The 144,179-nt window shown below is 42.0% G+C and overlaps 1 protein-coding gene across 1 annotated transcript; it reads left to right on the top strand.

The window, feature by feature from the left end:
* Positions 1-69,988: 69,988 nt before the first annotated feature.
* LOC126145508 (uncharacterized) lies at positions 69,989-135,474 on the top strand. The gene is made up of 3 exons (XM_049915566.1): positions 69,989-70,142; positions 94,167-94,540; positions 134,988-135,474. Exons 2-3 carry the CDS (start codon positions 94,230-94,232, stop codon positions 135,472-135,474), a joined length of 798 nt encoding a protein of 265 aa, XP_049771523.1. The 5' UTR covers positions 69,989-70,142; positions 94,167-94,229.
* Positions 135,475-144,179: the final 8,705 nt, after the last annotated feature.

Below are 144,179 nucleotides of genomic sequence, written 5' to 3'. Positions count from 1 at the left end.
ATTTGTGCTTGTGTAATCTGAATATTGTAGCGAGCTATGAATACCTTAACTGAACTTTGAAATTAAAGCAGTGAAATCGAATGATGCTGGCGTTTGAATTTCAACGACACTCGGGTTCATTCCGGAAAAGGAAGGGACCCTGCTTGGTAATGCAATTGGGACAATGAGCAACAAACGTTCATGCTAAGTTGCTGTAATTTTGTGATGCAACAATTTTAAAAGTTTGAAAAGCTGAGGTCTGCCATACAGTTCTAAAACTTTACGTGCTTCCAGTCTTCCTTGTTGGCTGATTGAAGGTTTGAAGCCGTCGATCGAGGAGGTGGCGACAATCACTCATTGTCGGCCGTCGCTGTTGCTGAAGCTGGATGTTGGCATGCCTTCTTCTCGACATGGTCACCAGACGAAACGGGCTCTTGATGTGCGCCAGCTAATGCTTCCCGTCCGCGACACCATGTCAGAAACTATTATCGCAAATCGAGTGCAATCACATTCTGTCAAACCCCGAAAGCGCGGCAACTCGCGGGAGCTTCACACAACACACCTGCTCCACTGCACCACCCCAGCCAGACCCTCTCTGCTCAGCCCGCGCTCCACGCGGCAGAGTTAACACTACCAAAGATCCTAAACACTTTCATTCTCCACACGACCTATCGATGTATTCGTTCGATAGTATAGTTTTACCTAGGCCAGACCCAGCGTATAAATACAAATAATATTCACAAAACAAACCAATTATACATCGACATAAATGCATATATATACAAATAGTAAAACAATTACAATATACAAAGACACAGAAATGTTATATCTTCAGGTAACAAAATAAGGAAAAAAGTTTGCAGTGCAATAGATGGAAATAGGAGGATATGCATTTCCGGCGTTACAAACATCCATACATTTTAAAATGTCCAGAGATGGCTAAATAAATAAATAAATAAAAACGTGCATCCTTTGTTGGGTACCTAAACTTATTATTTTCAGTTTGAGTATTTTCTTTGTCACCCCTATCAGAATGAATTAGTTTCCCTTACTTCTTAGGATTTTACACACTTCTATGAACATTTTACTAAGGTTTACAGAGCCTAATCTATTCAAGTGCAGACTCTTATCGTTTAAGGACTTGTTTGGGTCAATGAATACTGCACCAAGCTTGTTGCACTGTTCGCCAATGCCGGTATTTATCCTGTTGATGTAAGTATCACTTACCAATCTTCGGTGAATAATTCCACTAATTACCAGCCTGGATGTTGGGTGTACAATTTTCACCTATCTAATCAGATTCTGTTTTTCATTCACGATTACTTCCTCGCTGTTACTGCGGATGGAGTTTGTGCCCATGTGGATTAAGACACCTCTCTAATCGTCGGTACTTAAAGTTTTATTACCAGTTTCGCCTGTGTTTCTTTTCATGCACAATATACTCTTAAAAATGTTTGTTGAGTTGATGCGATAGAATTCCAGGTCGAACATCGATCTTACAGTCCGGCACAATAACATTTTTTAGTTATAATCACCTGTTAACAGAAAATTGTATACTTATCACTTATTTCACTAATGGAGTTCTCCGTAGTCTGGGGCATTATTTGCCGTATTACACATAAACGGATTTTTGCCACTTTGTTCAGTAATGGGTTGATTTCTACACACGCATGATTTTCTTTGAGTAACTAGTTCAGAATTTTTCTTGTTTCAATGCTAAAATTTCCGCCTTTAGCGCACAATGTCACTTTGAAGTAATAATTTCTTATTTTGAGTTCACAGAACTTACTGGTTAAGCTGTCTCAATAAGTAAACAATGTGAACACGACCACGGAAAATTGTCTTTTATGAGTTTTAAATTCACTTTCGCACATTTTTCGTGAAGCCAGTAGTTACCTTTCACTCACAAGATGCCTTTCATGACGCGTTTCGAACATTCCCTACACGATGAACTATTTAATTTAACCTTTTTTTGAGGACTAAGATGTGTTACAGCACTCTTATATCGGCGCCATCTTCAATGCATTGCCAAAATCAACCATTCTCGGTTCATTGCGTGCAGCGATTTGAGCCATGCCATTCTATAAAAGAATCTCCGTAGCTTGCTTGTAGAGCAGACAAAATCAGAAACTTTTATTCAATTGTTAGTGCATCAATCGCATCAGTTTCTTTCAGCACCGGTCAGATCCAATGCTTCAAAGAACTAGCATGCACAAGAATACCTGCAATATATACCTAACCCTGATGTTTTCCACATTTTAGAAAAAAAAACGTTACAATAGAAGTAATAATGAGAATCTCTTGGAGAGACAGGCAATGATGGTATCAGCATAAGCATGACAGGGAAAGTTGCAGATAGTAGTGTTGAAAGGCTTTTCTTTCATGATTGGGATAGATCCTACTCAATGGAAAAGAAACATAGTTCATATGTTCCTAAGAATGAAAACCCATAATTACCTTTTGATTGCTGGTCAATTAGTATCTTATCTGCTGTTTCTAGTGATTTGAAACATATACACTGGTGTCCAAAATTAAAGCAACAAACAGAAAAAATGATTTTCGTTTTTTCCAGCGTAACAGATTTGCACACATATTCCTATAACCGGTTAATGTGGTCACTGTGGGATGTGACCACCTCTGGCAACAATAGAGGCCTGACAACAATGGAACATGCTGTGAGCAACATTATCAATGGCATATTGAGTCCTTAATGTCTTTTCTTCCCGTGGAACTGCTTGCAAGTCTTAGAGAGTCATTGGTGGATGCTGTTGTGATGCAAGCCATCTCCCTAAAACATCCCAGAGAGACTCGGTATTCAAGTTGGGAGAGTGAACAGGCCACATCATATGAGCAGTATCTTCCATTTCCAAGAAAACATCAACCACTCGTGCTCTATGAGGTCGAGCAATTCGTCCATCAGTACCAAGTCTGGATGCACAGCACTTTGCAACAACTGTACATGAGGCCCCAAGACCTCATCATGATACCTGTTATTAGTTAAACCTTTCTAATTCACCAGTACAATTTCATGAAAAGACGTTTGAGTGATCAACATAATCCCTGCTCACTCAATTAACGATCCTCCTAGATTTTGGCCTTTTTCCGCAATGTTCAGGTCTCAGAATTGTGCTCCACATTCCCTTCAGATGCGAATCCATCGAGAACCACCCTCCACACCAAATCGTGACTCATCTGTGAAAACAACATTGGTTCATTGTTCAACTGTACAGGTGGCATGTTGAAGACTCCACTCTAGATGTTCCTTTTTGTTGAAAATGCATCAGAGGCACACATACAACACATGTCCAACAATAACTGCCACTCTGTCAAAGTCTTCTCTACACCATTTGCCTCCAAGTGGATGCTGCGAGGGCAGATTCCAGTCGCTGCACAGTACTAAGGCAGTACAGTAGTGCCCTTACAGCCACATAATGGTTGTCTCTTTCTGATGTCACAGGTGGTTGGCTCTGCCCTGGTATTTGTGATACAGTTTTGGTCTCTATAAACTGTCACCACATCCCAAAAACAACAGAAGGATTCAGGTTAAGCCATCGAGCCATATGAGTTTGCGACTGTCCCACTTCCATTATTCCTATGGCCCACCACCACAAAGGGTCTGGTAGGCTCTTCTCTGTGCCATACTGCACTGTCTGTGACTGTGTACGCAGCAGTTGTAGATGTGGTACTACCCAGCAAACACTACTCTGTTTGATAAGTGCCCTGACATTATCGTCAGTGTGGTTTTCCATTGACCAAAATGCCATCTTGTGTGCAGAACACGATTGCACAGACATCTGTTGACAGTTTGTATGATTATATCGTGAATTACAAATAAGAAGGGGAAATATCAGTATGTTGCTTTAATTTTGGACAGAAGGGTAGTTTATGACCAAATTACTGAACACTTACACAAACTAAACTTGTGCGACAAATATCTGTGTAGTTTTGTAAGTTCCATAACACAAACACTGCACTAATTAAGGTATATGGTGACTTGAAATGTCATCCACAACTGTAAGGCCACAATATTGATACTGTCAAACTTCAGTTTAGCTTTTGGTATTCTCTCTGGAGGGCCACAGTGCTCTGTCCTGTGCCCACTTTTCCTTATAAGTCAATCAGATGTCATCTACTTTGTCATCTTGTAATATCATTTCTTTGCTGATGATGATTTCCACTTTCATTTAAGTGCCAGACCTGAATATATCAAATCAGATCTTTACTATCATATAACATGACTCATACAATCAAAGTTTGTGACATAGGTGACTAGTCAATTGTAAAACTCTATACAGAGTATTAAAATTAATCTAAAGTTATAATACATATGACATTTGTTCGTCAAACATATTATATTAAGAATCAGCAGACAAAAACAGAATTTATTTTTGAGGTCAAGATAAATGATAATTAACACAAAATAGGTGAGTGCACAATTATATGTTTCGTACTCCCTGTAAATACATTCTGAAAGTTTTGGAGGGCTTAGGGGTAAGTAGAAATTTTTCTAACCGTAACAACTGTATTTTCTGGCCAGCTAAGCTTCTTATAAATTGTGACACTCATGTTCATCCCCATTTTCTGAACGGTGCTTGGTTTCCATCAAGAAGAATAGAATGCAGTTTTTCAGTGACTCAGAACTAATTAATTTTTGATGAGATCTAAAATTACTTTGCATTTAGTTTAAGTTCTAGGTTTTGTTCCCATTTGACTACTGAAGATAGATTGCTTAGTTTATTTAGTCCATAAACCATGTTTTACAATGATATTAGACATGTCATTTTGAACGTTAAATGCACAATAGACAAATGTCTTACAAATTCATTAAATAAAAAATATTTTTACGTAATAACAATCATAACAGATAATCAGTAGTAGTACTACTAGTAGTAGTAGTAGCATTGTAGATACAGCAAAAAAACAGAGAGAAAAAAATTTTTTTAGTGATATATAATAATGATGATAAACAGCCTGCTTTAATTTACACAATGGTCTCGCAGACATAAGAAAAGTAGAGAAAGTTTGTAAATGTATTCCATACTTCAGAAAATTGTACGACATTTATAAAAACTGAAAGCTAGTTTTTAAATCATGCTTGCACTACAACACAGAATGGAACAGGTATCCTCCCATACTCCTGTTGCACAGCGCGCTCTAAAAAATGACATTCAAGACCTTGGCGCCTGGTTCGCCACAGGCACCATCTGGGTTCTTACCCCAGACACCAGTTTCTCAGAACTCTGCAGGTGGGAACCAGCACTACAACATGTCATTGGTTCTTGCCACCCAGATATTCGTAACAGAAAGTGCCTTTAGTTCTTTTAATAATAACGATTTAATAACGATTTTTAATGTATGGCAGGCTCTTTTTATATTTTCTGAAATATGATTCTTTCAGCTATGTGCCGAAAAAATGCTCTGCATGTAGACTGTTCAGACATTTGCTCAGGTCACTTAAAAAACTGGTATGTAAAAATTTCACATGTGCGAATATTTCCCTTGCAATCCAAATAAATAATTTTGACTACACATGGTAAGCCATCACAGGGTGAACGTATTCTCTAGGTTTTTAAGGGAGACAGAAATACCCCTGTATGTGCCACGATTTTTCCCAGTACATATTGCAAAACATTTTATGTGTGTTATAAAAATCGTTTGAGTATCAGTAGGTATACATTTTTTCGCGAGGTTTCTTCTACTTTTCTAATTTTATTTTTTAAGGCAGCATAAGAAGATTGTATTTTCTGAGTCAGAGTAGGAAAGATAAATAAATGCGCAGCAGTTTTCCCAGTTACCCAAGATGGTATTCTTGTGTTGATCGACAGACACAATAAGCAATGCAAGTCTGTCTATTATTCTTGCCAATGTTCATAGCTTTTTTTTATACATTTTATACAACTCCATACTTTAAAGGCAGACGATTCGATGACAACACCTTTCTCACAAAGATGTATATGGTAGGTATTATTGCGCTCGTCTCATTTCCTGCACGCGCGCATACTGCAATGCGCGGTGGTCATTAGCCGACAGTTGAATGGAGTGGAAACACATAGTGTGGCTACACTACCCACTCCCCCACCACCCGCCAAGATATGTGACGCCCGCTCTAGGAGACTGCAACTTAACATTTGATCTGATTTGTATCTGTACAATACCAGAAATAAAGAAAAATTTTACAACAGCCACAGAGCAGCACTCTATGAAAAGGGTCCACAATATGCAGGTTTAAAGTTAGGCAATGCATTGCCAAGTAAAGTTATGACCCTACCCACAGTTAACTTTAAATTTCAACTAAAGAAATTCCTGTTACAAAATCCGTTTTGCACATTATAAGAATACCATACTTACATGTACATGCAGAATAAGAAGTGCTTCGAAAAAAATATGTAAATAGTGTTAAGCACCATCTTGTTTGTAATTTATTTATTCTGTTAATCAATGACATATTCGGAAGAATGTGTTATTGTGCTATGTATCAAGAATTGTAACGTGTTTTTATACATATGCAGTGAATCATTTGACATTGAATAAAATATTATTATTATTATTATTGTATGAAGGCTTTCACGACCAGATATCTTCTGGTAAACCTTCTGGGATGTAAGGTGGTGGTCCATGAAACTCTTCAGCTCCTAACATTTCGTGCAGAGCTGCACTGGACATCTTCAGAGGGGTGTTTCTCCTCCGGTGAGTCTTGCCGACTGACGGGTTGGCCTCTCTCTCCTTGCATATATGATTTCTCACCTATGTGAGAATGTGTGAGGTGAAGGGTGTTGTCTGTTGACATTTCCTTCTAGTTGAATGTGCTATTTTTGTGGCATGTGTTATATGCCCCTAACTTTGTGTTCTGGCCTAACTTTTTTATGCGGTGGTGCTTTGAGGTAATGTTGTGTTCAGTCCAGGATTGATTTGGGTCTCCTGAATTTTGTAGAGGTGTTGGGGTAGTTCCATAGTCTGTTTATAAGCGGGTTTTCGGAATTGCGCGCATTTCGATAGAATGCGGCCGCGAGTTCTCGAAATCTTTGAATCAGTGTTTTCATTCCCGCGGCTTCGTGTGTATCTGCCGTGGGGAATCGAGAGGGGACGTGTAGTGCCCGTCGCAGTGCCCTATTTTGGGTTCTCTGCAGCCTCGCTATGTGCGACTTGGCTGCATATCCCCACACTGGGCAGGCATACTCGAATATTGGTCTTACTAAACTGCAGTAGAGCCTGACTCCAGTTGTTGCTGCGAGGCTGCTACTGCAGTTCAGCAGTGGATATAATTCGTTCAGCCTGGCGCTTGCCTTATTCCTGAGATCGTTTACGTGCGATCTCCAGGTAAGGCGCTGGTCTATAGTGACCCCCAGGTACTTTGCAGTTTTTTTCCACGGGATTTCACGCCTGTGGAGCCTGAGTGTTGTGTTTTGTCTATGTCGGTGTGCGATGGATCGTTTGCCTTTCCGTTGTGTGAGCATGATTGCTTGCGTTTTATCGCCGTTTATTGTAATTCTCCATTTCTTGGCCCATGTTTCAGTGTTGTTGAGTAGGTTTTGTATTCTCCGCGTGACGAGTGTTCTGTTGGTGCTGGTGGCAAAGAATGCCGTGTCATCAGCGTACTGGGCTGTGTGAGTCTGTGGGGCGGTCGATGTATCGGCTGTGTACAGGTTGTACAGCACGGGGCATAACACCGAGCCCTGAGGGACTCCAGCTCGTATGCCTTGTGTGCTTGATTTAGCAGTGTCTACTTTGACACAGAATTTTCGATTTGCTAGGTAGCTGCGCAGTAGTTTAACTACTTGGCCGGGGAACCCTAACGTGTATAGTTTGTAGAGTAGTTCAGTGTGCCACACACTGTCAAATGCTTTGGCTACATCGAGTAGCACTAGGCCACAGTAGGCTTTCCGGTTGAAGGCGTCTGTGGCGGCTTCGACTACTCTCATGAGTTGTTGGGGTGCTGAGTGTTTATTGCGAAACCCGAATTGGAATTGGGGGAGCATTTCTTCTCTGCGTATGTATCGTTCTATGTGAACCAATAGGAGGCGCTCGTAGAGTTTACTGAGAGTGGGGAGTAAACTTATGGGGCGGTGGTGCTGGGGAAAAAGTGGGTCTTTTCCAGGCTTAGCGATCGCGACCACTTCTGCGTGTTTCCACTGCTTCGGGAATGTTTGTGTTCGCGTGATCTCGTTGAATATTTCTGTCAGTTTTTCTATCGCTAGCTGGGACAGGTGTTTAAGCAGTTCATTGGTGAGGTTGTCATGTCCTGGGGCTTTCTTTGTGGGTAGAGATCTGATGTCTTTTGCTACCTCCTCGGTTGAGAAGGCAGGTATGTTGGATTTTTTTTTTTTTTTTCCGGGGTGATATGTTACAATACAGCATCACCGGTCTATTGCGGTCTAACTGTGTTGGTGAGGCAGTAAATTTCCACAGGGCAGTGATTGCGTCACTGCAATTCACTTTGGAGGTGTGGCGGTGGGACTTATAGTCTCGTACCACCCTCTGACGGTGATAGTACTACATCAGTCAGGCAGAAAATTTTGCCTAACATGGGCAGGTGAAGGTGTGGCGGTGGGACTTGTAGTCCCGCACCGTGATGTGTATGTTGGACTTTTTTTTTTTTACTTTATTGTAATTTTGAAACCTGAACAAACAGGTAGGCTGGCAGCAGCACAATACGCCGCTCTTCAGCTGAAGAGAGTACATGGAGATAAACAAAGAAGAGACATTACATAGAAAAACGGCGGGAAAAACAGGAGACACAAGAATATAAAAGCACAAGAAGCCGTTCACACTTGATGACAATCCACACTAGGAACTGGAGACCCGACGCACAAACACTGAAGAAGACGATGTCACAGGTGAACAATGGAGCGTGACGGCGAAACAGAACACTAAACATGACGGCACACACGATACACTGATGGCGGTGATCTCCGGCGCGCGAATGTCCACTTAGCGTGTGCGAGTCCGGGGACCTGCCAAGAGGGCAACAGGGATGAGGAAGGGGAGAGGGGAGGAAAAGAGGATGCCACGGCTGAGGAGACGGGGACAGGAGGATAGGGACAGGGGAGGGGGGGCCCGGGGGACGAGGGACGAGAAAAGGAGGAGGGAGGGATGTATGTTGGACGTCTGAGAGCGACTTATATATCATAGAAAGTGGGCGTGGCCAGAGTTACACGTGATATGCAGAGATAATCTTTGTCAGAGATAAAATTTAACTATCGATCGTAATCTCATCACGGATAAAACTGTCTAGCAATTCTGTAGTGCTACTGTCCAAATATCACTAAGTTTCATGGTCGCTCTCACACGTCCGACCCGTAAGTCGGCAAGACTCACTGGAGGAGAAACACCCCTCTGAAGATCTCCAGAGCAGCTCTGGACGAAACGTCAGGAGCTGAAGAATTTCATGGACCACGACCTTACATCCCAGAAGGTTTACCAGAAGATATTATTATTATTCTCCTGCCACTGCTAGCTCTCATTTCTCGTATATATTTTATACAGAAAAGTGATTTAAACGTATATAGGCTGATCAAACAAGTATACAGGGTGATCAGAAAGAGACTGAAAAGCTTTTAAGTGTGTTCCAAGGAAGGTTGTGTTGAGAAATAATTGTTAAGAAAGAAATACGACAACTTGTGCCATTTACAACTTATTTGGCATTGAAATTAGCCAGCAGGTCATTAAATGTGCAAATTAAAGCATTTTCACGTGGTAAAAATGCAGTCATGCACAGATATCTGTGGGTCTGTGAGTTACTGCTTGTTGGCAGCCAGGCGACTAGCGCGAGTTTTGGTGTTTTCGTAAAGATAAGTTATTTTAGATCATAAAACATATGGATTAGTACTGATTACGTGGTAAATAGGTGTATTAGTGTGCCTTTTAAGTGTACCATTAAAGGTTTCATTTTTCTTCACGTAATATAGCAGAAAACGCGAAAAGACCATACAGTCGTATTTTCTGTTTACGTTCTGCTGCAGCAAATCTATAGAATTTCGTTTAGTTGTTCCTTGCTCTCTCCAGCAATTTAACTTAGCGTACCTCTTCATTATTGAACTAGCATTTCCGGAAAGTAGTGTAAAGTTTAAGTTGTTGTTTCAGAAACTTTGCACTTTTGTTTTTGTTTACACACAGTTGCGTATAGGCCAAATTTGTGTAAACATATTTTCGTGTTTATCTGTAATTTAACTGACTTATTATTAATAAACTATTAAGAAACTATTACGTTTATCATGAGTGAAAAGTGCTTGACGTGCCTTAGAATTGTTAGGTCGGGGCTTTGGTGTGATGGGTGCTGTAGTTTTTTCCATGTGGGTGACTGTAGTGGTGTGGGAATAGGGGAAGTAAATGAGACTCATCAGTGGTTTTGTAGGATTTGTAGTAGAGATAGGAAGATACTAGAACAGGAGGGGAAAATTGCCGCCCTTCAGGCTGAGTTAGACAAGGCCTTGACAGGTTAAGGAGGGAGAAGGGTAAAGAGAGGTGGGAAGTGGCAACAGGAGGAACAGGCCTAGAACTTTGTCTGACAGCTTCATGGTGAATGTGGAAAATAGATTTGACCTGTTGCTTCAGTTAGAAGCTGGTGAGCCTCAAGCAGTTGCAGGTGTAGACAGGGCACAACAAACTTTCAGCAGCAAATTGAAAAGTAAGAATGTAGGGAAATCAGTAAAGAGGAAGAAAGTGTTATTGTTAGGTAGTTCCCATGGAAGAGGTGTTGGCCGACTTTTGCAGGATGAACTAGGATCAGAATACCAGGTCACAATTTTTTTTAAACCTAGTGCTGGTCTGGAGCAGGTGACAGAGGATTTAGGATCACTTTGCAAAGATTTCACTAAGGAAGACATCATGGTTATAGTGGGTGGGGCAGGTAACAGTATTGACAGAGATCCTGGGTACAGTATAGAGTGTGACCTGGCGAAGATTGCATCAGCATCGAGGCATACTAGTGTTGAGTTTGTATCTGTTCTTGGGCGCCATTACTGACCTCATTTGAACTCTTCTGTCAAGAGAGTTAATTTGGAGCTGGAATGGCTGCTCATGTCGGGTGCGGGGTCACACATTGGTGTGGTTCCTGTTGATTCTCTCAGTAGGTGGGATTATACTAGGCATGGCCTTCACCTCAACAGGAAGGGGAAGGGTAAATTGGCTGGGGAAATAGCAGGAAAGTTAAAAGGGGGAGGCACTGTCATGAGTGGTAAAATACCAGTGGTTATAGGGTTCAGAAAAGACCCTTGTTTAGGGTAGGGAGGACAGAAAGAAAGCAAATTTTAAGAGAGGTTAGAACTGAGACAAACCTTCAGTTTGAGAAAGAAATCAAAAAACATAATTCCAGCTTATTACATCAGCATAAACAGCCATTGGTTAAGAATTTTCAACAGTCAGCAGATGTTTTAACTGTACCCAATTTTAACTCAGTCAATGTGAAATGTCAGCTATCATTATTGCATCAAAATATTCGCGGACTGAGAAATAAAATTAATGAATTAACTATCTGCATAGATGAATTAGAGTCTTCAAACCCAGCTGACATAATCTGCCTCTCTGAACATCATGTGACCACTGGTATAGAACTTTTAAGTGTTACAGGGTTTAGGTTAGCATCTCACTTTTGTAGATCAGAAATGGAGAAAGGAGGAGTTGCCACATTCATCAGGAACTGTCATAAATTTAAGAACATAGACATTCATAAATTTTGCCTAGAACAGCATATGGAAGCATGTGCAACAGAATTAGAATTTCACAAAAAATCCTTCATAATATTAAGTGTATATCGAGCACCTGCAGGTAACTTTAATCTGTTTGTAAACCACCTTGAAGCTGTACTTGGCCCATTTAACAACCAAAAACAAAGAAATAATAGTTGCTGGTGACTTCAATGTAGATTTCCTTATAGACTCTCCCAATAAGAACTTATTTGAGTTAGTAACACTATCATTCAACTTAATTCCCACTGTAAAGTTCCCCACTAGGATAGCCACTTGCTCACAAACAGCCATTGATAATATCTTTATAGAAAAGGCCAATGAACAAAATTATATTACAAAACCAATAGTCAATGGCCTCTCAGACCATGACATGCAGTTCCTTCTGTTAAATGTTAATACTGAACAGGATATTAAATCTGTTAAATCTGAGCTCAAGAGGGTAATCAGTAAGCCAAAAACTGATTATTTTAGGAAACTCCTCAGAGGCATTCACTGGACTGATGGTTACAGTGCTCATGGCATGAATGAAAAATATAACACTTTTGCTAATAAAGTGCTTACCTTATTCGAACACTGCTTTCCCCCAAAACGTACCAAGGTTAGAGTATTCATTAGACAAAAAATTGCAGGCAACTGGTATATTTTGTGATCTGTCAAAGGCATTTCACTGTGTAAATCACAATATCCTTTTAAGTAAAGTAGAATATTATAATGTAACAGGAAATGCTGCAAAATGTTCAAATCTTGTATCTCTGGCAGGAAACAAAGGGTGTTATTAGGAAAGAGACATGTATCAAGCTATCAGGCATCATCCAACTGGGAACTAATTACATGTGGGGTCCCACAAGGTTCCATTTTGGGGCCCTTACTTTTTCTTTTCTATATCAATGACCTTTCATCAGTAACATTACCAGATGCCAAGTTCGTTTTGTTTGCTGATGACACAAACATTGCAATAAATAGCAAATCAAGTGTAGTCTTAGAAAGATCAGCCAATAAAATATTTGTGGACATGAATCACTGGTTCCAAGCCAATTCTTTGTCACAAAACTTTGAAAAAACACACTACATGCAGTTCAGAACTTGTAAGGGGTGTTTCACGAGTATATGTCTAACATAAGATGACAAGAAGATAGAAGAAGTGGACAGTGTTAAATTCTTGGGATAACAGCTTGATAATAAATTCAACTGGGAGGAGCACACCACAGAACTGCTGAAGCGTCTTAACAAATCTCTGTTTGCAATGCGAATTTTGTCAGACATAGGGGATATAAAAATGAAAAAGGTACTATGCTTACTTTCATTCCATAATGTCACATGGGATTATTTTTTGGGGTAATTCATCAAGCCAAGCTAACGTTTTCCGGGCACAAAAACATGCAGTAAGAGTTATATGTGGCGTGAACTCAAGAACATCCTGCAGAAGCCTATTTAGGGAACTAGGGATACTAACTATTGCTCCCCAATATATTTATTCCTTAATGAAATTTGTCATTAAAAATATATCACTTTTTCAAACCAACAGCTCAATTCATGGAATCAATACTAGAAATAAGAATAATCTTCACAAGGATTTAAAGTCACTTAGTCTTGTACAAAAAGGTGTGCATTATTCAGGAACACACATTTTCAATAACTTGCCAGCAGCCATAAAAAGCTTAACAACCAATGAAATTCAGTTTAAGAGAAGCCTAAAGGATTTTTTGGTGGCCAACTCCTCCTACTCCATTGATGAATTTCTCAGTAAAATCGACTGATTTGTATATAAGTACAATATAACTCCTGCACAATTTCAGTGCAGTAATGTGTTCATTGAAAATGTGTGTGTGTGTGTGTGTGTGTGTGTGTGTGTGTGTGTGTGTGTGTGTGTGTGTGTGTGTGTGTGTGTAAGTACAATCCAACTTCTGCACCATTTCAGTGCAGTAATGTGTTCATTGTAAATAAGTATTACAGTAGTTGTATTACATGTTTATTACCTTATAAATAAATAAAAAACTTTTTTATTTTAAATTCAGTGCATTAGTATTTGTAAAATAACTCTTTCATATAGTGTTCATTAAAAAATGACGATCATTCCACTTGGGACCTGTGGAATGGTACATTAGCTCATTTGTTTTAGTTGTAAATATTTGCCATGTGTTGTTGTTTTTCTGACATGTTCCACATCCTGGAGGTCCTCCTCACTATGGATCAATTGGAATGAAAGTAAATCTAATCTAATCTAATCTAATCATTACCAGTTGAAAACGTGCTTTTTCAGAAGTGATAAATTTAAGCTAGCTGAGAAAGCTACGTTTGCTCTGTCTGAGGAAACCAAACGATGAACAAGTTTGGTGACAATATCTCAGGTGGGCTGCTTTATTCGCTAACTTCAGTGCTAAATAACTCAGAAATGGTGCAACATATAGAATTTTTTTCTTAACAATTACTTCTTTGCACAGTTTCCTCCCATATAAGCTTTTCAGGCTGACCACCCTGTACAGAAGAGTCTGTGATTAAAATGTATAAACTTTATATAGACTGAAAAAAAGCTATTGCAAAATTAAATGGGGAACACAGTGTTTAAATTCTTACTGTACCTGGTAGCATTAGTAATGTATGTAAGTCTTCAGAAAGAAACTGTAAGAAAATGCTTTGTAAGTAATCCAATGTATACATGTCACAAGAAAAATAAGTCCATTATAATTATCCGGGCTGTTATGCCGTGGTCGGTTGATGAATGCTGTGGTGATTCCCAACGTTTCGTCTCCGACTGCGGGAGACATCTTCAAGGGGGTCCGTAGCTTGATGGAAGATCCAACACACACACTGGCTCGCTACTGACTGCCGCTACATTCCGTGTCCGCGCGCCCCCGCGCCGCGGCGTGACGTCACGTGTTTTGAAAACGTCAGTGCAATTGGCCGCTGTCCGTCGCCGTCGATCGCCGTTGCCGTCACCCAGTAGTGGACGAGTGGTACACATCTTTTTTAACACCGGCATCCATATACCGTTTAATTTGACGCCCTCCTCCTTTCTGTTGAAATTATTTGGGTGTTTAGCGATTTCGATCGCCTCCCTGTAGAGCCTTTCGTAATATCCGCTCGTGGCCGCTAGTACTTGCGTCTCCTCGAAACGAATATTGTGGTTCCCCGGCTGGAAAGCATGCTCCGCAACAGCTGATCGTTCTGTTTCTCCTCTTCGTCTTATCAAGACGTTAGCGGACAGAGCTAGAAATATTTGTGAACCTGAGTTGCTCGACGCTGAGATGGAACATCTCCACAATGCACTAACGAAGAACGGGTATTCGTCCGCCGAAATAAAACGTGCGTTGAGGCAGCCACGCAGAAATCATACTGACGTACAGGCTACTGCAAAATCTAAGGTTTTCCTGCCGTTTGTTAAAAATGTAACGGAAAGAATAGGGAGGATCTTGACGAAGCGGAATATTACCGTAATTTACAAGCCCACCAGGAAGATACAGGAATACCTTAGGCCTGCCAAGGACGCTCGCAAACCATTGGAAAAATCTGGAGTGTATAGGATCCCATGCAGCTGTGGTGATGTTTATGTGGGTACCACTAAAAGAACTGTTTCTAAACGTTTGGAAGAGCACAAGGGAAATTGTAGAAGAGGAGAAACAGAACGATCAGCTGTTGCGGAGCATGCTTTCCAGCCGGGGAACCACAATATTCGTTTCGAGGAGACGCAAGTACTAGCGGCCACGAGCGGATATTACGAAAGGCTCTACAGGGAGGCGATCGAAATCGCTAAACACCCAAATAATTTCAACAGAAAGGAGGAGGGCGTCAAATTAAACGGTATATGGATGCCGGTGTTAAAAAAGATGTGTACCACTCGTCCACTACTGGGTGACGGCAACGGCGATCGACGGCGACGGACAGCGGCCAATTGCACTGACGTTTTCAAAACACGTGACGTCACGCCGCGGCGCGGGGGCGCGCGGACACGGAATGTAGCGGCAGTCAGTAGCGAGCCAGTGTGTGTGTTGGATCTTCCATCAAGCTACGGACCCCCTTGAAGATGTCTCCCGCAGTCGGAGACGAAACGTTGGGAATCACCACAGCATTCATCAACCGACCACGGCATAACAGCCCGGATAATTATAATGGACATGATATTTCCGGCCGTGAAAGTTTACATTTTAGTATAAGAAAAATTAGCTTTGCAAATTATTGTTCATCAGAGAAACAGGCTTCTAAATAAACCAACAAAAGGATTAAAAATAACTTTGCAAGTTATTGTTTATCAGAAACAAATAGGTTTTTAAAGAAACCATGAAAAGAATAAAAATTGTTTGTAAAAAATCAAACTGTACTGTTACAAATTGTATTGCCAAACTAATTGATGCAAATAAAACATAAGTTAATTTGGAAAATCATTATTACTGTTATTTCTTGACCCTTTCACCACAGGGTTATTGTTAATATTAATATGTTTATAACAAACCTGAATCTCTTCCTATGAAACACAGACCTTGAACGAAGTGTCCTATGCAATTGAACACATTATGAAGGACAAGTGGAAGGAGGGGGAGTAACTTGAGTCTTTTTGGTCCAGGGGGAGGAGGGGAGTGGGGAAAGGGTTGTGGGCACAGTGGGGGTTCTCCTGTGTGCTCTTGAACAATTTCAAGTGGTTCCCTGGGGTACAGCATTGAATCTAATGAGTCCTGACACAAAAGGTGTTTATCTCTGACCTTGAGATAAGATTATTATCAACCTTAGAACTATTATAGATATGCCACTACTTATCAGCTACAGTGTTATCATTTCAATGATCCTTTCTTGAGTTCTTTTATTGTGTTTTGTGATCCATACACACACTATATAACTACTTACTACTTAAACATCACAACTACTCTATTGATGTCAGTCAGATGCAGACAATTATAGTTGAACTGTGGGGCAAAGCTCATCACCATATAATGGACATGTTTGCTCTCCAATGTGTTGTAACCATTTTCCATCGCCATACAGAGGTACCAGCTGCACGCTTGGTTGCTGACTTCTGGAAAACTTATTGAGGCAACCATCTATGGAGGTGAAGCAAATCCTCCATAGATGACAGTCACCAAGATGTCAGGAAATCTCACTGACATCATCATCAACAGCCAACCTGTCCAGGTGCTAGTCAACTCCCTTTCCTTAATGTCAGATGCTTATGGTAGTGAAGGAGAACTTTAGATCACTAAGTATCAAGAGGAGCTACAACTTATCCCCAAAGGTAAGCGCATAGGGGCAGCTGGATAGTCCAGGAAGGGCAGCTAAGTGTCATCAGTGATGAATTTGCTCCACTAGCACTGCAGACAATGCAGGGCTGGAAGTTACTATTGCAGTGCCAATAATATTTGGCCTAACAGAGGAACAACATCAGCTAGTAAAAGCCATTCTATGTCAATTTTCAGATGCTTTCAAATCCCAAAGTGGAGAAAACACAGACCAAGTGGCCCACAGGAAAACACTGTATCATTACTGTGGATCATCCAACAACTACCCTGTGCTCATATAGAATGTCACAAGCTGAGTAATGGATAATGCAGGAAGAAGCGGAGAAGATACTTCAAGATCATTGAACCTTCAGAGAGACCTTGGTCCTCTCCTACAGTTCTTGTGAAGAAGGACAGCAAATGCATTTCTGTGGCAACTACTAATGACTGAACAAAATCACACAGAAAGATGTCTGTCCATTGCCACACACTGATGACATCCTAAATTGCTTGAAAGGAGCAAACTATTTTTCAAATGTGGATATGCAGGCAGGCGACTGGGAAAAGACTGGCTTCGTAACTCCAGATGGCCTCTATGAACTCACAATTATGGCTTGGAGAATGTAATGCTCCAGCCACCTTCAAATATATGATGGACAACCTGCTTTGACATCTTAAATGAATGATGTGTCTTTGCTGTCTGGCTGACACTGAGTTTTTTTTGAAGATATTTGATGAACATCTCAACCACCTGACAACTGTGTTGGAGTGCATTCAGACTGTAGGTCTCTGCCTGAATCCAAAAAGTAATTCATTGTCACCCAAGAAAAAACAGTTTTGTGGCATGAAGTGAATGGTGATGGAGTCCATCCAGATAAACAGTAAATTAGAGAAGACACAGACTTATCGAGTCCTTAGCATATTTGTGATGTGAAAAGTTTTCTCAGAATTTACTCATACTGTTGGCGATTCATTAGGGACTTCTGTACTAAGACACCTCCCTTGCAAGATCTACTTCAGGGAGATGAGAGTTTTTTCTGAATTGAGGCGCAAGAAAGCATTTTCCTTGTTCTAAAAGCTTCTCCAGTTGTAGCATTGGATGATGAAAATTATGAGACAGAACTTCACACTGACACGAGTGATTCTGGGATACTGGCAGTTCTAACAATAATACAGGAAGGTGCTGGAAAAGTGATAGCTTAGCCCTCCAGATTACATAACTCTCCAAGATGAACTACTCTACGAAAGAGAAAGAGTGACTTTTAGCTTTTTGGGCCATCAGTAAGTTTTGGCTATATTTATTTGACAAACCATTTGCAATTGAGCCAGATCACCATTCTCTATTTTGGCTGACCAATCTGAAGAATTTGTTGGGCCAACTGCAAATGAGCACTCACATTTCAGTTGAATGAAGTGGCAGTGATCTACAAAAGCAGATGCCAGGATTCCTTTGGCAGAACACGGTGGCGTGGATGAAATCTCGGTCATCACTGCATTAAATGATATTGCTGGTGAATAGAGAGAAGATCTAGCATTGATGAAAACCATAGAAGCCTTGAAGAAGGAGACACTGACCAAAGGAGAATTTTGATTAATAAACAGAACATTTTTCAAGAGAAGCTAAGATCCAGTGTGGCAGAAATGGTTGCTCGTCATCCCAAATCATCTATGGCTAGCTACCCTGACACTCTGGTCTCCTGGAATATGTGACAACTCTAGAGAAAATCAGACGCTGCATTCATCAGGTCTCTACTGATCTGTTAGACACTATGTGCACCTCTGTAAGAAATGCCAATGGCAGAAGCAAGTGCTACAATTACCTCTGGGGCATCTAGTACCTACCCTGCCAGCAGCAGCACAATCCCACCAATAATGGAACTGATCAGTATCACATTTCCTCCTTGTATTTAACTTGACAATACACACAAACATTCAGTTTACTCACCAGCAATCAGTTTACTTGATACACAGAAACAAAAGGATTAATTAGTACAAGGACATTCTCAGAAATTGCAAAACTTTTGATATTTGAGTAATCAAATGGTAAAATATTCTTTTATTCATGTTCAAATATAAGAATATATGTGCAAATCTTGAACCTGATACGAATGGTATTAATATAATTACTTTTAAGATAATATAACAATTTTTCATGTATTTAATTTATTTCCAAATTCTAATTGTTTTTGAAGTAACTGACATTAGAAGCGTTACTTATGATCTTTTAAAATAACTTCAAACAAAAGTGTATCAATACATAAGTCATTTGCTACTTAGAAAATTTCTTTGATATCTGTGGGAGTATCGATCTCAATGCAGTCTCTGCCCCAAGAAGAGAATAATTTTTTGGACTGTGCACAGAGAGAATAGTGTGATCTGAGTCTTCATCTGGAGCAGTTGCATGTATTTATGTTGGCTAATAAAATTTATGTGGGTGTATTCGCTACAGATGTTATTTGTGGTAGTCATAAATACTGGCCCTTACTACAATCTACCCACATTGGTGACCAACATTAATCGTGAAATGCATGGGTCTTTGCATTTTTGTCATTTCTCATCACACCAATGTGGCTGCCACACAACACTCTTTCTGAATAACAGCGACGAAAGGACTGCAGTGCAGGATGCGAAGTGTTCTCAGTGTGCACATCGTTGAACCTTCATTACATCAACAGTGCCTGCCACTTATGAATCTATGAGTGCAACTCTGCTGTTAATTGTGTTACTGGTGCACAATGATCCCGGAGTAAGCGTAGGAACATTGTCACGTGATTTGCGCCTTCTACATAGTGTGTGCAATATGAACATCCATTTACTGCCCCGCAACAACCATTCATGTGTTATAAACAATTGGCAGCCGTGTTGCCTCGCACTATGGATCTGCTTTCAGATTTGCTGGATAGTGTGTTCACCGGCAATACAGCCATTGGAAACTGAGTGGAACATATGTTTAACGCAAACTGCATGCCTCCAGGGTCTTCTGCATCACGAAATGCAAAAGTTCAGTTGTTTACTGTTTCGCTGCAACAAACTGGGTTTCATGCACAATCTCAGCCACCTTGCCTGCTGCAAGAGACAGTGCTGCAAATTCGACCTTCACTGCATGTCTGAAGCTTACAATACTTAGTACTCACCTCAGATTGCCACCTTGTGATGTCACCCCACTATGTAGGTTGCAACGACTGACAATATTGTTGTGGAAGAAGCTGAGTAGGACCGTGATATAGTGGTTATGATACTAAACTGTTTCATTGGAGGGTTGTGAGTTCCAAACTCACCTGGACTGTACAATTTTAATTTCTATATTCGATTCAAGTACATTCTAGAAGCATCCACAAATGTCAAGAATCATGGTACTGGACTGTTCTGTAGCTGTATATATACTGTATGTGTTCTGGCCGGAGGCAGTTCACTCCATGCTCTTATATGTGCAAGTGCTGAATAAACCTTCGTGAAGTGAAGTTAGTGTTTGTCATTCATCTAATTACTCCTTCTTCTACATGACATTATTTTGGTGGAGACGCTGGGTATTGGAACTTGTGGTGATAGCGCACATTATCGATGATGCAGTGGCTCCCATCAGGCCATGACAGAGCCGCCGTTTACGTGGCGAGAAACCCAACTTCGAGCCATATTCAACAGATCACAGTCTACCAGAGGCAGAAGGAAAAGAGGACGTTACGATGACAGCATCTGTGTGCCACCACATGAGACATCCTTCTGGGTTCTCTAGTGACAGTGGCCAAGATCCAAACAAGTGGCTGAAGGTATATGAGCGCACAGCCAAATTTAACAAATGGGATGACACCATGTGTTTGGATAACGTATTTTTCTACTTGGAGGGCACTGCCAAGCAATGTTATGAGAACAACGAGGAGAAGTTCACAAGCTGGGAAGTATTCCAGTTGGAACTGCAGAAGTTTTCCAGCGACGCACAATGACAGAGATGCAAGGCTGAAGATAAATTAAAGTGCGGGGCACAGCGTCCAGGAGAAACTACAGCACCCTACATTCAAGACGTCTTGGAGCTGTGTAAAATAGTGGATCCTAGAATGGAGGAGGAAGATTAGGTTGCACATCTCATGGAGGGTGTTGCTAAGGAGATGTATAAAGCCCTACTCCTGAAGGAAGTTTCGACAGCAGACGACTTCATAAAATGGTGCCAGTATATCGAGACAATGCATCATAAAAGAATTACACGCAAGAAGTTTGAACGGCTTCCAAACGTCGTATCGATGTCTGTGATGGAGGAAGCAACTGATTTCACAAGTGGTTTTCATCAGATAGTGAGAGAGGAAGTTCAGAAGGCACTTGGATTGCACGGCGAGCAAAAAACAGAGACGCTTCAAGAGGTCATAAGGGAGGAAGTGGAACAGACATGAACCCAATCTCTCGTCCTTCATTTCCCTTTAAAACGGTGAAAAAGTCGAGACCTAGGTGGAGTTATGTTCCTACAATGCCGCATGAGGAACCTGTTTGGGCACCAAGGAAGACTGACGTCTGGAGGACCCAGGATAACCAACCAGTATGTTTCCACTGTGGACGGCCGGGATATGTGGTGCGCTATTGTCGAGAAAGGCGGCAGATATTTGATGACGCCCGCGCCAGAAGACAGCAGACCAACCTTAGCCGACGCCAACTCCGGGACGACGACGATGAACAAGAAGTTGTGGGTGCAGGACGATGTAGGTCACCATCACCGCGAGCTAGCCACTGGAGAGGGAGCTCCACAATTCGCCGATCAAGGTCTCCATCGCCATTTAGAAGCTCCAGCCGATCGATCCCCTAGCTGCCACAGCAACCTGGAAAATTAAAAGGTACGACCTTCCTTGGAGGTGAGGCTGCTGAAGAGAAAAATCCTCCGCCGTCGATCACTACAAAAATGATAGGAAACTACGTCGGTATCCTCATATATGGTTGACCAGCCCAAGCTCTGTGGACTCTGGAGCATCATATTCAGTCATTTCGGAGAAGTACTGTCGCCAGTAGCAGAAAACCGTATTCATCGACAGCAAAATATTTCTGCTGAAGGTGGCTAATGGGAAATATGTAAAACCTCCAGGAAGATGTACCATTCGTGTGGATATAAGTGGACATACACAGCCCTTAGATTATGCTAGACGAGATGAGATACTGTGGACAGGAAGATGCGTATCCGAATGTGTGGAGACTATGTATGCTGGATGAAGTGATCATTCCTGCACTCAGCACTAGAGTGATAACTGTCATGTGTCATGCCATGCAGCAACCCATGGATCTTGTAGTGTAATGTAAGAGAAGCATACCACTGGAGAATAACTTGGTCATCCCAGCCTCTGTCATCTCGTTTAAGAACGGATTCGGTTAACTGTGGATAGTTAACTGTCGCCGAGAACCGCAGATCCTTCCAACAGGTATGTGCGTAGCAAACGCTGAGCTGTTAATTGCAGAACAGCTCAGTGTCATAGAAACCGCCCATGCCGTGTCTGTGGTCGAAATTAGTGCTATCACTACGAGACAATATCTTGTAGGTCGACTATCACCAAATCTCACTAAGGAACAACAGAAGAAGCTACTTGCCATTCTTCAAGAGTTCTCTGAATACTTCATTCCACAGGTGAAGAGCAAATTAGATAAATCGACAGTGAAGCACCGGATTAGCACTGGAGACCATCAACCAATAAGCCAGAGAGCATACCATGTGCCAGCAACGGAACGTCGAATAATTCGCGACGAGGTAGAGCAAATGATGAAGAATGACATAATTCAGCCTTAGCAGAGCCCATGGTCGTCACCAGTGGTCCTCATCAGCAAGAAAGATGGCAATTGGCGTTTTTTTGTTGATCACAGGAAGCTTAATAAGATAATTAAAAAGGACGTTTACCCTCTTCTACGAATTGACGATACACTAGATTGTCTGATGGGGGCTAAGTTTTTCTCAGCCATGGACATGTACTCGGGATGCTGGCAAGTAGAGGTAGATGAGGCTGATCGTGAGGAAACTGCATTCATCACCCCTGAGGGCCTGTATGAGTTTTAACCCTTTGTTTCCTGACATAAGAAAAAAATTACTTTTTAACATTTTCTTTGCAGAATTTATGCTATTGTGGCCTCAAATGACGCTAGGATTTTTTGTAAAATTTTATTTTATTTTTCACAACTTTTTTCTGTCCTGGTACTCAGAAGTACCGTCAGACTCCATGGACAGAATCACAACATGCGCAGAAAAATGCTCCAATTTTTATAACTTGTACCTTATTCCACATAAATATTAAATATTTTTACATCAGAAAATTAATTAACAGGAATTTGATATTTCTGATTTTTTTAAATTTCGCATAAATTTATTCTAGAGCAACTTCACAATACATAGTAACTTAGCTATACATTTTTGACAGTATATACATATCAGATATTTAGTGATACCTCATGAAATTGTAGGAAACAGTTCTTTTTCATATTGCAGCACAAATACACTTTACATGTACTACATTATGAATGTGGTCTCGACTGAATTTTATTTTTTGCACACATTTCGCAGCGTCCTCTTCTACAACTGAACACTACAAAATGGTTTCCTCTGTTGCCAAGACGTACATCCTTCGGAACAGAAAAGTTATCCTTTCTTCTCTTTGGGAGAGTTATTTCATCTTTACCAGAGTTTCTCTTTTTGAGATTTGGCACTTGCTGTTCATTCATTAACCCTAGTGCCACAGCACGCCTGAATTCCAGCAGTGGCAGTGCCCCATGTAGATCACTGAAAATGAAGTAAGCATTGACAAAAGAAATTTCTATTGCTCCCTAGAAGAGACGGTGCCACCATTTCCTTGATCGCTTGTCAAGACCATAAGTTGAACGTAATCTGTCTGCATGATCCACACCACCCATGTTTTTATTGTAATCACATACAATAACTGGACATGGTATAGTCATACTAGTTCCATCTTTCTGTTTTCTTGTCACTACGCTCTGTTCAGTGCCATGGAAGTTCGACGCAAAATACACGACTTTATTTTCCTTCCATTGAAATACTGTTAGGTCTAAAGATGACTCTCTGTGATTTGATTTAGACAGTTTCCTTTAGGTAAATACCCTGGCAAATCTTTCCTGTTTGTTCTAATTGCTCCACAGGAAAATGTACTTACGGATTTCTGTGTGAGAAAAAGTGGACAGTACAACTAGTGAGAGGTAACGCATTGTTGCTACAATAAAGTGTTCGCACAACCTGACGGTACTAATAAGTCCACCTTATATTTTCCACTTTATCTCATTCACTTCTAACGTAATGCTTCAAACTATTATAAAAAACCAAAGAAGGTAAGTACGTACAATGGAAAACTCAACGGAAGTTTCAATAAACTGCGCACAAATGCAGGCAACACCATGGAAACAAGCACATACAATCTTCTGTTTTCACAGCAGCGCGCGAAAAACAATTTCAAGCTCTGACCGCCAGAGAGGTCTATGTAGTGCACGATAACATCTATGAAACAGTAGAGCAGAGTTACTGTTACGTACCGACAGGCTCTCAGATCACGAAACTGCACCACGAGAAAATAATGAGAGTCAAAACTTACTGGTACTTTTAAGTACCGTCCGGCAACAAAGGGTTAAGGTAATGCCTTTTGGTTTGTGTAATGCACCAGTAACTTTTGAACAGATGATGGATAATCTTCTACGTCACCTGAGGTGGACTATGTGTCTTTGTTATTAAGATGACATTATAGTGTTCTCAGAGACATTTGATGAACATATAAAAAGACTCAGGGCCGTTCTTAAGTGTCTCCAACAAGGCGGACTGAAAATTAATCCAAGAAAGCATCTCTTTCGAGCAAAAGAAATGAAAATACTTGGACACCTTGTGTCAAACGACGTGTGCGTCCAGACCCAGGAAAGGTTGAGATCTGTAACGAAATTTTCTATTCCTAAAGGTATTAGAGATGTGAGAAGCTTCCTCGGATTATGTTCTTATTACCGTCGTTTTATCCAAGACCTTTGTATCCAAGCCAGACCACTCCAAGAATTGTTAAAAACCAATGCCAGATATTTTTCTAGCCAGGTTTATTTAGGAGTGTCTGTCACTATGTGTCGCGCTGTAGAGAGTGTCAGAGGAGAAAGGCAGTTCCTCATAAACCACCTGGCCGACTTATACCAATTCCACCAGCCGAAACTCCTTTCCAGCGTGTTGGGATTGACCTCCTCGGACGATTTCCAACGTCTGCTAGTGGCAGTAGATGGATTATTGTTTGCACTGATTATCTGACACGCTATTCCATTACAAAAGCCGTGAAAACAGCCGAAGCATCCGAGGTAGCCAAAGTCATCATGGAAGACATTGTATTAAAACACGGTGCCCCAAGGTCGTTAATTACGGATCGAGGGAAAGTTTTTCAATCGAATCTTGTGACAGAGATAACCGTCGGTGCAACATTACTCATCACATGACGTCTGCCTACCATCCGCAAACTACTGGGCATACTGAACGCCTTAATAAGACCTCGGCTGACATGCTATCAATGTTCGTCAATGTTGAGCAGAGCAACTGAGATGAGGTGCTGCCTTTTGTGACGTTTGCCTACAACACCGCCAAACAAGACACCACAGGATTTACGCCATCTTTCCTGGTGCATGGGCGTGAGGCGACTACGACGATGGACACTGTGTTTCTGTTATGTCCTGATGACGTGAGCGAAGACTACATCGGCCAGGCGTTAACCAGAGCTGAGGTAGCTCGGCAGTTAGCTCAACTCCGCACGCTGCAGGCTCAAGAAAGGTATGACGCGAGCCACTGCCCTGTTGTTTAGCAGCCTGGTGACCTCGTCTGGATCTTCGCTCCTTCCTAACTGGAAGAGTGCAGAAAGTTGAAATAAGTAGTTCTCATACTATGCAAAGATCAGCACATTCCTCAAACTGGGGAACTATCAAGAATGGGGTTCCACAAGGGTCAGTCTTGGGTCCTTTGTTGTTCTTAATATATATTAATGACTTGCCATTCTATATTCATGAAGAGGCAAAGTTAGCTCTCTTTGCTGATGATACAAGTATAGTAATCACACCTGACAAAGAAGAATTAACTGATGAAATTGTCAATACTGTCTTTCAGAAAATTACTAAGTGGTTCCTTGTAAACGGACTCTCACTGAATTTTGATAAGACACAGTACATACAGTTCCGTACAGTGAATGGTATGACGCCATTAATAAATATAGACCTTAATCAGAAGCATATAGCTAAGGTAGAATATTCAAAATTTTTAGGTGTGTCCATTGATGAGAGATTAAATTGGAAGAAACACATTGATGATCTGCTGAAACGTTTGAGTTCAGCTAATTATGCAATAAGGGTCATTGCAAATTTTGGTGATAAACATCTTAGTAAATTAGCTTACTACGCCTATTTTCACTCGTTGATTTCATATGGCATCATATTTTGGGGTAATTCATCACTGAGGAATAAAGTATTTATTGCACAAAAGCGTGTAATCAGAATAATAGCTGGAGTCCACCCAAGATCATCCTGCAGACATTTATTTAAGGATCTAGGGATATTCACAGTAGCTTCTCAGTATATATACTCTCTTATGAAATTTGTTATTAACAACCAAACCCAATTCAAAAGTAATAGCAGTGTGCATAACTACAATACTAGGAGAAAGGATGATCTTCACTATTCAAGATTAAATCTAACTTTGGCACAGAAAGGGGTGAATTATAGTGGCACTAAAGTCTTTGGTCACTTACCAAATAGTATCAAAAGTCCGACAGATAACCAACAAGTATTTAAGAAGAAATTAAAAGAATTTCTGAATGACAACTCCTTCTACTCCATAGAGGAATTTTTAGATATAAATTAAAAAAATATATATATTAAAAAAATAAAAAAAATAAAAATAAAAAAACACAAAAAATGAAAAAGTTGTTATATTTACTTAAGTATGTTGTTAAATTAACTTAATTATGTCATGTATTGGAAAATTTGACTCGTTCCACATCATTACGAAATATCGTATTCATGATCCATGGAACTAGTATTAATCTAATCTAATCTGATAAGCTCCTCAGGCGCTAATTTGGACCTTATAAGGTTGTAAGACAGTTGTCTGATGTTACTTATTAAGTTGAATATTTCGACCCCAACGCAAGGCGACAGTCCACGTCCTACAAATGAAGCCCTACAAGGATCCTGCCACTCAGAGTAAATTCGAAGCTGTAGCAACAGGCAACAAGTGGAAAGGTGATGAAGAGCGTAGTGGCAAAAGAAGTCCTAAGAAGATCACCGCCAGGGCGAGTGTCAGTCATCGGGAGTCGGAGTACTCAGGACCGATGACTCGTTCCAAGACTAGGACGACGTAACACCGACACACTGTTCTCTTAAGGAGGGAGCAATGTTGCGGAAGAAGCTGAGTACCACCGTGGTATAGTGGTTATAATACTAAACTGTTGCATGGAGTTCAAAACTCACCTGGACCGTACGATTTTAATTTCTATATTCGGTTCGAGTACATTCTAGAAGTATCCACAAGTGTCAAGAGTCACTGTACTGGAATGTTCTGTAGATGCATATATACTGTATGTGTTCTGCCCAGAGGCAGTGCACTTCGCACTTTTGTATGTGCAAGTGCTGAATAAACCTTCGTTAAGTGAAGTTAGTGTTTGTCATTCATCTAATTACACCTTCTTCTATTTGACAATATTTTTATAGCAACAGGAGTTCTCAATGATGACATCAGTTTACTCTGCCATCCAGGAGGTCAAGTGAAAGTCATCAGTTACATCATACAGCCACCATCGTAAGCAAAGTGTGATGAAATGAAGTCAACACTCCTACAATCCCTCTCACATACATCTGCACAACAAGTACAGGAGGCTATGTACGATCAACAGCTACAAGACAACACTCTGTCACACCTCTGGCGATGTCTCTATGCATCCGTTGACCATGCCCTCATGCCAGACATGGTTTATGGACACTATAAATGGTTAAACTAGTGATGAAAGTACAACTAGCGATGATTATGCGTGAGTCTGAACCTCTCAACAAACGACTCATGCTAGCTGACCATGTGTTCTCCCTTATCCATCATTTTTTATTAATAAATAATCATGAAGATGTCAGACAAGGCAGCACACATGCATTATTGTCTTCAATGCTGACCACTGCCAGCTGAGCCAGCTCGATACAAACTGAGGATGGCATTACACTTGACCGTCTGACTCCAACATGCCATAACAACAACACCCTGCTCCTACCATGGGACAAGGACACAACTGGTGATGTGGTCTCTTCACAACTGTGGTTCTTCTGGTTTCATACTATTTTCTGTCAGACAGTTTGAAAATGTTGAAAGCCATGTGAATTCCAAAATGCCTTCAGCCAGCTGAAATAGATCACCTGAAATAGATGCCTCAGCCCACTCGGCACAACACAGTCACCCATCATCCTTGCATGTTGCATGAGCTCACATCACTTCTACAGTGACCACGGATGGATGCATCTTCATTCAAGACCTAACTATAAAACAATTCTTCCTTTTGGATATAGGCTCTGATATCAATTCCCTGTGTTATGACAACAAGCCTGCTGCTGAGCCATTGTTGACTATTAATCTCCTCAGCAGTTTGATCTCATAGGAACTTACCACAAATTTCCATTATTAATCTAGACTCTGCAGCTGACTCATAAATCTCCATCCACAGCACCATCTTGCACACTGTCCAGCTTAAACCAGATTTACAATGCACCTGGACATTTTATGTATGGATGTGTGTGAGCTTATTATCATCATGGACTCTCTATGCCAACAAAAACATTCACCTGATGTAGTGCATTAACACATCAGATTTGAGGGTGATTCTCTAAGTTTACACCCACTACACCTCAATCTGCCAGGTGCGTTTCCACTCTTGAGTCTATGACAGAGGCAATCCATCAGTGTGTCTCTATGATTCAACTCAGCAGCAACAAACTGACTGCTTCATGGAAGCATGATTACTTTGCAACAAAAATTCCGACCTCTGTCACTGCATCAGAAGTTGAACTTGCAACAGTACGTGAGCTTGCTTCACAAATGCCAGTTGTGGCAAACAGGATGCCATCCCATGCCACACATCCCCCTTGCAACCACGGTCTGGACTTAATAGGCATTCCATTGTGCCACCCGCAATTACCAGATATCAACAATAGTTTCAAACTGGCTGCTGCAGATGAGGAGCTCCTCCATCCTTCTTGCCACCTCTTCATCACCAGTCTCCAAGCAGAGCTAACCACAGCCTCTGCCTGACACCAATGTACATCTCAAAGTCAGTGCGCTGCTACCTGCAGCATTAACAAACAGTGCACTGGCTCCGGGCACCACCTGAACTCGGGCTTATGCAAATACTGTATGCGATGGTACAGTGCATCGGATTGCGACAGTAGATGGTCCTCCCACAGATACAGACCTTTCTGCCTGTGTCCAGTAGGCTTCCAGTCAGCTAAATACACCACTCATAGATGTTTACAAACAGGCATTGTCAAACCACATGGCAGCTTGTGGGTGTCATGAATTAAACTTGTTCCCAAGGAAGGTGGTACAGCAAGACTTTGTGGCGACTGTAGAGTTCTTACCTTCAGAACAATCCCTGGCAGCTACACTGTCCCAGATCCCCGAGAAGGCAAACTGCTAGGTCATTGGTCTCTAGTTCCGAATAAAATAATTCCACAAGGGTGGGAATAAACAGTTGGGACATACAAAACACAGCTGAAAAAAAGGAAAAAACCACTAGAACAACAGAAGGGCAACAAACACTAAAATGGACAAGAAAACCACAGAGAGACGCAAGAAACGGGTAGAAGTAATAAAAACAAGAAAGCAGATTACCACGGCTGGCTGATCATGAGAATAAAAAGGAGAAGCCAGCCACTCTGCAACACATTAAAACCTCCAGCCTAAAAGCACTAGGGTGGAGGACACAGATGAGCAAAGGACATGTGCTGAAACTTAGGTCAGATGATAAAACCCACCCTCACAAATAAAACATAAAACTAAATCAGCTGATGAGGCGTTGTCAGATAAAATTAGTGGCAACGAGTCTGTCAACCGAAGATTTCATAGTAGGGCAGTCAGAGTGGGACAGTGCACCATAATATGGGTCACTGTCAACCGGGCGCCACACACACACTTAGGTGGGACTTCACTGTGCAGGACGTAGCCATGGGTCACCCAAGCAAGGCCAATGCAGGGCCAGCAGAGAACCACAGAGTCCCTGTGAGAGGCCTGCATGGAGGACTTCCACACATCCACAGTCTTCTTAATGACATGCAATTTGTTGTGTGTACAGAGGTTATGCTATTCCGTTGCCCAAAGCCAAAAAACCTGGTGGCTTAATTATGAATGCAGGTCAGACTCAGAGATGCCTGTATCCAGAAGCAGTTTCAGCGTAGCCTGTTTGGCCGGCCTGTCAGCAGGTTCGTTGCCTGGGATTCCGACGTGTCCCAGGGTCCAGACAAACACTACTGAATGACTGGACCGTTCCAATGCATAGATGGACTCCTGGATGGTCGCTGCCAAAGGATGACAAGGATAGCACTGGTCGATAATTTGCGGGCTGCTCAAGGATTCAGTAAACAGAAGAAACGACTCCCCAGGGCATGAACGGATATACTGAAGTGCATCAGATATGGCCTCCAGCTCTGCAGTGAATACACTGCAGCCATCGTGCAAGGAATGCTGTTCAATATGGCCTCTGTGGACGTATGCAAAGCCAGCATGACCAACAGCCATCGAGCCCCAGTGTAAACCACTTCAGAGCCCTGGAACATGTCAAGAATCGAGAGGAAGTGACAGCGGAGAGCTGCGGGAGTAACTGAGTCCTTAGGGTCATGCAAAAGGTCGAGAAGAATCTGCAGCCTAGGTGTACACCATGGAGGTGTATGCGGATGAACCTGGATGGGAGGTGGTAAGGGGAAGAACTCCAGTTTAGACAGAAGGGATCGGACATGAATCACAACCGTGAGCCCTGACCTGGGCTGCTGATGCGGGAGATGAACCGCCATGTGTGGGAAAAGGAGATGGTGATTCAGATGCACAGGAGAATTACGAACGTGTGCAATGTAACTGGCGAGCAGTTGTGCATGTCTAACCTTCAATGGAGGGTCTCCTGCTTCCACCAGGATGCTGGTCACTGAAATCGTCCTAAAAGCACCTGTCGATAAGCAAACGCCACAGTGGTGCACTGGGTCGAGTAAACGTAATGCTGAGGGCGCCATTGAACCATAAACCAGAGTCCCATATTCAAGGCGGGATTGAACAAGGGCTCTGTAGAGCTGCAGCAGAGTAAAGTGATCTGCACCCCAGTTGGTGTTGCTCAGGCAGCGGGGGGCACTGAGGTCCTGCCAGCACTTCCGCTTAAGCTGACAAAGGTGAGAAGCCAAGTCAATAGGGTATCAAAAACCAGTCCTACAAATTGATATGTCTCCACTACAGTGAGTGGATCATCATTAATGTAAAGTTCTGATTCCGGATGAACGGTACAATGCCAACAGAAATGCATGAAACACGGCTTTGCGGCTGAAAATTGGAATCCGTGGGCTAGAGCCCAAGACTGCGCCTTGTGTATGGCTCCCTGTAGCGCCACTCAGCAACACCAGTACTGGAGCAGCAGTACGAAATGCAGAAGTCGTCTGCATACAGAGAAGGTGAGACGGACGGCACTACAGCTGCCGCTTGGCCGTTAATGGCCTCTAAAAATTGAGATACACTCCATACAGAGCCCTGTGGGACTCCATTCTCCTGGATATGGGGGGAACTATGGGAGGCACCAACCTGGATACGGAAAATAGGAGCGACAGGAAATTTTGGATAAAAATCGGGAGGGGGCGCTAGAGACCCCACTCACACAATGTGGCAAGGATATGATGTCGCCAGGTCGTGCCATAAGCTTTTCATAAATCAAAACAGCTGGCAACAAGGTGTAGGCATCTGGAAAAAACTTTTCGGATGTCAAACTCAAGGGACACAAGATTATCAGTGGTAGAGTGACCCTGGCAGAAACCGCCCTGGCATGGAGCCAGTAGGCCACATGACTACAGGATCCAACCCAACTGCTGACACACCATACGTTCCAGCAGCTTACAAAGAACATTGATGAGGCTGATGGGCCAATAGCTATCCACATCAAGCGGGTTTTTGCCGGATTTGAAGATTGGTGTGATGGTGCACTCCCGCCATTGCGATGGAAAGACGCCATCGCACCAGATCCGGTTGAAGATGATGAGGAGATGTGGCTTGTAGTCAGACGAGAGATGTTTAATCGTCTGACTGTGTATCCAATCTGGCCCAGGAGCTGTGTCAGGGCAATGTGCAAGAGCACTGAGGAGCTCCCACTCTGTAAATGAGGCGTTATAGGGTTCACTGTGGCGTGTAGTGGACGAGAGGACTTTCCCTTCAAGCCGCTGTTTGAGAGTGCGAAAGGCTGGGGGGTAGTTCTCCGACACAGAGGCTCGAGCACAGTGCTTGGCAACCGCGTTTGCGTCGGTAAATAACATGACATCAATGGTAAAGCCAGGGACACCTGTTTGGGACTGGTACCCAAAAACACACCTGATCTTCATCCAGACTTGGGAAGGTGACATATGGCACCCAATGGTCGAGACATACCTCAACCAACACTACTATTTCCGTCTTTTTATAAGCTGGCGAACATGGGTACAGAGCCGTATAGTGGCTATTAGCCGCTCTTTAATTGCCTCAGCGACTCCCGGCGACCATCAAGGTACTGACTTTCGCTGGGGGCACACTAAAGAACGAGAGGTTGCGTTTTCCTCCGCAGAAACGATCTTTGTAGTGACCTGCTCAACCACAACATCAATTGCACCATGTGGGTGAGATTCAATGGTGACAGCAAAGTGAAGGCTTCCCTGTCTGTCTTGTTGAAGGCCCATCTGGGTAGGTGTCCGTGGGCATGACGCTGGAGGAGTGACAGGAAGATGAGGAAGTGGTCACTACCACACACGTCATCATGTGCTCTCCAGTGGATAGGTGGGAGAAGGCCAGGACAGAAAACTAAGATATCAATGGCCAAATATGTGCCATGCACCACACCGAAATGTGTCGGGGCACCGGTATTTAAGAGGCAGAGGTCAAGCTGCGACAGTAAATTTTCGACATCTCTACCTCAGTCAGTAAGCACAGTGACACCCCACAAGGGGTTATGGGCTTTAAAATCTCCCAAAAGTAGGAAAGGTTTAGAGAGTTGAGCAATCAGTGCAGCCAGTACGTTCAGGGTTACTGCACAATCTGGAGGGAGATGTATGTTACAGACAGTTATTTCCTGCATCTTCCGTATCCTGACAGCCACAGCTTCAGGAAGAGTTTGAAGGGGCACAGGTTCACTATATACTGAGTTCAGGACATAGACACAAACTCCACCTGACACTCTATTATATTCGCTACAGTTCTTGTAATATCGCCTGTAGCCACGAAGGGCAGGGGTCCGCATTTCCGTGAGCCCGGTTTCCTGAAGGGCAATGCAAAAAGCAGGTGGAAAGTTTAACAGTTGCTGTAGCTCAGCCAGATTGTGGAATAAACCGCCACAATTCCACTGGAGTATTTCTAGATCCTGAGACTGGGAAGGCATGAAACACTCAACGAGGCAGTCTACACTTCAGGGTCACCTGCTGCCATCGGATGAGTACCTGAGTGATCAATATCCATTGTGTCTGAGGGCTCAGGGAGATCTAGGTCCTCAGCAGACACCAGAATCTCCCCTTCCTCCTGAGACACAGAGTTTGTAGAAAGCGGTGGTGTGGGTGCCACTGCAGTGCCTTGGTTCTTCGAGGTATTTTTCTTTTTTGGTTTCTCTCACGGCTCCTTAGGTTTCTCCAGCTAGGAGGGCTTCACTGATTCAGTCTCAGGGACTGAGGAGGACCGTGAAGCCCTACGACCAGCTACCTGTAGGTGCTTCAGCCTCTGGCGGGTATCTGCTTTGCCAGTGGTAGGAACCTGGGAAGGGAGTGACACAAGGGACCCCTTCCTAGTGAGAGTAGCCGAAGAAGACTTACCCTTCTCCAGCTGAGAAGGGGGGCTCCGATGGTTGAGGTGGGGGGGGGGGGCAGGGCTAGAAGTGCCCCCCACCATCAAGGGGGAAGGTGGAATCTGATGACTTTGAGAGCCAACTGTACACAGCTAGAACCGTTGATGAGTAGCGGCAGCGTAAGTTAATTTCATTCACACAGGATGTAGCCTCTCATATTTTCTCTTAGCCTCAGTGTAGGTCAGTCGGTCCAGGGTCTTGTATTCCACTATTTTCCTTTTCTTCTGTAGAATCCTACAGTCTGGCGAGCAAGGGGAATGGTGCTCTCCACAGTTGACACAGATGGGAGGTGGGGAACATGAAGTATTGGATTGTGATAGACGTCCACAATCTCGACATTTGATGCTGGAAGTACAGCGGGAGGACATATGGCAGAACTTCCAGCTCTTAAAGCACTGCATTGGGGGGGGGATATATGGCTTCACATCACAGTGGTAGACAATCACCTTGACCTTCTCCGGTAATGTGTCACCCTCGAAGGTGAAGATGAAGGCACCAGTGGCAACCTGATTATCCCTCAGAACCTGACAGATGTGCCAGACAAAATGGACACCTTGTCGCTCTAAGTTGGCGTGCAGCTTGTCATCATACTTTAAAAGAAAGTCCCTTTGGAATATAATGCCCTGGGCCATATTTAAGCTCTTATGGGCTGCAATTGTAACAGAAATATCCCCCAGCTTGTCACAAGTGAGTAATGCCCGTGACTGGGCAGAGTATGCCGTTTTTATCAAGACTCACCCTAACCGCATTTTGGACAAGCCCTCCTCCTCCCCAAACTTGTCCTCTAAATGCTCAAAAAAAAAACTGTGGCTTCATTGACAGGGGAGACTGCCCATCAACTCTCGTACATATGAGGTACCAGGGCGAATAAGCTTCACCACCATCCTTAGCCTGGCTTTCCTCCCGTGGTGTGACCAGGGAGGTCATTTGGGATCATATTTCTTAGCATTGAAGTTAGACCATGACCGCTTAGAGACTGCTGGTGGTGAACCATCAGCAAGAGATGACTTATTACGCTTCATGGTGTGTCATCCGCCCTGATGCCACCCACTCCGACCAGGGGCCCTCCACACGGACGACATCCAGCCGCAGCAAAGGCCACCTGGCAGGATAGCCATTGCTGGGAGTCCCGATGCTCCAGGGTGACGGGCATCTACTTCTTGGCATGCATGTTAACAGAGCAGGTATCAGCAGAGTGATCCCTGTGTAGTCATGGGGCTACAACCAACAGGGTACATGGCAGCCTCACCACAAAGGACTGATTACCGTGCTGGATATCAGGTGCAAGGCCATTATCATCGTTAGTGCAGAAAATGATACTGCACAATGGATGGAGGAAAATGCACCCAGGAGGGTGAGCTCTCCCAACAGCTGGAGAATGAGCGGAAGTGCAGATCCATGTCGACAATGGATGCGAGAGGTCTCAACACATGATGGACACGGTGCACCATGTAAGGCGCCCTTTGCTCTTCAGGAAAATTTTGAAGAATGGAGGTCAAACCTGACAGGGGACCATCACATAAAGACTGAAACATGTGAGACTCCTTTTAGTCACCTCTTATGACAGGCAGGAATACCTCGGGCCTATTTTTACCCCCGGACCCGCAGGGGGTATATAGGTGTTAAAACTATTAAAATATAAAACTGAATGAAAAGTCCAGTAGTTTGCAGTAACTGTTTTTATTGACATTGATTCGAGACTCACACAACCGGTTTCAGCCTTGTTGGTAAAATCATCATCAATGATGAATGTCCAGTCTATAAAAGTGAAGGAATGGCATTAAGGATCAGAGACTGGCCCTTGGCTAAAATCATTGAATTAATAACTTAAAATGAAAGTGAGGTGGGGAAAGTTCCAATGTAATCTGGAACAGCAACCAAAAATGGGACGAACCTGTGTTAAAATCATGAACTGTCATCACTTTGTGATTAAATTATGTTCCTGTGGGCCTATGTCAAGCAATGGACAATGCCCCTCATAAATGTTATCTGGGAAAATATTAGTTCCTGGAATGACTGAAGAATAAAAAACTAATAAAATTAATATACAGAAATACACCAAAAAAATGGTTTTTACGGTGTTTTGCAAGGAAATGAAGAAACGGGTCTATGCTAAAGGTCAAACTTACTGGAAACTGATATGCTTATGTGTGTTTGTCATCAACATTATAGCAACTTACAACACAAGCTAGGAGGTATTCACATTGTGTTGCCAGCGTTAGTGTGATGGCTGCTAACCAGATACTGCAACAGTAAAGTAAATCAAACTAATGCGGGAAACACGAAAGATAAGAGAGCTGCACTGCTAGTGCTCTGCTGAAGAACTGTAATCACCACATGAACTATTAGACTCAACATCTGCATTTGTTATTGTTTTGTCTAATTGCTGATAAAGTGAGTGAAAAAGTGGGGTAGTTAGTGGAGGAAATTGTCTTCTTCAGTGCTAGAAGTTTCAAAATTCATTTCCTTCCCCACCAGCAGAGTCATCTCTGAATGACCGATCTCCTGCTGATTTACCATCGCCACCATCACCCACGGCTCTGTCGTCCCAGTCATGCTATGGCTGCCCATGACATTTGCTGTAGCTCCTGACACTGTAGCAAGTCTGCAATCTACACAGTGATTATGACAATTACTCAAGAAACTGTGTGACTTTTTCTGCTCAAACACCAGCCACGACACAGCTGGTCAAGCACACCTGTGCCAGCTGCTCACATCTATGCAACAACCAACAGTGTTCTGCACTCCAAGCAGGGGGCTATGTGAGAGTATTGATCTCAGTGCACTCTCCAGAGGCCAGAATGATCTTTGAATTGTGCAGAAAGAGACAGAGGGTAGTGCAATCTGAGTCTCAGTCTGAAGCAGTTGCATTTATTTGTGTTGTTTAATTAAATTTACACAAATGTATTTGCTACATTTACTATTTATGATGGTCATAAATACCAGCCTGTATTACAATTTATCCACCTCTGTATAATCTTTGTTCCTGTGAGTTAGCTGTGTGAGGTCTGCTGTATGTGATTGGCAGGTAAAAGTGTGGTTTGAACATTGGTTTTGTAATGTGCTCTCACTGTATTAAGGACAGTCACTTGAAAGTGTGGAATAAATGTGATATTTGTGAACATGAACACAAGCTACTTTTATTGCTTGTCTTAAGAAATTCTGCAGTTAAAGAACCTAATACTTTTCTGCATCCATTACGAATTTACAGTACCTCCAGACCACTGTGCCTACAATGACAAGTAAATGTATATATATTCAAGAAAACAAAATAGGTAAAATTAATTATTTTCAAATTCTCACACTGGAAGAAAATACAAGAAATTGTGGGTCACCTCTGTTCTCGAGTTGTTTAAGACACTGAGGAGTATTTCCACCTGGACCAAAATTGTTCTGTGAAACAAGGTTTGAAAACACATTTTTAATGTTTGAGGATTTTACTTATTTTGAGAGGTGGCACACAGTAGCCACCAAATTGGAATCAACCTACTGAGAATATTCCTGTGGTTGATAGACAAGAATCCATGAATAACAGTCTTGACTGAATATCTCGTCCATATGCTGTCACCAAAGCTGTGTTGACTGCCAAAGCTACAGAAATTGCAAGGCTTCTAGTAGCAGACATCATTCTGAAGCACGGCACACCCCAAATGATGACCTGTGATTATGGAAAAATTTTCCAGGTGAGACTAGTGCCAGAGATAATTTCACATTCTGACATTGTCCACAGGATGACAAATAGCACCACAGAATGCTTTAATAAGACATTGACCAATATGCCTTCAATGTACATTGATGTTGAACTTAGAGATGGAGATATAATTGTGGCCTGTCATGAAATTTGCATAAAACACAGCAAAGCAAGACACTACAGGTGTCACAACATTGTTTCTGCTCCATGACTGTGAGGCTGAGCTGCCAATGGATGCACTGCCATTGTTCCAACTCAATGGTGCTCAGGATGATTACTTCGTGGGAATTCATTTTCCCACAGTGAGTTGTTGGACAGAGGAGATTACCAACATACAATTGTATGCACAGTTGAAGGATTTCATTAATGAAAACACCATACAATAATAGATGCAAACTTGTACAATGGCTGTTGATACCAGACTTTGTTAAAGATCATTAAATGATGCACTACAATAGTTCTTGTCAAAGCTGATAACCTCATGTTCAGTGTTGGTGGTCGCCACAGAGGAACTCCCTCAGCAGTGTGTGGGAGGAAATGAGGTAGCAGAGCTGAGGTCAACAAGACAACATGGTGGTCGGTTGGTGTTGGGCATCGTGTGTGGTAATTTGCCTGATTGGCCTTTAGTGGTTGGCTTTGGAGTGGGGCATGGTTGGGTCATTTCTCTTAGAGTGGGCAGGCACACAGCTGTGTAGGACCAAAACAACGTTGTGTTGATGTCACGCCAGAAGGCAGAGAGGGCAGCCGGTGTGGGAGACATGAATCAATGTTGTGGTAGCATTGCATTCAGCATCAGCATGTTGATGGCAAGGCAGCTGTGGGCATTGATTGAAGCAGTGATATTGTTTTCTTCCACATTGGGAGAGTGGGTGAAGGTGCACAGGAGTTTGATACAATGCACAGAGGCATCAAACATGCAGGGAGATATGTGGAGTATTAAGGGAGTGCCGTCAGCACGGGTTCCATGGAGGTGGAAGGAGCAAACTTGTCAGCCGCAGGAGACACCATGGTATCCACGGAAGGGAGGTCGTCATCAGGTGTCCTAGCTGGCTTGAGTCTGTTGATGGAGACAGTTTGTGGCTTACTACATAAGAGGATGTCGAAGATGTGGGTGGAGTGACAGTGCACTTTGTGGAGCCCAGTTTAAAGATTTTGGAGAGCATACTACATGGTGTCATTGCAGAGCATTATATAGTCTCAGTGCTCTAAGTTTTATGAATAAAGACACAAGGGGCACTGAGGGCATGCAGAGGTGGAGTGTTGACATGAGCAATGTGGGTGGAGACATGCACAACCAAAGTTGAGAGTTCAGAACAGAGGAGACACTCGGAGTCTTAGATGAATTCAGCAGGCAAGATCAGGGGTTCATTGTAAAGTATGTCAGCCAGGGAAGCCTGTAAGATCTCCTTAAATGTCATACAAATTCCAAGCAGGACCCAGGGGTGGACCTCGGCCCAGGAAGTAGAATGACATGTGAGCACTGCTTTAAGGGTATGGTACCAGCGCTCGACTAACCCATTATTTTGGAAATGGTAAGTTTTAATGTGGAAGAGAAGAGGGGCAACTGAAGTGAGCAATCCAAGAGGCAACAAATGCATGAGCAACAGCAACTGTGGTGATGTCCGGAAGAGGAACAGCCTTGACCCACCTGGTGATGTTGTCAGTAATAGACAGTATGTATTTGCACCCCTCTGAGGGGGAAGAGGATCAAAGTGGTCAAAATGGGCATATTGAAACTGTCTTTTGGTTATGTGGGACTGACCCAGGGGAGGGTGGTCATTGCATCCAACTTTACTGCATTGGCATGGCAGGCATGCATGTGTCCAGGTGCAACAGTCCGAATTATTCCAGTCCAAATGAAATGTTCAGTAACAAGGTGAGCAACGGCCTTAGTGTCCAGATGAGCGAGGCCGAGGTTCATTGAGAAGACTTTGCAGTATAAGGGACAGGGATGAGGGGACAGACAGTACCTGAGGAACTGTCAGATAGCACTAGGTGCGAAGAACCAGGTGGGTGTTGGGGCTTCTATAATCAATGAGGAAGTATCATCTCATTATAAATGGCCTACATTTGGATAATGTTGTTGCAGCTGCATCAGTTCATCCAAGTCCAACAGTGAAGAGATGGTGCATATATGAAACATGTAGTTGGTGAAGACGTTCTTTGACTCCTTTGATATAACAAACGTCAATGGTGTAATGGCAAATGAGATCCATGTGTCGAAAACCCCAAGGTGGCACATCATTAGTAGTATTACAGATGGCATCCATGAGTGGTTTCTAATCTGTGTAGGTGGTTACAGACTGGCCTTCTATGCTTTTGTGAAAGTGGCGACCTCCTCGTATATCACCGACAGTTCCCTATTGAAGGCAGACCAATCGTTGAAAATTATGTGGAACCAACATAATGGGTGTGTGGCACGCAGTGTCTGCTGTGCTTCACCCAAGCTGATGGGTGCACTGGGTGCTCACTCAGCTAGGAGAGAAGAGTGGGAGGCAGGTGTTGGTAGTGCAGGCAGTGCTGGAAGTTGACCACCAGGTGGCATTGGGGGTAGCTGATGGGAATGTACGCTGCATGTGTAACCTCTGCCTGCCAAGTGAGGAGTCATCTGCACAGAGGCAGGAAGAGAGGTGCCAACCTTTGCATCCATGAGGGAGCTTCCACAGGGATGGAGCTGACAATGCCAAATAATACTGTAGGCCTGCTCAGTGAGATGGAGTTTCTCCTCTAAAACATCAGACTCATGAGACAGGAGATGTAGCTGAAGATCAAACGGCAATTTAACCAGCCAAAGGGTTCACAGCATGGCATCAGGTAGCTCCTTAAGGTGGACTTGAGAGTGGAGATAGTGCCACATAGAGATGGGGTCATGCACAATATAGTGAATTGCTTCATCAGGAGGGCGTGACAGAAATTCAGTAATGCAGGACCAAGCTGTAGCATATTTATGTTGAAGGGGCAGATTTGGCAGCAGGTCACTGATGAGGTCTGGTTCGTCGTGTAAGAGGATAACCAGGCATACGAAGTTAGCCTCATCACTCAGAATTCCATGAATATCCAACAACGGATTGATCAAGGTGAACTGCATTTTGGAATTCTGCTTTTGTAGGCAAGATAGTTTAGGAAAACATCCAACAGGCACACAGGAAAACATTAGTGCAGTGTTGCGACAGCAGCAGTGGCATGGACCCATCAAGTGGTCTGTTGCCTGAGGTTTGCATGGAGGTGGTAGCAATATGCTGTCCACATATGATATATGGCATGGTTGGCACAGATTAGCATATTGTTGCGGTGGATGATGCGACCACGGTTGCGAATGGATGAACCAGAATGTTGTTGATACATGGATCATGCAAAAGAACATGTTCACTTGTGGTGAAACGAAGGGGTATGTCCACATTATGTACATACATCTAATGCAATTGCACTGGGAAAGGTGAAGATGTCTTTCATTTCATCTGGCTTGGGATGAAATGCGGTATTGTGGCACATTGTGGAAGCGGACATGTTTTCCTGTATGCAGTTCCTGCCAAAGTGGCTGCGGCCCAGTGAGATTATAGTTTACACTTATGGATGGATGTTAGCTTGTAGACACATACAAAAGTCACATTTTTTGATGGATGCAATGTGGCAAGCACACATGAGTGCAGAATAAGTATAAGCTGAATGGTAGGACTGTCGCTATCAAAAACACTGTCTGTGCACCCATGGCAGAGTCGAAGCCACAAAACTGTAGCTAGTCCATTGTGTAAATGGTCTAAATGAAGATGTCAGAGGTCACAAATGTGGCAATTACTTTTCCTACAGTGAATTGTTGGGCAGAATAGATGACTAAAACACACTTATATGCACAAATTAAGCACTTTATGAACATAAACACCATACAATAACAAAGCAAACTCCTACAATGACCATCGATACCAGACTGAGTCAAAGATCATAAAACTGTACACCACAGTAGTTCTTGTCAAAACTGATAATCATATGTTCAATGTTGGTAGTCGCCACAACATGAAAAACCTCATCATTGAGACTGAAAAAGCAAGTCAATTGACATATATATGGATTCTTGACACCCAGGAGAAAGACTAGTTTTATAATGCCAAGTACTGACCAGAGAGGTACAGCCTAGGAGACTTGCTATGGATTTTTGCACCTGTGCAGAAAGTGGGACCACTAAAGTGATACTCTGGGCAATATCATATCCTTCACTGCTTGTCGGACATCACATATGAAGTCAAAGATGTTGATACTTCATCAAGAAGACGAAATCAAGGAGACATGATACATGTCCTCCATATGAAGCCTTGCTACATTCCAAAGGTGCAGATGGGAGGTTCAAGGAAAGCAAGGCTCACTTGATGATCATGAAGCATTGATGGGAAGGGCTATCTTTGGCACTCTTCATTGTGAAGAGGATGTAAGAACATGACTAGAATGCAAGGACCATACAGATGACTGTTGACAAGATTTTGATCCAAGGTACTTCAATAAGAATTTCCGGAACAGTGGGTCACTGTTTCTCAAGGAGAGGGGACAATGCAGTGGGCTTTGGTGCATGCAGTGTGGTGTAGCAGCAGCATTGCTAGCATGGTATGGCATGCTGTGGGTTTGTGAGATCAGACCTAACCATCAGCATTTATTTGTTATTTACTATGTATCATTAATGGAACATTCTTGGAATATCTTATGTTTGTTCTGAATGTTCTGGAATATTTGATGTTTGTACAAATACCACCATTCTGGAATATTCAGTGTTTGTATAAATACCAGCATTCTGGAATATTTGGTATTTGCATAAATGGCTGCAGTTTCCATCCAGGAGATCAGTTCTGTGCTGATTGTAAGTTGGTGTCAGTGATAAGCACACTTTCAGTAGGGAAGAGTGCTGCACCTGATGAATAGTATACACTATGTGATCAAAAGTATCCAGACTCCCCAAAAACATATGTTTTTCATATTAGGTGCATTGTGCTGCCACCTATTGCCAGGTACTCCACGTCAGCGACCTCAGTAGTCATTAGACATTGTGAGGGTGCAGAATGGTGCGCTCTGTGGAACTCACGGACTTCGAAAGTGGTCAGGTGGTTGGGTGTCACTTGTGTCATATGTCTGTACATGAGATTTTGAGATTTCCACACTCCTAAACATCCCGGGGTACACTGTTTCCAATGTGATAGTGAGGTGGAAACATGAAGGGACACGTACAGCACAAAAGTATACAGGCTGACCTAATCTGTTGATTGACAGAGACTGCCAACAGTTGAAGAGGATCATAATGTGTAATAGACGGACGTCTATCCAGACCATCAGACAGTAATTCCAAACTGCATCAGGATCCACTGCAAGTACTCTGACAGTTTGGCGGGAGGTGTGAAGACTTGGATTTCACAGTCGAGCAGCTGATTATAAGCCACGCATCATACTGGTAAATGACATACGACGCCTTGCTTGGTGTAAGGAGCATAAAAATTGGAAGATTGAACAGTGGAAATATGTTGTGTGGGGTGATGAATCACGGTACACAATTTGACGATCCGATGGCAGTCTGTGGGTATGGCGAATGCCTGATGAACGTCATCTGCCAGCATGTGTAGTGCCAATAGTAAAACTCGGAGGCAGTGGTGTTATGGTGTGGTTGTGATTTTCATGGAGGGGGCTTGCACCCCTCATTGTTTCACATGGCAATATCACAGCACAGGCCTACATTGTTTTAAGCACCTTCTTGCTTCCCACCATTCAAGAGTAATTCGGGGATGGCGATTGCATCTTTCAACACAATAGAGCAACTGTTCATAATGCACGGTCTGTGGTGGAGTGGTTACACGACAATAACATCCCTGTAATGGACTGTCCTGCACAGAGGCCTGACCTGAATCCCATAGAACACATTCGGGATGTTTTGGAATGCCGACTTCATGCCAGGCCTCACCAACTGACATTGATACCTCTCCTGAGTGCAGCACTCTGTGAAGAATGGGCTGCCATTCCCCAAGAAACCTTCCACCACTTGACTAAATATATGCCTGTGAGAGTGGATGCTGTCATCAAGGCTAGGGGTGGAGCAACACCATATTGAATTCCAGCATTATCGATGAAGGGTGCCATGATCTTGTAAGTCATTTTCAGCCAGGTGTCCAGATACTTTTGATCACGTAGTGTATCTTGGAATACATGATGTTTCCTGGTCAATGTTTCAATCTAGTGACTAATTTTAGAATCACTTGAAGTAATGCACACTACAAACCACTGTCAGCATTTTTTATTGTATTTGTTGTTGTGAGACCTGAGGTTGCATTTGTGCAGCATTCATAAATATTATGAGTTCTACATAATTTATTAAAGCTACTTGGAGGATAAAATTTCAAAGTGCTCCAAAGATTGGTAACTTGCTTTAAATGTTCAGAAATGTAAAACTGTGCACTTCACAAAACTAAAAAATGAAGTATCCCATGACTACAGTCTCAGTGATTCACAACTGTAATCAATCAACTTGTGCAAATACCTTGGTGTAACAATTTGTAGGGCTATGGAATCAAGTAATTAAATAGGCTCAGTCATGGGTAAAATATTGCTCAAATGTCTGGGAGCCATACCAAATAAGATTAACAGGGGATAACAGGGGATATTGAAATTATACTAAGAAAGGCAGGTTCGTTTGACCTATGGTAGAGTGTTACAGAGATTATGAAGAAATTGCACTGGCAGATTCTTGAAAATAGATGCAAACTATTCTGAGAAGGCCTATCTACAAAGTTCCAAGAACCAGCCTTAAGTGATGAATCTAAGAACATACAACAACTCACTACCTATTGCTTGCATAGAGATTGTGAGAAAAAAGTAAGACGAATTACAACATGCAAAAAGGCAGTTAAGGAATCATTTTTCCTGAACTTCATGTGTGAATGAAATAGGAAGAAGCCCTCGTAACTGATACAATGGGAAGTAACCTCTATCATTCGCTTCACAGTGTTTTGCAGAGTATGGATGTGGATGTGGATGTAGATGTAGTATCACAAATTGATACTGCCCCACTGGTGTTCTGCAGTTAGCAACGGAATAGAAAGTTTCTGTCTGTTGCTGGAAGTGATTGTGCCAGATTTGGCAGACCCAATGGTGTACACCCACGGAGCCAAATCTCCAGCAGTTCTGGAACACAAGCAGCTCTGCTGCCAAGATATGGGATGGCTGGCGGCAGCCGCTCTGCCCACTTGCACTTGGAGCCTCACTGCTATGACACTGTCGTTCATGCTTAGGACAGTGAGTCTCATCCTAGTTGCTATTGTATGAGCTGGACTGTTTCTTGCTGCATATTTTTTAATGAGCCTTTGTTTACTTGGAGAAATACAACTTAAGTAAATCTTATGTTTGCTGTGTTAACTTGTTCACTAATCGTTTCTACTCCTGCCCAGCTTTCCTACGATGACAGTTGCTGATCCAACCTGTAGCCCACCTCTCCTTATCATTTTCTACAAAGTAATACACAGCAGTAGGTATTGTTAATTCTTCAGCTGCATAGTTTTATGGTGAGTAAAATTCAGTACATTTTTAAAACTAATTACGTAAGGGTGGATGATTAAGCCATATTTTGTCAGTTGTACACCAATCTTGCAACTTAAAATTGCAGGTCTTCTGCCATGGAACACGTGGTATTTGGAACAGAATTTTGCTAATTATTTTCCCTGTCTTGAAAATGGAAATTTGTGTTAGTTGCCAATAGCTTCTATTCCAAAAATTTTTTTTATCCTGTAACTGGCTCTTGATAATACATCTTCTCAACTTGATTTCACTCCTGATTATTGGTGTCTAGTTGGTTAATAATGTAACACATAAACTATTAAATATGTTATTAACAAGGGTTCTTTGATTACAACACATTTACATTTGAGTAGAGTATATCTTCCTAGATATATGAAATCTTTACTTTTCCCACGTAATTTTTGAAATTTCAGGAAAAGACTGCAGCATAGATAATGTGAATGCTGTCATTTCAAAATGGAATGAGAAAATATATTAAACTTCTATTACAGGGATATCTAGAAGTGAAAGTCTGAAAGTGTTCTCCCCTACTAAGCACTGAACTTCATTGACAACCCTGTCTTTGGATCTGGACTTCAGTGTGGTTTGAACATAACGATGTAAGCATTTAATCAAAGTTTTCTAGGGCGCTAGACTAACTGGTGTCAGCCATGATGACATTTATGTCTGAGTTTATATAAATATTTGGTCAATATCAGACAATGAGCTAGTAAATTAAATAAATAAATGTCCATTAGACCAACAAGGTGAGGACTTCCTTTGCATGATTCCATGTCACTGTAGTGTGATGTGTGTGTTTTCTTTGACACCACCTGATAAAGAATAATCTGAGACAACAAGACTGAAGCTATCAGCTGTATACCAACATAATCTTAGCTTCATTGCCACATGCTGCATGAGTTTTACAATGTGGTGAAGGAAAAAAAATTCTCACTTATTGCCTTTACAAATATTTTAGCATATTCTTCAGAATAAAATGTAATGAAAGTCATTCATGCCATATTTCTAGACACGACAATCCATTTTGATCTAATAAAATTTCTTCCTTCTAAATGCAGAATGGATGTTTAGGTGCTTCTTCATCAGCTTTCAATCTTTTCATGTGGGTTGTGGAGACTCTTTTGTCTGACATTAAAACCTCAGTGACCAGTAGCACATCTTGTGAACTAACCCACATATAATTGGCATTTAGCTTTTACTGTAGGACAAATGCAGTCTGTTTTGTAGGGAAGATGCAAGATGTATTTAAAAACTAAGCTTAAATTGCATTTTTCTTTGATTCTTAATTGCATATGCTAATTTGTTATTGATGCTGCAGCTTTTTAATAATTAATTCATATATATTTGTATACATTCTCAATAACTGAGATTGTTGCTGTAGATGTACTGTGTGATCACACACATCTTGCAACTGCAGAAGTAGACTTTTCCATTAAAATGAAAGGTCCGTTAATGTAAATTTACACAAGATGCTGAATCATCACCACAAAGTGGAATATGCATGCACACACACAACTGGAATACCCGTTACACTCAGACAGATTACCATGTACACAAAAATATTTCAGGAATCATATAATGTGGTTTTCTTTGTTGTGATTAAATAACTTAAAGAAAATTATTTCACTTCAGTACAAATATACTAAGATGAATAATAAGAAAATATTTCAAAATGTGAAAAGTTGTGTTCACTTAAATGTTGAGAAAAACATTTGAAATGAATTAAATCTAGCATTATTACCATCTAAATAAATATCAAATTTACTTTTGAAGAACTTCTGAAATACAAATATCATAAAATATTACTGACTTATAAATTGTATCTTATGATGTAAATAATCAATATGTAAGAGTTGTGATGTGACATAAGCATTGCTGGTCACTTTGTATCTGAGGTGGTTTTGGCAAGGTATAGTGTTTTTACTCTGTAAATGAATACCTAGAACAATAATCTTGCTATTTAAATTGATACCAATGAGCAATGGAGTGAAGTAAACTTAACCAATCTTTGCAATATAATACATTGGGATACAATATGTAGAATATATGTTAACAATGTTAACTGATTTTTCTGACATCTGTAACACACTGTGCACCATCAGATCACATGGAATAAATAAATAAATAAACATTCTTGAGACTGTCCTTTTAGAGAGTTCATTTCATGTTCCATGATGGAAGTTGGAAGTGGCTGTAAAGAATTACTCTTCTACTGTAATGTGCCAAAGAAGATTAATTGCCCTTTTGTTTGAAAGAGGAAATTCCTGTAACAAGTTAATTTTGAATACACATTTGGAAGTTAAGCTCTATCATCCTCCAGCAAGCAGGAATTTTCTGCCTCTAGATGAGCCAACAAAGACAATGAAGACACATAATCAAGGAAACAAGTTAATTAATATAATAATTGCTAAATAATTCTGTTCATAGCCAATAATACATAAACAGCTCTACCTGTTCCTCTTACTGGCAAAATACATTATACAAACAAATAAAATGAAATGAAATGTGAGGTTTGCAACCAAAATTTGCTAACCTCATAAGTTGTAGTCTGTTGTGGAATCTCAAGAGATTCCCACAGCCAATAGGATCCAACATGTCCAATTTGAACTTATCTCTCATTCCCATCACAACTCACAAAGAGACGTGAAGCCCCAAGCTGCAGATAATGCTGAACCTTCCAATGGTACCACTTCCGCAAAAAGAAAAGTGCCAGATGTCCCACTTCAAGACACCACTAATCATGACATCATAGACGACATGTTTGAAGATCCAGATATGGATGCAGAGCCAATCCTCAAAGTGCCTACATCCAATAGATTTGCGACACTGTCACAGGACCTGGCAGGCAACCTAAAGATTCTCCAACCCCCCTTACCACCAGAATTTCAAATGCCATCTATTATGGTGTATAATATCAAGAAGTACATCAAAATCCTGTAAACCATTAAGCTGAAATGACTGTATATCTCTACTCAGAGGTTTAGAAAGAAACCATTACATTCAAGTTCTTAGAATTTGCAGACTTCCATGCTTTGTGCACGTTTCTTTAATAATAACAGATACTTTTCTATATGCAGGGGTTGAATCCGATTGAATGCCTGAAAGTCATTATACACAGGCTTTTCCTGAACATGTCAAGTCAACTCATTCATGAGTGCCTGACTGCACTGAATCTTCTGATCAAATGACAAAGTCTGCTGATAACGGAGCTGATAAACATTCTGTGTCTCTATTTAGTCAAAATGCAAAACAGTGACGCTGACAAACAAATATATGATTTGAGTTCTCTGCTCCACATAAAACTGATAGTGTAGTCACAAAGAGTTCCAAAGGCCTCAACACAGTGTCACAGCTGCCAGCAGTTTTATCATGGCTCAATGAACTGCAATTTATCTCTACGCTGTGTTAGACACGATGACAGACACAAAACTGGCAACTGCAGGAAACTTCCTACAGTTCCACTCAAATGCACAAATTGTGGTGATCACACAGCCAATTACTGGAAGCAAGCAACTTGTCTATCCCAGCAACACAAATAAATGACTGTACAGAAAGCAAAATTATACCACACACAGGAAAGCAGCATCCATCCCCTCAGCTGACCTCTGCTCAATTTCCAACTCTATTGCACCATGGTCTACCGTACCACTTCTGAATTCCACTGAGCCAGCAACACAGGATGAAGAAACCACCACGTGGGTGCAACAGCCATCAACAGATTCCTCACAGTGCACTGACCTAGGGGTGACCTGAAATTTCATATTGGTACGTTCTCCCAAAAAATGACCATAAAATAATTGCAGCAATCAGGCAGTGTGTGTAAAACTCCAACAAGCACCAGACTTATTTACAAAACTCAGTATCATTTGCACTGCTGCCATTAACTTTTTCAATGGACTGGACTGATTATACATCATCATCTAAGTATTGTAACGCCATCTAGCAAATTACACGTAATAAGAAACTGAATTTTTGCACATACAACCTCAGATACATAATTCTGAAGAAGTCTTGTTTAACTTATTGTTTGCATTTAGTGTCCGGAGTTAGCACAAAATAAGCTATTAATAACTTATCTGGTTGATTGGATATGAAATGTGTGCAGCAATAAAGTCAATATTGTGTTCTTCTATCTTCTGTTTTGAATAATGCATGATGGATTCCATTCTCTTTTATAAAATCAAAGGCACGATCTGATAAGATTTTTATTTGGTCCTGTTGAGTACACTACATACTGTTTTATTTGATTGTATAAGTAGTACAGAGATACTGAATGAACTGAACTGGAAGACTATTAAAGACATATGTAAACTATCCCGAGAAATTCTGTTAACAAAGTTTCAAGAACCAGTTTTAAACAATGACTGTAGGAATATGGTACATTATTAATTTCCTTTTTTTATATTGATAGGGACCTTACTGTATATCTGACTCAGTAACTCTCTTGCATATTTTCATGAGAGTTGCACAGCCTTGTTGGAAATTATTTACCTCTCTTGTGTCATAGTTATGAATGCCACTATTTGTCTGGGATAGTTACCTGTTGTTGGCAGCAAACATCACCATATTGATTTGTACTAGTAAATATCCTGAGAAACTTGAAAGAAAGCCCCCATATTAATCTAATGCTTGTTTTTGAAGTTTGAAGACTTTTTCAACTCCTGCAGCATTTCCCAAGAAGATTACACCATGGGAGAAGATAGAATGGAAATATGCAAAAAATGACAACATTCTATGAGGTTTGAAGACTGCAGACAGATCATGTTGACTTCTTGCCACAATATTTTGACTGGAAACCATTCAGCCACCTTCAGGTGAGTGTCCGCCACTGAAGAATGCTAGTTCACAGTGTTGGTTTTATAGCAAAAATTGGCATGAACACACATGTGCATTGGCAGCCATCACACCCTCTGCAAATACTTTTCCATCTGTGGAATGCAGGTACATGTGCAAAGGTGAAACTACACGCCCACCCTCTGTCAGAATGTGCACTTGAGGCGCTCAAAACAAATGTCAGATGTGTCATTATAAATAAAATGTCCCCTCTCAGAAGAAATTAAAGATATCACAAGGTCCCAAGTGTTGAAAAGTTGAAATACACCATCACAATTTATAAGATCTTGTGCTAGACATGTTTCCACAGATTCTTTAATTACTGAATCTCAAAAGGGTCTCACTGGGGCCAAGGTTTTTGTGGCACAATAATTCACAGAGTGTTCCGTGGTAATACAATGCTCAGCTATGGCCAACTTACTGGGCTGGTTGCTTACCATTTTGCAACATCTTGGTTAGCAGGAAAGTGGATGGGTCATTGGGGCATTCCGTCTACTGCAAGCCCACACATATGGACCTCTGTCTGCAAGCGTTCAGCTGCCATCAGCCTTCACAATATACCAGCACACTTAGAACATTGGTGGATTGGGCATATCTGGTTTCTGATGGAAATAACCTTACAAATGAGCTAGAACATCTACAGTTGGTGATCAAATATGATGGTTACTCTCCACATAAGATTCAATTCAATTCAATTTATTAGCGTCCTTGTAGTACATCATCAAAATGACATAGGACTTGTCAATAAACATTACAATTTATTATAATTGAATTTACTTGTCACTTAGACATTACAATTTTAACAGAACTATAAGAACATTAACATGAAAATATACAAGTAGGATAACAATGTACAAAAAAAAGCTAGTGATTCTCACATCAAAGATTATTTCCATTCTTACATTAACACTGTTTCACACTTTCATATACCACAGGAAAGCAGCATCCATCCCCTCAGCTGACCTCTGCTCAATTTCCAACTCTATTGCACCATGGTCTACCGTACCACTTCTGAATTCCACTGAGCCAGCAACACAGGATGAAGAAACCACCACGTGGGTGCAACAGCCATCAACAGATTCCTCACAGTGCACTGACCTAGGGGTGACCTGAAATTTCATATTGGTACGTTCTCCCAAAAAATGACCATAAAATAATTGCAGCAATCAGGCAGTGTGTGTAAAACTCCAACAAGCACCAGACTTATTTACAAAACTCAGTATCATTTGCACTGCTGCCATTAACTTTTTCAATGGACTGGACTGATTATACATCATCATCTAAGTATTGTAACGCCATCTAGCAAATTACACGTAATAAGAAACTGAATTTTTGCACATACAACCTCAGATACATAATTCTGAAGAAGTCTTGTTTAACTTATTGTTTGCATTTAGTGTCCGGAGTTAGCACAAAATAAGCTATTAATAACTTATCTGGTTGATTGGATATGAAATGTGTGCAGCAATAAAGTCAATATTGTGTTCTTCTATCTTCTGTTTTGAATAATGCATGATGGATTCCATTCTCTTTTATAAAATCAAAGGCACGATCTGATAAGATTTTTATTTGGTCCTGTTGAGTACACTACATACTGTTTTATTTGATTGTATAAGTAGTACAGAGATACTGAATGAACTGAACTGGAAGACTATTAAAGACATATGTAAACTATCCCGAGAAATTCTGTTAACAAAGTTTCAAGAACCAGTTTTAAACAATGACTGTAGGAATATGGTACATTATTAATTTCCTTTTTTTATATTGATAGGGACCTTACTGTATATCTGACTCAGTAACTCTCTTGCATATTTTCATGAGAGTTGCACAGCCTTGTTGGAAATTATTTACCTCTCTTGTGTCATAGTTATGAATGCCACTATTTGTCTGGGATAGTTACCTGTTGTTGGCAGCAAACATCACCATATTGATTTGTACTAGTAAATATCCTGAGAAACTTGAAAGAAAGCCCCCATATTAATCTAATGCTTGTTTTTGAAGTTTGAAGACTTTTTCAACTCCTGCAGCATTTCCCAAGAAGATTACACCATGGGAGAAGATAGAATGGAAATATGCAAAAAATGACAACATTCTATGAGGTTTGAAGACTGCAGACAGATCATGTTGACTTCTTGCCACAATATTTTGACTGGAAACCATTCAGCCACCTTCAGGTGAGTGTCCGCCACTGAAGAATGCTAGTTCACAGTGTTGGTTTTATAGCAAAAATTGGCATGAACACACATGTGCATTGGCAGCCATCACACCCTCTGCAAATACTTTTCCATCTGTGGAATGCAGGTACATGTGCAAAGGTGAAACTACACGCCCACCCTCTGTCAGAATGTGCACTTGAGGCGCTCAAAACAAATGTCAGATGTGTCATTATAAATAAAATGTCCCCTCTCAGAAGAAATTAAAGATATCACAAGGTCCCAAGTGTTGAAAAGTTGAAATACACCATCACAATTTATAAGATCTTGTGCTAGACATGTTTCCACAGATTCTTTAATTACTGAATCTCAAAAGGGTCTCACTGGGGCCAAGGTTTTTGTGGCACAATAATTCACAGAGTGTTCCGTGGTAATACAATGCTCAGCTATGGCCAACTTACTGGGCTGGTTGCTTACCATTTTGCAACATCTTGGTTAGCAGGAAAGTGGATGGGTCATTGGGGCATTCCGTCTACTGCAAGCCCACACATATGGACCTCTGTCTGCAAGCGTTCAGCTGCCATCAGCCTTCACAATATACCAGCACACTTAGAACATTGGTGGATTGGGCATATCTGGTTTCTGATGGAAATAACCTTACAAATGAGCTAGAACATCTACAGTTGGTGATCAAATATGATGGTTACTCTCCACATAAGATTCAATTCAATTCAATTTATTAGCGTCCTTGTAGTACATCATCAAAATGACATAGGACTTGTCAATAAACATTACAATTTATTATAATTGAATTTACTTGTCACTTAGACATTACAATTTTAACAGAACTATAAGAACATTAACATGAAAATATACAAGTAGGATAACAATGTACAAAAAAAAGCTAGTGATTCTCACATCAAAGATTATTTCCATTCTTACATTAACACTGTTTCACACTTTCATATACCACAGGAAAGCAGCATCCATCCCCTCAGCTGACCTCTGCTCAATTTCCAACTCTATTGCACCATGGTCTACCGTACCACTTCTGAATTCCACTGAGCCAGCAACACAGGATGAAGAAACCACCACGTGGGTGCAACAGCCATCAACAGATTCCTCACAGTGCACTGACCTAGGGGTGACCTGAAATTTCATATTGGTACGTTCTCCCAAAAAATGACCATAAAATAATTGCAGCAATCAGGCAGTGTGTGTAAAACTCCAACAAGCACCAGACTTATTTACAAAACTCAGTATCATTTGCACTGCTGCCATTAACTTTTTCAATGGACTGGACTGATTATACATCATCATCTAAGTATTGTAACGCCATCTAGCAAATTACACGTAATAAGAAACTGAATTTTTGCACATACAACCTCAGATACATAATTCTGAAGAAGTCTTGTTTAACTTATTGTTTGCATTTAGTGTCCGGAGTTAGCACAAAATAAGCTATTAATAACTTATCTGGTTGATTGGATATGAAATGTGTGCAGCAATAAAGTCAATATTGTGTTCTTCTATCTTCTGTTTTGAATAATGCATGATGGATTCCATTCTCTTTTATAAAATCAAAGGCACGATCTGATAAGATTTTTATTTGGTCCTGTTGAGTACACTACATACTGTTTTATTTGATTGTATAAGTAGTACAGAGATACTGAATGAACTGAACTGGAAGACTATTAAAGACATATGTAAACTATCCCGAGAAATTCTGTTAACAAAGTTTCAAGAACCAGTTTTAAACAATGACTGTAGGAATATGGTACATTATTAATTTCCTTTTTTTATATTGATAGGGACCTTACTGTATATCTGACTCAGTAACTCTCTTGCATATTTTCATGAGAGTTGCACAGCCTTGTTGGAAATTATTTACCTCTCTTGTGTCATAGTTATGAATGCCACTATTTGTCTGGGATAGTTACCTGTTGTTGGCAGCAAACATCACCATATTGATTTGTACTAGTAAATATCCTGAGAAACTTGAAAGAAAGCCCCCATATTAATCTAATGCTTGTTTTTGAAGTTTGAAGACTTTTTCAACTCCTGCAGCATTTCCCAAGAAGATTACACCATGGGAGAAGATAGAATGGAAATATGCAAAAAATGACAACATTCTATGAGGTTTGAAGACTGCAGACAGATCATGTTGACTTCTTGCCACAATATTTTGACTGGAAACCATTCAGCCACCTTCAGGTGAGTGTCCGCCACTGAAGAATGCTAGTTCACAGTGTTGGTTTTATAGCAAAAATTGGCATGAACACACATGTGCATTGGCAGCCATCACACCCTCTGCAAATACTTTTCCATCTGTGGAATGCAGGTACATGTGCAAAGGTGAAACTACACGCCCACCCTCTGTCAGAATGTGCACTTGAGGCGCTCAAAACAAATGTCAGATGTGTCATTATAAATAAAATGTCCCCTCTCAGAAGAAATTAAAGATATCACAAGGTCCCAAGTGTTGAAAAGTTGAAATACACCATCACAATTTATAAGATCTTGTGCTAGACATGTTTCCACAGATTCTTTAATTACTGAATCTCAAAAGGGTCTCACTGGGGCCAAGGTTTTTGTGGCACAATAATTCACAGAGTGTTCCGTGGTAATACAATGCTCAGCTATGGCCAACTTACTGGGCTGGTTGCTTACCATTTTGCAACATCTTGGTTAGCAGGAAAGTGGATGGGTCATTGGGGCATTCCGTCTACTGCAAGCCCACACATATGGACCTCTGTCTGCAAGCGTTCAGCTGCCATCAGCCTTCACAATATACCAGCACACTTAGAACATTGGTGGATTGGGCATATCTGGTTTCTGATGGAAATAACCTTACAAATGAGCTAGAACATCTACAGTTGGTGATCAAATATGATGGTTACTCTCCACATAAGATTCAATTCAATTCAATTTATTAGCGTCCTTGTAGTACATCATCAAAATGACATAGGACTTGTCAATAAACATTACAATTTATTATAATTGAATTTACTTGTCACTTAGACATTACAATTTTAACAGAACTATAAGAACATTAACATGAAAATATACAAGTAGGATAACAATGTACAAAAAAAAGCTAGTGATTCTCACATCAAAGATTATTTCCATTCTTACATTAACACTGTTTCACACTTTCATAGAAATAGCAAGTATTTAAATGTGAGCAATTACACATATTTATTATGTCAGGGAAATATTAACTGTGCTTTTATTGTCAATGATTCAAAAACTCTTCAATACTGTAAAAACTATTGCTCAATAACATGTTTTCTAATTCTCTTTTAAATATGTTCAGTTTTGGTATTATATTTAGTTCTTTGGGGAGAGAACTGTAGAGGATTTTGGGTTGTATAGTACACTTTTGTGATACATAGCTGTTTTATGAATTTATCTGTGGAAATCATTCCTATTCCTTGTTTCGTAGTTGTAAAATTCTCTGTTTAATGTAGAAAATTCCTCATGTTCTTTTAAGAAACATATGCTTTCATATATGTATAAGGATGGTAGTGTCATGATTTTTAATTCTTTGAAAGCTTGCCTACAAGAGTCTCTATATCCTATACCTTTTATTATTCTGACTGCCTTCTTTTGTAGTCTAAATGAATGTTTTGTTAGACTGTTGTTCCCCCAAAACTGTACACCATATCTTAATAAACTGTGCATGAATGAGAAATAAACACATAACACTGTTTTAATATTACATGAGCTTTTAAGCATTCTAAGTATTTAACATGTTTGACTTAATTTTTTGTTCAATGATATTACATGCTTTTCCCATCTTAAGTGTTCATCAAACCATACTCCCAAGAATTTAGTGTATGATGCTTGTTCAATCTTAGACTTACCCAGTTCTACTGTAAGGTTAGTTTGTATTTTATTTGTAATATGTCTGAAGTTGATCCACATTGTTTTTTTGGCATTCACAATGAGTCTGTTTTCATTAAACCATCTGTCTGCTTCGTCTGTTGCTAATGTGACTTTTCCTGTAACTCAGCTTCACTATCTGCTTTAACAAACAAACTTGTATCATCAGCAAACAGTACTGTCTCTGCTTCAGATAGTTGACTTGGCAGGTCATTGATAAATATTAAAAACAGTAATGGCCATAATACAGATCCCTGGGGTACTCTGTACAAAACTCTCTCAAATCTTGATGAGTATGTCCTATCTGCATGGCTTATTTCCACCTTCTGATACCTGTCCGACAGATATGTTTCAAACCATTTGTGAGCAAGTCCACATATCCCGTAGGCATGTAACTTCCTAAGCAGTAACTTATGGTCGATGACATCAAAGGCCTTTGATAAGTCTAAAAACAGCAAAAAGCAATCCAAAATTTAATTCCTTTCTATTTATGGAATTTAGAACAAGTTGCAAAAAATTGAAGATAGCTGTTTCAGTTGATTTATTTTTACAGAAACCATTTTGCGCATTAACCAATATTCTATTCTTAATAAGAAATTTGTATAGTCTATGATAAATTATCCTTTCTATTATTTTTGAGAAACCTGATAACATTGATAAAGGCCTAAAGTTACTAACACCATATTTATCACTGTTCTTGTAAAGTGGCTTTATAGTTGACATTTTAAGTTTTGATGGAAACACCCCTGTCTTAAAAGATTCATTTATAATTTCAGTGAGATGTGATGCTATGTTTCTTGCACTTTGCTTAATGACTTTGTCAGGAATCCCATCACACCCATATGACATTTTATTTTTTAACTTATTTATAGCATTTAGCACCTCTGATTCAGTTACCGGATAAAGGAACATTGTCATGTCATTCGTGGGGATTTTTACCTTGCTATTGAAATTGCATTTAGTTTTAATTAAATTTATGGCTAAGTTTGTGAAATCTACATCTACATCTACATTTATACTCCGCAAGCCACCCAACGGTGTGTGGCAGAGGGCACTTTATGTGCCACTGTCATTACCTCCCTTTCCTGTTCCAGTTGCGTATGGTTCGCGGGAAGAACGACTGTCTGAAAGCCTCCGTGCATGCTCTAATCTCTCTAATTTTACATTCGTGATCTCCTCGGGAGATATAAGTAGGGGGAAGCAATATATTCGATACCTCATCCAGAAATGCACCCTCTCGAAACCTGGCGAGCAAACTACACCGCGATGCAGAGCACCTCTCTTGCAGAGTCTGCCACTTGAGTTTGTTAAACATCTCCGTAACGCTATCACGGTTACCAAATAACCCTGTGATGAAACACGCCACTCTTCTTTGGATCTTCTCTATCTCCTCTGTCAACCCGATCTGGTACGGATCCCACACTGATGAGCAATACTCAAGTATAGGTCGAACGAGTGTTTTGTAAGCCACCTCCTTTGTTGATGGACTACATTTTCTAAGGACTCTCCCAATGAATCTCAACCTGGTACCCGCCTTACCAACAATTAATTTTATATGATCATTCCACTTCAAATCGTTCCGCACGCATACTCCCAGATATTTTACAGAAGTAACCAGCTACCAGTGTTTGTTCCGCTATCATATAATCATACAATAAAGGATCCTTCTTTCTATGTATTCGCAATACATTACGTTTGTCTATGTTAAGGGTCAGTTGCCACTCCCTGCACCAAGTGCCTATCCACTGCAGATCTTCCTGCATTTCGCTACAATTTTCTAATGCTGCAACTTCTCTGTATACTACAGCATCATCCGCGAAAAGCCGCATGGAACTTCCGACACTATCTAAATGGTCCCATAACACTCCCCTGTGGCACGCCAGAGGTTACTTTAACGTCTGTAGACGTCTCTCCATTGATAACAACATGTTTGTTAAATATGTTGGCAATCTGAAGTGGGTCCTTAACAGTTTTACCCCCACTTTTAATGACATAGCTGTTACCTTTTCTTTTGTGTCTACCTATATTTTTATTTATTACCTCCCAAGTTGACTTCATTTTGTTGTTACCTTTCTCATATACCACACATATCCATCCACACATATACAGACACAAGCAGACATATTTAAAAGGTCTTTAAATATGTCTGCTTGTGTCTGTATATGTGTGGATGGATATGTGTGTGTGTGCGAGTGTATACCCGTCGTTTTTTCCCCCTAAGGTAAGTCTTTCCGCTCCCGGGACTGGAATGACTCCTTACCCTCTCCCTTAAAACCCACATCCTTTCGTCTTTCCCTCTCCTTCCCTCTTTCCTGATGAGGCAACAGTTTGTTACGAAAGCTTGAATTTTGTGTGTATGTTTGTGTTTGTTTGTGTGTCTGTTGACCTGCCAGCACTTTCATTTGGTAAGTCACATCATCTTTGTTTTTAGGTATATTTTTCCTTCGTGGAATGTTTCCTTCTATTATAACCATATATATATATATATATATATATATATATATATATATATATAAGATGATGAGACTTACCAAACAAAAGCGCTGGCAGGTCGATAGACACACAAACAAACACAAACATACACACAAAATTCTAGCTTTCGCAACCAACGGTTGCCTCGTCAGGAAAGAGGGAAGGAGAAGGAAAGACAAAAGGATATGGGTTTTAAGCAGCCGTTGGTTGCGAAAGCTAGATATATATATATATAAGATGATGAGACTTACCAAACAAAAGCGCTGGCAGGTCGATAGACACACAAACAAACACAAACATACACACAAAATTCTAGCTTTCGCAACCAACGGTTGCCTCGTCAGGAAAGAGGGAAGGAGAAGGAAAGACAAAAGGATATGGGTTTTAAGGGAGAGGGTAAGGAGTCATTCCAATCCCGGGAGTGGAAAGACTTACCTTAGGGGGAAAAAAGGACAGGTATACACTCGCACACGCACACATATCCATCCACACATACACAGACACAAGCAGACATTTGTAAAGGCAAAGAGTTTGGGCAGAGATGTTAGTCGGGACGGAAGTACAGAGGCAAAGATGATGTTGAAAGACAGGTGAGGTATGAGCGGCGGCAGATTGAAATTAGAAATTAGCGGAGATTGAGGCCTGGCGGATAGCGAGAAGAGAGGATATGCTGAAGGGCAAGTTCCCATCTCCGGAGTTCTGACAGGTTGGTGTTAGTGGGAAGTATCCAGATAACCCGGACGGTGTAACACTGTGCCAAGATGTGCTGGCCGTGCACCAAGGCATGTTTAGCCACAGGGTGATCCTCATTACCAACAAACACTGTCTGCCTGTGTCCATTCATGCGAATGGACAGTTTGTTGCTGGCAATTCCCACATAGAACACTTCACAGTGTAGGCAGGTCAGTTGGTAAATCACGTGGGTGCTTTCACACGTGGCTCTGCCTTTGATCGTGTACACCTTCCGGGTTACAGGACTGGAATAGGTGGTGGTGGGAGGGTGCATGGGACAGGTTTTACACCGGGGGTGGTTACAGGGGTAGGAGCCAGAGGGTAGGGAAGGTGGTTTGGGGATTTCATAGGGATGAACTAAGAGGTTACGAAGGTTAGGTGGACGGCGGAAAGACACTCTTGGTGGAGTGGGGAGGATTTAATGAAGGATGGATCTCATTTCAGGGCAGGATTTGAGGAAGTCGTATCCCTGCTGGAGAGCCACATTCAGAATCTGATCCAGTCCTGGAAAGTATCCTGTCACAAGTGGGGCACTTTTGGGGTTCTTCTGTGGAAGGTTCCGGGTTTGAGGAGATGAGGAAGTGGCTCTGGTTATTTGCTTCTGTACCAGGTCGGGAGGGTAGTTACGGGATGCAAAAGCTGTTTTCAGGTTGTTGGTGTAATGGTTCAAGGATTCCGGACTGGAGCAGATTCGTTTTCCACGAAGACCTAGGCTGTAGGGAAGGGACCGTTTGATGTGGAATGGGTGGCAGCTGTCATAATGGAGGTACTGTTGCTTGTTGGTGGGTTTGATGTGGACGGACGTGTGAAGCTGGCCATTGGACAGGTGGAGGTCAACGTCAAGGAAAGTGGCATGGGATTTAGAGTAGGACCAGGTGAATCTGATGGAACCAAAGGAGTTGAGGTTGGAGAGGAAATTCTGGAGTTCTTCTTCACTGTGAGTCCAGATCATGAAAATGTCATCAATAAATCTGTACCAAACTTTGGGTTGGCAGACCTGGGTAACCAAGAAGGCTTCCTCTAAGCGACCCATGAATAGGTTGGCGTACGAGGGGGCCATCCTGGTACCCATGGCTGTTCCCTTTAATTGTTGGTATGTCTGGCCTTCAAAAGTGAAGAAGTTGTGGGTCAGGATGAAGCTGGCTAAGGTAATGAGGAAAGAGGTTTTAGGTAGGGCGGCAGGTGATCGGCGTGAAAGGAAGTGCTCCATCGCAGCGAGGCCCTGGACATGCGGAATATTTGTGTATAAGGAAGTGGCATCAATGGTTACAAGGATGGTTTCCGGGGGTAACAGACTGGGTAGGGATTCCAGGCGTTCGAGAAAGTGGTTGGTGTCTTTGATGAAGGATGGGAGACTGCATGTAATGGGTTGAAGGTGTTGATCTATGTAGGCAGAGATGTGTTCTGTGGGGGCTTGGTAACCAGCTACAATGGGACGGCCGGGATGATTGGGTTTGTGAATTTTGGGAAGAAGGTAGAAGGTAGGGGTGCGGGGTGTTGGTGGGGTCAGGAGGTTGATGGAGTCAGGTGAAAGGTTTTGTAGGGGGCCTAAGGTTCTGAGGATTCCTTGAAGCTCCGCCTGGACATCAGGAATGGGATTACTATGGCAAACTTTGTAAGTAGTGTTGTCTGAAAGCTGACGCAGTCCCTCAGCCACATACTCCCGACGATCAAGTACCACAGTCGTGGAACCCTTGTCCACCGGAAGAATGACGATGGATCGGTCAGCCTTCAGATCACGGATAGCCTGGGCTTCAGCAGTGGTGATGTTGGGAGTAGGATTAAGGTTTTTTAAGAAGGATTGAGAGGCAAGGCTGGAAGTCAGAAATTCCTGGAAGGTTAGGAGAGGGTGATTTTGAGGAAGAGGAGGTGGGTCCCGCTGTGACGGAGGACGGAACTTTTCCAGGCATGGTTCAATTTGGATAGTATCTTGGGGAGTTGGATCATTAGGAGTAGGATTAGGATCATTTTTCTTCGTGGCAAAGTGATATTTCCAGCAGAGAGTACGGGTGTAGGACAGTAAATCTTTGACAAGGGCTGTTTGGTTAAATCTGGGAGTGGGGCTGAAGGTGAGGCCTTTGGATAGGACAGAGGTTTCGGATTGGGAGAGAGGTCTGGAGGAGAGGTTAACTACTGAATTGGGGTGTTGTGGTTCCAGATTGTGTTGATTGGAATTTTGAGGTTTTGGAGGGAGTGGAGCTGGAAGTGGGAGATTGAGTAGATGGGAGAGACTGGGTTTGTGTGCAATGAGAGGAGGTTGAGGTTTGCTGGAAAGGTTGTGAAGGGTGAGTGAGTTGCCTTTCCGGAGGTGGGAAACCAGGAGATTGGATAGTTTTTTAAGATGGAGGGTGGCATGCTGTTCTAATTTGCGGTTGGCCTGTAGGAGGATGCTCTGAACAACCGGTGTGGATGTGGGAGAGGAAAGATTGAGGACTTTTATTAGGGACAGGAGTTGATGGGTGTGTTGATTGGCTGAGTGGATGTGTAGGTGAAGGATTAGGTGGGTGAGGGCAATGGATTGTTCGGTTTGGAACTGGTATAGGGACTGATGGAAAGAAGGGTTGCAGCCAGAGATGGGAACTTTAAGTGTGAGGCCTTTGGGGGTGATGCCAAATGTCAGACAAGCCTGAGAAAATAAAATATGGGAGTGTAATCTGGCTAGGGCGAAGGCATGTTTGCGGAGGGAATGTAAATAAAACTTAATGGGGTCGTTGTGGAGGTGTTGTGAGGGTGACATGGTACTGGAAGGTGGAAAGTGGAACACGAGGCTGAAATGAAAATGAAAATAAATATAAAAATATATGGGGAGAGATAAAGGTAAAACTAGAAAGCAAATGGAGATCTGGTGTGAAAAAAGGCGAAAAAGGGTTGGTTAGAGCTGGGCTATGTTGATCCTGTGGTGAACTTGTGTAGGTAGATAATGATGTGCATAAAGGTTAGGTGGTTGTGTTGCCGCCAAAACACGTTAAAGGGTGGAGAAATACGGGAAAATTTCGAAAAAACTACGTGAGGATGTATTAAAAGGGTGGTTTGGTGGTGGCAGATTATGGAAATGAAGCTAACAATTGTCTGATGAAGAAATAATGACGTTAAAACCTGTGGGAAGCGGCTAAATATATTTTATATATTATATATATTTTTAAATATATTTTTCCCACGTGGAATGTTTCCCTCTATTATATATATATATATATATATATATATATATATATATATATATATATATATATATATATATATATATATATTAAAAAGAAAGATGATGAGACTTACCAAACAAAAGCGCTGGCAGGTCGATAGACACACAAACAAATACAAACATACACACAAAATCTAGCTTTCGCAACCAATGGTTGCCTCGTCAGGAAAGAGGGAAGGAGAGGGAAAGACAAAAGGATTTGGGTTTTAAGGGAGAGGGTAAGGAGTCATTCCAATCCCGGGAGCGGAAAGACTTACCTTAGGGGGAAAAAAGGACAGGTATACACTCGCACACACACACATATCCATCCCCATATACACAGACATTTCCTTTACAAATGTCTGCTTGTGTCTGTGTATATGGGGATGGATATGTGTGTGTGTGCGAGTGTATACCTGTCCTTTTTCCCCCTAAGGTAAGTCTTTCCGCTCCCGGGATTGGAATGACTCCTTACCCTCTCCCTTAAAACCCAAATCCTTTTGTCTTTCCCTCTCCTTCCCTCTTTCCTGACGAGGCAACCATTGGTTGCGAAAGCTAGATTTTGTGTGTATGTTTGTATTTGTTTGTGTGTCTATCGACCTGCCAGCGCTTTTGTTTGGTAAGTCTCATCATCTTTCTTTTTAAATATATTTTTCCCACGTGGAATGTTTCCCTCTATTTTATATATATATATATATATATATATATATATATATATATATATATATATATATATATATATGTCTAAAAAGAAAGATGATGAGACTTACCAAACTCTTTGCCTTTACAAATGTCTGCTTGTGTCTGTGTATATGCGGATGGATATGTGTGTGTGTGCGAGTGTATACCTGTCCTTTTTTTCCCCCTAAGGTAAGTCTTTCCGCTCCCGGGATTGGAATGACTCCTTACCCTCTCCCTTAAAACCCAATTCCTTTTGTCTTTCCCTCTCCTTCCCTCTTTCCAGACGAGGCGAGGCAACCGTTGGTTGCGAAAGCTAGAATTTTGTGTGTATGTTTGTGTTTGTTTGTGTGTCTATCGACCTGCCAGCGCTTTTGTTTGGTAAGTCTCATCATCTTTCTTTTTAGATATATTTTTCCCAATATACAATAATTTATTTTAGTTTAATATTAATATTCACTTAAAAAGTATAAACACTTGTCAATCAAGAAATGTTTAAATGTTTCAGTTTCACTTTGAATAAGTCCCCTTTGTGGCACCTTATAGAGCTTGGTATTCTGTTGTACCATATTTGACCACTAATGCATGGACTATGGTCTGTTGTTTTTAATTTTATTCTTTGTCTGTAGCAGTCTTTATTTCTTGTATTATAGGCATGCATATCAGAGCACTTTGTTTCTTTGTTTTGATGTGTCACAAAAAATATAATTAATTTGTAAAGATACAGTGAGTAGACTGTGAGGTATTTATGATGAACAAAGATTTCCCTGCATGAATCTCTATGCCCTAATCCATGGATAATTCTGATTGCTCTTTTCTGTAGGGTTAATATTCTGTTCATATGTATGTCGGCAGCACAACCCCATATCTCTATCCCGTAATTAATCTGTGCAAAAATGGTTCCATAATAAATTGTTTTTAATGTCTGATGTGGAACTACTTTTGATAACTGGCTGATTAGATGTAATGAACTGCTGATTTTATTGCATAAAAATTTGATATGGTTTACCCATCTTAGATTTTCATCTAGGTGAATACCTAGAAATCTGCAGCCTTCTGAGTCCACTACTTCAATTCCACCTATGTTACTGATAGAGGTTTAGTGTGAGTTTGTAAGTTTAAATGGCAATAACTGAGATTTACTGATATTAACTTTCAAACCTTGATCTTGGAAATAAGTAGTTATTTGCTGTAGTCCCTCAGTTGCTACCAACGTTAACTCATCATTTTTTTTACCAAGAAATAACAGTGAGGTATCGTCTGCATAGGTTACCAATTGGGTGTTGAAAGGTTGCTCTATATTATTTATGTACACTAGGAAAATGAAGGGGCCCAAAATTGAGCCCTGGGGTACATCGTGTGTGACTGTCTCATATTTGGACTGGAAATTAATGATCCGATTATTGATTTTGTAAGTCAACTTTGTACACTGCATGCGGTTAAATAAATATGTAGCCAGCAGTTGCATGGATGCAGCATTTACATTGTATGACTCAAGTTTACTTAAAAGTAACTCATGGTTTACCAAGTCAAAGGCTTTAGTAAGGTCTAGAAATACGCCAGCTGTTTGCATTCCTTGATCAAGGGCACCATACGTTTTGTGAAGAAATTCCGTAATTGCTGTGATAGTACTATGATCTTTTTGGAATCCGTGTTGTGTCTCTGTTAGGAACTTATTTTTCAAGAAATAGTCACTAAGTTGTGTCAGCAGCACAACTTCAAATACTTTGCTGAAGACAGGTATTAATGATATGGGCCTGAAATTTGAAACCTCTTCCTTGGATCCTTTTTTATGCACTGGTTTAACTGTGCTCCATTTCAATACATTTGGAAATGTATGTTCTCTGATACTGCAGTTTACCAGGTGGGTGATTATTTTAACTAATTCCTTACTACATTTTTTAATTTCGATACTACTCAAACCATCCCATCCAGATGAGAACTTATTCTTTAGGTTATTTATTATCCTGCCTATTTCTTTTTCACTTACTTGTTTGAATTCGAAAGGTGGCTCTTCAAAGGGGCAGAGCTTTACCTCACTACTCACAACTGTGTTATTAATTGGACTAACAGCTGCAGATATAAAGTATTTATTGAAAACATTGCAGACTTTATTAGGATCTTTAATTGTGTTTCCTTCATGTCTTATAATTAAAATTTCAGTTTCTGGCTTCGGCTTGGCTTTGCAAAATTGATTTACAATTCTCCATGAGGTCTTGGCTATATTGTCTGATTGAGCTATTTCACTGCTGTATATCCGTTTTCTTAGATTTGAAAGCTCTTTCTTAAAGATTTTCTTGGTTTCGTTGTACTTGGCCTTAAAAACCTGCAGGTTTGTTGACTTGACCTGGATGTTTTTCCTGACCTGAGTTTTATCATATTTGCTCGAAGTATCAGTCTGTTGGTTTTTGCACTTTGGTTATGGGTGAACACTCTTTGTATTTTCTTAACAGGGCAGCATCTGTCAAAGTGTCTTAGCATAATATCATAGAATTTGGCCCATTTGTTTTCAGATCCTTCAGTCTGGTAAACCAGATCCCATTCCTCAATAGCTAATTTATTTCTTAGGGCAAGGACGTTACCCTCTTTTAGGATTCTTTTATTTGCAGTAACTTTTGTCATTTTTGGGATGCTTGTGTTTACATACTCTACAAGCTGGCATTTATGGTCAGAGTAGTGAAAATCCATATTCCAGCACCTAACACTGTCTTTAATATGTTTACATAGTATAACGTAATCAATTCTGCTAGATGTGGACTTTGTTACCCTGGTATCACTATTTACTACATTTATGAGATTATATGAGTTAAGAGTATCTATTAACCTCATATTACACAAACTGGAAGATTTTGCCTCAATATTCAGATCACCAAGTATAGTTAGGTCACTGGGACCACAACGTCCCACTACTCTACTAAATATGTCTATGAGGCTAACTACATCAGCCTTTGGTGGATGGTAAATCCCAATAACTTTATGTTTTCTCATAACCTCTCTACACTCTTTGGTGTGGACTTCAATGGCTGTCACTTCAATCAAGCCTTCTTTGTTGTACTCGTCTAGATAGTTTATTTTCTTGTACTCGAGATTCTCACTAATGTAAACTGCCACACCACCACCCTTATGTTGCTGCCTACAATAACTATTTGCTAAGGAGTAGCCCTCTAGTTTACAGTAAATAATTTCATCAGATTTTAATCCATGCTCAGTTAACACTACTATATGAGGTGACTGTTCACTTACAAAAACCTGCCATATATTAAGCTTATTTCTAAGGTACTGTATGTTTAGGTGCATGAGCCTTAGTGGTATTTTTAACTGGTCACTCTGATTATCTTCCTTTAAAATGCACTGAGTTGGTTCACTTACATAAGTTCTGGATCCAGGCACTAAAAGTGTTCCTGTTCTTTGGCGATCTTGCATTTCTCGATCTACTACCCAACCTGGCTTTTGTCTGTCTAGTTGTCAAGGTAGCTGTTGAGGTGCCTTCTTGCTCCATACAGTCCGTAACATGTCCCACCCCCTTTATGGTTGATTCTACAAAATTTGCTAATCATTTCAAAATTTGGAATAATTATGGTAGATGCTTGCATTTCTTTTACCCAGTGCTCATTTATGCATAGTATGTTAATGTCTTTTAGATAGTCAGTTAATAGAACTTCTATTTCAGCTAATTTACTTTCTAGTCCCTGCACATTTTGGTATACAACTGTTAAAGTTTCATGTAGTGGATTTGCTGAACTATTTACCTTTGTACTTTCTTGTTGCTCACACTGTAAAGATTTTGCCTTTTCTTCTTCTTTGAACTGCGAAGAGCCCATAAAAAATAGTCACTATGGACAGCAGCTCTTCTTATCCTGAGGCTCTTCCTCTGAGATGTCTGCAGAGCAGCTGATGAGTTTCTGGATCTTGTAGAAAGGTTCTTGGCTGTTGGTGTGGTTGCAGTCCTAGTTACATGTGAGCATGAGGCATTAAGTGTGTCGAACGTGCTGACAGCTTCCTCCTTGGAGATTTCAGGTGCACATGAGTTTACACTAGGTTTGTAGGCTTTCTCATCTGAAGAAATTGTTTCCTCTTCAACTCTGCTGGATGTTCCTAACATTTCTGCTGGTACCCCATATTCTACCACTCCTTCAGATACTGGTACCGGTATGTTAGGTATCTCTCTCATCTTAGACATTTCATTGCAAATTTTCATTTGCTCAGTTACTGCTATGGTGAGGATACCAGGCAGTTTGTGTTGATCGTTGAGATTATTTATTGTTTTCATAATTTGAGCACAGACATACAGTTGTCCTGCTCTATTTATGAGATCTCCACTGTTTATGAAATGTTATTTTCAGAAATCTAGCTGGACAAATGTTGAATTTGGGTAGCACTTTCTAATTTTGTGGAGCAGTCTGTTAGTTTTTTTGATTTCTTTGTTAACACGAGATTTCTTAAAAAAATCGTATGGAATGCTGGTTACCATCACATGTACATTTTTGAGCTTTTCGAGCATCTCTCTTAGTGCTCGTCTTGCTGATAATACATCATTGCAGCGGACATCTACTCCGCCCCCTAGGATTAGAACACAATCATTTTTCTTTATCTTGATACTCAGATTTTCATAGTTATTGACAATCTCCTCCAGTGGAGCATCAGGTTTTATTATGCTAGTAACACTGCATCCTGAGTTATATCGGGTTTCTGCCAGTCTTTTTCCGAGACTGTCGGCAAGTATATATACAGTAAAAGCATTATTTGTTGTGCTCAAGTCTTCCGAAGTTTTGCAGTCTACTATATGATCTCCTTTCTTTTCACAGTCTCTATGTATTATATTATTAACAGATTTTAACGTTTTGAGCATATTATGGGCTGAGTTGTTAAGTTTTCACTCGAGGTTTTTGTTAACAGTTGCTTGTATGTTAGGTGTAATGAACTTTTCGGAGGCTTGTTTACTTTCAGTTCTCACAACACTTACTTCTTCCACTCTCTCGCCACAGGATTTTATTTCGTCACTGTTTCTGGAGCATTGTATCTGTTTTGTACAGCTATCTTTTTAGTTGCTTTAGTTCATATTTTTTAAAATTTACTCTTGTTTTAGGAAGAATAGATGTGCTGTAGATTTCAGAGTTTGTGTTAAGTGATGATACTCCATTCAATTCACATTCACGAAGATTAGTATAGTGCTAAGGAGGGAGAAATGTGACCACTCATAACATCAAAAAGAAGGAGCTTTTCAGGTCCAGGGCATTTTTTCCGTACATCAGAAACCAGTAGACAGGCTCCTAAGGAACATCAAATTAAAGAAATATTCTGGCCATCAGTGAAGATTAGTGCTCTTCTTGGTTTGGTTGAGGACGATCTGGTACTGTGGAAGGCAGGAAATTTCAAAATTTACATAGATCAGATGATATGCACAGTGCATGAAAGATGTGTTGAACATGAGTAAAACTCTCACCTTTCGTGGCCCAGTAAGATGGCTGTAGCCAAGGATTACATTACCATGGGACACACTATGGATTATTCTGCCATAAAAATCTTGGCCATGGCAAAATCCTTTTGGGATTCAGTGATTAAAGAATCTTTGGAAATACGTCTAGCTCAAGATCTTATCAATCGTGATGGCAGCTTTCAATTGAACAAGGCTTGGGACCTGGTGATCTCTTTAATGTCTTCTGAGAGGAAACATTTTATTCATAATGACATGTATGGCAACATCTGACATTTGTTTTTAGTACTGCGAGTGCACTTTCCAGCAGAGCGCAGACATGCAGTTTCACCTTTATGCATGTGCCTGCATGCCACAGATGGAAGAGTACTTGCAGAGGGTGAAAATTTCAATAGAGGACACTCCCGTGATGGCCGCCAATGTGCATGTGGATCCACACCAATTTTTGCTATAAAGCCGACATCGTAAACTAGCAGTCTTCAGTGGTGGACACTCACCCGAAGGTGGCTGAATGTTTGCCAATTGAAATATTGTGGCAAGAGGTCAACATGATCTGGCTGCAATATCGAAACATGATAGAATATTCAGTACACTATGAAAACTTCAAGAATCACATCATGACAACATTATTTCTCTGACAACAAAGTGAGAAATGGATCTCAGTGCAAAGCATGCTAAGCTAAGTTTCTTGACCAGCTAATCAAATTTGCTCTTTCTGCCTCAACTGATTGTCTACCTGGATGCACAGCAGTTTTGTATGTGTTGTTTCATTAATTCTGATTTTTAATATCCATTGTGGGAACTTGGTGTTTTTTATTTGTTGTCTGAAACTGTATAATATTACGAATGAAAACACACACAACAGTGATGTAGTAGAATATTACACCAGTGTTGTGTGTGTTTTCATTCATAATATATAAAATATTCTACCAAGAAACACCGGAACAGTCAATCAATTTACAATACTAGTTTTTGAAAAATTTATGGGTAGTCTAATTGCTATGAACTATTTGTGTACATTGTTAGTGACTGACATGGATGTATCCTGCACTGTGGAGCTGGGCCCTTTGCTCACAATACTTGCATTATTAGCAGACATGACTGAGCAAAACTTCTCATACATTATTATTCATAAATGTAGAAAAACAGAAGTTTTATGTGCCATGGAGCAATAAGGATTTTCTACTCTGACTTAAAGCAATACAACAACTAGATGTCATACTTCTTGGATGTCTGTAAAGTAGTTCACCTACGATGTATCTCATTCTGGGAACCGACTATGGAATTTCTTGTGTTTGTGGTTGTGTGACCTGCTCAATTACACTCCACTCTTCTCTTCTCTAATGTCACATATCTTTTATCTAGAATCGCTGCCTTTATCTCTTATACAAACTGGACCAACACTTTATCTAATCTCCCTTTGAGTCATTGATACCAAGTACTGTCAGTAGCAAGTATATGTTGTGGTGTGTGAGTACACAGTGTGCACTAAATGGAGCACAGAGTTTCCTTTATTCTGTGTAGTGTCTGAACGCCTCAAGTGGCCTTGCTTTCTCATATTTTAATAAAAGAAGGCCTTTGTTCAGCACTGCTTGAATCTGGGAACATGCTGGGTCTACTTGATAACAGGTACTGTATTTGGGACTGTAGCCTGAAATTGGGAACTTCTAAATCCAAAAGAATATTGCAGAGATGAATATTATATCTTTTTATCTTTGCTGGCCATTTCAGATATCTGAATTTACTGGAATTATAAGACAGCAAACTGAACAAATTCAGTTTTCCAAACTAAAACATTTTTGTTTATGAAAGAAGGAAATGAGATTGCATTTTCATAGTCTTTTGATGCACAAATACGTTGACTAGTAAACATTGTAACAGATGTTTACAGTATAATGTAGAACTCGTTTTGATGCTGATAGCAGTGAGATTTTTAGAGAAAATTTAAGAGTATATAAAAAGATTAGGCTAATGGGAAATGGAGGTGGTGTATTTGTTGCAGCAGACAAGACACTCAAACCCAATGAGATATTGAAGCTGCTTGTGAGATTCCTTTGGCAAAATTCGGCATAAGGGATGGGCATAAAACTATAATAAGATCCTTCTGTTGACCACCAGATTCCCTTCCTGTCACCAAAAGTTTTGAAAAAAAAAAAAAACCCTCAGTTTGGTAGTGTGCAAAGTGCCCAGTTGTACTGTAAACATGTGGAAACTTTAATCACCAAACATGTGGAAACTTTAATCACCAATCAGTCAATTCAGAAAATTACAGTTTTATTAGTGGTAAGAGTGGCAAAACATTCTGTGAAACATTATTAAATTCCTTCTCTGAAAGTAGCTAAAACAGATAGTTTAGCAGCCCAATCATGATGGACATGTGTTAGATCTAATGGCAACAAACAGACCTGATGTCTCCAGCGATATTCCCATCGCAACTGATATCAGTGATTATGACACTGTTGTGGCAACAATGATCAATAAAGTACAAAAGGCAACTAAAACAAGTAGAAAGGTATATATGTTCATTAAACTAGATAAAAAAACAATAGCGTCTTATCTCAGTGAGGAACTTGAAACTTTTAGCACAGGACGGGAACATGTAAAGGGGTGATGCCTCAAATTTGAAAGAATACTTGACTATGCACTGATTAGATATGTAACATGTAGAACAATTCATAATGGGAGGGTCCCTCCATGATATGCAGTCACTTTAAAGACACTTCTAAAGAAACAGAGACTATTGGATAATCAATGTACAATAAAGCATTGTGTGGTTTCAGTCGCCTGAGACTGTGATCACGTGTGTGAGTTGCATCTGTGCACGTGTGTGTGTGTGTGTGTGTGTTGTGTGTGTGTGTGTGTGTGTGTGTGTGTGTGTGTGTGTGTGTGTGTGTGTGCCTGTTGTCTTTTTGACAATGCCTTACTTGCTGAAAGCTTTATTTGTGACAGTCTTTTTGCTGTTCCTATCTGCGACTCAGAATCTCTGCTACACGGTGAGTAGCAACTTTCCTTTACATGATAGTGTTACAAAGCATAGGTCTATACATAGAAAGATGTTGAATAAAATGCATTTGGCTGTCAAGAAAGCAATGCATGCAGTCTTCAATGATTACAAATACAATAGCAGAATATTGTCAAATGCTATTTTACCAAACCCAAAGAAGTTTTTCACCACCCATTGTTGTGATTGGATGTTTGAGGGACTTTGGCTGTTCATGTATGTAATAAAATAGAACACCTACAGACATCCTTATGATGTTATTTGTTATATGGCTACCAGTTTTGGTCCTTCAGTGTACCATCTTCAGACCTTAAGTGATGCTGAGGGGGTTAACTCCATCCATATACACAATTCATCAGTGGCCAACATCTATGAACCGGTTTTCACAGACTACCTGTAACAACAATGTTGTGATGGCTTGAGACACAATATTGTTGTTACAGGTAGTCTGTGAGAACCAGTTCATAGATATTGGTCACTGATGAATTATGCATATGGGTGGAGTAACCCCCCCCCCCCCCGCCCCCACCGGCCACAGCATCTGTTAAGGGTTGAAAAAAAATGTTATAAGATGGCTGTAGGTGTACTATTTTATTACATAAACCCAAAGAAATTCTGGTCATATGTAAAGACTGTAAGTGGCATCAAAGTCGTGTCCAGTAGCAAAGAAAAAGCAACAATGCTTAATTCTGTTTTCAAATAGTCTTTTACAAAGGAAAAATGAGGAGAATTGTCCAATGAGTGAAATAACTATTAGTGGTGCTGAGAAACAGCTGACAGAATCCCTATCAGATTCTGTACTGGCCAACAAGGCCTTTAACAAGAAAAAATACCTTATTGACATTTTCTTGCTAAGGTCTTAGATTTTACAGTTAAAAATCTACTAGGGGATCTAAAATACCTAGGTGTTAAATGAATGCCCCTTGCACAGATAGATTCAAATCTTACCAACAAAAAATTGAAGGTCACATTAGCAAATGATACCACACAAATAAAACTAAATTCCGAAAGAAGGAACGTGATATAACAAAGAAACTGGAGCACTCTTCAAAAGTATTTGCTGATGACACAAATATTCTGATAAATGACCCAATGAACACACTTAGACCCAATTATGCCAGGTCGCATTAGAGTCCATGTCTGACTAGTACACAGTTTATTTATTTTATTTATTTATTTAGCATCCAATAGATCACACATGTGATATAGGATTTGTCATTTGATTACATGTAACACATAATAATACATACACATAATAACTGGACAAACATATACAAACAGCAAAACAAATTACACACACATAGTACATAAGTAGTGTACAAGAACTTATTACACAAAAACAAGAGTACATGCTCATGATAAACAATTATAGATCATGAACTACGCCCTATACACGAAACGTATTACAGATATTTAACAGATTTTTCATAAGTACCATAATTATGAAGTTGAAAACATAATTAAATTAGTTTGAATTTTTAAAAAATAAGTACAGGTTTCAATCCACAGTCTGAGACAGGTATTCATTTAAACTGTAGTAGCATTTTTCCATCAAGTATTTTTTTACTTCACACTTGAAATTATTTTTGCCTTTCAATTCCTTAATTTGAGATGGAAGTGCATTTAAAAGCTTTATTCCTAAGTGGCTAACATGTTTCTGACTCCTAGTTTTTGCTACATAGGAAATGTGGAAGTCTTTACAATGCCTTGTATTGTGATCATGGTAGCTTGAGTTGGTTTGGAGATCGCAGTTATTTTTACTGATCATTTCCTGGCATTTAAAAATATATATCGATAGCATTGTCAGTATCTTGAGTTGTCTGAATAAGGGTCTATAGTGAGTTTGTGGTGGGCTGTGTGTCATGATACAAATAGCTCTTTTTTGCATAATAAAAATGTCATTTAGTCTTGACCTGGTTTTTCCCCAAAAACTTATGCCGTAGCTTGCAACTGACTGGAAATAACTAAAGGACACTGCTCTAATACATTCTTTGCTACATACCTTGGATATTATTCTTAAGGCAAAACATGCTGAGCTAAGTTTCTGAGTAAGATATACACTGTGTTCATTCCAGTTTAAATCTTGGTCAATTCGCATTCCCAGGAACTTTGTGGTGTACACTTTTTCTATTTGTTTGCTATCCATCATAAGGCACATATTTTCCCCTTGACACTTGCTTCCATACTGTATAAAGTTTGTTTTCTTTGTACACTCCTGGAAATTGAAATAGGAACACCGTGAATTCATTGTCCCAGGAAGGGGAAACTTTATTGACACATTCCTGGGGTCAGATACCTCACATGATCACACTGACAGAACCACAAGCACATAGACACAGGCAACAGAGCATGCACAATGTCGGCACTAGTACAGTGTATATCCACCTTTCGCAACAATGCAGGCTGCTATTCTCCCATGGAGATGATCGTAGAGATGCTGGATGTAGTCCTGTGGAACGGCTTGCCATGCCATTTCCACCTGGCGCCTCAGTTGGACCAGCGTTCGTGCTGGACTTGCAGACCGCGTGAGACGACGCTTCATCCAGTCCCAAACATGCTCAATGGGGGACAGATCCGGAGATCTTGGTGGCCAGGGTAGTTGACTTACACCTTCTAGAGCACGTTGGGTGGCACGGGATACACGCGGACGTGCATTGTCCTGTTGGAACAGCAAGTTCCCTTGCCGGTCTAGGAATGGTAGAACGATGGGTTCGATGACGGTTTGGATGTACCGTGCACTATTCAGTGTCCCCTCGACGATCACCAGTGGTGTACGGCCAGTGTAGGAGATCGCTCCCCACACCATGATGCCGGGTGTTGGCCCTGTGTGCCTCGGTCGTATGCAGTCCTGATTGTGGCGCTCACCTGCACGGCGCCAAACACGCATACGACCATCATTGGCACCAAGGCAGAAGCGACTCTCATCGCTGAAGACGACACATCTCCATTCGTCCCTCCATTCACGCCTGTCGCGACACCACTGGAGGCGGGCTGCACGATGTTGGGGCGTGAGCGGAAGACGGCCTAACGGTGTGCGGGACCGTAGCCCAGCTTCATGGAGACGGTTGCAAATGGTCCTCGCCGATACCCCAGGAGCAACAGTGTCCCTAATTTGCTGGGAAGTGGCGGTGCGGTCACCTACGGCACTGCGTAGGATCCTACGGTCTTGGCGTGCATCCATGCGTCGCTGCGGTCCGGTCCCAGGTCGACGGGCACGTGCACCTTCCGCCAACCACTGGCGACAACATCGATGTACTGTGGAGACCTCACGCCCCACGTGTCGAGCAATTCGGCGGTACGTCCACCCGGCCTCCCGCATGCCCACTATACGCCCTCGCTCAAAGTCCGTCAACTGCACATACGGTTCACGTCCACGCTGTCGCGGCATGCTACCAGTGTTAAAGACTGCGATGGAGCTCTGTATGCCATGGCAAACTGGCTGACACTGACAGCGGCGGTGCACAAATGCTGCGCAGCTAGCGCCATTCGACGGCCAACACCGCGGTTCCTGGTGTGTCCGCTGTGCCGTGCGTGTGATCATTGCTTGTACAGCCCTCTCGCAGTGTCCGGAGCAAGTATGGTGGGTCTGACACACCGGTGTCAATGTGTTCTTTTTTCCATTTCTGGGAGTGTATTTAATGTCAGCTTATTTGAATAAAAACATGACTGTATGTATGAGAGCATTTTTTCTGCTGTGGTACACAATGATTCTTTTATATCACTAATTATGATACTCGTCTCATCTGCAAATAGTAGAATTTTGGCTGAGGTGTCTGGAGCCTGTATATCATTGATATAAATTAGAAATAACAATGGGCCCAGAATGCTGCCCTGTGGAACACCTATTTTGATTTGTTTTGGTTCAGATATGAGTTTAAAATTGTGAAGATTGTTGGATGACCTCAGTTCAACAACTTGTGACCTGTTTTGCAGATAAGATTCAAACCATTTTTTAACAGTACCCCTGATGCCTATTGCTTCAAGTTTCCCTAGTAATATTACATGGTTCACAGTATCGAAGGCTTTTGATAAATCTAGATTAATTCCTACAACCTGTTTATTTGACTCCAAATTTCTTACTATTTCTGTTGTGTAGTCCAATATGGCTGTTTCTGTACTGTGCCCTGCTCGAAAACCATGCTGACTGTTATTTATTAGTTTATTTATTAGTTTTATTAGTTATGTTTTTCTAGATATTTTGTAACCCTGATTTTCATTAATTCCTCAAGTATTTTGGAGAAGGCTGGGAGGAGAGATATAGGTCGGTAATTTTCGATTTTATGTCTGTCACCGTTTTTGTATAGAAGTATCACTTTAGAGATTTTAAGTTTATCTGGAAATATTCCTTCACTAAGGGACAAGTTTGCTATGTGCACTATAGGTTTGACAACACATGGAGCAATTTTCTTATTTATTTATTTATTTAGCATCCAATAGATCACACATGTGATAGGTACATCATCCAACCCAGAGGACATTTTGAATTTCAAGCATTTAATGACTTTTCGAACTTCATGCTCATCTGTTGGGATTGCCATCATGCTGGTATTTACCATTGGAGTCATCACTGTTGGTTGTTGCTTAAATTTACTACTTAAAGTAAGGGGAATATTTACAAAATAATTGTTTACATAGTTTGCCATGACATCTTTTTCTATGGGGATATTTTCATTATTTTTAAGATTGATTTCCTGTTCTTTAGTTTGACCCCCAGTTTCTTTTTTTACCATTTTCCACATCATTCTGGACTTGTTACTAACCTGCCGTATTAATCTATCATTACTTAATAATTTTGCTTTTGCTATTACTTTGCGGTAAGTCTTTTTGTATGTCCTCACATACTCAACAAACTGCTGATCCTGACATATTTTTAACTTTAAGCTTAATAATTTCATGGTTTCACTAGACTTTTTAATTCCGGGTGTAATCCAGGTCCCTTTGGATCCAGATGATCTATAACTCAAAAGCTTTTTTGGGAAACACATTTCAAAGTATGTGTTTGTTTGTCCCAAGACCTCTGACCAAACTGCATTTTTTAAATTATTTTTGAACTGATTACAATTTTCAGTAGAGAAAAATCGTTTGTACTCCTTTTTACTTTCCTCCTCCTTGGGAGTTGCAGTGAGATAAAAGGTTAGTGCATTATGATCTGATAATTCTAAATTCACATTTGTAACTGCAACTTCATGTGTGACCACATTTGAGAAGATGTTATCTATTAGGCTTTCACTAGTAGAGTTAACAGATATATGTCGGATATGTTAATATCAGCACATTACTATCCTAATGCTCACACTTATTTGTAGTTTAAAGTGACACTTTGTGCCCCAAAGTAATATGTACAATAAGTACATTTGTAAAGAAGGTGAGCATATGTAGTATCATTTCTCTTGAAAATTTCATGTGAAACTGTAAACTTGTGACTTCTGAGTACTAATGTTCCATTAAAAATATTTATGAGACAATGCTATCAATGATGTCACTATGATAACTATTTCATGCACATTGTTCCAATCATTGATCCAATTCTGACAAATTATTTTGGTGTGTCACTGTGATCTTAAACTAAATTTGTTAAGTTGTTTAGTTGTTGGATGATCCTCATTACTCTGGGATTACAAGGAATGAGGTGGTTTCTATTTACTTGCGTATACCATGAATTGTGAATCTAGAACTGGCCATGAGTATTAATATGGTGAAAATATATTGGATTAAACCACATTTAAAACCTACTTTGTGTACTGCACACATCATATCTCACATACAAGTTTCAGTTTGCAGTATTTCAGTCCATCAAGATATGAAACTACAAGATTCCATGAAATGAAATGCAACAATAAAACCACAGGTATGCAGGATGTTGCTAGTGGTTAAGTGAACACTGAAACTATCCCCTTAGAAAGTGACAGCAGACCAAGAACTGAAAAATGTGGATCATGAAAAGTGAATCCATTGCCGAAAATTATGTGCATCTTTTGCTGACAGGAATACCATTGATATTCTTCGTGTCACCTTCAATACAAATGAGACCTTGTTCCACTTCTGTGGTAATGTTAACACAAAAAATGTGTGGTTATGGTCAATGCATAATTCTCATGCTGTGCTTGAAACATCATTGCACAGTTAGTGGAGTTAGAAAATTGGAGTGTGGGTAGCAATATCCAGACAGCTCATTATTGGAACTTTACTTTTTGAAGAAACTATGAATGCTGAAAGTCACTGTTTAATGATCCACAATTTCATTGGCCAGCTAAATGAGGATGATATCAACCACTCATGGTTTCAGCAAGATGGGGGTTTTGTGGACACAGCTAACAACACATGTTCTGCAAGAGTTTTTTGGGGAATGAGTCATCTCAGAAAACCTAAACGCCACTCACTCATCAGACCTTATTCCACCAGACTTTTTTCTTTGTGACCCAGCAAAATCTGTAGTGTATTGCAATCGCCCATGCACCCTTTGTGCCTTAAAAACAGAAATAACTGCATATGTGAGATACATATCACAATCAGGTCTTCCGAAAGTGTTTTCTAATAAAATTAAGGAGTTCAGACTTGTATAGTCATGTAGTGATGTCATTTCCCACTGTTACAACTGCATAGCAACTTGCCCTAACCATGTACTTGAGAATACAAGTTGATTGGTCTGTAATTAGAGGTCACCTGCTTATATTCACATTCATCAGCTGATATTACTACAGTATACTTTAGTCTTTCAAGAAATAATCCTTGACCTGATGACTGTTGAGGAAAGTAATTCAATGGAGGAACTATTGAGTCAGCCATGAATTTAGTACACTGGCTGAGATACTGTCATAGGCAGAAGTATTCCCACATTTCGGTGAACTAATGATTTTTGTGATCTCTCTAACAGTTGAGCTGCCTAACATTATGCTTGCGGGTGATGTATACCAGGTCTATTTTAGTAAAGTTGTAGGAACTACTTCCAACCACAAGTATTTTCCGTCTGTCTTTTCAGGTTCTGTTAGGAAGTCTAGAAATTTGTATGCACAAACAGATGAACCAACACTGCGAACAAAATAATCTACTTAGGTCCTCACAATATTGTTTCAGACTTCATCTTTCCACTGTAAAAGCAGTTGAGATTGTCATAAAAAATGTAAGATTCCTTTGAGACTAAGAAAACAAACTGTGCAACTCTTCTAGATTTGAGGAAAGCTTTTGACACTATCCCCCATAGTACACTTATCAAAAAGCTCAAATACAACAGAGTTGAAGAGAATGCTCTTCACCTTATTGAGTCATACCCAAGCAGCAGAAAACATGTGGTAACTATAAACAGCTTAAGGTCAGACTCATTAATGTTACAAAAGGTGTTAAACAGGGCTCAGTACTGAGTCCATTCCTGTTCATTGTATATATAAATGACTAACCCTCATTTTTTCCTATGTCAGGCAGTACTATATGCAGATGATACAACTATAATCACAGAATATGATGATCTAGGGGAGCTGCAACTTAATGTAAATGTAGCAATGGACTGATGCACCAACCTGTTCCAGGCAAATTATTTACAAATTAATAACAATGAAATTGAAGACACTGTTTTCAGTTTAAGTGTCTCCAATGAACATAAAAAAATCATCAAACTTAAGGTTTCCACATAGATCAGAAACTCAGCTTAGAAAAATTGTGCTCAAAACTTTCTCAAATGATTTATCTTTTGTACAAACTGAGGAATAATGTAAGCAAAACCTTGCTAGTATACACATATTTTGCATTTTTCCACTCTCACCTTACCTGTGGAACTCTTCCATGGGGTAACTGACCCAGCTCAAAAACTGTACCAGTATTCAAGTGACAAAAAAAAGGCTATCAGATGTATAGCAGCATGTACACCAAGAGAATCTTCTAAAGATCACTTCAAAGAGCTCAGTATTATGACAATCCCAGGCCCCTATATGTGTAGTTGCCTTCTGAGCGTTAAAGAGAATTTAAATAATTTTAACCTTAAGATGCCTGTATACGGTCACAACACGAGAACTGGACAGTCAATTCATATACCTTACAGCAGGCTAGCTAAGGTTCTCAACAACCACAAATCTCTAGGCCTCAGATTTTTCAATGGACTCCCAAAAGCTGTCCATTCTGTTCTCTATAGTACATTTAAGGATGTTCTAGTAGAGTGGTTTAAGAAGGAAGCATACTATTCCATAAAACAGTATGAGGAATCAGATTTAAGTGACATGAAGTTCTGATTACTGTCAAGCTAAGTTGTAATAAATCACACTATATGTAACAATGTGTCAGTAATGTAAATATCACAAAATTTTATGTGCTTTATGTCTCTTAGCTTTATATGTAAATAATTACACTTAATTGTATTTGACAACCAGCATTTGAATGTCACATTATGTATATCACTGCTGCTGTCATCAGAGAGTTAAGCATCATTTGGGTAGAAACTTTCTGGCAGATTAAAACTGTATGCTACACAAAGACTAAAACCTAGAACTTTGCCTTTTGCAGCCAGTGCACTTACCACATGCAGGAGAGCTACTCTGAAATTCAGAAACTAGCAGAGAAGCAATGGCAGAAATAGAGATGTGAGGGCAGAATGGGTAGCTCAGTTGGTAAAGACATTGCCCACAAAAGGCAAGGTTCTGGATTTGAGACCCAGTTTGGCACGCAGTTTTAGTTTGCCAGGCAGTTTCAAAACAGTGCACTTCCAACTGCAGGGTGAAAAATTCATTCTGGCTTACCAAACCACTCTTTATTGCTACCTAACAACAGTCTTTGCTCTGCTCCTGGAATGTTAAATTTTTTGTACAGAGTGCATGTACTTTTCTCTTTTTGATAATACAGCAAATAATTTCTTAATACTACTTGCAGTGAATACTTAATTCTTGATCAGAGCTTTGTGCAATAAAGCTGTATCTTCTTGCCATAAGATACTTTGATCCGCAGTGTTAGCCACACTTTAACTAGCCTTGAGCTGTAAATGTGCCTGAGCTGTTATACAGGGCAACTAGATTTTTGGTGTTCTGAAGAATATTAGAAGGAAAGAATTAAATTTCTCATGTGTAGAATGTTCTGGGTAATCTACTTTCCATTGTTCATCCAGTAAATTGTGTCTGAATTATTTAAATTAGTCGGTATTTAAGATTTTGTGAAATTGCACTTTTTCCTAAATAGCTTACGCTGATTTATGGGGTTTATGTTGGTCGTCATGGCAAGTGAGACCATTTACTATTGTACTCGCAACTGTACAATGAAATACAGTCGTGTTTAGAAATAAGTTATCAGTCACTGTTGTGTTACGTCAATATGTTTTTGTAGAGAATAATCAAGTGGGGATCAAATTGTAGCTGGACATCAGTAACTTTATGTGTCTAAGATGGAATAAATAGTGGAATCTCCATAAACTGTGATTTTCTAGTTATTTTTACTCCTTTCTATTTCTTTACCAAGGGCCTTCTGTTTCTTGTATTCTACACTCCTGGAAATTGAAATAAGAACACCGTGAATTCATTGTCCCAGGAAGGGGAAACTTTATTGACACATTCCTGTGGTCAGATACATCACATGATCACACTGACAGAACCACAGGCACATAGACACAGGCAACAGAGCATGCACAATGTCGGCACTAGTACAGTGTATATCCACCTTTCGAAGCAATGCAGGCTGCTATTCTCCCATGGAGATGATCGTAGAGATGCTGGATGTAGTCCTGTGGAACGGCTTGCCATGCCATTTCCACCTGGTGCCTCAGTTGGACCAGCGTTCGTGCTGGACGTGCAGACCTCGTGAGACGACGCTTCATCCAGTCCCAAATATGCTCAATGGGGGACAGATCCGGAGATCTTGGTGGCCAGGGTAGTTGACTTACACCTTCTAGAGCACGTTGGGTGGCACGGGATACACGCGGACGTGCATTGTCCTGTTGGAACAGCAAGTTCCCTTGCCGGTCTAGGAATGGTAGAACGATGGGTTCGATGACGGTTTGGATGTACCGTGCACTATTCAGTGTCCCCTCGACGATCACCAGTGGTGTACGGCCAGTGTAGGAGATCGCTCCCCACACCATGATGCCGGGTGTTGGCCCTGTGTGCCTCGGTCATATGCAGTCCTGATTGTGGCGCTCACCTGCACGGCGCCAAACACGCATACGACCATCATTGGCACCAAGGCAGAAGCGACTCTCATCGCTGAAGACGACACGTCTCCATTCCTCCCTCCATTCACGCCTGTCGCGACACCACTGGAGGCGGGCTGCATGATGTTGGGGCGTGAGCGGAAGACGACCTAACGGTGTGCGGGACCATAGCCCAGCTTCATGGAGACGGTTGCAAATGGTCCTCGCCGATACCCCAGGAGCAACAGTGTCCCTAATTTGCTGGGAAGTGGCGGTGCGGTCCCCTACGGCACAGCGTAGGATCCTACGGTCTTGGCGTGCATCCGTGCGTCGCTGCGGTCTGGTCCCAGGTCGACGGGCACGTGCACCTTCCGCCGACCACTGGCGACAACATCGATGTACTGTGGAGACCTCACGCCCCACGTGTTGAGCAATTCGGCGGTACGTCCACCCGGCCTCCCGCATGCCCACTATACGCCCTCGCTCAAAGTCCGTCAACTGCACATACGGTTCACGTCCACGCTGTCGCGGCATGCTACCAGTGTTAAAGACTGCGATGGAGCTCCGTATGCCACGGCAAACTGGCTGACACTGACGGCGGTGGTGCACAAATGCTGCGCAGTTAGCGCCATTCGACGGCCAACACCGCGGTTCCTGGTGTGTCCGCTGTGCTGTGCGTGTGATCATTGCTTGTACAGCCCTCTCGCAGTGTCCGGAGCAAGTATGGTGGGTCTGACACACCGGTGTCAATGTGTTCTTTTTTCCATTTCCAGGAGTGTATTTTTAAGACTGAGACCCTGGCTTGAGTAGCTACAACATTCTTATGCATTGTCTACGACCAAGCATCAGAATCAGAACTTTTTGGCTCATAAGATACAAGTAAAATAATTAATATGCTGTAAAGGACACTCATCAGCTTGCAACTGTAATAGATTATATATGTAACACAAGATTTCTTGTAACTAAACAGTCTGAATATAATTTTTATCCTGCGCAGAAGGTCAGGTCATCATTGAAAAAATTGTCAAATAAACTAATAACATTTCTGTACCAGAGTAATATGTAAATAATTTTCTTTTTATTTACTCAGTTTCAGTCTTTCAGAAGTTTTGTCTTTTTACATGTTGCATATTTTCTTTCTCATATATTGTGGAGTCTGTGCAAAAAGATTGAGTCTGTGTCTAGGAAGCATGAAACTTTCTTTGCTCCTAGAGTCACACTTCACACTTATGCCGGGAGTTATTTGGAAGAAACAGTTCACGATTATTATCTGTGAAAAAAAAAAAAAGTATAATGAAGTAACACTCAGTATATTTAGGTCCCCTAATGGTGGCGGATACGATTCTCTTGACTTTGTGCTGCACATATTTTCTGATAATTCTTTTCTGCAAATTTTACATCTACATCTATAATTTGCAAGCCACATTATGGTGTGTGGTGGAGGGTACTTTGTGTACACTGTCATTTCTCTCTTCTCCTGTCCGTTGTGTTTAGTTCATGGGAAGAACAAATGTTTGTAAGCCTCTGTGTGGGCTCGAATCTCTTTAATTTTATTTTCATGGTCTCAGAAATTTAACAGTGGACTATACTGTGCTGCAGTACACCTCTCTATTACTGCCTGTCACTGGATATGGCTGAGCAACTCTGTGAAGCTTTCGTGCTTACTAAATGAACCTCTAACAAAACATGCTGTTCTTCTTAGGATCTTCTCTATTTCCTCTGTCTACCTTATCTGGTCCAGATCCCAGACTGACAAGAAATATTCAAGTATTGGTTGAAAGAGTGTTTTGTAAGTCACTTCCATTGTTGATGGACTAAATTTCATTTCATGAGGATTTTTCCAATGAATCTGAGGCTGACATCTGCTTTACTGGCAATAAATGACCTACTAAATGGTAGGATACTGGGTAGTATTGATAGGGATACAAATATAAATGAATGTCAAGTTTGTTTGTGTGGCCATCATCTGCAGCAAGCACACAAATACCCATTTAGTAATTTGCAGCAAGAAATGGCAGTTTTTATTTACAAACTGAATGTATAAGAGAGGAAATGGAAGCCAGTGACTGCTTTTTGTTTCTTTGTTTTGCACGTAATTAGAACCTTACTTCATTCTGTGTTAGTCCTTAAGGAATAAAATTGCACTTTATGAATAAGAAAAATTAGTTGATCGCATAATTACCGTGTTTTTATGTAAACAAAGCAATTACTTTTGAGGCAATACAGTTTAAGTACATATATTTGCCTCAAACGTACACACACACACACACACACACACACACACACACACAGATAACATCATGATAAAAGAGTTCTCTGTTGTTGGTAAATGTGAAAAATGTTTTGCGTTTTTTTTATTTTATCTTTATTTTGAAGTAATGCATTTTCTAGCACTGTGTGATAAGTCTGTATTGTTTTCTTTATTTTTTTGTACAACATCCCTCTGTTTCACGTTACAAATCGACAATTTTCGAATAAAACCTGAATTAAACATTGACAATTTCAGCTTTGTTATAAATACTGTTTATTCTTAAGCAACAGACAGGTGGATAACTATGTAGAACAACAATGTTCCGCATGTTACCCTTGATATATCCTTACTCAGTTTCTAGACGGTTCATCTCTTCCAGTTTTTTGGGGAATCTAGTACGACGCTGTTCGCATACGCAAAGAAAGCTATTGTTATGACATAATGCCCGATAGGTCCGCAACACACCCAACGAACAGGTAATACAGATACGACTTTAATTGATCTGAGCTACGTGCAAAACTACCATAGCTACTTGTGGTAGCCTACGGTAGTTTTAAAAATTCAATACCTGGTCTTTCCAGGGTCGTAGCTCGTAGCGTCTCGCCATTCTGCCACTAGATGTCACACGCAGCGGGTCGTCGAGGGAGTGGCCAACGTCGCTACTTTACGGCAGCCATGTTTCTGCCTACCTGGGGCGGGACGTACGAATGGGCGATAGCCGAGTGCAAACTCCATCTTTATACCTCTGGCATTGAGGCAAAGACATAACATGAAATTGCGGAAAATACGGTAGTAAACGTATTTTGAACTACTGTATGCTTATTGGATCCATAATACATCTCCTTAGCGCTATTTACGCTGACAGTATATGGAGTTCAATACCGTACATGTAAAGCATATGTATGGAGCTTCAAATTTCTGCTTAGGAGCTCGTTCAGGAGACAAGTCACTGACCTAGCACGAACATAGACTACAGATTTGGGTATTTTAAGATTTGTTTTCTGTGGAGGAACGAGCATACGAAATGCGCCAGTATTATTGATGGAATTTTCTGGAAGGTTTTAATATGTGAGGAAGTTTAATTTCAGCGCACACTACTCTGTAGAGCGAAAAATTCATTCTGGGATATTATTGATGTCTATAAGTAATTTCACATATCTATAAGTAATTTCACATATCTATGTCAAATTATATTTTGTTTCTTGTGACCAATGATTGAAAATAAAAAGGTGTTATCTTAATCAGAAAGTTATGATTCAATATTTGTTTATCATAATTTGTCCTTGACAAAAATATAGAATCTAAATTAAAGTAAACAATGCTGTAGGGGAGATTCGAACCTGAAACGCTTAAATTACCTACCATTCCTCGAAGCTACAAGCATCTGTTTGACTTCAGTGAAAAATTTAATACTTAATAGAGCTCGGAAATCCTCTCATTTTTATAAGCAACGTTTTTGACTTTCTGTTTTGTAACATTGTGTCGCATTATATTAGAAGCGATTTTTTACTTTCTCTTTTTTAAATTGTGTTGCACTGTGTTAGGAAACTGGTGATGTTTCAAATTTTTTTCTTTTCTTTATTGTAATTTCATTCGCCTGCCCCATATGGGTAAGGGAAGGCTGGCAGTGGCACAGTCCACTGCTCTTCCGCCAAATTGCTTTACAAAAATACAGAAAGTGGAACTCTTACATAAAAAGGGGGATAAAAAGGGGGACATAAAATACATATTAATTGGAATTAATTGGAGATGATGTGTGTTAAAATATACACTAATACGGGGACATGCACTGGGGGACAGTTAAAAAGTCGACAAAGTTAAAAGAAAACAGCTGGCAGATGTTTCAAATTTCATAAATATATACAAAGAAATCGAACAGGGTCAGTCGACAAGGTCCCCTTATGAGATAAGCGCACATGTATACAATCATAAGCGTAAATTCTGTTCAAACTGCTGTCTGGCCAGAATGCAAACACATAAAAAGTGCGTGACAAATCCGACAATTACTCAAAATACATTGCGGTCATTTTCAAAGCTCTGGAAAAGAACGACTGACTATATGTGACATCTACCGGCAAGTTCTAGGTACTGGGGGCGTCACGTCACGAGCCGCGACCCCAGAAAGCTCAGGATTTAACGCTGAATCTCCTGGGATAGCAGAGTGAACTGGGTTTCACACAATCATTGTTTTCTCCTGAAATGTCATCATACGCGAGCATGAAACATGTCCCAAAATTATACAACATAAGAAATGTAGGCCAATAGTTCTGTGTACCATTTGATGACCGCTCCTGAAAACGGGAATGACCTGCGGTTTTTTCCAATCATTTGGAACGTTTCGCTCATCTAAAGACATACAGTACACTGCTGTTATAAGAGGGCCAAGTTCTTTCACATAATCTGTGTAAAATCGAACTGGTATCCCCTCAGGCTCAGAGGCGTGATCTTTGTTGAGCGCTTTCAGTTGCTGTTATATCCCATGGTCACTTATTTCGATCTCTGTCTCTTTTTCTCATTTGTTCGACGATTTAAAGGAGGAAACAGGCTCTACAACGTGATCTTTCTCTGTGAAACAGTTTTGGAAACAGACGTTCAGTATTTCCGCCTTTTATGTGTCATCTTCTGTTTCACGGCCATTAGGAATAAAATAGATAACTAAAATTTTACTGTCGTTCAACTGTTACAGGAATAGACAACGTCAAGTTGCAAATGTATATAAATATACAGTAGATACACAAAAAAGATTACTTCATAAAAGCTAAAAACTACAATAAGATTCCAATAAAGTACAATATTTAAGTAAAAACGATTTGAACAAAACGTATTGCATTAACAATGTTATAGAAATTGTGGTTCACTCTCCAAAGAATTGCCACTATGCTGTCACATTTTCACATTAATAATATTCATTAATTGAGTAAAAAGGATTTGTGCAAGTCAAGTGGAGCTTCTACCCATTCTAGAGGCAATTTGTTAAACGTTTTCAACCTACCATTTCATAGCTGTTCAATATTTTATGTAGTCTGCAGTAAGTAGTAGTAGTAGTAGCTTTATACATATGTAGATCTCTTTTTACAAGGATATAGGACATGTCCAAGTATTTAGAAGTTTAGGCCAATTTAAAATAAGCTAATTCGTATACACATATATTTACAGACTTCTAGATAGATACAATCATTAGATTTACTCCTGGAATAAATACTTTTTTTTTACAAATAACTTATTAAATGATGTAATGCCACACTCTTCAGTCATATCTCAGTATCAGTCACTGTACACACTATACACACATTGTTTCATAACCCTTCACTCAGTACACACACATACATACACACACACACACACACACACACACACACGCGCGCGCGCGCACACAGACACTGGTGATCTCTGGGCCATTTTCTGTACCACAACTTCCCATTTGCTATCCTGAAAAACTGAGTGAGATGCTAATGAGTGAGATGTTGAGCTCAGAAAGAGGAAGAGGTGTTAGTATTGTTCTATGCATAGTAAGTATTTCTAGAAAGGAAGGAAGTTTCATATCAGCGCACACTCCGCTGCAGAGTGAAAATTTCATTCTGGATACATCCCCCAGGCTGCGGCTAAGCCATGTCTCTGCAATATCCTTTCTTTCAGGAGTGCTAGTTCTGCAAGGTTCGCAGGAGAGCTTCTGTAAAGTTTGGAAGGTAGGAGAAGAGATACTGGCAGAAGTAAAGCTGTGAGTACCGGACGTGAGTCGTGCTTCGGTAGCTCAGTTGGTAGAGCACTTGCCCGCGAAAGGCAAAGGTCCTGAGCTCGAGTCTCGGTCGGGCACACAGTTTTAATCTGCCAGGAAGTTTCATATCAGCGCACACTCCGGTGCAGAGTGAAAATTTCATTCTGATAAGTTGAGTCTATCTCTTGTTGCATGGTCATGGAGAGAGCTGTTTGTGCAGTAATTACCAATGTTATATTTTATGTGTACAACTGACTGGTAAAAGTATTCACATGGAGCAATTAAAATCCCCAGTGTTTTGAACAGATACTTACAATGAGCTCGACTAGCATTTTTGGTTATTATTCTTGTGGCTCTTTTCTAGAGTTTGAAAATTGTGTTCATATTTTGTGCGTTTGTTGCCCAAAAAAGAATGCCATAGTTACGTGAATATGCCTATTATTTCTAGCGTCATGAGAGTGTAAATTCTGTCTAAGTTGGTATACTAATACGTTATTCATTGTGTACAAGAAAAGAGTGTAAATGTACAAGTTTATTAGTAAATATTTTCAGATCAATTAACAATGGTCGGCAGTGGGAAAATTTTTCTGAGTTTGTAGTAATCCTATAACTTTCATTTGAAGTACGAGAATATCCTGAACATGTGTGTTATTGCCCCAAAATAAATACCTGTAGGATACAATACTGTGAAAAAAGTAAAATAGACTGATGACACATAAAACAAAGGTACACGATTTTTTAAATTTCTTCACACGTACTCCTCTCTAGTCAACGTTGCACTAACATACTAAATGTGTGGATCCCAAGACAACTTACTATCAATGACAATACCTAAAAAACTTTACCTAAACAGTCTTCTAATGGCTAATATCTTAAACTATACACAATTTGTCGAGTTTTACTCTCACTGAGCAAGTATCCATTAGCTCTAAACGACATTGGTACTTGTGAAAGAGTGTTTCTAGTCACAGTATGAAGAGTCTCAAAGCCTGGACTGACATCGGAAAAAAGTATATCACCAACGTAGAGAATGGAGTGAGTATTTATATAAAATGACAAAAATTAATCGACCGAGCGGGGTGGCGCAGTGGTTATACACTGGACTCGCATTCGGGAGGACGACGGTTCAATCCCGCGTCCGGCCATCCTGATTTAGATTTTCCGTGATTTCCCTAAATCGCTCCAGGCAAATGCCGGGATGGTTCCTCTGAAAGGGCACGGCCGACTTCCTTGCCAATCCTTCCCTAATCCGATGAGATCGATGACCACGCTGTCTGGTCTCCTTCCCCAAACCAACCAACCAACCAAAAATTAATCATTAGAATAAATAACAAAATTTCCAAAATTGAACCTTGTGGCACACCACACTTCATTTCAGCTAGCTGCTATCTCTCCTTCTTGATACACACAATTTGTTTACAGTTATTAAGAAATAATTCAAATTCGTTATCTACTTTATTGTTAATGATTCCAATTAATTTGTTGAGAAGTGAAGCATGCTGTACACAGTCAAAGCCCTTGCTAGTATCGCAAAAAGTAGCCTGAGCGAAGTTTTTCTGTGCATAAACACTAAGCACCTTTTTAATCAAAGAGTCCATATCTTGAACAGTCGATCTGCCCTTCCTAATGCCAAATTGCGCAGCGGAAATAACGTTATTATATTCCAACTCGTAACAGACGACCAAGTGTGTGGACAGATAGCTTAGATCCGTTTACTGATTTAGCGTGAGACCAAAACTTATTACGATTTCTGTGAAATCGGTAGACAGAATTTTACTTTCATATTCGTTGAATGGTTCACACATGCACTGATTTTGACATTGTTTACATTTTATTTGTCTGTAAGACACTGGCTACTTTTAAATTTGCAGTGAACCTCTCTTTGCTTTAGTGGCAGCTTTCTAACATGGTAGTCGAACCGTGGAGGGTCTTTCAGTTCATCACAGTTTTGTTTGGCACATACCTGAATATAATTTATCTTAGATGGTTTCGTCTTAAATTGCATCAGCTGTGTTTTTGAAATATTCAATTTTAGGCAATTCAAATGGAACTGGACTTCTAGGTTATCTAGAGTTTCTATGAAATTTTCGGGTGTTTCTTCTCCATTTTTATTTTCTGTCAGTACTGATGTGTCATCAGCAAACAAAATTGAATGATAGTTTATGTTAATTGGTAAGTCATTCACATGAAAAAGAAACAGGATTGTGTCTAGAACTGAGCCTTATGGTACCCCTGTGAAACAGTTCTTCACTCTGGGGAGTACTTTTCTTTGCTTGATGTTATGACAGTTCTATGCTTTGTTGCTGTTAGATATGACTTACACCACTGTAAGGTACTACTAAAAACTCCATACTTTTTCGTTTTGTGCAATAATAAGGAGTGTTTCACATGGTTGAACGTTTTCGATAAATCACAGAAGTTCCTGCAGCTTTTCGTGATTTCTCTAAAGTGGGACTAACTTTATTACGAATCTATTAACTGTATTAATTGAACTTCTGTCATTTTGGAAGCCAAATTAATTTTTGAGATTACATTAAATTTGTGACAAACTGAACTGAACAGAACTGAATAGATTATTTCAAATACTTGAGACAACAAGAGAAGAAGGGAAATCGTATGGTAATTTTCCATACGTTCTTTGGAGCCTTTTTCAAGTGATGATTTCACTTGTGCATAATTTGAAAAGTCTGAAAAGGAAGTTTTTCACGTGACTGATAATTGTTTTTTAGGGTGTGTGCCCTATTGTATCTGAAGCTGCTTTAATTATTTTGGCAGATATTTCAATTCATCCTACAGAATTTTTATTTTTTAGCTTTAATACCTATCTTTTCTACATCTTTTAGTCTTACTTTGTCACATTTATTGGACTCTCAGTCTTGTTCTGATTTGAGCCAAATAATGAAAATTACCTCCATAGGAGTATACATCAGTATCAGATTTTGCTACCTTTATACAGAATTCATTAAAATTTTCCAACATCTGAGCAAGATTTACTTCTATTTTGCTTGTATCCTTATTTCAAATCTTTTCTGATTGCTATGTTTGACTCCAAGTTCAGATTTGCGAACCTTCCAAATGACCTTGGAGTTATTTTTATGCTTTTTAATGAATTTAGAGTTTTCCATTTCATTTGCTGCATTTAGAACCTTCATAAACAGTTTTTATACGATTTAACATAGTTAATATACTGAGAAGTCTTATTGGATTTCAGCTCAACATGTATCTGCCTCTTTCTAGTACCTAGATATTTTTATGCCAGTGGTAATCCACTGTGGTATATTCGCTCTCTTTCACTGGCGGACTGTAGTCGGAAGTATTTCTTTGAAATACATATAAAGACATATCCACATTTTTTGGACATGGGCTTTCATCTTGTATTGAACAATCTATGTCATTCAATCTGCATCTGAACAAGCATACATTTTTTCACTGAACTGTCTTTTCATGAAACATCTCCATCCATTTTCTTAATTTATTTTTAGTAATAGTTTTCCAGAACAGGCAGAGAAGCAAACACGTACATTCGTAAAATTTTTGATTCGCCCAATTTGTTTTTTAAATTCCAGACAATTTCACAAAGTTTTCAGCAGAAGTTTTAGAGAATTCAATTTTGGATAAGTGATGGTAATAACGTTAACTGATACTGTTTGAATTTGTCAGATAATCTGCTTTTATTAATGCCACACCACACGTGAATTCATGTTAAACCGGAGAAAACAATGCTCAGCGTTAAGGAAGTTGTACAGTGTACATACAATTTCACAATGCTTTCACAACCAATGTCCAAAAATGTTTCCACCGAGTTCAATGTATTTAGCTGCACGTGTATGAACAGATTTTGTTGCTTGTTTCAGTTTCACAGTGTTGTTCTTAATTTCGTCTGTTGCATTCAGAATGCGAGCAAGTAAAGCCTCACATGTATTGACTTTGTCCTCACAAACTATGTCTTTCATCCATCCTCATACACAAAAATCCATTGGTGTTAAATCGGGCAGTCTGCGTGGCCACAGACGTGTAGACCACGAACAATCCATTTCTGGGGAAAATGTTCATTTAAATGTGTAGTAACGGCGTTGGTGAAAGTTGGAGACGCGCCGTCACGTTGAAAATTTATTTGCAATCGCGTAGCAAGTGGAACATCTTCGAGCAAGCGGGGCATTTCTGCTTGAAGGAATTATAAGTAGGCCTCGCCAGTTACACGTCCTGGGAAAGTGAATGGTCCAATAAAGTGTGTGTTGATTATACTACACCACATTTATGCTAAATAGCTGCTGGAAATTGCGTTTCACCGTTGCATGTGGATTTGCTTCAGACCATACGTGCTCGTTACGTAAATTGTTTATACCACCTAGAGTAAACTGTGCCTCATCAGCAAATAAAATGAATTTTGTAACCGCCGATTAGTATTTAACTAGTAGCACAACTCCAAGCCAAGGTCAGGATCTTCCGTATGTAAATGAAGCACTTTTAGGATATGGTAAGGATCCAGGTTATTGTACATCGGTGTACGCCATACTTTAGATTGTGAAATCTCTAATCGTTGCGAGATACGTCATGTACTGGTACCTGGGCTACGTTGAACAGCATCCATAATAAATTCAACATCATCCTCCCGTATCGAGCGCTCGTACTGAATATTAACGCTAGGTAGACAACCTGTCTTCCGTAACATTCGGAACACTCCGCTAATGATTCGTGCATTCGGAATCATCGGAGCTGGATACCGTACGCGATTTTCGTTAACTGCACCGTTAACATTACCATCACATTTTCCATACATAAATGCAATATCGGCGTATTCCTCTGTCGTAAATTTGAAAGGCATCCCTATTTGATAAGTACTCTACAAACTGCAACACGTACTAAGTGGTTTCACTAAATTTACAGTTGTTATTAAATGGTTTCACTGAAAAATACAGAGAAATTACTCGTTTAAAGGCTAGGAAACGACTGAAACAACTCTCTAACGTTTGCAAACAATGACATAAACATTTCTACATTCTTAATGAAAGTAAACAAATTTACTTGTACAGTAACCTTTGCTTCTCTGGATGTCCTGGAAAACTACTGCAGATACACGTCTGGGACATGTTTTATTAGATTCATCAGACCAATAACAACAAAGTAAATGGAAATCGTGCTTTACTTTAACCTCGTACAGTTTTGTGATGACTTCATATCAGTGAAGTTGCTAAATTTGAAGCAGAATCTTTTATTAGCCGAAACTCTGTAAGTAAACATTTGCGGACCTATGATTATGTGAACTTTTTTCTTTAGTTTCACTTATAGAATAACATATTAAAATATTTTCATATCTTCGTGAATTACCCTGTATATATTAAGCTCTCAAACATCTTGTTTTACTTCAAAGTAATTCATTCTGGTAAGTTAAATTTACCCTCTTTAAGCAAAAATAGCATAGGATTTTATGTTATTGTAGTGATGGTCAGTTGTTGATACAGTGTAGAGAACATTTTTTTAAAAGCTGTGTCTGTTCTTGGGTGGCTCCGTAAACTTTCCCGGTGTAGTAATTGGTTGTCTTCGCGTCGGGTCTCCAGCCGGAACATCTCGTCATCTGGATACAATTCTGTTCTTAATGAACGTCTTGTTTTTTCGCATCTTAAAAGTTCTCCTCTATGGTGGGAGCTGAAAAACATCACGTATTGTACATTACTTGAAGTATATTTGCAGAAACAGTGATATAAGGGAGAGTAGTGTAACTAGAAGATGGTATACCTAGGAACACATAATGCGCTTTGGTAGGTACTTCAACCTAGTCACTGATTTTACAATCACACGAAGGAATAGACACTAGAAACTACCATAAGCGGTTTCTACCATTTTTTACAGATTTTATTTTTGTTAGAAATGAGGCTGTGTTTTGTTCAGATTTTGTAAATATTTCGAGTTCTACCCGTTTAAGTGCTGTGTGGTGTAGTAAAGGTATTTGGAATATGTTGTAAATTACCCAGTTACAGGTTTTTGTGGTGAGTAAAATTTATTTATGTGAAATGTGGACAGTGAAGCCATACTTCATCGCTTCATCGGTCGTGTACCGTGTTGTACTTTGGAACAGAAGGTAGCGTTTGACATGGAACATGTGGTACTTGTTAATGAACTGAGCTTCTTTAATGTCTCAGAAACTTTACTTGTCTCGAAAATGAAAATGTGTGCTAGCGTCCAACAGTTAGTATTTAAAAATGTATTTAAAATTATAAATGGTTTTTAATAAAACTGCACTTCCGCATAATTTGATTTCACTTACTAATAACACTTGTGTAGTAGAATAATAATGTTACAGATAGGCGATTAAATATAGTATTGACAAATTTTCTCGTTTCCAACGCTTTTAAATTTCAACAGAGTATTTGTACCTAGGTACATGACCATGTTGAATCTTGGAAAATTTTACCACATTTAGAAAAACCTTAATTTTCGGCAGTTATTTCCGTAATTTCAGAAAAAGGCTGCTACAAGTTAAAAGTGAACCAAGATACAACACTCTCCCATATTCCATAAGAAAATATTATGTGGCAGACACAAAATATAATAAAGTGATTTTGCGTAATAAGAGACTTCTTTTTTAGGTTGTACCGTCAGGAGGTCGCACTTGGAAAAACTGGAATTTGCGGAGATTAATTCTTGCTGCGATGGGCAGGGAGGGCCTGTTGGCAGTCCTGTACGCTGCCTCGGCAGTCTTGTCCGTCGTGACGGTCGCTGCATCCACCACGGTGTGGCTCCACTGGAGTGAGATCCTGGACAACTGCGCCTCCAGATACTGCGGCTGCATTCTTAATGGGGAGAGTTCACCCATCATGTTCAGTGGCGGAGAAATCCAGCTGTGCCATTTTGTGTCATTTGCGCCGCTGCCTGTTTTTGCAATAGCTCTGATTTTGAGCTGTTACTACGGCTATAAGGCCTGTATGTACAAGAAAGTAACCAGAAGGACTTCTAAAAGAAGGTATCATGTTTTTTACCTTACCATTGTTATTTACTTCATTATAAATGAATGGGGAGAACCTATATTATGCTACATGTATCTAACATTGTGACTCACACTCTCAAATTATCAGTGATCTTAACTGTCATTGATGAAACATTCTCATACAACAAATTGTTATCAGACATTTATGTTCAGTCATACATCACAATTGGCAGTAGTAAAGCTCACTTGCAATATACAGGGTGTTTCACAATTCATATTACAAACTTTTAGTGGTTGTAGAGAGGACTTAGTAGATCAAGTTGTACATAGGAACCCATGTGTAAAAACGTTATCCAACAATGGTACAGAGAGTCAAAGTTATAGGCGCCTGTAAATGTTGTGTATATACAGGGTGATTCTGTGACCATCTTATAAGACTTTCAAGGATGGTAGAGACGGATAAACGTATCAATTTGAAGTAAGGTCCTTGGTCCGGAAACCGTCGAGTCGAAAATACAAGCGAAAATCATTCGATACCTCTCACAGTGGCACTGAAGTTGGTAAAAATGTAGGGTATGGAACTTTCACAGGTGCCAGTATGGAGCAAGACAAGAAAAAATGCACTCCAAAAAAGCATCGTGAGGAGCTGTAAGTACTTGTCCAGCTTCTCTAGAATGAAACACATCTCCACTATAGAAGAAGTGCTCATAGCCCCCCCAGGTATGCATTTTAGAGCCCTTGTTTACTACACGAAATTTGTAACATCTTCACGAAATCACCCCGTGGCGCTCTGTAGGGTCTTTGGAGGCCGTTTGCGGAGGTGGGTTCCTGCGTAAAATTTGATCTACTAAGTCCCCTATACAACCTCAAGAAGTGTGAATCATGTGTTGCGAAACAGTCTGTAAATCAATGTGTTTCAGTCCTGCATAGCTCTGTGTGAAATTATTGTTGCGACTTCCGAGTTAAACTAAAATCTTTAAAAAAATAAAATCTTGCTTTGAGTTATTTTAGTTCCAGCAGTCGATATGTAATAGAGAACTTAATATTCTGCAATTCGAGTTATTGAATGACTAAAGATTTGTAAAGAATTTTGACTTCAGCATACTTCACATAAAACACACTGTTAATCTTTATTAGTCACCTTATTTTAAAGAATTTGACAAATGCAAATTGTTATTTGATTGTTCATCACATAACCTTTCATTGAACTGCACGGAGAAATAGTACTGCAGCTCTCGCGTCAGATAACAGCAATCAGATCAGGGTACAGTTCATTTTAAACTGAGATGATAACGACTTACATGAGTAATGGATCATGCCTACTGGGATAGGCTCTAAGTTATAAAAAAAACACGCTGCAGTGTCACCAAAGGTTTTGTATGCAGTTGAATGCTCGCTTCGCTCCAAAGTGAGAACGAGAGGCCCGACTGTACAACCATGCAAAATACTTAGCTGCGATTTTGCACTTGTCCATTGTCAGGGTTTCATTGTACACTGCACAGCACAGCTCACCAGGAACTGCATTTGTAGCACCATGTAAATACACTCCTGGAAATTGAAATAAGAACACCGTGAATTCATTGTCCCAGGAAGGGGAAGCTTTATTGACACATTCCTGGGGTCAGATACATCACATGATCACACTGACAGAACCACAGGCACATAGACACAGGCAACAGAGCATGCACAATGTCGGCACTAGTACAGTGTATATCCACCTTTCGCAGCAATGCAGGCTGCTATTCTCCCATGGAGACGATCGTAGAAATGCTGGATGTAGTCCTGTGGAACGGCTTGCCATGCCATTTCCACCTGGCGCCTCAGTTGGACCAGCGTTCGTGCTGGACGTGCAGACCGCGTGAGACGACGCTTCATCCAGTCCCAAACATGCTCAATGGGGGACAGATCCGGAGATCTTGCTGGCCAGGGTAGTTGACTTACACCTTCTAGAGCACGTTGGGTGGCACGGGATACATGCGGACGTGCATTGTCCTGTTGGAACAGCAAGTTCCCTTGCTGGTCTAGGAATGGTAGAACGATGGGTTCGATGACGGTTTGGATGTACCGTGCACTATTCAGTGTCCCCTCGACGATCACCAGTGGTGTACGGCCAGTGTAGGAGATCGCTCCCCACACCATGATGCCGGGTGTTGGCCCTGTGTGCCTCGGTCGTATGCAGTCCTGATTGTGGCGCTCACCTGCACGGCGCCAAACACGCATACGACCATCATTGGCACCAAGGCAGAAGCGACTCTCATCGCTGAAGACGACACGTCTCCATTCGTCCCTCCATTCACGCCTGTCGCAACACCACTGGAGGCGGGCTGCACGATGTTGGGGCGTGAGCGGAAGACGGCCTAACGGTGTGCGGGACCGTAGCCCAGCTTCATGGAGACGGTTGCGAATGGTCCTCGCCGATACCCCAGGAGCAACAGTGTCCCTAATTTGCTGGGAAGTGGCGGTGCGATCCCCTACGGCACTGCGTAGGATCCTACGGTCTCGGCGTGCATCCGTGCGTCGCTGCGGTCCGGTCCCAGGTCGACGGGCACGTGCACCTTCCGCCGACCACTGGCGACAACATCGATGTACTGTGGAGACCTCACGCCCCACGTGTTGAGCAATTCGGCGGTACGTCCACCCGGCCTCCCGCATGCCCACTATACGCCCTCGCTCAAAGTCCGTCAACTGCACATACGGTTCACGTCCACGCTGTCGCGGCATGCTACCAGTGTTAAAGACTGCGATGGAGCTCCGTATGCCACGGCAAACTGGCTGACACTGACGGCGGCGGTGCACAAATGCTGCGCAGCTAGCGCCATTCGACGGCCAACACCGCGGTTCCTGGTGTGTCCGCTGTGCCGTGCGTGTGATCATTGCTTGTACAGCCCTCTCGCAGTGTCCGGAGCAAGTATGGTGGATCTGACACACCGGTGTCAATGTGTTCTTTTTTCCATTTCCAGGAGTGTATTTTGACGGCGAGTAGCAACTCCTCCAGTTTTCTTTGTAAGGCTATGTCCCGTACGCGAGACTACCGCTATCTGTGTAGGTGAATATCGCTGTCACACTTCGGTCACCTCATTGTAAACCGTTTGCCGGGTGCAAGTCTTTCGATTTGATGCCACTTCGGCGACTTGCGCGTCGATGGAGATGAAATAACTATGATTAGGACAACTCAACACCCAGTTGTTGAGCGGAGAGAATCTCCGACCCAGCCAGGAATCGAACCCGGGCCCTGAGGAGTGACATTCTGTCGCGCTGACCACCACGACCTCATTGTATAAAAATTCACCCTGCGTCTGTTTGTGCTCACAGAACTCGAAAAGTAGTCGCCTGATTGACTTGAAGTTTTGACAAAACGTTGCAGTCGAATAAATGCGTGGTTTTATTTACTTACTTTTTAAATATATATAATATATAAATAAATATGTAATATATAAAGAGGAAACGTTGTTACCAAAAATCTCAATATAAGTCTTGATCTATTTACTTCAAATTTTTAGACGATACTCTTATGAACATTTTGACTGACGTAGGCTACATATTTATAATGTGTGTAATATATAAATATGTTGTTGTCTTCACTCCAGAGTCTGGTTGGACGCAGCTCTCCATGTTACTCTATCCTGTGCAAGTTTCTTCATCTCCCAGTACCTACTATAACCTACATCGTTCTGAATGTGCTTAGTGTATTCATCTCTCGGTCTTCCTCTACGATTTTTACTCCCCACTCTGCCCTCCTATAGTAAATTGGTGATCCTTTGATGCCTCAGAATATGTCCTACCAAGCGATCCCTTCTTCTAGTGAAGTTATGCCACAAAATCCTCTTCTCCCCAATTCTATTCAATACCTCCTCATTAGTTATGTGGTCTACCCACCTAATCTTCAGCATTCTTCTGTAGCACCACATTTCGAAAGCTTCTATTCTCTTCTGGTCTAAACTATTTACCGTCCATGTTTCACTTCTATACATGGCTACACTCCATACAAATACTTTCAGAAACGACTTCCTGACACTTAAGTCTATACTCGATGTTAACAAATTTCTCTTCTTCAGAAACGCTTTCCTTGCCATTGGCGCTCTACATTTTATATCCTCTCTATTTCGACCATCGTCAGTTATTTTGCCTCCCCCCCTCCCAAATAGCAAAACTCCTTTAGTACTTTAAGTGTCTCATTTCCTAATCTAATTCCCTCAGCATCACCCAACTTAATTAGACTACATTCCATTATCCTCATTTTGCTTTTGTTGATGTTCATCTTATACCCTCCTTTCAAGATACTGTCCATTCCGTTCAGCTGCTCTTCCAGGTCCTTTGCTGTCTCTGACAGAATTACAATGTCATCGGCGAACCTCAAAGTTTTTATTTCTTCTCCATGGATTTTAATTCCTACTCCAAATTTTTCTTTTGTTTCCTTTGCTGCTTGCTCAATATACGGATTGAATAACATCGGGGATAGGCTACAACCTTGTCTCACTCCCTTCCCAACCACTGCTTCCCTTTCATGCCCCTCGACTCTTATAACTGCCATCTGGTTTCTGTACAAATTGTAAATAGCCTTTCGCTCCCTGTATTTTACCCCTGCCACCTTCAAATTTGAAAGAGAGTATTCCAGTCAACATTGTCAACAGCTTTCTCTAAGTCTACAAGTGCTAGAAATGTAGGTTTGCCTTTCCTTAATCTATCTTCTAAGATACGTCATAGGGTCAGTATTGCCTCACGTGTTCTAACATTTCTACGGAATTCAAAATCTTCCCCAAGGTCGGCTCCTACCAGTTTTTCCATTCGTCTGTAAAGAATTCGTGTTAGTATTTTGCAGCCGTGACTTATTAAACTGATAGTTCGGTAGTTTTCACACCTGTCGACACCTGCTTTCTTTGGGATTGGAATTATTATATTCTTCTTGAAGTCTGAGGGTATTTCGCCTGTCTCATGCTCACCAGATGGTAAAGTTTTGTCAGGCCTGGCTCTCCTAAGGCTATCAGTAGTTCTAAATAAATATAAATTTATATGTACTATATAAAAGGGATACATGTTACCATAAATATGAAAAAGTTCTTGAATGATTTACTTCAAATTTTAAACGATACGCTATTAAATGTTCTTACAGAGACTATATATTTTTTTGAACAACAATGTGCACATTGTGTGTTTAAAGTGACTGCAAGGAAGAAAATGCTCTGCTGTAAGAACATACAGTTTCGTTTCCTTTGTCATATACAGTTTTAACTGCGATAGCCGTTACAGTTACAGTAGTTAAATAACCATTTGACAAATTGTTTCTTCTATACACATTCTTTCCCACTATTTATATTTTTAAAAGTAAATTGTATACACAACAATATTCTGCTTCGTTTTCTTCCGCACAGACGATTTTCACAGGAAACGGGAAAGCTGTGTTTCTGGCTTATCAGTTTATAATTAGAATACTACTACAGAATTGGAGTTTCCCATAAGAATAACCAAGGCTTACAGTCAGATGGCGAATTGGCGGGAGAGGGGGGAGGGGGGGAAGAGGACAAAGACGCATCGGTGCAAGGAAATGGAGACAGAAGAAGGAGGAGATTGACAGAGAGGGGAGGGGTAGGAGGAGATGGAGAGGGGGGAAGGAGAAGATGGATAGGAACTGCGGGAAAGAAGGAGATTACGATGTATAGCCAATTGCAATACACTTCAGAAACGTGCGCTTTGTCTTTTCTTCCTTTTCAGTGTAACCAGACGGAGCCACAGCAAGGCGTGGCCGGGTACAGCTAGTGTACTTGTAAAAATAAAGACAGTACATTTTTATATACATATTTTTTGTTATTTTCATATTTATTTAGAATGTTAGCACTACCATGATCACTACAACAAGTACGGTGTATCCTGTGTTGTAGTGGACGAATTATCGAAGGATTGCGAGGCTGCAACCACACGCGAGGGTGGGGGGAGGGGGGGGGGAGTCGGATGCGCGCGCACCTCCAACGGCCGATCAATATGCGGGGCCACCTGTCGCCCACGGCTACAAGCGCCGCCGTTACTTCTAGAACCAAATCGTAATTCGATACTTAGCATCGAAGGAAAATTACTTCTATCGCATCGATTTTACGTGCATATGCGAGGAGTAAATTAGTGTCTGTTTGTGTCTATGGGGGGCAGGGGGGGGGGGAATCTACTGCCATCCATTCCCCACTCTTCCCCTTCGTTTGCCGGCCTGCTCATCTATTCGTCGGCCATATTGTCCTCTTGTCAGAAGTTTGTTAGCTTTTATTGTGTTACAGCGATTCCGAAATCTAAAGTATGGACATATTTTACCAAAATCAATGACACCGCGACAAAGTGCAACAAATGTTTTAAAACTGAAGCTTTGTGGCGATACCGTACGTCCAATTTATTGAAATACACTAGTAACAGTACTTAATTCGTAAAATTGAACGCAGCTCATCAACTATACAACCCCTACCCCTCTCCCCCTCCTCCCTCCACCAGCCTGGTCCCCTGTTATAAACATTTGTGATAAAACTGTTTTTAAATTTTTTTTTACAAAATACTGTCCTGAGATTCACATTTTACAATACAATTGCTCCAATGAAACCATAAGATTTCAGAAAGAAATTTTCACTCTGCAATGGAGTGTGCGCTGATATGAAACTTCCAGACAGATTAAAACTGTGTGCCAGACCGACACTCGAACTCGGGACCTTTGCCTGCAGGAGACCTTGGAGAACTTCCGTGAAGTTTGGAAGGTAGGAGACGAGGTACTGGCGGAATGAAGGCTGTGGGGACGGGTCGTGAGTCTACCTTGGGTAGCTCAGATGGTAGAGCAGATGGCCTCGAAAGGCAAAGGTCTCGAGTTCGAGTCTCGGGTATACTACGCACGTGCACACACACACTCACACACACACACACACACAAACAAACAACACCTCGCCCCACGCCCCTGTTCATTGCATAACGTTGGTTTCATGTTCGCTGGGACTGGCGCAGCGGCTAATTATAGTTACAAAAAAAAATGTGTGTGAAATCTTATGGGACTTAACTGCTAAGGTCATCAGTCCCTAACCTTATACACTACTTAACCTGAATTATCCTAAGAACAAACACACGCACCCATGCCCCAGGGAGGACTCGAACCTCCGCCGGGACCAGCCGCACAGTAATTATAATTACATTATAGTTACATAGTAATTTAATACACGTGTGCTATTTTAAATGTTCGATGCCGACTTGTTCCAGAGAGTTAAAAAAAAAATCTTGTAAGGTGTTGGAACATCGTACCGGCGAGCTCCGGCTGAAATTAAGTTCTGGCCGTACTCACGGTATGTTTGTAGAAAGAAAGGAGCAGAAACTCAGTAGTGACTTTTCCATGTTGAAGCGTATTTACGTGTGGCAAAAGTGACGTCTGAAATGGTAATTGACGATGTTTCAGAATACCAACTGCTGTAGAGATGGAAACACTCAACCACCTTATAGCTTTATTAAAACCTTTTGAATATGTCGCAAACGTAGCGCCTCGACAGAAGTTATGTTACAATATCCAAAATTACACCAATGTTTTTCAGCAGAACTTATAATTAAGTCTTAAGACACCAGTTTTACCAACTGTCGAAGAATGCAAGGATGTTTTACTGAGAGAGCTGAAGAAAGGGTATAGGTTAACTGAATTAAAAGACCACGCAGTACGTTGGATCCAAGATTTAAAAAATAGCATTGTGTGTTTAGTTTCGAAAGCTGATGTAACTATGACCCAACAAAGAAATAAGTTTTCTCCAAAATACACTCCTGGAAATTGAAATAAGAACACCGTGAATTCATTGTCCCAGGAAGGGGAAACTTTATTGACACATTCCTGGGGTCAGATACATCACATGATCACACTGACAGAACCACAGGCACATAGACACAGGCAACAGAGCATGCACAATGTCGGCACTAGTACAGTGTATATCCACCTTTCGCAGCAATGCAGGCTGCTATTCTCCCATGGAGACGATCGTAGAGATGCTGGATGTAGTCCTGTGGAACGGCTTGCCATGCAATTTCCACCTGGCGCCTCAGTTGGACCAGCGTTCGTGCTGGACGTGCAGACCGCGTGAGACGACGCTTCATCCAGTCCCAAACATGCTCAATGGGGGACAGATCCGGAGATCTTGCTGGCCAGGGTAGTTGACTTACACCTTCTAGAGCACGTTGGGTGGCACGGGATACATGCAGACGTGCATTGTCCTGTTGGAACAGCAAGTTCCCTTGCCGGTCTAGGAATGGTAGAACGATGGGTTCGATGACGGTTTGGATGTACCGTGCACTATTCAGTGTCCCCTCGACGATCACCAGTGGTGTACGGCCAGTGTAGGAGATCGCTCCCCACACCATGATGCCGGGTGTTGGCCCTGTGTGCCTCGGTCGTATGCAGTCCTGATTGTGGCGCTCACCTGCACGGCGCCAAACACGCATACGACCATCATTGGCACCAAGGCAGAAGCGACTCTCATCGCTGAAGACGACACGTCTCCATTCGTCCCTCCATTCACGCCTGTCGCGACACCACTGGAGGCGGGCTGCACGATGTTGGGGCGTGAGCGGAAGACGGCCTAACGGTGTGCGGGACCGTAGCCCAGCTTCATGGAGACGGTTGCGAATGGTCCTCGCCGATACCCCAGGAGCAACAGTGTCCCTAATTTGCTGGGAAGTGGCGGTGCGGTCCCCTACGGCACTGCGTAGGATCCTACGGTCTTGGCGTGCATCCGTGCGTCGCTGCGGGGCGGTCCCAGGTCGACGGGCACGTGCACCTTCCGCCGACCACTGGCGACAACATCGATGTACTGTGGAGACCTCACGCCCCACGTGTTGAGCAATTCGGCGGTACGTCCACCCGGCCTCCCGCATGCCCACTATACGCCCTCGCTCAAAGTCCGTCAACTGCACATACGGTTCACGTCCACGCTGTCGCGGCATGCTACCAGTGTTAAAGACTGCGATGGAGCTCCGTATGCCACGGCAAACTGGCTGACACTGACGGCGGCGGTGCACAAATGCTGCGCAGCTAGCGCCATTCGACGGCCAACACCGCGGTTCCTGGTGTGTCCGCTGTGCCGTGCGTGTGATCATTGCTTGTACAGCCCTCTCGCAGTGTCCGGAGCAAGTATGGTGGGTCTGACACACCGGTGTCAATGTGTTCTTTTTTCCATTTCCAGGAGTGTATTTACAGCAATTGCTGCATTTGCGAACACTTGCAGAAGATGACTTCTTTGCTTAAGTATTATCGTTACTAAGGAGATGTTGTTTGTTGTTGTTGTTGTTGTGGTCTTCAGTCCAGAGACTGGTTTGATGTAGCTCTCCACGCATACAGTAAAGCTGCAAATGAAAAAAAAACAACTATATTCTTCTTCACTATTTACAACAGTCTGCCAACATTGGGGTAACTTATCGATTCCGCGACTGTAGAAGTCACGTGGTTTTGAGGCGAAGAACTCGTCGAGCCATTTTCGGAGCGCATTTTATCCGCAATGCAAGTTCCTTGAAGGTTGTTCGATAGACAGCGGAAAATGTGAAAATCTGAGGGCAGAAGATCTGGTAAATAAGGTTGGTGCGAAATGACTTCCCAGCCCAACTCCTGCATAGTGTTTTTTTGTGAGACTAGCAAAATGTGGGCGGATGTTTTAGTGGGGTAGCATCGTTTCAGGCAGTCTTCCTGGTCGTCGTTTTTGGACTGAGTCTGCAAGACGTTCCAGTTGTTGACAATGTGTCAGCAGTGACGATTACACCTCGGGGAAGCAAATCGTAGTACGCCGCACCGTCGCTGTTCCACCAGATGGATAACATGTTTTACGGACGCGCGCAGATCTTTGAACGGGGAGCTGCTACTTTATTTCGACTCAACCAGAGTGTCCATTTGTGTTGAAAGTGTATTTACTATGTCCTTTAAGTTTTCCTGAGTTTTTGCAAGTCGCGTAACCGAATCGGCAGATGCAACCGAGTCAATTTTAGCTTGCCGCAAGGTATCGTAATTTTCATGAACAATAGTTTGCAGCTCTTTTCTGGCTGCTTCGTGATTCTGTAATGCATTTTCATGACGCGAAAAAATAGGTTGAAAATGCTCACAAATTTGTGTTTTTACGTCATTACAGACTTTTTGACATTTAGATTCAATTTTAAGTAACTCTGCCGTTAAATCTTAACGCGTTTGTTCAAGCGTTAGTTCCATTGAGTCTAACTTTTGAAGCTGTTGCTGTGTTTGTCTCTGATTTTGTTCCATTGTGTCTAACGCTTGAAGCTGTTGCTGTGTTTGTCTAACTTTTGAAGCTGTCCGATTTGTTGCATTAATTGTAATAACAATGCACTGGTGTTTGAAACATGTTCCTCTGTACTTTTCGGCAGTGCATTTGCACCGGCAACATTCGCATTTTTAAAAGCAGAAAATGTGCTTTGACTTGACTGAGAAACGGGTAATGACGCAAAACATGAATCTACAGTATTTGCAAGATTGTGTCCTGTCATGTCGGATTCCCGGGGCGAGCTGTTGCCGACCGACCGATAGACAATATTACGCTGTTCACTAGCAGTTTACTTTGGAGCCTAGTATTAACGTTTTTCACACGTCCTAATTGTCACAATATTTCACACGATAACACAGAAAAGCACAATTTGAAGAGCAAAATAAGAAAACACATTAAAATAGCACTGAAAATAATATCCAATTAATTGGAAACGCGGCTGCAAAATACTAGGTGCAAATCTACACGCATGTCACATCTGTTTTACAGTATATCAATGAAAAACTACAACTACAAAGGAGATTCTCTCTATAATTACGCGCTAGCAATGAACAATAACTACACTAATTACACAAAGTACAAGAAAAAATCAGAAGATTCCAGTGACGTATCCTCGGCTAAGGCTCGACATATGAAACGTCCCCTTTGCAAAATTATTAAATGACTGTGCTGGTAAACCTCTTACGTTATTTGATTTTCAAACAGCTGAGACATTTCTCTCTTTACTTATTCTGATCAACACTATTTTTTTTAGCGCAACGCAATCTGACTTTTAATAATCCCTACAAAAGAATGGTCCTGACTAACAATAACCTATACCTTTCATGAATCACTTCATTACTCGAACTACTGCAATACAGCGAGCGCCAATACTGCCAGCTAAATGATTCAAACTACTGAAGGCACTAACTACTGACAGGCATAGTTAGCAAATGAAAGATTTTCATAGAGAACAAACAATGTATTTACTTTAATAGTGTTCAAAAGTCATAATATATATAGCAGTTCATGACATCCAGTCCTACAAATTTACTCTTTCTGATGGACACACGTCCAGATCGTCCGCTTTCAAAACTCCGCCGTCTCTCTCCCCACATCTACCGCTGCTGGCGGATCACCTCCAACTACGCAACGCTACGCGCTGTTCACATCCAACTGCCCAACACTACAATAGCAAATATTTCAACAATGCAAACCAGCCACAGACTGCACACAGCACAGTCAATGATTTTCATACAGAGCGCTACGTGGCGTTACCAACATAAAAACCTAAGCAGTCTACTTACAATATGATGTCTTTTATAAAGTTCTACATGACTGTGAATCCAAGGTATAAAAAGTTAATTGAGGAGCTACTTGACTGAGAAGTAGCGGCTCCGGTCTCGTAAACTGATATACGGCTGGAGAGTGGTGTGCTGACCACATGCCCCTCCATATCCGCTTCCAGTGACGCCTATGGTCTGAGGAAGACGTGGCGGCCGGTCGGTGCCGTTGTTCCTTCCAAGGCCTGTTCGGACGGAGTTGCCTGTGTGAATGAATGGTGTGTTTTTCTCTTTTTCCGATGAAGGCTGTGGCCAAACGCTTACGTGTAAGTGTCTTTTAGTTACGCCTGTCTGCAGCTTAGCATGTTATCTTTACGCTAACAAGGGAACATCCCCAACGCACCCCCCTCAGATTTAGTTGTAAGTTGGCACAGTGGATAGGCCTTGAAAAACTGAACACAGATCAATCGAGAAAACAGGAAGAAGTTGTGTGGAACTATGAAAAAATAAACAAAATATACTAACTGAGTAGTCCATGTGCAAGATAGGCAATTTTAAGGACAGCATAAAGCCAAGAGCGCAGTGGTCCCGTGCTTAGCGTGAGCAGCTGCGAAACGAGAGGTCTTTAGGTCAAATCTTCCCTCGACTGAAGATTTTACTTTCTTCATTTTCACAAAGTTATGACCTGTCCGTTCGTTCATTGACGTCTCCGTTCACTGTAATAAGTTTAGTGTCTGTGTTTTGCGACCGCACCGCAAAACCGTGCGATTAGTTGACGAAAGGACGTGCATCTCCAATGGAAACCGAAAACATTTGATCACAAGGTCATAGGTCAACCGATTTCTCCACAGGAAAACACGTCTGATATATTCTATACGACATTGGTGACGCCATGTGCGTCACATGACAGGAATATGTTGTCGACCCACCTAACTAGTACACTTGGCGAATGGGTAAAAAGATTCTTCTACCTTGCCCTATTTAGGTTTTCTTGTGGATGTGATAATCACTCGCAAAAAAGTGATGAAAACATAAGTTTGTCACATAAACTGAAAATAAAAAGTTAAACTTTTCACTCGAGGGAAGACTTGAACCAAGGACTTCTCATTCCGCAGCTGCTCACGCTAACCACGGGACATCGGCGCTCCTGAGCCCATACTGTCCTTAATATTGCCTATGGTGCGCATGGACTACTCAGTTAGTATATTTTGTTTATTTTTTCATAGTTCCACACAACTTCTTCCTGTTTTCTCGATCGATCTGTGTTCAGTTTTTCAAGGCCTATCCACTGTGCCAGCTTATAATTAAATCTGAGGGGGGTGCGATGGCGACGTTCCCTTGTAAGTAGCAATCTACCATTTCCTACTCTGAGGACGTTATGGATACAAATGGATGTTATTTCTTACAAAAACACAGTAAAAAGATGTCACATCTACTGTTGAGGAATAATCAGAAAACTAAATGGTTCGTGCCAAACTGATATTTCGTGTTCTACTCCTATGGAAGCAGCGAACTAAATGCCTCACAGCGTAAGATAAACATAAATTTACTGAAGAACTGTAATTCTGTAGTCTGTAAAAAGAAAGATTTGTAAAAACGATAACCATCGCATTAATAATGAAAATTTCAGAGCAGTTATGTTAACTATACTGCTACACATGTAATACAAATACAACAATCTAGCCGGCCGCGGTGGCCGTGCGGTTCTAGGCGCTCCAGTCCGGAGCCGCGCTGCTGCTACGGTCGCAGGTTCGAATCCTGCCTCAGGCATGGGTGTGTGTGATGTCCTTAGGTTAGTTACGTTTAAGTAGTTCTAAGTTCTAGGGGACTAATGACCACAGCAGTTGAGTCCCATAGTGCTCAGAGCCATTTGAACAACAATCTATTCCGTTGTTAAAGTCAATGCTTGACTTCGGCTATAACGAGAAAAGTCGTAACTGCCGGCTTCACATCGCATAGTGCGCAATGACAGAAACTTGGCTTCTTGCCCCTCGCCATGTGACTTCGCTGTTGATTTGAAACCTTGACATGGTAGAGCGGTAAAAACTTTTGAGGTGAACTTGACGACATTTTGATGGCACACTCTGTACTGAATTACTGTCTATTGACTATAGTGACCTTCATTTCACAATGCGTGACGCGACAGCGACGATGAAAACAATAGAATTCGCCTCAGACTGATCTGGAGACTTCGCTTTTTCTTTAGAGCAGGGTACGTTAACTTCGAAGTTACTTTGTATATAAATATGTAAAGTTCTGTATTTATGTTTGCGTATCTGTGGATGAGGGAGTGATGCATAGTTTCTAAACTTAACTGGAAATGTTGTACTAACTGTTTTTCCTAATATGCCTTCATCGACACGGAAGTGAGAGGCATTGCTGATTCTCAAGCAAAAAACGAGTTGAAGCTAGCCAGTACTGAACCAAGGAACATTTTGTAGGAGCCCCTTTGATGCGGCTCTCATACATGGTACGTCGCTATTTTACACTCCTGGAAATGGAAAAAAAGAACACATTGACACCGGTGTGTCAGACCCACCATACTTGCTCCGGACACTGCGAGAGCGCTGTGCAAGCAACGATCACACGCACGGCACAGCGGACACACCAGGAACCGCGGTGTTGGCCGTCGAATGGCGCTAGCTGCGCAGCATTTGTGCACCGCCGCCGTCAGTGTCAGCCAGTTTGCCGTGGCATACGGAGCTTCATCGCTGTCTTTAACACTGGTAGCATGCCGCGACAGCGTGGACGTGAACCGTATGTGCAGTTGACGGACTTTGAGCGAGGGCGTATAGTGGGCATGCGGGAGGCCGGGTGGACGTACCGCCGAATTGCTCAACACGTGGGGCGTGAGGTCTCCACAGTACATCGATGTTGTCGCCAGTGGTCGGCGGAAGGTGCACGTGCCCGTCGACCTGAGACCGGACCGCAGCGACGCACGGATGCACGCCAAGACCGTAGGATCCTACGCAGTGCCGTAGGGGACCGCACCGCCACTTCCCAGCAAATTAGGGACACTGTTGCTCCTGGGGTATCGGCGAGGACCATTCGCAACCGTCTCCATGAAGCTGGGCTACGGTCCCGCACACCGTTAGGCCGTCTTCCGCTCACGCCCCAACATCGTGCAGCCCGCCTCCAGTGGTGTCGCGACAGGCGTGAATGGAGGGACGAATGGAGACGTGTCGTTTTCAGCGATGAGAGTCGCTTCTGCCTTGGTACCAATGATGGTCGTATGCGTGTTTGGCGCCGTGCAGGTGAGCGCCACAATCAGGACTGCATACGACCGAGGCACACAGGGCCAACACCCGGCATCATGGTGTGGGGAGCGATCTCCTACACTGGCCGTACACCACTGGTGATCGTCGAGGGGACACTGAATAGTGCACGGTACATCCAAACCGTCATCGAACCCATCGTTCTACCATTCCTAGACCGGCAAGGGAACTTGCTGTTCCAACAGGACAATGCACGTCCGCATGTATCCCGTGCCACCCAACGTGCTCTAGAAGGTGTAAGTCAACTACCCTGGCCAGCAAGATCTCCGGATCTGTCCCCCATTGAGCATGTTCGGGACTGGATGAAGCGTCGTCTCACGCGGTCTGCACGTCCAGCACGAACGCTGGTCCAACTGAGGCGCCAGGTGGAAATGGCATGGCAAGCCGTTCCACAGGACTACATCCAGCATCTCTACGATCGTCTCCATGGGAGAATAGCAGCCTGCATTGCTGCGAAAGGTGGATATACACTGTACTAGTGCCGACATTGTGCATGCTCTGTTGCCTGTGTCTATGTGCCTGTGGTTCTGTCAGTGTGATCATGTGATGTATCTGACCCCAGGAATGTGTCAATAAAGCTTCCCCTTCCTGGGACAATGAATTCACGGTGTTCTTATTTTAATTTCCAGGAGTGTACTATTGTAAGCTGATATTTCTCGTCGGCGCAATAAACAAACCACACTGGTTCCGTACTATATTTCTATACGTCTAAACGTAGAAGCATCACAGCATAATAAATAAAGTAGACTTATTGGCTTCCGTGGCCTTTGGAGGTATAGCGCAGTCCGCTGCAGTATGTCCAAGATTGTTGAATAAGTCAGCTTGGAGTCTGCTTTTTTCTGTTAATTCAAGATGTTTATTTATGGATCCACGTTACGTAATCTCTTCGTTCAGAACATCACATCTTTTCATCAAGACTGACATTTTGGAAGCACTGTTGTTCTACGGCGGGTACATGTCTCGCAAAGAGCTTCACAGAAATTGCCACAAAACTAACAGACTACATCCTTTGTGCAAACGATAATAAAGAAGAGTCGAATCTCTTGATCCTTCTAGCACAAATATTAATCAAAAAAATCTCCAACTTGATTTTCTGTTTGAGAATACGTTTTATACTTGATGTAGTGACTGCTTTTTCAAATTTTTTTATTTAGTTAACGCTTTTCAGGACAGATAGTTAATAGTAAAAAGTTTGAACATTTGTCGTTATTGAGTTTTTCGTATTTCCTGTTAAAATGTGATTTTGCTGTCGATTTGCAATATAAAAAAGTGAGACCTGTAACATAGATTATGACTGATATTAGGAATGAGTGTTAAAATTAACAGAGAATATTGTGGTTTGTATTGCACTAGTTTTTCTGACGAGCATATAAAAGCTAATTTTCAGAGTACTTCTTAGAGCCGTGATCGCCAATATTTGTTACTTGAGAGCCAACAGTGACATAGTGGTGTGCCACCTCGGGCCGTATATGTGCTGAAATTATTAATTAGTAAGTAACCTACATAAATTAGTACTTTATGAGCTCCGAATAGGCTAGTTATACAGGTTGGCTGCCGAGTCCCAAGTAGGCATTGTTAAATGTCGGCACCACTTGGAACACTTCCTGTCGATTGTTCTCTGTTTCAGATTGCTGCAACCTTAAAGTTGTTGCAGTGTACTTACGCAACATGGGAAATGCTTACTAAATGTTTTGAATGTCATTTTCTTCTACTCATAGCGTTCTACATGGTGGTTATAATTAAACTGCAACTACTCACGGAGATTCAGAATGGAACGTTATGATCGTGTAGCAGCGAAACTTAATGGATACGCTAACACGGTAACGCGAAATCGATTCACGCTGGAAAAAAAGTAGTTCAAATTTTCGCAACCAGATGCAAATCTGGCGCTGTACAGTATCTCGTCGACGTCTCTGGTGCTCATACTGAACAAATTGTGTATGTGGTCGTTGATAATAGAATCAACATTATACCTCTCTAACTTCTTTGATCTTTTCTGCCCACCGTCTTTCGTCATCCATTAGATATGAAAACATTTCTACACATCTCTCATGGATTCACAGGACCAGATTTGCACCTGCTGAACGAAATCGGAACTATTTGTTCCACCGTAAATCAGTTTCACAATAACGTATTGGAATATCTACCAAATTTCGCTGCCATACGATAATTACAGCCCACAGTGGACAACTGTGAGTGGCTGCACTTTAGTTATATCGACCTGGTATTACAACAGCGTTGATTAATTTTATGTCCCTTGCTACAAATAAGTACAGCATTTGAAGATAACCGTCTCTATAACGCTCACGGAACTACTTTACTTCCGCGTCAAAATTTATACTTTTAAATGTTGGGCTCCATAAGCTTCCCTTTCTGTGCAGCGACCGTGGAATACAAAACTATAAAGAGTGTAGTGACCAACGATTGGTTGCTAAATTCTTTATAATTTTAAAATTTATACTGTAGCAGCTGATCAGAACGAGTCTCGCACACCTGTGAGTTGTCAGGAGTGGAAGACAGACTAGGACACACTCCCCCTGTCACAACCTCTAAGCCATCAGTGATCTGCTCCATTAAGTAAGCGACCAACTTTACTTAGCTCACTACCGAAGTCACTAGCGTCAATTAAAATTAATCACGTCTTAAAATTTTACGGTCTCTGTAAGAATTTTTGTTCGTTACTGAGCAGGAAAATTACACTCCTAGAAGCTCTTTAAGTTTGTCGGTGGTTTTGTAATTGGCTGTTAGTTGCTAGACGGAAATGCGGTTGAGATTTGCAGTCCTCAGTTTGACGACCACTGTTTTAGGGTGATCGAAAATATCGATATATAAATGAAATGTATAAATACGGAAAATTTTGGCAGCAATAGGTTGATACGTTCATAAGTATCCGCTGAAATACACTGTAGAGCCAAAGAAACTGGTACACCTGCATAATATCGTGTAGGGCAGCAGCGAGCTCACAGAAGTGCTGAAACACGACGTGACATGGACTCGACCAATGTGCGACGTAGTGCTGGAGGGAACTGACAGCATGACTCCTACAGGGCTCTCCATATATCCGTGAGAGTACGAGGGGGTGGAGATCTCTTCTGAACAGCACGTTGAAAGGCATCCCAGATTTGCTCAATAACGTTGATGTGCGGGGAGTCTGGTGGCCAGCGGAAGTGTTTAAACTCAGAAGAGCGTTCCTGAAGCCACTCTGTAGCAATTCTGGACATGTCGCATTGTCCTGCTGGAATTGCCCAAGTGCGTCGGCATGAACAATGGACATGAATGGCTCCAGGTGATCAGACAGGATGCTTACGTACGTGTCACCTGTCAGAGTCGTATCTAGATGTATCAGGTGTCCCTTACCACTCCAACCGCACACGCTCCACATCATTAGAGAGCGTCCACCAGCACGAACAGTCCCCTGCTGACATGCAAGGTCCATGGATTCATGAGGGTGTCTCGATACCCGTACACGTTCATCCGTTCGATGCAATTTAGAACGAATCTCGTCCAACCAGGCAACATGTTTCCAGTCATCAACAGTCCAATGTCGGTGTTGACGGGCCCAGGCGAGGCTCAAACGGTTCAAATGGCTCTGAGCACTATGGGACTTAACATCTGAGGTCATCAGTCCCCTAGAACTTAGAACTACTTAAACGTAACTAACCTAAGGACATCACACACATCCATGCCCAAGGCAGGATTCGAACCTGCATCCGTAGCGGTCGTAGCGCCTAGAACCGCTCGGTCGCAACGGCCGGCCCAGGCAAGGCGTAAAGCTTTGTGTCGTGCAGTCACCAAGGGTACACGGGTGGGCCTTCGACTCCGGAAGCCCATATCGATGATGTTTCGTTGAATGTTTCGCACGCTGACACTTGTTGATGGCTCAGCACTGAAATCTGCAGCAATTTGAGGAATGGTTGCGCTTCTGTCACGTTGAACGATTCTCTTCAGTCGTCTTTGGTCCCGTTCTTTCAGGATCTTTTCCTGGCCGCAGCTTGAATGTTTCGCACGCTGACACTTGTTGATGGCTCATCACTGAAATCTGCAGCAATTTGAGGAAGGGTTGCACTTCTGTCACGTTGAACGATTCTCTTCAGTCGCCTTTGGTCCCGTTCTTTCAGGATCTTTTTCTGGCCGCAGCAATGTCGGAGATTTGATGTTTTACCGGATTCCTGATATTCACGGTGCACTCGTGAAATGGTCGTACGGGAAAATCCCCACTTGATCGCTACCTCGGAGATGCTATGTCCCATCGCACGTGCGCCAATTATAACATCACGTTCAAGCTCGCTTAAATCTTGATCACCTCTCATCGTGGCAGCAGTAATGTAACAACTGTGCCAGACACTTGTTGTCTTATACAGGGTGGTCCATTGATCGTGGGCTGGTCCCGGCGGAGGTTCGAGTCCTCCCTCGGGCATGGGTGTGTGTGTTTGGCCTTAGGATAAATTAGGTGAAGTAGTGGTTAAGCTTATGGACTGATGACCTTAGCAGTTAAGTCTCATAAGATTTCACACACATTTTTTTTGAACATCGATCGTGACCGGGCCAAATACCTCACGAAATAAGTGTCAAACGAAAAAACTACAAAGAACGAAACTCGTCTAGCTTGAAGGGGGAAATCAGATGGCGCTTTGGTTGGCGCTGCCATAGGTCAACTGCGTTTTTTAAATAGGAATACCCATTTTTATTACATATTCTTGTAGTACGTAAAGAAATATGAATGTTTTAGCTGGACCAGTTTTTTCGCTTTGTGGTAGATGGCGCTGTAATAGTTAAAAACATATGGCTCACAATTTTAGACGAACAGTTGGTAACAGGTAGGTTTTTTTAAATTAAAATGCAGAACGCAGGTACGTTTGAACATTTTATTTCGGTTGTTCCAGTTTGATACATGTATCTTTCTGAGAACGCATGCTGTTACAGTGTGATTACCTGTAAATACCACATTAATGCAATAAATGCTCAAAATGATGTCCGTCAACATCAATGCATTTGGCAATACGTGTAACGACATTCCTCTCAACAGCGAGTAGTTCGCCTTCCGTAATGTTCGCACATGCACTTACAATGCACTGACGCATGTTGTCAGGCGTTGTCGGTGAATCACGATAGCAAATATCCTTCAATTTTCCCCACAGAAAGAAATCCGGGGACGTCAGATCCGCTGAACGCGCGGGCCATGGTATGGTGCTTCGACGACCAATCCACCTGTCACGAAATATGCTATTCAATACCGCTTCAACCGCACGCGATCTATGTGCCGGACATCCATCATGTTGGAAGTACATCGCCATTCTGTCATGCAGTGGAACGTGTTGCAGTAACATCGGTAGCACATTACGTAGGAAATCAGCATACATTGCACCATTTAGATTGCCATCGATAAAATGGGGGCCAATTATCCTTCCTCCCATAATGTCGCACCATACATTAACCTGCCAAGGTCGCTGATGTTCCACTTGTCGCAGCCATTGTGGATTTTCCGTTGCCCAATAGTACATATTATGCCGGTTTACGTTACCGCTGTTGGTGAATGACGCTTCGTCACTAAATAGAACGCGTGCAAAAAATCTGTCATCGTTCCGTAATTTCTCTCGTGCCCAGTGGCAGAACTGTACACGACGTTCAAAGTCGTCGCCATGCAATTCCTGGTGCATAGAAATATCGTACGGGTGCAATCGATGTTGATGTAGCATTCTCAACACCGACTTTTTTGAGAGTCCCGATTTTAGCGCAATTTGTCTGCTACAGATGTGCGGATTAGCGGCGACAGCAGCTAAAACACCTACTTGGGCATCATCATTTGTTGCAGGTCGCGTTTGACGTTTCACATGTGGCTGAACACTTCCCGTTTCGTAAATAACGCAACTATCCGGCGATCGGTCCGGTCACTTGGATGATGTCGTCCAGGATACCTAGCATACACGGCCGTTGGGCATTTTCATCACAATAGCCATAAATCAACACGATATCGACCTTTTCCGCAATTGGTAAACGTTCCATTTTAACACGGGTAATGTATCACGAAGCAAATACCGTCCGCACTGGCGGAATGTTACGTGATACCACGTACTTATACGTTTGTGACTATTACAGCACCATCTATCACAAAGCGAAAAAAGTGGTGCAACTAAAACATTCTTATTTCTTTACGTACTACACGAATATGTAATAACAAATGGGGGTTCCTATTTTTAAAAAAAGGCAGTTGATATTCGTTTGAGCTATGGCTGCGCCATCTAGCGGGCCAACCATAGCGCCATCTGGTTTCCACCTTCAAGCTAGACGAGTTTCGTTCTTTGTAGTTTTTTCGTTTGATGCTTATTTCGTGAGATATTTGGCCCGGTCACTATCAACGGACCACCCTGTATAGGCGTTGCCCGCCGCAGCGCCTTATTCCGCCCGTTTACATGTCTCTGTATTTGAATACGCATGCCTGTACCGGTTTCTTTGGCGCTTGAGTGTAGTTTATATAGTTTGAAAATGAACAGAAGTTCAGGTGTTGCCGGAATTTGGAGGGTATTGTATATTTCGTGTATTGATAAAAAGGTTAGACCTTCTTTCATTATACTGAGTGTAGGGTAGTCGAGCAGTGGTGCGGTTCTGTGGTGCGCCTAGACGTTAAGAAGATATCGTTCAGTTAACAGCCACTTTTTTTGGAGAGTTTTACAATCACTCTGTCTTCTTCTGAGTGAGCTGGCCTTGGTGGCCGAGCGGTTCTAGGCGCTACAGTCTGGAATCGCGCGACCGCTACGGTCGCAGGTTCGAATCCTGCCTCGGGCATGGATGTTTGTGATATCCTTAGGTTAGTTAGGTTTAAGTAGTTCTAAGTTCTAGAGGACTGATGACCTCGGACGTTAAGTACCATAGTGCTCAGAGCCATTTGAACCATTTTTTTTTCTTCTGAGTGCGGCCTGGGAGCGGTCGTGCTGTGCCTGAGTTGCACAGAGGCGCGGGGTAGGTAGGGCACCAGTGTTCGGCGAGCAGTCAGCTGGAGCGGCCCCTTGCGTTGTCTGGGGTCAGTGCTGCAGCCTGTTGCACCTGCGCACGACTGTCGGAGCCTCGGAGCTCCAGCCGAGTGCAGCTGCGCTTAGGTTCGGCCCCGGGACTCTGCACGCTCGTGTTGTCTGCTGTGGTGGCGTGTAGGAGGAAGACCCAACACCGACACGGCGGACAGCCCGAGAGGCAGTCCCAGCGTGCAGCCAGTGAGGCGGGATTCTCACTGCTCACTCCCCAGTCGAGGTAGCTCGCAGACAGGCAAACCGGTTCTCCATCACGGAAGTCGGTCTGGCCCTCACCTTCAGGTAGTCACGGGTGTGACTGACAGGAATACAACTCATAAAGTTGGACTTCCCTCCATAGCCTGTGGACTCTAGCAGTAGACTCCAATCTGGTGGCAGTTGGTAAAACTTCGTCGTATTCACTCGGTGCACCTGCAACTAGTAGATACCTCGACCGGTATCAGTGATGCAGATGAAGTGGCCAGATCGAGAGTGATTGGAAGGAAGGGAGTTGAGGGGAGTGCGATACGATGCTCCGTTACTGGTGACCAAATGTGCTCCCGTTTTCTGAGCCTGTCAGCGTTCTTGGCTGGTCCAATGTTCAGTTTCAGAGCTTTACAGCGTTCTTTTATTCAAAGTTTCAAGCCTGAAAGGCGTTCTTGCGTTGTCCATACTTGTAGTTACGACATAGCGTTGTTTCTGCTCTGCACTGTTGCCAAGGTGCTGAATTACGTGTGTTCCTGATGCTCTCTTTCCCATAGTCTGAGGCAGAGAGCTCCCAGCTCTTCCAAGTGCTGACACTGTTTACGCAAACTTTGTGTATTCGACGTCCCTGCTCCACTCAATGTTGTCCCGTCGGTTTCAACAACATTTTATTCCTCACTTAATTACTATTCTGCTGCGCAACAATATTTATTCAACATGGTTCAATAAGGTGTATGTGCAACATACGTTTACTTTAAGAAACTCTGAAAATTAGTTTCAGGAGTTAGTCTATAATTAGAAAGGGTGGGTAGCCATTCTAGTAGACGAATTAAAGCAACAGCTCAATATATCTACAGTCGGTACAGTCATTACAATTTTCGAAACTAATGCTTTCTTTTCTTTCTTTTAGAGTGAGACTCCGTCAATTGCTCGTTATTTACATAGGTACTATGAAAAATAAACGATAGGAACCTCTAGTCTGTACTAATGACAAATCTATAAAACCGTCGTTGCTGTCTGTCTTCGAACACACAAATCTTCAAAACTAATAGACGAATTTTCATGGTGTTTTCGCAGCTAACTTTGAGCATAAGTTTGGACACCATACCGGCTTTGCTTCATTAAAATCGGATCACGAAAAAAGGATATTCATACATATCATAAATTTTAGCGACCCAGATGCCTTGTACAGGATTTACATCAGGCGAATTTGGCCGCCGAGACATCAACATCAGTTCACTATAATGGCCTACCGTTGTGGCCGAGCGGTTCTAGGCGTTTCAGACCGGTACCGCTCTGCTGCTACGGTCGCAGGTTCGAATCCTGCCTCGGGCATGGAACTGTGTGATCTCCTTAGGTTAGTTAGGTTTAAGTAGTTCTAAGTCTAGGGGACTGATGACTCAGATGTTAGGTCCCATAGTGCTCGGAGCCATTTGAACCATTTTTCACTGTAATGCTCTTCAAACCACCTTAGCACCGTTCTGGCTGCGAGACATGGACCTTTATACTGCTAACAGATGACATCGCCGTCGGGAAAGACATCAAGCATGAAGGGATGCAGGTGGTTCCCAGCTGTCAACGTCCCTTCGATTGCTACCACAGATCCCACCAGCCTAAGTCCGTGGCGCGCTGCACGTTTCGAGCCGCCGTTGACCTAGATGAGCACGTTCGTGGAGACGACCATCCGTCTAGCGGCCTAGTGTAGCAAAAATGTGATTCAGCCGAAGAGCCGACGCGTTTCCATTCATCGACGATCGAATCACGATGGTCTCGTTTTCACTGTAATCGTATTCGACGATGTCGTTTGGGTCAACAAATGAAAACACGTGGGGGTGGTCTGCTGCGGTATTCCATCTTCAACATTGTACGATGAACGGAGTGCTGCGAAACGCTTGTGCGTGAACCAGCGTTGTACTCTTTCGGCAGAGATGCCACAGATCAGGATCTATTCTACTTTACAGAGCAGGCAAGCCTCCGAACCCCACAGCATGTGATGAGTCGTGGACGTCCAACCATTTAGCGCCCAGTGGCACTTCACGACAGTAGCACGTGAACATTCGACCAACTTCACCGTATTCGAGATACTCATTCACGGGCTCTGCGAAATATTGATCTGCCCTTTGTCAATATCGCTAATCTCAATGGATTTCCCCATTTGCAGTCCGTTTCTTCGCCAGGGTGATCCCACTTTCCGCGTCTGCTCCGCTTGCATACTTTTCTTATTGCGTCACGTGCCCATAACACCACCAAGTGGCATCCAATGTCGCGGCGGGCGTTGGTCGTAATGTTTTGGCTTATAAGTGTATGTATGTATGTACGTTTTTTCCACATCTCCTCCGAAACCAAAGGACTGATTTCAACCAAACTTAATGTCCGAAAACAACAGCTGGGGGGAGGGGGGGGGGGGGGTAAGAACCACTTACCTTTCAAAGGGGTAAGAGTAGGGGTAAAAAAGAAGTGTAGGCCACGACACGTGAATACTCAGATTTGATTCATCCAGGATTTGAGACCGAGAGGCACTTAGTGACTTGCAACAAACTTTAATCATAATTTCTAAGCTTTACGACACTTTTTCTCGCCGTCAGCCCTCTCCGAAAGAAAAAGATTCTATTGCTTGCTACATTTTCGCTGCTCATTTTCCCACCAGGTATAACGTTTTAATGTATTACTTCTTTACTGCAAATTGTATTCTCGATAGATTTTACACAGTGTCCACATACAGCACTGAATATATGTGCAAAATTATATCACTTTGTACATAATTCAGGTGATTGACATCATAAACACTAAGATGCGTCAAAACCTACCGCATCGTGCACGACTATTGAATTTGTTACGCCTTTGATACTGACTATTTGCAACACATTTAGCTCAAAGTAGCCGGCCGCGGTGGCTGTGCGGTTCTAGGCGCTCCAGTCCGGAGCCGCGCTGCTGCTACGGTCGCAGGTTCGAATCCTGCTTCGGGCATGGGCGTGTGTGATGTCCTTAGGTTAGTTAGCTTTAAGTAGTTCTAAGTTCTAGGGGACTGATGACCACAGCAGTTGAGTCCCATAGTGCTCAGAGTCATTTGAACCATTTAGCTCAAAGTATCCACATATGCCGCTGAATGTACCTAAAAAAATATGTAATTATGTGGCACAGAGGGAGGGGGAGGGGTAATTGGAGAAAGAGAATCGGAGGGGATGGAAATAGAAACGAAAGAGAAGGAGATAGAGAGAGGGGGAGGGGGAGGTGGAAAGAAAGAGACGTTGTAGAAGATGGACGGGAGAGGGGAAGAGGAGATGGATAGAGAATAGGGTTGCAGGAGGTGGACAGAGGGGGAGGGGACACTGACAAATATAACTAAAATAAATATTCTACATCTACATCTACATACACACTGCGCAATCCACCATACGGTGGCGGAGGGTACCTGTTACCACAACTAGCATCTTGTCTCCCTGTTCCACTCCCAAACAGAACGAGGGAAAAATGACTGCCTATATGCCTCTGTACGAGCCCTAATCTCTCTTATCTTATCTTTGTGGTCTTTCCGCGAAATGTAAGTTGGCGGCAGTAAAATTGTACTGCAATCAGCCTCAAATGCTGGTTCTCTAAATTTCCTCAGTAGCGATTCACGAAAAGAACGCCTCCTCTCCTCTACAGGCTCCCACCCGAGTTCCTGAAGCATTTCCGTAACACTCGCGTGATGATCAAACCTACCAGTAACAAATCTAGGAGCCCGCCTCTGAGTTGCCTCTATGTCCTCCCTCAATCCGACCTGATAGGGATCCCAAACGCTCGAGCAGTACTCAAGAATAGGTCGTATTAGTGTTTTATAAGCGGTCTCCTTTACAGATGAACCACATCTTCCTAAAATTCTACCAATGAACCGAAGACGACTATCCGCCTTCCCCACAACTGCCATTACGTGCTTGTCCCACTTCATATCGCTCTGCAATGTTACGCCCAAATATTTAATCGACGTAACTGTGTAAAGCGCTACACCGCTAATGGAGTATTCAAGCATTACGGGATTCTTTTTCCTATTCATCTGCATTAATTTACATTTATCTATATTTAGAGTTAGCTGCCATTCTTTACACCAATCACAAATCCTGTCCAAGTCATCTTGTATCCTCCTACAGTCACTCAACGACGACACCTTCCCGTACACCACAGCATCATCAGCAAACAGCCGCACATTGCTATCCACCCTATCCAAAAGATAATTTATGTAGATAGAAAACAACAGCGGACCTACCACACTTCCCTGGGGCACTCCAGATGATACCCTCACCTCCGATGAACACTCACCATCGAGGACAACACACTGGGTTCTATTAATTAAGAAGTCTTCGACCCACTCACATATTTGCGAAGCATTCCCATGTGCTCGTACCTTAGCTAGGAGTCTGCAGTGGGGCACCGAGTCAAACGCTTTCCGGAAGTCAAGGAATATGGCATCCGTCTGATACCCTTCATCCATGGTTCGCAAGATATCATGTGAAAAAAGGGCGAGTCGCGTTTCGCAGGAGCGATGCTTTCTAAAGCCGTGCTGATGCATGGACAGCAACTTCTCTGTATCAAGGAAATTCATTATATTCGAACTGAGAATATGTTCGAGAATCCTGCAACAAACCGATGTTAAGGATAGTTGGTCTGTAATTTTGAGGATACGTCCTTCTACCCTTCTTATATACAGGTGTCACCTGCGCTTTTTTCCAGTCGCTCGGGGCAGGAGATTCGCGATAAATGCAAGCTAAGTAAGGAGCAAATGCAGTAGAGTACTCTCTGTAAAACCGAATTGGAATCTCCTACATCCACCCGAACTACGCCGGGTACTCGGCTAGTAGTAAATAAGTGCGCTGGTTGCGTGAGAAAAACAAATTTCTCACGTTGCACATGAAAGTAATTAAAAAACAACGAGAAAAAAACAGCAGCAGAAACATTCCTGCACCGACACTAGGTTACATTTCGTCTGCATATGTACTTTAATGAAGACGTTTTTGTTTGGGAAAGAAGTCTCCAAAATTAACTTGCTTCTATTTTTTATAGACGTCCGAGTATAAATTATCTTTTAATTCTCTTTCAAATGTGACACTCCTTGCTATGCATTTTATTCTTAGTGGTAATTCATTTTATCAGATGATGAGTGTGTTCTGAATATTTATCTACATTTCGTGTTTCATGATTAAGTTGTAAATTATTGACAATGATAGTTCACTTCTGAGAGAGAGAGAGAGAGAGTAGGGGGGGGGGGGGGGGAGGGAGAGCACTCTTATAGGCACATGTCACCGAATACTGCAGAACATACTTGTATTCAACTGATAACAAAGTCCCAGAATTTTTTAAAAACGCCAAGGTAAATAAAAATAAATTTGAAACTAGTAGGACGTGAGCCAGCTGGTTTACATTTCCTAACTCCATTTTGACAACTTTCGACCGTGTCTTTTACCTTAAATGTCATGAAAGCTTTAACCGCCAAGATGTCGTTATCTGACAATTAATTACAACAATTATTCTAGTATTACAGGTGATTCAAAAATATTTCTGTTTGCTGATGACACCAGGTAGTGAAGGATCTTGTGTGTAATACTGAAACAGTATCAAATAATGTAGTTCATGAAATAAGTTCGTGGCTTGTGGAAAATAATTTGATGCTAAATCACAGTAAGACTCAGTTTTTACAGTTTCTAACTCACAATTCAACAAGAACCGATATTTTGATCAGACAGACGGGCATATTATAAGCGAGACGGATCAGTTCAAGTTCCTAGGCGTTCGGATAGATAGTAAGCTGTTGTGGAAAGCCCATGTTCAGGATCTTGTTCAGAAACTAAATGCTGCTTTATTTACCATTAGAACAGTACCTGAAATAAGTGACAGTTCAACACGAAAAGTAGTCTACTTCGCATATTTTCATACGCTTATGTCATATGGTATTATTTTTTGGGGTAATTCTTCTGATTCAAAAAGGGTATTTTTGGCTCAAAAACGGGCTGTTCGAACTATGTGTGGTGTAAGTTCGAGAACCTCTTGTCGACCCCTATTCAATAGTCTGGGAATTCTGACATTGCCCTCACAGTATATACTTTCTTTAATGTCGTTTGTTGTTAGCAATATTAGCTTATTCCCAAGAGTTAGCAGCTTTCACTCAGTTAATACTAGGCAGAAATCAAATCTGCATGTGGAATGCACTTCCTTGACTCTTGTGCAGAAAGGAGTGCAGTATTCTGCTGCATCCATTTTCAATAAGCTACCACAAGAACTCAAAAATCTTAGCAGTAGCCCAAACACTTTTAAGTCTAAACTAAAGAGTTTCCTCTTGGCTCACTCCTTCTATTCTGTCGAGGAGCTCCTGGAAGAGCTGAAAAATTAAGCAAATTCCAGTGATTTTCTTTATTTAAACTTACGAACTGTCGCCTGAATATGTTTCTTATATTTCATTTTATCTGTTTCCACTATCGTGATATAATTTCACGTATTGACTCGTTCCATAACCATGGAGACTTCTCGTTAATGTGGTCCCACGGAACAATAAACAAATAAATAGATAAATAAATAACCAAGAACGCGTTTTTGATAAATTTTCGCCGGCCGGGGTGGCCGAGGGGTTGTAAGCGCTACAGTCTGGAACCGCGCCACCGCTACGGCCGCAGGTTCGAATCCTGCCTCGGGCATGGATGTGTGTGATGTCTTTAGGTTAGTTAGGTTTAATTAGTTCTAAGTTCTAGGGGACTGATGACCTTAAAAGTTAAGTCCCATAGTCTTCAGAGCCATTTGAACCATTTTTTGATAAATTTTCAATGTGGCGTTGCCTTGAAACGGCGGAATTTCGTAACACACAAGCTATAATACGAAAATAACAAATACGAAAATTCCTTAACAACAAAAATGTTCAAATGTGTCTCAGATTCTAAGGGACCAAACTGCTGAGTTCATCGGTCCCTAGACTTACACACTACTTAAACTAACTTATGCTGACAAGGGATCCTCCCCATCGCACCCCCCTCAGATTTAGTTATAAGTTGGCACAGTGGATAGGCCTTGACAATCTGAACACAGATCAATCGAGAAAACAGGAAGAAGTTGTGTGGAACTGTGAAAAAAATTAGTAAAATATACAAACTGAGTAGTCCATCCGAAGATATGCAACATCAAGGACAGTGGGAGCTCAGGAGCGCCGTGGTCCCGTGGTTAGCGAGATGAGCTACGGAACGAGAGGTCCTAGGTTCAAGTCTTCCCTCGAGTGAAAAGCTTAATTTTATATTTTCAGTTTATGTGACAAACTCTTATGTTTTCATCACTTTTTTGGGAGTGATTATCACATCCACAAGAAAACCTAAATCGGGCAAGGTGGAAGAATTTTTTTACCCATTCGCCAAGTGTACAAATTAGGTGGGTCGACAACATATTCCAGTCATGTGACGCACATGCCGTCACCAGTGTCGTATAGAATATATCAGACGTGTTTTCCTGTGGAGGAATCGGTTGACATATGACCTTGCGATCAAATGTTTTCGGTTCCCATTGGAGAGGCACGTCCTTTTATCTACTAATCGCACGGTTTTGCAGCGCGGTCGCAAAACACAGACACTAAACTTATTACAGTGAACAGAGACCTCAATGAACGAATGGACAGATCATAACTTTGCGAAAATAAAGAAGTTAAAATTTTCAGCTATGAACCAAGGACCTTTTTTTTGTTTTTTGTTTTTTTTTTTTTCGTTATTGATCGTCGTGTTTGGTCGTTGCGGACGTCTCAAGACATCCTGTTCAAGTTCGATGGTTGATCCTTGCAGTCAGTTTTTTATTACAGAGGCCAACCGGCTCTCTGACCGAACACGCTGAGCTACCGTGCCGGCTTGCTCAGTTTGTTTATTTTAGTAATTTTTTTCATAGTTCCACACAACTTCTTCCTGTTTTCTCGATTGATCTGTGATCAGATTTTCAAGGCCTATCCACTGTGCCAACTTATAACTAAATCTGAGGGGGGTGCGATGGGGAGGTTCCCTTGTAAGAACAACACACACACGCAAGCCCGCGGGAGGATTCGAAATCCCGAGTACGGGGGCCCGGGTTCGATTCCCGGCGGGGTCAGGGATTTTCACCTGCCTCGAGATGCCTGGGTGTTTGTGTTGTCCTCATCATTTCATCATCATCCAGGAAAGTGGCGACATTGGACTGAGCAAAGATTGGGTAATTGTACGGGCGCTGATAACCACGCAGTTGAGCGCCCCACAAACCAAACATCATCATCATCATCATCAGGATTCGAAACTCGGGTGGGACCGGCCGCGCAATCAGTGACATGACGCCCCTAACCGCTCGGCCTTTCCGCCGCTGCTCCTTAACAAGATGACGTTCAAATAACTTAACGGCGGGAATGCAGCCAGTTGACGTCGTCGACAACCGTCGACAATTTGAACGACTTTTTAGAGCACCTGAATTCAGTTAACCCGAATATTCTTTTCACAATGGAGGTAGAAAGGGATGGGTGCCTTCCCTTCGTTGATGCGTTGGTCACGGGGAAGGTTGATGGAAAGTTGGGACATAATGTTTGCAGGAGCCCTGGTCGCACTGACTTGTACCTACAGGCTGACAGTTTCACGATCCCGGTCGTCGTGAGTGGGTACTCCCTATCTCGGTTCACGTCATTTCAGACTCTTGAGAGTTTGCCAACTCAGTTAGTCCTCTTGCGGTCACCTTTCGCCGGAATGGATACAATGAAATACATATCAGACAGGCGCTGCGCTATCGACCAACCGTGCGACAAGTGAGGGGTGATCTTGGCTTGTGTAAGGCATGTATCTACCGTATTCCTTGCGGTTGTGGCATTTCGTGTACTGGTAGACTACCAGGACCATGGAGGACCGGTGCACTGAGAACTAGTGTCACACACATTTACAGCAGCCCAGCAAATCGGCTGTTGCAGAACGTTGTCTTGGGAGCGGTCATTCTGTGGAACATATATCGGAGATTCTGGCATGTACTTCTATGACTGGGAAAGTGTTATTGAGGGAGCAATTGAAATTAAATTAGAAAGTGACCTTGTGAATACAGATGGAGTTTTTCCTTAAATTCTGCATAGAATCCTGCTCCCTCCCGTGTCAAAAAACAGAGGGACAGAATTAATGCTGCCTCACCCGTTGTTTGGTATTTTTCACTATCGATAACTTCTGTCATTGGGAATCTTTCATTGTGTGATGGCGCTAGTGTTAACTGTGTGTGTGTGTGTGTGAGCGTGTGTGTGTGTGTGTGTGTGTGTGTGATGTCACCCAGCTGCATTAGTTATCTGAACATAGAATACATCTGAAAAAACACAGGTCCCACCGACGTTTTTCGTAGTTTTGTTACGACAAATTGTACCAAAACCGACGTATTTTCTACAAATCCAAATGTGCTTGTGTTTTGAAGCAGCATTTATTCACAGGATATTAGTTATTCTATAAAAACCACCAAATACGAGCTTCAACTGGAAACGACGAAATTGTGTAACTCGTCTCCTACACTACTGGTCATTAAAATTGCTACACCACGAAGATGAGGTGCTACAGACGCGAAATTTAACCGACAGGAAGAGGATGTTGTGATATGCAAATGATTAGGTTTTCAGAGGATTCACACAAGGTTGGCGCCGGTAGCGACACCTACAACGTGCTGACAAGAGGAAAGCTTCCAACCGATTTCTCATACACAAACAGCAGTTGACCGGCGTTGCCTGATGAAACGTTGTTGTGATGCCTCGTGCAAGAGTCGGATTGTAGCCTATCGCGGTTTATCGTATCGCGACATTGCTGCTCGCATTGGTCGAGATCCAATGATTGTTAGCAGAATATGGAATCGGTCGGTTCAGGAGGGTAATACGGAACGCCGTGCTGGATCCCAACGGCCTCGTATCACTAGCAGTCGAGATGACAGGCATCTTATCTGCATGGCTCTAACGGATCATGCACCCACGTCTCGATCCCTGAGTCAACAGATGGGGACGTTTGCAAGACAACAACCATCTGCACGAACAGTTCAACGACGTTTGCAGCAGCATGGACTATCACCTCGGAGACCATGGCTGCGGTTACCCTTGACGCTGCATCACAGGCAGGAGCGCCTGCGACGAACCTGGGTGCACGAATGGCAAAACGTCATTTTTTTCGGATGAATCCAGGTTCTGTTTACACCATCATGATGGTCGCATCCGTGTTTGGCGACCGCACATTGGAAGTGTGTATTCGTCATCGCCATACTGGCGTATCACCCGGCGTGATGGGATGGGGTGCCATTGGTTACACGTCTCGGTCACTTCTTGTTCGCATTGACGGCACTTTGAACAATGGGTGTTACATTTCAGATGTCTTACGACCCGTGGCTCTACTCTTCAATCGATCCCTGCGAAACCCTACATTTCAGCAGGATAATGCACGACCGCATGTTGCATGTCCTGTACGGCCCTTTCTGGATACAGTAAATGTTCGGCTGCTGCCCTGGCCAGCACATTCTCCAGATCTATTAACAATTGAAAACGTCTGGTCAATGGTCGCCGAGCAATTGGCTCGTCACAATACACCAGTCACTACTCTTGATGAACTGTGGTACCGTGTTGAAGCTGCGTGGGAAGCTTTACCTGTACACACCATCCAAGCTCTGTTTGAGTCAATGCCCAGGCGTATCAAGGCCGTTATCACGGCCAGAGGTGGTTGTTCTTGTTACCGATTTCTCAGGATCCATGCACCCAAATTGCGTGAAAATGTAATCACATGTCAGTTCTAGTATAATATATTTGTCCAATGAATACCCGTTTATCATCTGCATTTCTTCTTGGTGTAGCAATTTTAATGGCCAGTAGTGTAAGTTCTTCAGCCGACGTGTATCTCTGAAACATTGTTATTGTTTTAACCACGCCAAAGATGATCACGAACGTCGACAGACAGCTCCTGTCGCCTTCGATATAGCAAGAGACGTTCACTTTAATTGTTGTGAACTGACGAAGAGAACACGGCAAGTGCCATCGCCCAATTTCACTGAAACTTCACTCAGTAATAGAGGAGTCAAAGTAAGCGGAAACGAGTCTCGGCTTACCCGTAGATATCCGGGCGTGTCGGGGAAACGATGGTGTAAGTTTTGACGTAATTTAGATGCCTTCTAACGCGCACTATTCTCAGCCGAAATAGTGGCGCAGTGGCTAGTCCTATAGGCCTCTGACTTTTTGCGCCCCGTGTTCGAAATCCGATTATTACTTTCATTTATCTACCCATGTCCGTAGAAGGTTACTACACGAATGTCTCTTATCAAACTGAGGGATACAAGGGCGGTATATTAACAGTAAAATTACAACTGGGTTTCACAATAAGTGTATACTTTTACGTATATAATGTACATTGAGCTGACGGAAATCTTGGGTCAGCGATATGCACATACACAGATGGCGGTACTGTCGTGTACGCAAGCTGTAAAAGGGCAGTACATTGGCGAATCTGTCATTTGTACGCAGGTGATTCATGTGAAAAGGTTTCCGACTTGATTATGGCCTCACGACGGGAAGTAACAGATTTTGAACACGGAATGGTAGTTGGAGTTAGACGCATGGGACATTACATTTCGGAAATCGTTAGAGAATTCAATATCCACAGTGTCAAGACAGTGGCGAGAATACCAAATTTCAGGCACTAACTCTCACCACAGGCAGTGCAGTGGCCAATGGCCCTCACTTAACACCTAAGAGCAGCGGCATTTCCGTGCAGTTTTCAGTGCTAACAGACAACCAACACTGCATGAAATAACCGCAAAAATCAATGTGGGATGTACGACGGACGCATCCGTTAAGACAGAGCGGCGAAATTTGGCGTTAATGGGCTATGGCAACAGACGAACGAGACTAATGATTAGCTTTTCAGAGCATTCATACAAGGTTGGCGCCGGTGGAGACACCTACAACGTGCTGACAAGAGGAAAGCTTCCAACCGATTAAAAAAAAAAAAAAAAAAAAAACTCTTTATTGATACAACAACAACATTATAACTCAATTGAAACAATTTTTGATACAAATGACTCATAAAACAACGAAAACATTGTGTGATACATACTAACCCACCACCTTATATAATTAGTGGGTCCTCGTATATTGAAACATGCAGCTTATTACTGTTATTGATTAATGGCACTAGCTACGGACAGGGTTAATCTAACTACGTTCCAACCGATTTCTCATACACAAACACCAGTCGACCGGTGTTGCCTGATGAAACGTTGTTGTGATGCCTCGTGCAAGAGTCGGATTGTAGCCTATCGCGGTTTATCGTATCCCGACATTGCTGCTCGCATTGGTCGAGATCCAATGATTGTTAGCAGAATATGGAATCGGTCGGTTCAGGAGGGTAATACGGAACGCCGTGCTGGATCCTAACAGCACGCTAAGAGCACGACATCGCCTGCAGCGCCTTTCTTCGGCTCGCGATCACATCGGTTGGACATTAGACAACAGTAAAACCGTGTCCTGGTCAGATGAGTCCCGATTTCTGTTGGTAAGAGCTGATACCAGGGTTCGAGTCTGCACAGATTCTACGAAGCCTTGGACCCAATTTGCCGGCAAGGCCCTCTGCAAGCTGATGGTGGGTCCATAATGGTGTGGGCTGTGTTTACTTGGAATGGACTGACTCCTCTCGTCAAACTGAACCGCTCATTCACTGGCTACTTGGAGACCATTCGCAGCCGTCCATGGACTTCCTGTTCCCACACAACGGCGACATTTTTATGAATGACAATGCGACACGTCGGCGGGACGCAGTTGTTTGCAATTGGCTTGAGGAACATTCTGGACAATTGGAGCGAATGATTTAGACTCCCACATTGCCCGACATGAATCACAGCGAACATTTATGGGATATAATAGAGAGGTCAGTTCGTGCACAAAATTCTGCACCGGTAACGCTTTCGGAATTATGGACGGCTGTAGAGACAGCTTTCTGTGCTTCTAACGACTTCTCGAGTCCATGACAAATCGAGTTGCTGCACAGCGTTGCGCAAAACGAGGTCCGTCAACATATTAGGTGACATCCCAAGAAAAATGTTCAGGTGTGTGTGAAATCTTATGGGACTTAACTGCTAAGGTCATCAGTCCCTAAGCTTACACACTACTTAACCTAAATTATCCTGTGGACAAACACACACACCCATGCCCGAGGGAGGACTCGAACCCCCGCCGGGACCAGCCGCACAGTCCATGACTGCAGCGCCTCAGACCGCTCGGCTAATCCCGCGCGGCTAGACATTCCAAGACTTTAGTCGCCTCGGTGTTTGGTATTTCCACTGGTAGAATCTTTTTAGTCTCACATTCTTATATTTCATTCTTATATCAGTTCTTATACACTCCTGGAAATGGAAAAAAGAACACATTGACACCGGTGTGTCAGACCCACCATACTTGCTCCGGACACTGCGAGAGGGCTGTACAAGCAATGATCACACGCACGGCACAGCGGACACACCAGGAACCGCGGTGTTGGCCGTCGAATGGCGCTAGCTGCGCAGCATTTGTGCACCGCCGCCGTCAGTGTCAGCCAGTTTGCCGTGGCATACGGAGCTCCATCGCAGTCTTTAACACTGGTAGCATGCCGCGACAGCGTGGACGTGAACCGTATGTGCAGTTGACGGACTTTGAGCGAGGGCGTATAGTGGGCATGCGGGAGGCCGGGTGGACGTACCGCCGAATTGCTCAACACGTGGGGCGTGAGGTCTCCACAGTACATCGATGTTGTCGCCAGTGGTCAGCGGAAGGTGCACGTGCCCGTCGACCTGGGACCGGACCGCAGCGACGCACGGATGCACGCCAAGACCGTAGGATCCTACGCAGTGCCGTAGGGGACCGCACCGCCACTTCCCAGCAAATTAGGGACACTGTTGCTCCTGGGGTATCGGCGAGGACCATTCGCAACCGTCTCCATGAAGCTGGGCTACGGTCCCGCACACCGTTAGGCCGTCTTCCGCTCACGCTCCAACATCGTGCAGCCCGCCTCCAGTGGTGTCGCGACAGGCGTGAATGGAGGGACGAATGGAGACGTGTCGTCTTCAGCGATGAGAGTCGCTTCTGCCTTGGTGCCAATGATGGTCGTATGCGTGTTTGGCGCCGTGCAGGTGAGCGCCACAATCAGGACTGCATACGACCGAGGCACACAGGGCCAACACCCGGCATCATGGTGTGGGGAGCGATCTCCTACACTGGCCGTACACCACTGGTGATCGTCGAGGGGACACTGAATAGTGCACGGTACATCCAAACCGTCATCGAACCCATCGTTGTACCATTCCTAGACCGGCAAGGGAACTTGCTGTTCCAACAGGACAATGCACGTCCGCATGTATCCCGTGCCACCCAACGTGCTCTAGAAGGTGTAAGTCAACTACCCTGGCCAGCAAGATCTCCGGATCTGTCCCCCATTGAGCATGTTTGGGACTGGATGAAGCGTCGTCTCACGCGGTCTGCACGTCCAGCACGAACGCTGGTCCAACTGAGGCGCCAGGTGGAAGTGGCATGGCAAGCCGTTCCACAGGACTACATCCAGCATCTCTAAGATCGTCTCCATGGGAGAATAGCACCCTGCATTGCTGCGAAAGGTGGATATACACTGTACTAGTGCCGACATTGTGCATGCTCTGTTGCCTGTGTCTATGTGCCTGTGGTTCTGTCAGTGTGATCATGTGATGTATCTGACCCCAGGAATGTGTCAATAAAGTTTCTCCTTCCTGGGACAATGAATTCACGGTGTTCTTATTTCAATTTCCACTAGTGTATTAATGATTATATTTTATTCTTATGTTTATTCTTCAGGAAAATTTGGTTCATTGTCTTGGATGATACTGATCAGAGAAATTCCGAACACCACGAGCATGGCGTGAATGCAGGCTTGCGCCAGTGACGTTCCTGAGTATGAATCTCTTTCGGGAAAGAGATGACGTTAACGCTGCTGAAGATTTCACGCATCGGTAATAATTGCAGTGCAAACTACACATAACGGATCACTTTACCGAAAACTCGCGTTTGCAGTTGACTATGAATAAATTACACTAATTTCACCGACAACCATTTCAAATAATCTTCTCATTTATTTACTGTTATTTTCTTTTTTTCTATTTATTTTCTTTTAATTCATTCGCCAAGAGATACAATTAGTAGATCAATAAGGACAACGCTATTTCCATGTACACTGGAAAAGATCCAAGTAATAATCTTCTACGGGTATGGGTAGATGAATAAAAAAAAGATAAAAACAGAAATATTAATCGGGTTTTGAATACGTGGCACAGAAGTGTGAAACAGGAACGCTAGTCGCTGCGACTCCTCGTCGCCTGAACGATTCATCCGCTAAAAGGCACGTAGATGGGTAGCGTCCGGAGAATAAGATGTACAAGATCTATTTTTCGACCTCCTAAAAAGATCGAGGAAAACCTACGCCTATTAAGAACAGTGTCCGGCTCATGATCCTTGGGATTTACAGCATCTCTTCTAAGTGCGGAAGCAGTTGCATAGGTCAGCCCATCCGCGCCGTTTCCGACAGCTGTCCAGAACATATTAAAAATCGAGAACTGGTGAAATCTGCAATTGCTAATCAGAGCCTCCCAAACTAACATAAGATACTGTTTGACAGAACAAAAGTTTTGACTTTGGCTCTTACATACTGGGATTCTGTGATTAAAAAGGCTGTAAAAATAACAGGAATGTCAGCGGATATAATTTTAGCGGAGCATGGAAGCGAGCTCTCGCTGCAGAGGAGACCCAGAGTGATTCATAGCAATGTTTGCGCTATGGCTGGAGCGGTGGAGCCTCCAGTGCAGACGTTGACATCATCTGCGATAACATTAATTATCTATAAATCAGAAGCTGTCCATGGGTTATATAAGGCCAACAGGGCAGCAATTTTGCCAGTTAGTTGCTCCTGGCGAAGACGATGGAGGTAATCGTCGAAAGCTCGAGTTTTACACTGAACTGATGCGGCAAGGAGAGCGAGAATGTTTTATACAAAACTGCCGTCGCGGAAGACTTCGATGTCATACCCATGGATAAGTCGGGAGACGTGTTCGCTTATTTTGACCCGTCTTCCACTAAGCTACGTTTCTGGGAAATCGAGTTATGGCACTTGCCGTGTTCTCCTCGTGAGTCTCACCCCGACACTCAGGGATACGCGCTGTCTGTGTGTTGGCTGGTTGGTTTAATAGGGGGGGGAGGGAGGGAGGGAGGGAAGGGACCAAACTGCGAGGTCATCGGTCCCTTGTTCCTAGTACAAGAATTACCTAAGGGAAAGAAGAAAAGAAAGAAGACGTGCGGCACAATAACAGGAGAAAGGAAGAACCATAAGAACGACAGAAGGACAACAAAGACTACACTGGACAAAACAGGACAAGAAAACCACAGAGAGACCCAAGAAACAAGGAGAAGGGACTAAAAACAAGAAAACAGATCACCATGGCTGGCTGACCATGAGAATAGAAAAGGAGACGTCAGCCACTCTGTAACACATTAAAACCTCCACCCTGAAATCCCTAAGGTGGAGGACACAGAGGGACAAAGGACATGCGCTAAAACTCAGATCAAATGATAAAACCCACCATCACGAATCAAACGTAAAACTGAAGCTGCTGTTGAGGCATTGTCGCCCAACACCGAAGGTAGGGTGCTGGGAAAGGTAAAGTTCGCCGGAGAGCGGCTAAAAGTGGGCAGTCCAGCAAGAGGTGGACGACTGTCATTTGGGAGCCACAGCGACACTGAGGTGGGTCCTCGCGACGGAGGAGGTAACCGTGTGTGACCCACGTATGGTCAATGTGGAGCCAACAAAGGACAACTGATTCTCTGCGAGAAGCCCGCAGGAAAGACTTCCACACATTCACAGTCTCCTTAATGACACGCAGTTTGTTGAGCGTACAGTCTGTATGTACACTCATGCTCATAAACTAAGGATTCTGAAAACGCCACTGTTTCCTGCGCATGTACGCCGACGTCAGTATGGGATATGATCACCATGCACACGTACACAGGCCGCACAACGCGTTGGCATACTCTGGATCAGGTGGTCGAGCAGCTGCTGGGGTATAGCCTCCCATTCTTGCACCAGTGCCTGTCGGAGCTCCTGAAGTGTCCCAGGGGTTTGAAGACGTACAGCGATACGTCGACCGAGAGCACCCCAGACATGTTCGATGGGGTTTAGGTCTGGAGAATAGGCAGGCCATTCGCCTGATATCTTCTGTTTGGAGGTACTCCTCCACGAGGGCAGCTCCGCGGGGGGGGGGGGGGGGACATGCGTTATCATCCATCAGCAGGAAGGTGGGACCCACTGCACCCCTGAAAAGGCCGATATACTGGTGCAAAATGACGTCCCGGTACACCTGACCTGTTACAGTTCCTCTGCCAAAGACACGCTGGGGTGTACGTGCACCAATCATAATCCCACCCCACACCATCCAACCACGACCACCATACAGGTCCCTTTCAAGGACATTAAGGGGTTGGTATCTGGTTCCTGGTTCACGCCAGACGAAAACATGGCGAGAATCACTGGATTCGTCCATGAACATAACCTTGGACCACTGTTCCAATGACCATGTACTGTGTTCTTGATACCAAGCTTTATGGGCTCACCTGTGACCAGGGGCCAGTGGAATGCACCTTGCAGTTCTCCGGGCGAATAAACAGTGTCTGTTCAGTCGTCTGTAGACTGTGTGCCTGGTGGCAACTGTTTTAGTGACTGCGGTAAGGTCCCGAGCAAGGCTACCTACTGCACTCCATGGCCATTTGCGGACACTGATGGTGAGATATCAGTCTTCTTGTGGTCTTGTACACAGTGGACGTCCCGTACTGTAGCGCCTGGACACTTTTCCTGTCTGCTGGAATCGTTGCCATAATCTTGACGTCACACTTTGTGGCACACGGAGGGCCAATGCTACGACCTGCTGTGTTTGACCAGCCTCCAGTCGCCCTAGTATTGTACCCCTTAGACGTCATCAATATGTGTTCTTTGAGCCATTTTCAACACACAGTCACCAGTAGCACGCGTGAAAACGTCTGCAAACTTACTCGCTGCACCGTACTCTGACAGGCACGAACACACCTCTGCGTGTGTGAACTGCTGCCGGCGCCACCGTGCGACGACCGCAGGTCAAATGCACCCCTTGGTCATACCCCGAGGTGATTTAAACCCGCAGACCGCCCGCCAGAGCGTTGTTTCACCATGTATCAGCATTATCCTTAATTTATGAGCATGAATGTATCTACAATGTAAACTAAGCACGATCAGTTTATCATTGACGCCACCGTCCAACTCATGGTGTGGTCTGCAGTTGATTAACAGGCAAGCTCGTGACATGAAGCCACAACAAGTAGCCGATTTTTACCAGAAGCGTGTAAAATGGGCTCTAGTGCCTGGGCCAGAGAAGTGGATTGTTGAAAGGTTTTGGTATTACGTAGAGTAACTGAAGTGCTTGTTAGTATCGGAGGAGACTGATGCGCGATGACGTTTTCGCAGGAGCGGCAGGAGTGTGGCAGTGGCGAGGTCGGCGGCGGAGGACCCGCAGGCGGCAGGCGGGCAGATGGCCCTCGCGTGGTGGCTGGTGCTGCTGGTGACGTCAGTCCTGTGCTGCCTGCTGCTGCTGGCGGCGGCCGCCGCGCTCACGGCGGGCTACCACGCCTCGTGCTCCCAGTACCGAGAGGTGGCGGTGCGCGAGCTGGGCGCCGTGGGGGACGCCGCCGCCGCCGTCTACGACCGCCTCAGCTGCGACTCCATCTTCGACATCATGGACTTCGTGGAGCCCCACACGCGGCCCTTCCTCGCCAAGGTCGGGCAGGAGGACTACTACCCGCTGTCGGAGCAGAGGGACCGCTACCGCGGGGACCCCGTGGACACCGGCGGCGCGCTCCTGACCGCCATCATCAGCTCGTGGCTCAACTTTATGGTCTGGCTGGTGCTGATCGCGGCCAACGTGAAGCTCTACGGACGCTGCAAGTGCTGCTAGGCTCCCGTCACTTACTGATCGATCATCGACTGAGCGCTCGAGGGCTATTTTTTATAATGCGCTATTCCAATATCAGCATTTTGCCATTTTGAAGTGGTCACGTTTGATAGCAACTGACACTGTTCAAGGACCACACAGTGACATGCGCAGTAGTTTGGTGTTATTTATAATAAAAGATGCCAGACACAGTAACAGTGTTTGTAGCCGACGTCAAATTTATATTGTATGTAGTGTCGCTCTCACTAATCGAAAGTTGTGATTCCAGTTTTCAAAATCCTGATGACATCCAAACATACCATCTCGGATGCCATTTACAACCGTATCTCACTCCCAAATCTCTATTACGACGGTCCCATTCTTCCTCCATGTACTCATTCCGTGCTCCAAGAATCACACAACTTCCTTCCACGCAAAAATCGAAAGGGTGTATCATCTGCTGTATTTCCCTCACTCCTCCCTCTCATTGCATCAGAAATAGTCCACCAATCAGCATTACTCTTACAAACGGGAGAATGGCTAAGCCGACCAATCCAGAAATATATAACGCCTGTGTTAGGCATTTACTGTCCACTTGTGAGAACTCTAAAACTCCGCACTAGGTCCATCAAAAAAATGAGTATGCTGGGGCTCTTCCATACAATACAGCCCCCAAACAATACAGCAGGTTTTGCTTTTAAGGTGAACAAGCAGGCCATTATCCCTTTTCGCTGGCAAAAACTGTTTTGGTCCGTGGCTGGTCGGCCGGTCGGCGCAGCTGCGTGCTAACTCACCCTCCTACGGACTTTACAGCGGGCTGGTTGCCTCCGCCGAACAAACACTCCTGTGGCTATCGTGTCTTGAATGTTTGTGTACGCCAGCCTCGACTTTTTAATCTCGGTGTACACTTTCGATTTATTTATTAGATTTGGATATCGATTAAATGGATATATGTAAAATTGACCGCCGGCCGGAGTGGCCGTGCGGTTCTAGGCGCTACAGTCTGGAACCGAACGACCGCTCCGGTCGCAGGTTCGAATCCTGCCTCGGGCATGGATGTGTGTGATGTCCTTAGCTTAGTTAGGTTTAATTAGTTCTAAGTTCTAGGCGACTGATGCCCTCAGAAGTTAAGTCGCATAGTGCTCAGAGCCATTTTTTTTGTAAAATTGACTCTACCCTATCGAGTTTGGGCTCGAATGAAACATCTTGATATGCAGAATACGGTGGTGAGGTCGGTATATGTAAGAAATGAAGGTCAGGAGACCACGCCCCCTTACGCCCCCAATGTAACTCCTGCAATATGCTGATGGCACTGCCTACCTAACCACTCATCATACCCTTCAACTCTCTCATGTCTCCCTCCAACAGCCCTGAATCTCCTACTTGACTGATGTAATACGTGGAAACTTCAACTAAACCGGCAGAAAAGCCAGGCCACCATCTCGGGTCATACCACTCGACGTTTCCATCGTCCAGATTTCCATCATTCCATCTACAACCAACTCATCCCTTTAACTAACACAGCAAAGTGTGTAAGAATTAACTATCGACAGAAAACTAATATACAAACCACATCTCCTTACCATCCAACACAAAGCCCGAAATCGACTAAAACTACTATCAGGGCGCACTTGGGGCCTACATCCTTCTAGCACTAACATCACCTATAGATCCCTCATCCACACCATCCTAACCTACGCTAATGTTGCCTGGATCTCCACCTCGCTTAATTTCTGTAAGTCCCTTGAAATCGTGGAAAGACACACAATCCACCTCACCTTCCACATCTGCCTACCTTCCCAAACTCGCATCCTGTACCAACTCATCCATTTCCCCACACCTTCTTCTCTTCCTAGAGAACCTTCGGATTCCATATGTTAATCACAAAACCCAGTCTCAGCATCCAATTTCCCATCCACTAATCACCAGTGCAGGTACCCAGCTGCGCCACTATATCCATATTCCACCTTCTGTGCACCTCGATGGCTTATCCATCCCCTCCTGCTGGAGGTTTAACCAACTCCCACTCTACAACTATGAAATCCGTCCCAAGATACACCCTAATCACAGCGCTCCACCTCAGACCATCCTCCAACTTTCTCTTTTCCCCTTGAACCACCTTGCTCACTTCTGGTCACTCCTTGCAGTTCCACACAGCCCCATAGTCTTACTCATCATCACACCTTCATCATGACAACTTGTTCACATGACCCCTAGCCATCATTCACGTTTAAGAGTGACTGTATTTTAACTGTAATATAAAATGTCAAACGAGTTTTAAAAACCATCAGTACTTTCATCTATGTGTATTTTACAAACCTTTGTTTAGTGTCACTTGTTTTTATCGAAAAACTGTCACTGTCGTCCACCTACGTATTTTTTGCAAAATCATTTGTTATTGTCACCTTTTATATGTTTTAACCATTTTTAAATAAAATTTTTATAACTTTTGGCTGAAGAGCGTTTTTTCTCTGCTGCCAGCCCACCCAACACTAATGAAACAAAAATCACTAGCTCCCAGTGTAGAATCCATACAGGTATACGTTGAGCCAATGGGTGTGGACCATGTGAGAATGATGTATACAGTGTGTTAGTACATTTCCGTTACAGACTTATAGGATTTGTAGAGGGGAGTGAGTGGATAATATTTTGAACTGGAACCCAAGCCAGAGAAATTGCTCTTGTACTTGTTGACTGGTTCTTTTCAACATGATACAGTAGCGCCTGTTCCGATTCGGATATGCGGCGTCTCCTTGGAACACAAGAGTTACGCCTGCTGACGGAGAAGGTACCCTTTCTCGAGACCGTCGCGTAAATTTGGCGGAAAGGGTAAGCAATGAAGTCAGACATTGTGGAGAAGGCGAAGCAGCTCCTCCGATACCGTGACCTTAGCCGGTCCAAAGGTTCATGTCAGTGAATTCTGCAAACATGTGCTCAACCATTTTGCTGTAACACTCACAGACACGTGAATCAGGCTCGTACCAGGTCAGAGAGGGACGACTGATGTCAAAAGACATCAGACGATCCGATGTAATCATCCCCCACCATGATTACCCTGCAACATAGCCATCAAGCAAACATGTTTTCAAACGCCTGTAGCACGGAAGTGGTACGCCCCGGAGACGAGTTTCTGTTCAAAATACTATGTACTCACTCCCGCCTACAAGTCCTAGAAGTTTGTAACTGCAATTTCCGAACACACTGCATGTATTACTGATATTTTGAAATTTTTGACATGTGCTTAAGCATATATTTTACTTAGCGGTTCACTTGACGATGAGTAAATGAGAAACCACAATAATGTCTTTCAAAAATAAATAATTTCTACATTATATGGCGAAATTTCTGTCTTTTACAAAGTTTTATATTGTTGTGAATCCAAAGCAGTAAAAATTAACCATCTACTGTTGTGTTAGAGGCATGTAGCTGTCGGTACTAAATCGATCTTAACCTCTCCATCTGCAGCGATAAGAAATATGCTCTGGGCTTTCTCTCAAGAGTAATTCTGACGCAGAGATTGGAATTCACGCTCTGGAACGAATTACCCTTAAAATTACAAGTTAAAGTGAGATGTGGCCGAAAATTACCTCCCTTCCATAAATGTGTTGAAATATGAAATGAGTACAACAAATTATGTGTTGTCTTGAAATAACTGTGACAGTAAAATCAGAGGAATTCGAGTTCTGAAAGAGTATAACCGTTAGGTGTTCCTTTCTTGCACTATTTTAAGTTGGTTTGGAGGGGGGCGGGGGAGACGGGGGAAGTGATAGCGTCAACTTCAGTCATACACCATAGGGCGACTTGTGGAGTAAAGAAGCTGACTTTGATTTCAAGCAGCCTCGTCGGTTTCTAGACCTGCTGACAATGACAAAAGCATGGGCAATTTCGGGTTCTACAGAAATCGCAAACATTTTTAATGAAAGTAGACGGGTGGATGTATTTCACAGAGTGTTGCCTTACTTTTTAAGGTTCATTTACTACGCCTACATCCACTTGTATCTTCTGATCCAAAAGCCACTATACAGTGTATTTCCTCTCTTTATGTCGCATTCGTGGACGATATCCGACAGTGAAAACTGTCGGATCCTGTGTATGGGCCCAAACGTTTTTCATTTCAGTACCATGGTCACAACGCGAAATGTAAGCTGGATGCTGTAATATGGTTCCTCACTTGCCTTGGAACATGGGCTCGGAAATTTTTTGGAGTATGCGACGTCTTGTGCAGCCTCCAGCTGCAGTTTGTTGAGCGTGTTAGTGGCACTACGTGAAAGGAGTGATGAGAAATTGTGTGGCCCTTCTTTGAATCTTTCCTGTCTTTACCATTAATTCTACTGGAAGAAGGTCCGAAACCAGCAATCACTATTCAAGAGCTGTTCGTTACATGGTTTAATAGGTAACGTCAACAGTCAGTGAACTACAGTTACTTTGGAATCGTCCGTTAAAACTAAGCTTGGAATGTAACTTCACCCCCCCCCCCCCCCCACATTTTGACACACCCTATATATATATATATATATATATATATATATATAGTGTGTCAAAAAATGTATACACACTTTGAAGCGTCATAGAAAATTTATTTCCCATTCTACAATGTTAAATTTCTGGAAATGGAAAGCTTAAAGTCTAATTTGAAAAATAAATGTACTTTGCAAATGTGATTAATGTTCAAACTGGTGGCCTTCATCATCAATACATTTCTGAGTACGAGTCACCACTGATTCCGCACATCGTACCAAAGTGTCCAATGAGATTTCTGCGCACACTGCGTGAATCTCATTCCAAAGTGTGTCCAGGTTACGTGGTGTACGTTTGTACACCTCATCTTTTACTGTGCCCCATAAGAAGAAATCCAGCGGCGTGAGGTCTGGAGAGCGTACACGAAACTCGATTGGTCCCCTGCGTCCTATCCACTGGCCTGGCACATTGTGATCCAGGTATGCTCGTATGCGACAGGGCGCCATCTTGTTGGAAATAAAACTCATCATTACTGTATAATGCACGAATGGCAGGGAATATGGAGTCAGTAAGCACTGTTAGGTACGTTACACCAGTAACAGTACCTTCAAAGCAGAAAGGCCCAATGAGTCCCCTTGCAGACAAACCACACCACACATTTACACCAGGCAAATTCACAGCCTTTTCAACTGTAATGTGAGGATTATCTTCAGCCCAGTACACACAATTGTGCCTATTGACAGTTCCATTGAGTTTGAATTGGGCTTTATATTACCATATTATGCTACCCATAAATCGCGGTTCACGTCTCACGATCTACTGAATACATTCACAAAATTCTAACCTTCGATCTGGATCGTCGTCACTTAGCTGTTGCACCAGCCTTGGAAAGTACACACGAAACCTGCCTTTCTTCAGAATGCATAGCACACTACTAGCACTTACATTACTCTCACGTGCCGCTTGCCTTGAAGATTTTTGAGGTGAACGCTGAAACAGTTCCAAGACCGCAGTTGTGGAATCATCACTTGTAGCTGTACAAGGTCGCCCTGATCGACCTTTATGCACATCACACACTGTTCCATGAATTTCGAATTTGTCTTGCAGGCGTGTAATCGTTAACCTTGAAGGTGGTTCTGTACCATACTCACTTCTCCACTGTCTTCGGACCGCAGCTACATTCTCAAACTTCCAGTACCACTTAATTATCTGCTTCCGCGCTTCAAAGCTCAAACGGACGTCCGCCATGTTGCAGTTACTTCCTTGCCACTGCTGCTACCTGTTGAAGAAACATAACATTACTTTCTCACAGATATTTAACCTTGTAGAACGGGAAATAAATTGTCTATGACAATTAGAAATGTGTATACATTTTTTTGACACACCCTATATATATATATATATATATATATACCCAATTTCATCATATATATATATATATATATATATATATATATATATATATATATATATATATATATATATATATGATATATATATATACATACATGCAAATTTTGTGCGTATATGTAATGAGATATTATTATATAAATTAGTAATGTTATTTGTGTTGTAATATTATTTTAAATAATAAACTACATAAAAAATGTAAGAAAACAGACCCTAGCAATTATAGGGGAATTACTCTCTTGTCTAAGGCTCACTTAGAAAGAGTAGAAGAAATACTTGACAAACAACTAGGGGAGTATCAGGCTGGATTTAGGATGTGAAGGTCATGTGCAGAACAAGTATTAAACTTAAAGAACATAATAACATAGGAAAATCAGGAACTTAATACATATAATTACTTTTGTGGATTAAAAAAAAACCTACGATTCAATTGACAGAAATACACTGCTTTATATCTTAAAATAATTGGGATTCGATACTAAAACAACTGAAATAATTAAAGCAACTTTGACAAATACAAAATCGAAAGTAAAATTTATAGGGGACAGCTCTCAAAATCCTTTGAATTAAAGTCAGGTGTCCTACAGTTGGATGGTTTGTCACCTCTGCTTTTCAATTGTGTGTTAGAGAAGGTAGTTCAAGAATGGGGGAAAGCCATCAATACTAAAGGGATTCAACTAGGAAGGAATCCAAACAAGATCACTGTTGACTATTTAGCCTTCGCAGATGACATGGAATTGATTACAGATTCGCTAGATAATGCCCAAGAACAAACAAGAGAACTGCAAAAACAAGCAGCCAAAGTAGGACTACAAATATCCTTTGTAAACACAAAGTTCATGACAAACACCTGTGATGCTCCTCAAAATATTAAAGTTGACAACAGTACAATACACAAAACAGATTCCTTTAAATACCTAGGAGAATAGCCTACATACAATGCAATAGAAAATACAGCTATACAAACTAGAGTACACAAAATGAAAAGAGTGTTTCATATGAACAAAAACGTTTATAACAAAAAATTATTGTCCTGGAACACGAAATTAAGACACTACCAAACAGTGGTCAGACCTGAAGCTCTGTATGCGGTAGAAATACTTAATCTAACAAGAAATGGAGATCTTGAGAGACTAGAGAAGGTCGAAAGAAGAATTTGAAGGATAATATTGGGAGCTAAAAGAAATGATAATGTTGAATACAGGTTAAGACAAAACATAGAGCTATACTTGAAAACTGAAAAACTAACTGATGTAATGAGGAACAGAAGAGTATGGGCATATATTCAGGATGGATAACAACAGACTAACCAAGCGGATATTCACATTACTCAATAACTACAAATCAAACCCGCATGGTTCATAGAGACTGAAAAGGACATGGGAAACGTTGGAATTACAATAGACGCAATAGAAAACAGAACACATTTCAAAAAGGCAGTTCAAAAGGCAGAATTTCAGGAGAGAAAGAAAACGTCTAGACGAAAATGGACTCAAGAAGAAAGGGTACAACACTCTAAAAGGATGAAGGAAATTTGGAAACTAAGGAGATCTAATACAATGAAGAGCAGCCAAAGTTGATTCATTGTACACTCCAAATGGGTTATTCGAAAGAAGAAGAAGAAACGTACATATGTATTTCTTCTGTGTATTTCTCAAAGTTTCAGCACAGTAGGGAATATTTTATCTGTGTAACAAAAATTGTGAGTGAGATAGAGACAGTAGTTGTTGAGCAGAGTAGGCTAATGGCGATACTCAGCAGTGTTAAAGCGGACGGTCGTGACTGATCTAACTATCGGCAGAAAGAACGATTGTATTTTATAACATGGAGTGTTTATTAACAGTAACGAATAGCAGGTGTTGTGTGGAAGAAGAAAACGTGCATTTTGAAAGAACAGTAGTTCATGGCGGGACTTGAAAGTGTTATTACGCCGAGCACGAGTGCAAACTATATTTGCCAGAAATTAATTAGTTTGTGGAAAGAAAGCATTTTTCAGTAGTAGTGATGATGTTGATGTTCGTTTTATGGGGCGCTCAACTGTGCTGTCATCAGCGCCCATACAAAGTCCCAATTTTTAAGTAGTCAAATTTTTCACAATCCAATCGAGCCACTGTCATGAATGATGATGATGATGAAATGATGAGGACAGCACAAACACCCAGTCCCTGGGCAGAGAAAATCCCCAACCCGGCCAGGAATCGAACCGGGGACCCCGTGATCCAGAGGCAGCAACGTTAGCCACTAGACCACGAGCTGCGGACTTTCAGTAGTAGTGGTAATAGGGTAAGCTTGAAAGAATGCAGGGACAGTGTTTATAGTCTGAGAACGGTGTAAGTTATACGTGGAGAAGAGAGTTGATTTCCAGAACCTTCTGGAAAAAGATTGCTCACTATTGTCGAGATAACTGGCCAATACTTCAACAATAAGAGGTTATTTAGAAGATCAACAGAAATACAAATGGTGACGACGTCAGTGGAGAAACCAGTAACCACATGGAGAGAAGATACCTGAAGATCGCTGCAGAAGGTACCAGGAAGAAGAAGCTGATAACACGTCAAACAATCCAAAAGTAGTAGCGATCACATTAAAAGTGTGGAATTACACTAAGACTTATTCAAACTGTAAACCATACATTGTTGATTGCCCACTTTTTATGAACTGCAGTTTAAGTTTCACAAATCTTAACAGTTCATTAGTCAATAGCGTTTTGTTGATATACGAACTCAAATATAGAATAAGAGTTTTGCTGATTTACAAAGATTAACTTGTGAAAATATATGATTCCAAATGAGTAAACAATGTATTACATGGAAATATAATCTACTTTAATAACTAAATTCAGATATCACTGACATGTTTTC

This window comes from Schistocerca cancellata, chromosome 1, assembly GCF_023864275.1.
Source record: "Schistocerca cancellata isolate TAMUIC-IGC-003103 chromosome 1, iqSchCanc2.1, whole genome shotgun sequence".
Taxonomy (NCBI): Eukaryota; Metazoa; Arthropoda; class Insecta; order Orthoptera; family Acrididae; genus Schistocerca; species Schistocerca cancellata.
Note: the sequence above shows the minus strand (reverse complement) of the source record. Positions and strands in the feature narration are given on the sequence as shown.

What these genes read in the sequence shown, in the direction of transcription:
- LOC126145508 (XM_049915566.1), top strand. Translation starts at nt 94,230, where the DNA reads ATGGGCAGGGAGGGCCTGTTGGCAGTCCTGTACGCTGCCTCGGCAGTC. An exon ending in AGAAGGACTTCTAAAAGAAG is followed by an intron (nt 94,541 to 134,987) that starts GTATCATGTTTT and finishes ACGTTTTCGCAG; the next exon opens with GAGCGGCAGGAGTGTGGCAG.